The sequence below is a fragment of the Diadema antillarum genome, unplaced genomic scaffold (assembly GCF_040938485.1).
Source record: "Diadema antillarum isolate AM-2024a unplaced genomic scaffold, OU_Dant_1.0 scf00000134, whole genome shotgun sequence".
Classification (NCBI taxonomy): domain Eukaryota; kingdom Metazoa; phylum Echinodermata; class Echinoidea; order Diadematoida; family Diadematidae; genus Diadema; species Diadema antillarum.
In genome coordinates, this window is record NW_027271023.1 from 951,267 (window position 1) to 1,084,897 (window position 133,631).

The window sequence follows — 133,631 nt, forward strand, 5'->3', positions numbered from 1 at the left end:
GACGGAACACACCAAAGATGTGTTCGAATGATTCGGCGCCACCTAACTTCACAAACAAAACTTGAATCATTTCACTTTTTCTCAATTGTGTTTCTGTTAGATCCTCACATTGCACTAGGATCCCAAATGCTCCCGTTGATTCTTGCTTTTAGTAGTATTGAGGCCTATAAGTGATTCTTCTGTGCCCAGAGGCACCACTCCTATGTACACTCCTATGTACACTCCTATGTATAAGAGCAATAACATTTTGTAGACCATAGTTTCCGTTATTTCGTTTCGAATGGGTTAATGCCACTGCAGCTTATATCTGCAGTAAAATCTTCTTTTTTCTTTAATCTGTTGTATAGTTTGTAATAACAATAAATTTTCCTGCTGAAAAAAACAAAACAAAAACACCTCATTGTCCAACAGTGCGTTCACCGTGTGTTCACATAGTCGGCTATGCGAAAACGCTCGAATTTAACAGTGTAAAGATGAATTCACACTGTGATGTGGTTCACATAGTATGGTCCTGTTTCACACTGTGAATGGATGATCACAATGTGTTCACAATGTTGAAACGCTCGAATGTAACAGTGTGAAGTAATTTCACATTGTGTTCACACTGTGTTCTTAATGTGTACGCACTGTGTTTCACATTGTGTTTCACACTGTGGGACACTGTGTTCTTTCCAGCAGGTTTTGATGGTGGGGGGGGGGGGGGCAAATACTAGTTCTCTTTCCACACCATTTTCAAGTTCAAGCGAAATTAGACGAGCAGAATGGCAGAATTTCACCCCAAATCGGACATTGTGAAATGTTCGCACAAAGATCGGACAAGTGAAATTGTAAAGGTTTGCATGTTTTCATCAAATACATGCAAATCTTTTAAAGTAATGACGTGATCACCTCACCCCACCCCCATTTGTTGGGACATATTTTGTGAAATCCATGTTTTCGTCGATGATTTGGCAATTGCAATCTCTCTCCCTATAAAAAAAGTCACAAGGCGTTGCAAGTGACTACAGGACTTTCAAAACTATAGTTTAATGTGAAGAATAGATTGTTCTTTAAGTGATTTCATGTTAATGAGGAAAATTTGATGACGATTTATTTGCAGTTCTATGAGCAACTTGTGAAATGATGTGTATTGTCTATATGCTAATTGCACCAATCACACGGATTTGCAAAATAAACCCCATGGTTCCTTATTTTAGGTCCGATTTTGACAAAAACGTGATATCACTCCGTTCACCTGACTTTGTAGTCTATTTATAAGCGCAAACTTGACTATAGTGTGGAGTTGCCGTTTAAAATCCGTTTTTGCTTCACTCTCTGTCTCTTGTAATCTAATCACCTCAAACTCAGAATCCATCTCACCGCTTTTATGGGTCCTTCTGCCAGTGTGATAACTTTAGCTGCCCGTATTACGAGGGACAAATTTGTGGAGGTGAGAGACTGGAACCACGAGAACCGTATACTATACAAAATAATGCACATAACACAGGATATATATAGTACATGTAGTAAGAAATATCCTTCTACCAATGATAACTTTGGAACAGTCGAAAACACGGGGAGAACGTGAGTGTATTTTGTACTGTTCAAAAGTCTCCAAGCAGGTAATGTGCATTATCTGTTTTATAAAAAGCCGACATGATTGAATTCCGCGGCAGCCATATTTTCGTAAGGTTCCCAGGCCAGCGCTGTAGTTCGAAACTAACTCAGTAGTTAGCATACACAGCAACACATTGCTCTTCATTGTAATTATTACATAACAGACGATTAATGACGTTGAACACAGACGAGTGGTCGCGATTGATGGTACCGATGATTATTTTGTACATTGATGCCCCGTGGAAGGTAAAATTGGGTCTTTAGTCAACGGTCACAAAGAAAGGCCACATGACGGATCTCAGCCATTCATTTGACTAGGATCCATATCACTATTTTTGAAATATTTTTTATAAGGAAATGACGACATTCTTGTTTGTTTTTGATAAGATATGTCAATCATTAATTTTGTCGAGTTCACGTGATGACTCACACCATGAGACCACTAACGGTTAGGATCGAGATTGCATGACTTATTTCTGATGTTAGTTTGGAGAATGACAATAATATCTTATCCTTGAACTTATTCATACACTGCAGTGCAACGGGCCGTAAACATTATACCATTAACTTTACCGCATCTGTATAACCGGGGCCCCATTTCTTAAAAAGTTGATATGATAGCAACTCTTGCTGGAATGGCAATTGTCATGGTAACGACAAGAATACAGTTTCTTGGTTGGTTGTAGCTATGGAAAATTGCCATTCCAGCAAGAGTTGCTATCCTAACATCTTTTATGAAATGGAGTCCAGGTATCCATTTTGGTGAAGAGGGAGAAAATGGCTTAAACACCATGTTCTCGGTATAGATAGTAATCGTTGCATAGGATTCAAACCCGGAGGCTCTTCTTTTTACGGGTCTGGAGCGTTTTCCACTCTGCCACGTTTATACTGTATGTCATATATAATTATTTTTGTGTTTCGGTTTGTTTTGTTTTATTTTTTTCCTTTTCTTTCTTTCATTTCTGTCTTTTTCTTCTCCTTTTTTTTTTTTTTTTTTTTTTGGGGGGGGGGGGGTGTTTTTCCAGGTGCAGAGCACGGACAGTGCGAATGTGACGGAGACTACGACCTTCAGAGCGCGTGTGTGTGCACGGCGAACTACACCGGAGACTCATGTGGCTGTCTCAACGCACCGGAGCGGTGTCTGTCTCCGAACGGGGTATGACTATTGCCTGGGGAATAGTTCATGATCAAAGTTACTACTATACCCTCTCCCCTTGTAATTCCTCTAAACCCCATCTAAAGACCGGCCAGTCACTCATAACATATACTTTCTAATTATGAATGTTACATGAAAATTGAATCCCATAGTGATACGATTAAATAAACACGAAGAGAGTACAGTGATGTTTACACAATGTTAAAGCTTGCCAAGAAATGACATCTTTTGGCGACACCATGAATAAAACAATTTTTCTGACATGTTCTTAGGTATATAGGTTTTAATGGAATCCATTGTTACATACTGTTGTCAGGTGTAAGATCAATCGGCAACTATTGAACTTTCATACTTATTCAGCTGATATTTGCTTGTAAGGTATACTAAATATAAAATAAGGACGTCGCTTTATTTTTGAGACTTTTTTTTTTAATTGAGAGCAAAACTTACCCCAAAATGTTGTCCCATGTAATCACATCTGACTCAAAAGATTTCCTATGATGTTATCTGAAACACTTGCTCTGGGGATAAATCTTTTATTGCCCAGCAAGCTTCGTTTTGTTTTTCTATATCGTTATTACAGTCATAATATACTGAGTGAAGAGATTTAGGATATCAGTGATTTATCCATTCATGCGTTTTAATTTTTGTTTGCTTCCCAAAATTCTCATGGCTTAATTAAACTTTATTTTTTTTATTTCATTCTTTAATCATGCAGCTGATATGTAACGGTCACGGAAAATGCGAGTGTGGTGTGTGCAAATGTGAGGCGGATTCACGATTTTCCGGTCCAACATGCTCCGATTGTGGCGTACGTATGTAGTGATACTTCATCTTCTTTCTTGAGAATGGGAGTTACATTATCACTGAATCGATTTGCACCAAGTCGATGACAACGATGAGCACATAAACGATGAAAATTATGATATCAATGACGATGGCTATGTTAGTGTCATTATCATTAATTAATAAATTAGTTAAATTTTTAATTATTATTATCAGCATTATTATTATTATTATTATCAGTATTACTATTGTTATTATTATTATTATTATTATTATTATTATTATTGTTATTATTACTATTATTATTATTATTATTACCATCATCATCATTATTGTAGGAAGTGGTCTTAATTCTACATAAATACCTCCTTCCATCACGTCACGGTGCTTATATCCAACGCTCTTTTCAACATGCTTACCTCGACCCACTCTGAAGTTGTACGTCAACTCCACTGCCTGAGTAACGCTCAGTCGGGTTGCGAAATAACTCACACACGTAATAAACGTGTGAATTCACCCACCCAAATCATAGATGCTCAACTTCCTATTGGGAACCGGAATTGTACACCTGATAATATGCAATGCACAGAGTATAAAAGTCGCCGCGATTGTAGCTGATTTATAAGAAACAGTATATCGGTCGCTATCGTGTTTGATAGTACATTCATGTCTATTTTCCCAATTGCCTATAGAGACATTAATCTATTTTTGTGATACACAAAATACAAAATTTGATATACAAATACGGTTTATCATTATCATTATTATCCAAGCCGAACACTTTCAGCTATTCTCTCTTTATTTTTATATTTATCAATTGAATGATTGATTGATTGATTGATTGATTGATTGATTGATTGATTGATTGATTGATTGATTGATTGGTGAATGTACCAGTACAGGTCTGACATAAACATGGCTATCATTAATGCAATTATCACTGTATTGTTATTATACATAGGATCGTTATTATCGTCATTATAAGCATATAAGGCGATTATTCTTGGTTTATCGCTCTTTCGTTCGTCCCTCTGTCTTTAACAATCTGATTCAGATATGTACGGGTCACTGTGGTGTGTACGAGGAATGCGTACAGTGCAAAATCTTCAATGAGGGTCCCCTGAAAGAGCGCGAGTGCAACATGTGTAGAGCACGCATGGTTATCATTTCGGAGCTTCCCGAGGGTGAGTTGATGAGATCTTCATAACTTTTTACATGGTACTCCGGAATAGGTCCTCAACTAAGAGTTTCACGGACAACCAAATATATATTCTATATATTTCATAAGGCTTCAAGTCTGCTTTCCATCTGTTCGTGCCAAGGAACGGATAAGACACGATGTGGTCCAATGCTTTCTTCTTTAGGTAACTTGAAGATGTTGTGAGAAAAGTATAATAGAAAATAAAAAATGGTCCTTTTGCGTCAATCTCAAGATGTAAAAGAATCAATAATCAACGTACGTAAAACACTGTCATGGCATTGTGTACATACGTGTAGGCGTGTGTGTGTGTGTGTGTGTGTGTGTGTGTTAGAGGTTTTGTGTGTTATTTTACATAATTATGTCTAGTATTCATCCATTTTGTTTCATATGAGGAAAGTATTATATTTGTGGATGTGTATTTATATTCAAGACCTGTATTAAGAAACACGCATACAGATGCGTATGCCTGCGATATTACAACAGAGTAGAACATAAACTGTAGAAAATATTAGAGATAAAAGGGGGAAATGAAACTGAAAGGCAAAGAATGAGTTCCGTTTTATCTCTCCATTAAGACAAGATATTTGTTCATGAATTATTGCAGATTCTACTATAGTTTCCTCATAATCGTCATCTTTAATCCATGCTTGACAATTATATGTGCTACATGGTATCTGTGATTTGGCCCCTGTTTTTCATCTTTCCAACATGACTCTATAATCATCTTAAATTGAATTGACGAAAGATCTCGCCGGTACACTGGGCATTATTCTATTTTTGAGCAGAAATGCATTGTATATGCACAAATCGTAATCACGTCATATTTTGTTCCAGTGAACAACGGCTACAACTGCACCATCAGCCACGGGGGCACGGAAGCGACCAGTGTTTTCGTACTGCACTTCGTCCGTGGCCCGAATAGCCTTCCGCTCGTCTACGTCATTAAAGAAACCCCGACCCCGCCCACATCAGGTATCAATAATTAGCCCTATTTTGCCATCCCCCATGCCTTCTCTTATCCCAAAGTCACTTTAATCACTAAGCAACCAGCCTTTAGAATAATTCAGATGACCAGGAGAAACTAACAGGCGCAATGTTTGAAGCGAAGAGAAATTATCATTTTCCTTTGAGCCAAACGAGCGGTTAAAACGAAGTACAAGCTGTAAAACGAAATAAGTAAAGGGTTTGTTTGATACTTCTTGATGTTTAAGAAGCAGCGAGAAAAAGAAAAACAAAAGGTAACAAGAAGCACTAACGTCGTGACTAAGACGTTCCTTTGAAGTTTACCGTAAAGCGAAAAAAAAAGAAACAATGTTTTGATAATTCGATAAGTTTTCAATGTTGTGCTTGCATTTTCTTTATTTTTTCACAAAAGAAATCCCAGCAAATTTCTTTTTCAGGATTTTCCTCTAATTTCCTCTTCTGTTGTGTCTTACTCTAGGATCAAGAACAATGGAAATAGGTGGGATCCTGGTCACCATACTTGCCATTTGCCTCATTGCTGTACTAGCAATCTTCGCGCTCTTACTAATACGTCGGTAAGAAGTTTTCATTTTCTCTACTTATCTCTATACAACTACAGATCACTGTGTTTGCCTGGGTATCTTTATTCCCTCTACCCTCTCTTGTGATAAAGTGTCTACTTTACAATAGGCTGTAGGTGATGTGTAAGGCCCGCAATAGCTCGGTGTCTCTGGGAGATCCGAGTTGCTCAGCGAGAACATCGTTATGCCCCAGTCACATATAAACACGGATGCTCAAGGATCTACACGGTGATCCAGGGAGAACCGGGGAGATCCGGGATAGTTTCGACCTCGCTGGAGTGTCGACGAGCGTTGGTATGACTGTAAACACGGTATCAACACGGCAGGTACACGGGTAAGGCCGGAAGAGCGCGGCGTCTATACATGGACAAACACGGCATCTACACGGATCAACACGGCAGCTACACGGCAGCCACACAGACCACCCCGGATTGCTCTGCCAAAACGGCAATCCCCGGATGACGCCATATGTTTTTGACCTCCAAAAGTTGCCGTGTTGGCCTCCCGGATGTCCCCGGATCTACACGGACATACACGGATGTCCAAGGCGTCAACACGGATCTCTCCCCGGGGTGATCCGGGATGTCTATGTGACTGGGGCATTATACAGAACACGCTATATATACCAATACAGCGTATTTCTATCATCAGTCATATCGATGATTATCTCACACTGGTATATTGTTATTCTGAATGTAAAACTAGCCGATATTTTAATATTTGAGTGAATAATATTTGAAATAAGTATTCTGACAAAAAGGAGAAAATTTTTCAGTGGAGGCAGTTCTTTTCTGCATGATATTATATGCGAACAACATCTTACGAACACGTCATCATTAACTTGTCTGGCTTCTAATGTTGCGGTTTAAGTGAACTACATAGCGAGATTACCTGTTTGTGTTCTGTTTTTGTTCTGTTTTTGTTTTATCCTATCGATATCTCTTTAGGTGTAAGTCGACTGACTCACTTGACGATGACCAAACCAATACCGCGCTGGGCATGGTAACGATGCCCGCCCCTGCCGAGCCCTCGGCGCCGGAGCTGCAAGATTTGTCGCACGATCCCGTACTTCCCTCGGGTATGTCCGACGAGCACAAAACGGATGCATCTGTACAGGAAGAAAAAGAATAGAGAAACCATCATCATCAACAACAACAAAACGTCTCTCGTCGGACTATGAACTTTGACCCTCACCATTGGATATAGATGCTGTATATCAGGAACTCTGCCGTTCTCTGTACCGCTCTCGTCCTCGTGGGCCAGGAAGTGTCGCTACATACACGAGCGGCGCGTTACTATGGCAACATTATATTACCTGGGAAAGTCTGGAAAATCTGATTTGAAAATACTTTAAAAAGCATGCGAGGAAAATGATGGAAAAAAGGAATGGTTTCATATACTTTCATACTTGTCTTTGTGAGAAATGTGTCGAATAATGTTCATTATTTACACTAAGAATGAAGGCAGATGAGGTCAAGCATCTTGGAGTTTTAAGAATAGGTCCTATTATGTGAGAACATCGCCAGATATTTCCCCGAAAAGGTGTAGTCAACGTAATGTAAACTTCGACATGACTACACGGTAATCAAGCAGGCAACTGTTCTAGCATTGTTATATGAAACATAATTGACTTTCTGCATTTAAATTGATGAAGAAACAAACAACCCATTCTAGACGAGCAAGAGAGTTTTCGTAATTACACTATAGCATGTCGCAACTTACACGACTTATAAGTCTCAACGGCGGCGTTCCAGGACGTTTCGACGGTTAACAGTCAACTAACCTGAGGGTCATCATCCGCATGCCATGCAGGCACTTTGATATTTTAGATTGAGCAGAGATGATCCACCGTTCAATATCGCAGGTGTCAAACAATGTTATTGTTACTGAGGCATGGTTTATGTCCGTCGTCATGTGATGTGCGTCAGACCATCTTGTTTAAACAATCAATATCTTACGTGATATAGAAAGTGGCAAGTCAAAAGGAAAGTTCGTAATGTTTCTTCGCAGTACTGTACCTGTCAATGCGCTATGTTCAAGGCTCCTATTAGAGGACAGTGAAGATGGTGAGAGTTGTATAGTGCATTAGCTAAACAAAACTTTGACGTGCATGTGTTTCTACATAATGGCAACATGCACTCTTGTGGAAGTGCGACGAGCTCGAGGGAGATGCATAGGCCTAATGACGAGCAGTTTGATAGTTAACGTGAATCGTTAATGTGCTCTCTAAAAAAAATCGAGTGAAAATATTCACTCTTAAAAGAGTGAATACAAAAAAGAGTGGATTTAGAGTGAAATTGGAGTGAATTTTGACTCGTTCATTTTCACTCGTTTTAGAGTGACCTCAGGGATCACTCCAAAATCTTCAAGTGATCCTTGAGGTCACTCCAAAATGAGTGAAATTGAACATTTTCACACAAAATTCACTCCAATTTCACTCTAAATCCACTCTTCAAATTCATGATTTTCTTCCGTCGAGGTGTTTTATGTCGATGTAGGGCAATTTGTCAATCAGTTGCAAATCCACTCTTTTTTGTATTCACTCTTTTAAGAGTGAATATTTTCACTCGATTTTTTTAAGAGAGTGCGTTATTTGATACAGAGTTTATCATAGGATTGAAAATGAATGCGTAATTAGTATCAGAACATTGTGCAATTTGTTTGATCTTCATAAAGTATCCCTAATTAGTTCATTTGGGCAGAATAGACGTTAATCAAGTCAGTCATGATTAATTGCTGATACTGTCATTGAAGTCTTAGAGTCTTGTCAGTATCTTGACATTATGTTTGATTCAATTGTCGGAAAATGGAAAATTGACAAGATTAATTTTGTAGTTGGTAAAAGTAAATTTTATAATAATGTAGTTATTATGGCTGATTGTAATGCTTGGAATAGAATATTTCCTTACAGCGCATGAACGGGATTAAAAAGAGATTTGTATACAGTTTAATTCATTCCTGTCGCTGTTTTTTTTTTGCCTCAAAAAAGCCGGAGAAGAGCTTTTATCGGGGTATATGTATTTCGTAGAAAACCGCTTGACTTGCGATGACATCATGTGGTCATCCGAGAGCAAGCAAGTAATTTTCCTGGAGAAAATTATAGAATAAAAATATCGGTTATGATATTTTCAGATATAAGTAGTTTTTGATATTGTGATTTTCGAAAGGTATATTCATGTTTATTTCGCTTTGTGGAAAATTAAGAGTAAGAGTGATAATTTGGAAGAAAAGAGTGATCCGGTCAGAAATCTTCCTCTGGCCAGCTAGGAGAGACCGCGTGAGTTTCATTTACTCTAAGAACGGCCAGAGGAAGAGGACACGTTTTAACGTCGGAGGAAAAGTTAAAGTTTTGGATAATTATTCCGATTTTGGAGAAAATCGTAAGTAAATTTATTATTTCAATTTATAAATGGGTAGAGAAACGTCCTGTAATGAATTGTGTTTCCGCACGTTGTTTTAGAGAGGTTTTCGTTTGTTTGTTTTTGTTTGTGTGTTTTTTTTAGGGAGAATTATGACGTTTCTAGGTGATAGTGGTTCATCGTGAAATAGTTGCGTTTTCGCTGGACATTATATAGTTTCGTATATGATACCACTTTTCTTCTTTGTGTGAGTTGCACATACTGTATAGGGAAGACAGAGATTAATTACGATGAAGTTGTTTTAAGTTGTCGACCGTATTTGTTGATATTGTGTTTGTAAGTTTGCATTACGAAGTAATAATGGTGTTCACGAGTTTCCGTTAACGATGATGGGTGCTAGGAGTGAGCGACTATCATCTTGGTTTCGACTCATGTTTTGTGTATTTTATCGAGTCGATTTCGGTCAATGGGAGAGGAAGAAAGGAGAGAAGGAGGGAGCGAGCGAGAGGAGAAGAGAGCTGGAGGGAGAAAGGGAAAGAGAAGTTTGTACCAGCCTTATCGGAGGTGGTATGTCGAAGTAAGCAGAGAAAAAGTTAGGTCGCGTGGCAACGGTCACAAGAGTTGATTCATGTTTTATGTTCAGTTATTCACAAGGGAGTTTTTTTTTTCATAATCTTTTATTGATTACATATTCAATACAATTTCATGATAAATCGAATCACATATAATATTATTACAGAATCCACGATTCAACAAAACACAATTATAGTGAAATCAAACCAAGCTCTACTTTCAGCAGAAACAGTGCATTCGTAAAGAATATACAATGCACCGAAAAAAACCCACCAAAACAACAACATACACTGCTTACTTACTTTCATTAAAATCAAATGGAGCTGTCCTTTTAGCATGACAGTGCATTCATAAAAAAAGAATATTTATATTAAATGGAGCTGTACTTTCAGCATAACAGTGCTTCATAAGAAAAAAAAAGAATATTTAACACATCAATATACACCCAAATAAAATCGATATACAACCAAATGGAATCGATACTCCCTTTAATCACCCCCTCCCCCTCCCCCTCCCTCTCCCAACTACCCTTCCCCTCCCTTCCCCCCTTCCCCCTTCCCCGTGGACATCTGGCTCCGGGTCCTTCCATACTTATTTTCAAATTTTCCCATTTACTGAAATAAATGGTTAAAGTTCCCCTCATTGATGCTAATTTCTTTTCCTCAAATCTATCCTCTAAAATATTATTTTTTATTTCATTATATGTAGGCGGCTTTCCATATTCTCTACTTTTAAAAATCAAATATTTAACCAAAATCAAAATATGATTTAACAACTGATATTTCCCCTATTATCCTCCTTCCACCCAAACAGAATTTTTTCCCAAGTACAATTTTTTAAACCAACATCCTCTATCATTTTCTTCACATAATTCCCAGATTAATTTCACATGGTCACAAGTGTAAAATAAATGTTTGTATGTTTCTTTTTCTTTTTCACAAAAAGAACATAAGTTACTTGCAGTAAAACCAGACCTGAAAAGATGGTGATTTATATAAACAATACCATGCACCAGTTTAAACTGAAACTCTCTTAATCGGCTATTTAATGCACATTGTCTTGGCCTTAAAAATATATTTTGTATCTCCTTAACAGAAAACCCATAATTTTGATTAATTTTAGCAAAAATCGATACTGCACTTTCTTTTTCCTTAAAAAAATTGCAAATACATTTGTTTTGATCTTGAATTGCTAATATCAATTGTTTACCCTCCTATAATAAAATCAGTTTCCAAAATATCTTTTTCTTTCATATTTCTCCTCCAACCCATCGGTATATTTTCATAAATACATCTTAACAAAAAAATATCTTCAACTCCTAAACCTAAATCTCTAAAATATCTGTCACATTTCAATTCACCATCATTATACTAATGATGCACAGGATAGAGTGTGTTAGTGAAGGTGCGGCGCGCTCGAGAGTATTGACAATGGTGCGACATGCACGAGGCGCAGCCGAGTGCATGTTTGCAACCGTTGTCAATACTCGAGAGTGAGCCGCACCTTCACTAACGCCACGAAATAATCCTGTGCATCATTAGTTTTATAAAATGGGTCGAAAACTAACAGCATTATTCACGTACCTTTGTGGGTCAATACCAGTCAGCTACATGTAGCACTCGCTCAAAAGTCAAGATGTCCGAAGATGTTCGTCCCAAACATTTACGCACGTCGCACTCGGAAATCCCGCACACTCACCTAGTACTGTACGTACGTATAAGAGTATACGTACGCCACGTACTGTTATGCACAAGAAAGGCCGCCGGCTGTTGTGGCAGCCCGCGGCCCGAACTGACAATGACAATGACAATGACAATGTTTTGACAATGTTTTTTTTTAATTTTCCCATGTCACTCAAATATAGAGTATTGGGGAAAATCAAATCATGGTACAGAGTGATAACACGAAAACGAAGAAAAATACAATTTATAACTACTATTTACATTATTTACAAATCAATGTTTCAGCAAAGCATATAGTAGATAATATACATTTGATATAGTTAGTGAGGTAGTGAGTTAGTAAGTAGGTGGCTCGCCTTACAGGCAGACCCCTTTCAGGCTCTCCATATTTCTGCTTATAACTGTTGACTGTGATATCTGAGTGTACTCAGTTTGCCACCAGTTGTTTCATCTTAGTATCAGGATCACACAGGACAGGTTTTGAGCTTTATGATAGCTTGGCAAGAGAGTTCTGAGGAGACAAAGTTTTTTGAAGTTTGTGTACAGTGAACTGGGAGAGGTACATGCATGGCCTCCATGGATCCTTGCTGTGCTGTACAAGTGCACTCAACCATCATCGCCTTTTGTGACCTTGATTAGCCTGTCCAGCCAACAATGGATGCAGTCAAGTTCTTGTCCTTTCTTCTCATTGTGTTCATCCTGGGGGTGAATGGACATGAAGCTTTCATCAATCCCTGTGCTTACAAGCAAGATTTAGTGTGCCATGTACACCATAGGCCCATGCAAACCAAGTTTCTTGATTTTCGCCTTGCCTACTACACTAACTCCACATCGACCTTCCAAATCAAACTGCTTCTTGTATCGGGAGACATAAACCCAAATCCAGGACCAGGATACAACGATGACTCCTGCAGTGTGCATAATTGCAGCTACACAACTAACTACACTGCAATTGACAGGGTGAACAGTCCAAGTGTTTACGGCAAGCATGAGCTACTGCAATTAAACTCACTGGCGTTACACAAACAGAGACTTGACGTTAACCTCTGGGAGACTCTCACTTCACTGGGCATCGCCATGAAACGGAGATGTCATCGGGGTAAGAGAGCTGGTGCACGGAAACAGAGACACAAAATTCCTGTCACATCCCAATTGTTTTCTACCACCACACCCAGAGTTATGATTCGTGAACGCAGGCACATTCGTCTCACAAACCCTATTGAGAGGCCTCCATCTTCCGCTCATGTCATCTCCTTAGATGATGCTGCATTGAATGAACCGACCAGAATAGCAGTATGGAATGCCCAGTCAATGATGAACAAACCTGATTCAATCTATGACCTTGTGGTGTCAGAGAGCTTGGATATTCTGGCCATCACAGAGGCATGGCTCAGGGGTGATGATCGTGACAGCCCTACCCTAGCGCAAATCCAGAATACCTTACGTGGCTACCACATTCTAACAGCTCCAAGGAAAGGTAAAGTAGGAGGTGGTATATGTGTAGTCCTGCGTCAGAACTTTGGCACAAACATGGTGATCCATTCATACACCAGTTTTGAGTGCATGGAGCTTACCCTTCGCTCAACCAGGAGCCATGTACTCTCACTCATAATCATCTACAGACCTCCTGGCTCTAAGGGCAAAGCTGTAACACAATTTCTATCTGATTTCTCACATCTTCTGGAGTCAGCCAGCTTGCGAGACAACCAGCTCGTGATCTGTGGTGACTTTAATTTCCACATGGATAACGTGCACAGCAGTGAAACCAAATCACTCACAGATCTGCTCTTTTCTGCTAATCTGAAGCAGCTGGTCTCTCAGCCTACGCACGCAAGGGGGCATACCTTGGATCTAGTCATTACAAGATAAGCCAATGAATGCATTAAGGAGCTATATCTTCGAGATGCGATGCCTTCAGATCACAGTGCCATTGTCTTTACAGTAGCATTGTCACGGCCAATGCCAGTTAGAAAAACATTTTGTTTTCGGAAGCTTCGTGACATTGATTATGACATCTTCAGAAGAGACCTGGAGAACTTGTTTGCAGCTTCTGAGGATCTTGATTACCTCGACATAGACCAAAAGGTCAACCTCTATAACTCCTCACTCATGAAGACACTTAATCATCATGCGCCTGTGAAGTCTGCCAGTGTCCAGTTAAGACCTCATGCGCCTTGGTTTGACCACCACCTTATTACTCTTAGGCGCAAAGTCCGTTCAGCTGAAAGAAAATGGAGGAAGTCTCATCTGACTGTTGATAAAATGTCAATGAGGTCTGCTTTGTGTGTGTATCATTCTGCTCTCAAAATAGCTAGGAGAAATTATCATCGAGAGAAGATGGAAACATGCTGCCAGAAGGAACTGTTCCAGTTCGTTAACGGCATCTCAAGTGGCAACAATACCTCTCCACTTCCATCTCATAGTTCGAAACAAGAGCTAGCTGAACTGTTTCTCAACAGTTTTCAAGCAAAAGTCTCAGACTTATGCCATTCTCTTGTACCTACAGCAAGTGAAGTTCACAGTGCATCATTTAACGACTCAGCAGAGGCTCCACAGGAGTTCATGTTACAGATATTCGATGCTGTCAGTCAATCTGATGTTCAGGAGATTATTACTACATCCAAGATAAAGACATGTCAGCTTGACCCGCTCCCTGCATCTGTCATAGGAAAATGTGTCGACATTCTCCTTCCAGCTATCACTGATATAACAAATCAGTCATTAGCATCAGGGATCTTTCCACGTGACCTCAAGACTGCTTTAATCACACCTATTCTAAAGAAGCCCAATCTTGACTCTGAAATATTGAAGAATTACCGACCAATCTCCAACCTTCCTTTTTTAGCCAAAGTTATCGAGCGAGCAGCCTGTAGCCAGTTCACTGCTCATCTTCACTCACATTCTCTCTTAGCTAAATCACAATCTGCTTATCGACAAGATCACAGTGTTGAGACGGCTCTTGTGAGAGTGATGAACGATCTTCTCCTTGGCCTTGATGCAAGAAAGGAAGCTGTGGTCATCCTGCTTGATCTGACTGCGGCTTTTGATACCGTTGACCATATAATTTTATCCCATAGAATGAGGCAACGTTTTTGGATATCTGGTACTCCAGCAGAATGGATTGAGTCTTACCTGAAGGAAAGACGACAGCAAGTGGTATTAGGACAACATGTATCTTCCTGTGCACCATTAGAATTTGGAGTACCGCAGGGATCAGTGATTGGTCCACTCCTCTTTGTGTGTTACACAACACCAGTTCAAGACATCATTGAATCGCATGGTTTCAGCTGCGCCATGTATGCTGATGACACACAGTTGTATATCACCGTAGACCCCGTTGACATGGAACACACTCTGGAAGATCTGGCCCGATGTCTGCATGAAGTCCGTCGCTGGATGTCCAACAATTCTCTGGTACTAAATGACAGTAAAATGGAATTGCTTCACATTCGTTCCAACATGAAGCCATGTAAGGAACTCACCCCTTTGACTGTTGGCAATCTTGAAGTTAATTTTTCTTCATCTGTCCGTGACCTTGGTGTGCTTTTGGACAGTCACCTCAACATGAACAGTCACATAAACGATATTTGCCGTCGCGGATCCTTCGCTTTGAGCAAAATAGGGAAAATTCGCAGTTATCTCAGTAAATCCACTACTGAAATAGTGGTCCACGCTCTTGTCTCATCAATCTTGGACTGTTGCAACAGTCTCCTCATTGGTCTGCCGGACAAACAGATCTCCAAACTTCAAAGAATTCAAAATTCCGCTGCCCGCCTTGTTACACTTGCCAAGAAACGTGAACACATAACCCCAATCCTTCAAAATCTGCACTGGCTTCCTATAAGGTATCGCATCCAATACAAGATTCTCCTCATCACTTTCAAAGCACTACATGGAACAGCCCCGCACTACATTACAGAACTCATAACCCCATACAAGCCTTCTAGATGTCTCCGATCCTCTGCTCGAAACTTACTTGTCGTACCCACCATGCGAACAAAGTCTTATGGGGAAAGGGTTTTTTCTTTTGTCGCACCCACTTTATGGAATTCTCTGCCAGACCCACTGAGAAGTCAGATGCCAACAGACAGTTTCAAGCAAAAACTCAAAACTTATCTATACAAAGTAGCCTACGATTGTTAAATTTGAAGTCATTAATGCAGTTGTCTCAGTAGTACTGGCAACACTAATATATTGTGCTTAGTAATGTGTAATTTCTGTTATATTTTGTATTATGGTATAATTTGTTTGTTTGTTTGTAAAGCGCATTGAAATTCTTTTCAAGTTTGAAATGCGCTATATAAGAATTTGTTATTATTATTATTATTATAGTTGGCGAAATTCTTGAACGAAATGCGTTTGATAAACTATATACATTATTTACAATCAGCAGTAAAAACAACAATAGAAAGGATGCATGTATGTATGAATGAAAATCTTGACTGAGTATGTATGTGGTTAATTAATCAAAGTATGCAGATGGGTTAAAAGAAAATATCTTAGATGATATTGATTAAAATTTCTGCTAGGCAACACCGGGTATTAGCATTATCATTTATAATTGCTATCTGTATCGAGTTCAAGACACTGTTACAATATGAAATTGATCTTAAAGAGAGTGAAAAACAAAACAAAACAAAACAATCCAAATAATTAAATATATATACAAACGAGGAAAAAAAACTGACGAAACACAACTGTACAGTATATATACACATTAATGAAATAACAGAATAAGATATCAAAAAGGGTAATACTAAAGTTTTATGTTAAATGGATCTTCATTATCTCTATCGAAAATTTAGCTAGATTTAGCAGTTCCCTATTACATTCTGTATTGAATAATTGATTCATCTTCAATGTATTTGGGCGGATCCTATAATACGGTTTGACAAACTTTTTTCTGCATGACTCCAACTTTGGGCATTCAAATAAATAATGAAATTCATCTCCTATCCGACTCAGGTTACAAAAGCTACACAGTCTGTTTTGTCTTTCAATTCCGTTATATCTTCCAGAAACTACAGGTAAACGGTGGTTAAGACACCTAAATTTCGCGAGTGAAGTTCTATAAAAACATGGCAATTTAGTTAAATAAGAATCGAATGATAAGGAGCTCTTAAAAATCCTATAGTTGATGCACTGCGTGCTAGTATTAACTTTATTCATCCAGTTTTGAGTATACAAATCACAAAGCCTGAGTTTAATTGCTGGCCTCAGCCACTTAATAGACAAGTGTCCATAGTCTTGCCACACATTCGACAGTCCTAAGTCGTTAAGTATTTTCTGGATGTGTAGTAACCATGGAGAGGAATAAACGTCATGTTGGTGTACAAGCTTTAGGATATTGCACATAATCGTTGATATTTTAACTTCTTTACCATTTATTGTTCGGAACCAAAAATTAACCATTCTTTCCTTTATTGTTCGCGACATTTCAAATCTCCCAAGCTCACCAAGGACCATGCAGTTCATTGTAGTTTTTCTTAATCTTAGCACCTGTTTACAATAATTTGTATGGAAGGCTTCAATTTGCTTTAGATTTTCGTAACCCCATACCTCGCTTCCGTAGATAAGAATTGGCAAAACAAGTTTATCAAAAAGATCTAATTGAATATCTAAAGGCAGCCTTAATTTTCTAGATTTTATCAACAAGTTATACATGGCTCTCTTTGCTTGACTGATTTGTTTATCTTGGGCATTTTTGAAATTATTTCTGTAGCTGAACACTACTCCCAAATATGTATACTCATCAACAACTTCTAATATTTCTGTGTTAAACATAAATGGTTTAAATCTCCTGACCTTTCCTCTCGAGAAAATAATCACTTTCGTTTTACTGATATTGACTTGGAGAGACCATAACTTACAGTATTCACTGAGAGCATTTAAAGCCAACTGTAATTCGTTTTCGCTTGTTGCTAGTATCAGCGTATCGTCTGCATACAGAAGCGAATAAAGTTTTAAAAGAACGTCTATGCCATTGTCGAACATGAGCTCCTTCATATTTTTTGGTAACAAATGAACACCATCGAATCTCTCTCTCATGTATAACTCAAAATCGTTCAAATATATAGCAAAGAGAAGAGGAGATAAATTCTCACCTTGTCTGACACCCATATTGCAATTGAAAAAACCAGACCTCTCATTATTACTTATTACACAAGATTTAAGATGGGAGTACATATTATATATTACTCTGAACACTTTCCCCTTGACGTTGTTTTGTATAAGCTTATACCACAAAGATGTTCTGTCTATTGAATCAAATGCCTTTTTGTAATCTACGAAGGCGCAGTATAATCTTTTCTTTTGGGAAAGGTACAAATCTATGACAGAATGCAGCACAAATACGTGGTCAATTGTGGAATAATTCTCTCGAAATCCTGCTTGTTCTTCACCAATGAGATCTAAGGAATTTAGATATTGATTGAGTCTTTCATTTATAATGGAAGAAAATAGTTTTTCAACGCAACTTAACAATGAAATACCGCGATAATTATCTGGATCATCAATGGAACCTTTCTTTTTATAGATTGGACGAATAAGACCTATGGACCATTCTGTTGGTATGATCCCTGTATCAAGAATGACATTAAACAATTTAGTTAACACACCTATCAATGAACCACTGCTATTTTTCAAACACTCGTTCACTATCAAATCACTTCCAGAGCTTTTGTTATTTTTCAGTAGCTTGATATGCTTTACTACTTCTTCCCCAGATATTGGGTTGTTAAATATTTCTGCGTTTGACGAACTTGAAACATTAACATTGCGATTAATCAGGCTACTAAAACTTCTACTGTTCTGATTTGGTGGACCATTATCATTCAAGTTTTGAAAGTGCGCCTGAAATGCGTCAATACTGATAGTGCAATTATTTATTTTCTTTTTCGTTTTCGGGTTTAGTATTTTCCAATATTCCTTTGGGTCCTTTGTCTTTAAAGCACGCAGAGATTCATGGGTCTCCCTAAAATACACATCACGAGCATTCTTCGTGGTCTTCCTGTACAGTCGTTTTACTCTTTCTAGCTCACAAATACAAGCGCTGTTAGGAGATTTACATTTTTTCTTTAATTTTAGGTATTTAGCTCGAAGTTCTTTACAGGTGTCATTGAACCAAGGCTTATCATTACGTGTTCTAGGGGGATGAAAGTGTCTTTTTTTAGAGTCAAACGTTTTCACCATATTTGCCTTGGACGCAGCCTCAACATAAACTTTTTGAATTGATTCATACAACGCATCTAAGGTGTCTTGACTAGGCTCATCTTGCACTGCGTCGATTTTGTCTGAAATAGAATCTATAAGTTTTTCATCCAAACCTCCTCTAAACTCATTAGCTAAGGATCTGTCCCATATAATCTTTATAGTTTTTGTAGTTGAATGCAAATTTTCGTCTTCAAGCCGAATTCGTTTATCATCTTCTGAACAGTCAGTATCATTATTCTCTTCCAAACATTTAATATCATTACGTAACATAACACGTATTGCGTGGTGTTTGTCAGAAATTGTGTCATCAAATGGATCTACCGCAAAATCTTTAACAAGCTGAAAAGAATCACTTGAAAACAGACAATAATCAATGGTACTTAAGTTTGCAAAAGTAAAGTTGCCTGGAATATCACTGCCTACACGGCCATTTAAAATAGACAGATCGAATGCTTTGCATAGATCAATGAGATTCTTTCCATTAACATTAACACAATTATCGTTGTTACGTCTTACTGAAAGCGAAGAGATAAAATCACTTATTTGTAAGTGAGGAAAATATTCCGCGTTGTCCACGTGTACACCATCTTCAACATAATCTGCTAGATTTCCAGTACGAGCATTAAAGTCCCCAACTAAACACAGTGGTAAATCTAATTTACTCTTAATATTTATGATTCCACAGGCTATATCTTCAAATATGTCAGGTTCATAATATTTGGAATGTTCATGTGGTATATAAACAGCACCAAGAACAAAATTACAATCAGGTTTAATTTCCACTTTGGTCCACAGGACATATTTAGAGATTATATCACCTAGAACTTGTATATTAAGATTCGACTTCGCTATAATACACAGACCGTGAACTCCACCATAACGAAATGAACCGTCATTATTTTCCTTACAAAAGACTTTAAAACCTGTTGGAATAAGTTCTTCATCTACAGTATCTGTTTTTGTTTCGCATAAGCAGGCAATATCAACATCCCGGATAATTTCTGACAATATACCCAATTCAAGTTTAGAATGCAAGCCACACACATTTAGACCTAGTATTTGAATATTAGATGGAAATGATGAATCAGTTAAGTTACTTATCGATAACAAGTCCACTTCTTCTTTGTTGCCATCGCATTCCTAGTGGCGAGTGATGCCCTTGATCTTCTCCACTGTCCAGCCCACTTTCCGCAGGTCTTTCGCGGAGTCGATGGATAGCTTCTCCTCCTTTCCGTTCGCATTCTTGATGGCGAAAATTCTCCCATCGATGGTCCAGACGGTTTTGATGGACTTGTCCTCCCGAAGGGCGCGAACGATCCTGTTTCGAAGGGGTGTGAGGTCCTCCTCAACGTAGACGTTCTTCCTGGTCTCTTTCTTCCGCAGCTCCTTCATTCTTCTTCATCAGAGCCTGCTTCGTGGACCGACGGACAAATTTGACGATGATAGGCCTCGTCGAAGATTTCTGCACATCCGGTTTCCTTCCCGAGACGGGAAGACGGTGGCTGACACTGATGTCGTTTGCTGATATGGATACTCCCATATCGGCTGCCAGCTCCACAACTTTGCTAGTTGTATCCTCCCCTCGCGTCTCCTCCAGCCCAAAGATCCGGATGTTGTCCCTCCTGCCATACTGTTCGAGGCGGTCAACCTCTGCTAAGGCTCGTGCTTCCTGACCGGATTCCACCTCGAGTTGCCGTAGACTCTCTAGCGGCTTCTTGAGCTCGTCCATCATGGACTTCATTGCGGCAGCTACTGCCGCAGAGACCGACTGCACGATGATTGGTTGGATTGCAGTCAGGACTTTGGCTACGATTATCGATATCTTATCCTCCTCAATGTCATGCTGACGAGAGCTGGCCGTCTTCCCTGTCTCATCATGACGAGCTTTGCCCGCGTTCATCGAATAATCCGTCTTGATACCTGTAGCAGCAGCCACGGCGTACGAGACGGCATCATCAAGAGCCAGGGATGGTGAATTGTTCCTCTTCATGGAGACCTCGTCATCCAGTAGGTCAAACCGGTTTCCATTTGCCATGACAATGGAAACTATTGTTACGTAGTTGTGCGTAGAGAAGGCTTTGGTGAATGGTAGAGCTAGGATTCCCCTGGTGACAGGTGCGTAGACTCTCTCTTGTTGAGTGGTGCGCGCAGATACCTAGGAGTTTATCAATAGCCGGGTTCACACGTACAAATTAGCGGGATGACGATCGCGATGCTCATCCCGAGTTTTTCTGCGAGCGTCCACACGTACCAAATTAGCGGGATAGCGATCGCGATCGGTATCCCGCTAATTTGGCGAGCGTCCACACGTACCGAATTATCCCGCTAATTGCCGATAGAGACAACAACAAAGCCTGCAAACTGGGTCACACAGCGCCCTTCTCTATCACTGCCTGCGCGCACTTACCTTTGTCTATTGTCTTTTACGCGTCAGTGGTGTGGTTCGCGCGCTGTTGTTGTTGTGCTTCAAAGAGGTGAAGGACCTCTTCGCAGAGGCCTCGCTGTTGTGATGTGCGCATTGCATGATGGGATGTAAAAACTCGAGATTGTAATCCCGACCGTTCACACGTACCAGCGCGGGGCCAATTATCCCGCTAATTGATGAACCAGCGCAAGATTTCTTGGGATTAGCATCGCGATGCTTATCCCGCTAATTTGCGGGTTTTTTCTGTCCACACGTGCAAAAAACTCGGGATGACGATCGCGATGCAAATCTCGAGATTTGTATCCCGCTAATTGGTGTACGTGTGAACCCGGCTATTATGAGATGTACGCGGAAGAAAAATATTATACTGCCTGCTGCGCTAAGGCGGTCCACGCCATGCAAGATTGTTTTGGTTGCTATGTTACTGATGAAGATGAAGATGAAGTTCAAGAGTAACTTACAAGAGGAAACACCATACACGAACGCTGGAAATCCTTGAATATATCCAAAACGGTGATGATGAGGCACAAAGGAGTATCACAAACAGGTCCAGCGCTGAACGAGCGATCCACCAATGTGACAAATATATAATAAAAACAACAATTGATGATTCTAGAGAGAGAAACATACGAGCGACCGAGAGACACGTCTTATCTCACCAACTATCAACTATTATCAACTAGAAGTTGTTTACAGGATTGACAGCGCGTATAGTAGCGCGTGACGCACTTGTAACAACTGATTGAGTGCGCACTGCTAGTGTAAACATTGTGACGTACGTCAGGCCAGGGAGGTGGAAGAGAGACTCTTCTTAGTGCTTACCTGAAGAAAATAATGCACGCACACGTGACTCATTTCAGCGCTTCCAATTGGCTACATTCTTGAACCCATTTTATAATTCCTAATATATGTTTTAATCGATAAACTCCCTTTTTATGCATTTTTTTATCATATATACAATTTCTATTTAATCGTATATATTTATTATTAAATATTATAACATTACCACTATACAAACTATTACTGACATTACTTCTCATTTGTTTCGTATTTACCCACACTTCTAATAAATCCCTATAAAATAACGGAGCTTTCACTTTCAACAGCGCTGGTAAAGAATCACACAAAAATGTAAATTTTCCTCCTATGTCTCTCGTAACAAAATTGAAATATTGCTTCCACATTTCATATTTTCATCTTTATTAAGAAGTTTCTTAACCCACATAACTCGCTGTGCTTTAACTAAATCAACAAAATTCATCATTTTTAACCCGCCTTCTCTATAATCTAAAAACAATATATTAAATTTTTTTCTAATTTTATCTCTTTTTCCTTTCCATATAAAATCAAAAACCAATTTGTCTAAAGAATCAAAAACCCACCTGGAAAATGGAGTGAGAGAAGCTCGATATATAAATTTTGAATAAATATGTACTTTACGTAATTGAATCTTTCCCATCAAAGTTAGGTCTCTTTGTTTCCAGAAATTCAAAAGAACTTTTATTTTTACTCAAAATCTCTTTATAATTCATATTTTCCTTCGTTCCCTCATCTAAAGAAAAAAAAACCCAAGTATCTTCACAAAATCAACTGTTTCACCAAAATTAGTATCTAATTTCAAATGCTGATATGATCCCAATCTTAATACTTTGGTCGTATTCATATTTACCTTTAATCCCGACATTTTTTCAAATTCTTCAAACAACATCTTTAACCTATAAAATGATTTTTCATTATGTATAAAAATAGTCACATCATCTGCATATAAAACTAATTTAATTTCCTCATCTCCAAACTTTGTATCTCCAAACTTTATTCCTTCTACAGAATTATCTCTTCGTAATCTACGCGCCATTATTTCCATGCATAAAATAAATAAATAAGGAGTTGCCTCGCTTAAGCGAGCGACCTTAGACAAGTAAAAGTACAGATTTTGGTCGGTATTTAGTCAATAAGTTGTATTTCGTTTGCTTTGCCGATATAAATGCCTCAGCGAGCCGTAGTTGAGGAGTTTTACAGGAACAAAGAGAAACAGAGGACACTCTACGTACAGTGGAGGGCACGTTTGTTTCGCTGCTTTGACGGTTTGTTTATATTTATATTTAATGTAATAATTTAATGTAATCAAATAATAATTTTGATGCATTGTATTGTATAAAGATGATTGATTTGTGTTATCGTTGTATATTGCAGCGGGTTTGTACGACGTATTCCGAAAAGCGGGAACTCATAATATAACAGAGATTCCTGCGTTGGATTCAGGTATGAGTAACTCATATGTGTTTTGTGTTATGAAAAGAATAAATTAGATTGAATTAAATAAGTTGTTTGTAATTGAAGGGAGATGTGATTCCTCCTCTGCATCAATTTGATGGGTCATGCATGGGTTTTTGGATTGGTTTAAATTGTATAATGTATTATTGATTAGATTATAGGCAATTCACAAGATAGATTGATTATATATGATTGTTGTTTAGATTAAAGAAAATATATTTGATGTAAGTGATTTGTGGTTATTAAAGTGACAAGAACCCAAAGGGAGGGGGGATTCGGCAATAGTTAACGGTAGTATCGCCGTTGATGGTTGATTTGATCGCATGATCACCCTTTGTATATGTTGTATCATTATAATTTTTGTGTGTAGTATAATTATTTCGCTTGCATGTTATATTCGTATAGGATTTGGGATTGCTAATTGAGAAGCATACATTGAGTTAGGAGGTTATTGGTATATAAGATACATGACATGCGTAAATAGCCTGTGTCGTAATATGATAGATTCATTTACAGTCGTGCGCTTTAAATATTTTACACAACAATAATAGATGATAATTATCGGATATTGATGTAAAATAGTTAAAGAATTATTGTATTGATTTATTGGCTTTTTGACGCATATCTAGACAAAAGAAATTAGTTGAAAATTATATCGATAAGCAATTTAAAATATGTAAACAGTTTGTTGCATTGTGATTAATTACACATGCAAAAGGTTTAGAGTTTGCAGATTTTGTTTGGTTTACGTGTTTCGGACAATATAGGAAACGAAAGAATTTTGTTTAAAGAAGCGAATCCACAGTTAAATTTTGGCCAGGTAATTTTAAGTTTCATAAGTGAAGAATGTGTTAGTTTGATTTATATTAATTTATGCTCGTTGTTGTTGTCGTACTAGTATCGTGTATAATAACAGTGCTATAGTAGCTACTGCTGCGTGGTTCATTATATATCATGTTGATTATCGCTTTTGTTATTTTTGTTTCTCTGCTTTGCAGGGTTTTGGGGGGTTTTTGTTTTTATGTTTTTGAGTCATTCAGAAACATTAAAGTTCCTTTAACTGAAGTCTCCCGACATCCTCTTTGGTGTGAACCCCGTGGACCTCAACCGTCCATATATACCCCGTGAAGTCGACCCACTTCACAACACAATAATAATTATTATGTCCATGTCTTGTCAGATATCGAGTGCATGCAAATATGTATATAGCACTTGCGAAATCTATAGGCTTTGTCCGCAAGTATAGTTGACTCCCCCGCTTCTCTGAAACTATAGTGCACGATTTAATATCATCCCGCCTGGATTTTGGAAATGCACTTTTCTATATAGTATATAACTTATTATACCCCCCCCCCATAAAAAAAAAACCAAAAAAACAAAAAAACAAACAAAAAAAAACATGGCTCAACTTCAAACGTTACAAAATGCAGCAGCACGGAGCGTTACCCGAAGATATGCACTCATGATTATATACTCCTTATATTTTGAGGTAGCTAGACATTGGTTACCAGGTTGCCTTTATCATTTCATTAATGGAAATGTAGCAATATAAATTGCAATTTATATCATTGATAATGATAAAACTAATCATCAAAATGCAGTGACACGCTAAAAAAAAAATCTGACGTTATTATGATTTAGTGTTAATCTATTATTTGAATTATTGATTTGATTTGATTTGATTATGCCTTTTATAGGTGTGCTCGGTGTAACTGCGCAAGTGGTATAATGCTGGACAGCCCTGCATGGTTACTGCTGTCAAGTTAGCGAAAGATATCATTAATGGTTATGATAATTACAAAATTACAAAAGACCTGCAGAGAAATACTTCTCAAATGATATCAGATGAGGACAAAGGCTTTGTTCCATCTCATTCTCAATTCAATTTAAGTATGATAACGAGAGATTTTGTATTGAGACAGATCGAGCTTCTTGGCATAGATAAAGCAACCGGAGAAGATCACATCGGCTGCAAACTTTTAAAGATGACAAAGAATGTTATTGCAGAATCTCTTTGCGATATTATCAACAAATCCCTGTCTACGGGAGTTGTTCCACGTGAATGGAAAAAGGCTCGGGTAGTACCAATATTTAAAGCAGGAGATATTTCTTCGTTGAATAACTACCGCCCCATCTCAATCTTACCAACAGTGAGTAAAATTATCGAAAGGACCGTACATCAACAACTGAGCGAATTCATGAATGCGAATGATTTACTACACCCTAATCAATCTGGTTTTAGACCATTTCATTCCACATCAACTGCTCTTGCAAAACTTGTGAATCAGTGGTCTTTGAATATAGATAATAATCAAATTTCTGGAGTTGCCTTCATAGATCTTCGGAAGGCATTTGACACTGTAGATCATGACCTACTTTTACATAAATTAAAGTGTATAGGGTGTAGCAAGACGACTGTAGATTGGTTCAAATCCTATTTAAGTGACAGACAGCAAGTGACGCAATTCAAAGGAGCCAAGTCCCACCCTTCAACTATTAAATTGGGTGTACCTCAAGGGTCAATACTTGGTCCCCTTTTATTTTCAATTTATGTCAACAGTCTACCCGAGTGTACTTCAGAAGGTGTTATAGATATGTACGCTGACGATACGACCCTCACTGTCAGTGCTAATGACGCAACAGTTTTAGAAGAAAAGATAACTGTTGCACTAAATAAAGTATTGGGGTGGATTAAGAAAAATCGGCTCGTCCTTAACACTGACAAAACTTCTGTCATGATTATCGGCTCCCGTGCTAATCTCGGGAAAATTGAAAATTTCAGTGTTTCATTAGATGGTAGTCGGATTAAAAGAGTTCAGTTCACTAAATGTTTAGGTGTTTCAATAGATGAAGAACTGAAATGGTCTAAACAAATCGAAAATGTATGTAAACGTACCCAAAAAAGTGTCTGCATGATAAAGAGAGCGAAGGCCTTTTTGCCCCAACAATCCCTAAAATTACTTTATAATAGTCTAGTGTTACCACAATTTGATTACTGTTCTGTTGTTTGGTCAAACAGATTTCAATCCCATACAACTAAGCTGGAAAAAATTCAAAAGAGGGCAGCAAGAATAATTTTGGACAAAACATATGACACACCGTCGGCTGATTTATTCAAAAGTCTTAAATGGATGACACTAGACAAACGTTTTGATTTCAGCCGCGTTATGATGATATATAAATGCGTCCATAACTTAGCACCTTCGTACCTTAAGGTGCACTTAGTTAAGCCTAGTGATGTACATGAACATCATACAAGGCTAATAGACAGTAGAAATCTACGTGTGCCAAGATTTCGCTCTGATTGTCACAAGTGCAGCCCAATCGTATCCTCTGTACTTGAATGGAACAGGCTAGATCATTCAATTAGATCAGCTTCTTCCATGTACTCATTTAAGAGATTGTTTAAGCAAAGTTGCTATTTGTAAGTAACACACGAAATTCATTCTGGGCTTTGTCATTCCTGTATAATAGCGTTTTAATTGTTATTTCGGCATTCTGGTGAACTCTTGCTGTGGCATGTATTTCTTATGTTACTTTGCAATGTACAGTATGCTGGTATGTATCTACACTGTATATGTCATCTTCTGTATATACGTTTTGCTATTTAATGTACATATGTTCATCAATATTATTCAGGGCTCCATGGAAGACCACTATTTATTGGTGAATGGACTACCCTGACAAAAGATTAGAAATAAATAAATGAATAAAATAAATAAATAAATGATAATAGTGGAGATTCACTCTTTATCATCACAAGTAACGAGATGTTTCAATAATGTTATTCTGCAATCCTGTAAAAGGGCATTGACAATAAATCATTTTATGCTAGAGTTATTTATTTAAAGGGATAGTACAGTATTGGTGAAGATGAGAATTGGGCTTTTAACTTTTTGCGAGATATACCAAGAAAACAATTATGAAATAATAAAGAGCATATACCATTTTAAGAGGGCTTCAAAGTTTATTTGATGAAAATCAGGTTTGAAATTACTGAAACATCCAAAAACAAAGTAAAACAAAGCGATCGTAATAAAAGGTTGGTCCCACACTTATTAGAATCGCTTTGTTTTGGATACCTCAGCCATTTCAAAATAAATTTTTGAACATCAATTAAACGTTGAATTCCTCATGGAATTATATGAAGACTTTGTTCGCAAAAACCGATAAGTCCATTTTTGAAGATTTTGAAGTACGATCTCTGTCATAAAGTACAAAATAATACCTTTTATTTGATATATTGGTCCCTACATATAAGGGAACATTTTTGAAGTTATGGTAAAAAGAAGCAACATTTTTCTTATTAGTCTCTCTATTTTTCTTGACCTTTAATCGCAAATATCTCCATTTGGCAAATATGGACTTATCGGTTTTTGCGAGCAAACTCTTCATATGCTCTTTCATATTTCATAAGATGTTTCTCATTATCTCACCAAAAAAATGTTAGAAACCTGAAATCAGGTCTCAACCAAAACTATACAATCCTTTTAACATGTTTGATATGAATGAGGAAGCCTGTTCTTGAGTTGGAGACTAACGGCAAGATCGTTTTTTGACATTCTTGGAAATATGATTTGATAGCATGGATGTAAAATCGATGTAATTCCTGAATTTGTCTTTCCTTCCTTCACTTTTTACTTTCATAATAATTATGTTTGGTAATTTTTCCTTAAATATTAAACCATATGAATGTTCTATCAAAAATAAGCTTGAAATAGGTGGGACATAACTTTTTTTCCTGAATTTCTAATTTTCAACTGTCACTAGAATTTCTTTGTATATCAATTTCTACGATTTACTAAAATAAACAATCAATATGTATGATATTAAATCAAGTCTGTTTCTGCTCTACATTCATAGTGCCAAGATTCAAGAAGTGAGGCATACCATGTGAGCTTTGATATCAATATGGTGACGCAGTTGCAGTTCAGTTGAATCGTGCTCGGATATATAGGATGAGGAGCATTTTGCCTTATGTCATATTAACAAGACTTTGCATGTGAATGAAAAATGCATAAGTCAATGTCTGTTAAAATGCCCTGTGTAGCTGCGAAACCACAATCTTTGCGCTGTTGTTTCTTTTAATTAAGTTGCGTGGAGCAGATGAAGGATATCTTTAAGAAAAGAAAAGCAGAAAAGAAAAACTTAACAGCATATAAGTGCACTTTCCAGCGTCGAGCGGGAAACCGCAAAACAGCACGACACTGCAAAATAGCAGACAATGTGTCACTTTTCAGGATGTGTGTCACACATTTTTCCCTTAATGTTTATTGAGATTTTACACAATTAATCATCATTACATAATAGATTATAAAGATTGACAATTTCCACGTGCTCGACTGAGAGATACAAATTACTCTCTAAAAAAAATCGAGTGAAAATATTCACTCTTAAAGGAGTGAATACAAAAAAGAGTGAATTTAGAGTGAAATTGGAGTGAATTTCGAGTGAAAATGTTCATTTTCACTCATTTTGGAGTGACCTCAGGGATCACTCGAAGATGTTGGAGTGATCCCTGACGTCACTCTAAAACGAGTGAAAATGAACATTTTCACTCAAAATTCACTCCAATTTCACTCTAAATTCACTCTTTTTTGTATTCACTCCTTCAAGAGTGAAAATTTTCACTCGATTTTTTTTTAGAGAGTACCGAAATACCATGATTGATATCAACTGCCATTACTGATACGAATTGTGATACAAGATGAATCTAAACTGTTTAATGTTTGAATTATTTTTGAAATATTTTTGTATTAAAGCGGCCCTCCCGGGTACATCCAACATCCTCTATTATACAATACAAATAGGCCTCAAGTGAGTAACACATCAACATACACATGCAGGGGGCCTATAGATGGATAATGATAGGCTACACAATACAAGTACACATTGCACGCACATAGACACACACACACACACACACACAGTTTTCTTTAATATTCATCTCTTTTTTTTTTTATCAAGAGCCACAGGTTTGGGGCTTAACTTCATTTTGTGTGGACAAAATCCAAAAGGAATTCAACGTTTTTATGAAAAAGAAACGGAACGTTAGATCTTCTGACACACTAAACGCATGTTTGAATTCTAACAAAATAATGTTGCTCTACTTGATGCTCTTGAAAATTCTGCAATCAAAACAATTCTATACATGCATGAACAACAAAGGGTGTGCCCTTTGTTGTTCAGAAGATCCTTTGTTGTTCAGAAGATCGTGTTGAACTCTCGTTTTGCGATTCATTATATTGAAATGCTGGAAATTGATTGCAATAAATTCTGAACGGATTTTCGATTTTCCTCAATTCACTGAGGTGTAGACTCCTCAAATAATGCTACAAACGTTAACACTGCGTTCACTAAATACACGAAGATTTTTTTTTTAATGAAACCACCTTCAAACCATATTTCGCAATCCAAATTTCGATTTCACTCAATCAATTACAGATATCAAGCTTGATGTTGTTCTAAATCTTGCATGCTAAATTACATTCAACTTTCATACATGCACGGAGATGAAAATTAGGCCTATCCCACGACATTGTTCTCAATGAATATTTCATATGTATATTATAAATCTTGTTCCAATGAAATTTAGGCCTCCCCTTTATCACCATTACGATGCCAAATTTAGTTTCGTTTCTATGTCTTGGCTAATCGGCCTCTGTCATGCACTAGCTCCCCTTTCATGTTTTCCCCTTCTTTTCTCTTTCCTTTCCTTTTCAGTTCTTAAGTCTTCTGGGTTTTTTTCCTCTCTCTCTCTTCTGCGCAATTCTAGCTTCTTCTTTCTTTTCTGCTGTGACTTTCCTTTCATCTTTCATCATCCTGCACTTTCCATGACAATGTTTTCGAAACTCGTGCATTTTTTTTTTTTTTTTTTATTATTATTATTGGTGTACCTTTTACAACGACCGCGCGAGCTGGCGAGTTGCGTAGTGATCGATAACAATTTTGATTGACTAAAAATAACTCAATCGGAGCCTGATCGCTGATCGATCGCGAACGAACAAAATTGATCGTGAATAAACATGGCTGGCGGTAGTAGAAGAAGGACGACGGAGCAGACGACGAACATCAGATCGGGGCGAACAGAAACAAAGAAGGGCAATTCTTCACGAAGTCAAAGAAGTAGGAAAGAGAATGGGATCCGAGAAGAACGACCAGTTGTTGCGGGGCTTCTTTCTGGCAGGAATTTTCTTATAGTGAGTCTCGGTAAGTATTGTCTTTGCATTGTAAACTGAACGAGTCAAAAGTCAAAACTAAAAAGCGAAGTGTATTGTGTGTGTACATGCTGAATGTGTATACCGAGGACCGGCCGGTGGCAGCATTCCGTCTCCCTGCTTAGCCGGCGATGTGGCTTCGTGTCCGCTGCCACTGTGGCACATTGAGCGGCCCGGTGGGGTGCCTGCCGTGGCACGCTTCATTCGTTTGTGGCAGTTTATTGCCAATTTCATCAAGTGGGTTGATGAAAATATGCATTTATTTAAACTGTCCTAAAAGGGCATGGCCCTAAGCTTGTACAGAATTTTCTTTGGCGACAAACGTGTAACTGTTAGAATCTAACAGTTAGCACTGATAACGTTAGTAGTGAAATTGCTAGATACCACCTAGCGGTTAGATTACTCTACTCCAGACCAGACTCTGATTTCTCAACTTTTTTAGTGTTGATGTTGACATCTCATGCAAAAACTAATGACACAGTATGAATGTACGAACTGAGACTTTAAGATCTGAACTGTTATTGTTATCACAAAATATCAGTAAACTCCAAGTTTACCTGTAACGTTAGGCAGTAGACACTGTCACTGATTTGGACTTAGTAAACCACTGCCACTAAAATCAGCTGTGAAAAGGGAGTAGAATTAAGAAAGATCCTAGAAACCAGACAAATTTCTAGTTTGAGTTCTAACAAGTTAGATCATACTAACATTAAATAAAAGTGTGTGACTGTGAAGAGTAGAGCTTAGAGTTGGATTTACCAACCATGTGTAAGACTCAGACTCAGAGACAGAGTGAAGAAGCACTTCATTTTCCATATGATCTAGTGAGTAGTAGATTCTAGACTATGACAGTTTAACTATTCATTTTGTAGTAACAGTGCAATGATGAAGTTGAGTTATGAAGCATATATATTATGCAATGAGCAGTCCTACATCCCTGTTTGTTACAAGATTATTGCATCCTCTCTTCAACATCATTTAAGGAATAACTTTTTGTTTTTAGAATATTGTTTGATAAATTCTGTCTAATTTGTGAATGTTCAACAGTATTAAGCATTGTGCATTATTGGTACGAGTGGAAATTACTGGTGGTTGAAACATCAAGATCATAAAGTGCTTGTATCAAAAAAACAAAAAACAAAGCAAAACCAAACATGACAATGTAGGCTAGAATCTTCTGAGAGTGCTCAATGAACATACAATACGTTTGTGAAATATGGCTGTAAATTATACACATGGAAGTATGCATAAACTTTCAACCATTAAACTGATGAAACGATGTTGGCCTCACTATATGCTTGCCTTTGCCTTGCAAATTTTTCCTGTTTTCTTTTTATGTTTGTCAAATCATGCATATCATGCATACTATGACCCCACCTTTAAAAATACGAGATGTACTATGATTGTCACATGCAGGTCACATGAAACAGTGACTCTTACTGATTGCTGCTCATGCAAGCTTCAAATTGTGTAGACCTACAATTTGTTGTCACAAAGTCGGCATCTCTTTCCATAGAGTACTAGTAGGCACTGAAATCTGAAACTGGTTTCATTACACAAAACCTTTGCAAGCGAGTTGAAAGTGGCAGTGTGTGTTACGGGTGACCCATAGGGTAACACAACTAGGAACTTGCTAGACAGAGGACTTTGGACTATTTTCTTGTCAACCTCAGCCCTTCTGAGGTAGCCAGGTTACCTTCATGTCAAAGAACTTGAGACAGTTGAGTAATTAATGATACACTGTGAACTTAGTTTTACCAAAACCTTGACATTCATCATAGCTGAATAAACACCAAAAGCAAACATAGATCTATCTTTTGAGTGTTTACATTTGCCTGTCAGATTTAATCTAATACATGTGCATCTATAGATATGTCATAACTGATTGCCATTTTTCTTTTCTTTGCTATGCTACATCATGCATCATGGCAGCCTTGCTGGTAGGATATTTGCATGGGTAAGTACTTATACCTCAGCTACTACCAACAGAAAAATTGGTTTTTTTTATCAGAGATTCCCATTGTGACTTCATTATACCACATCCACTGATTTGCCAGCTGTTACTGAAAACATATTTGCGGATGGTCAAAGCCTGACTCCTGATATTTGCACAGCTTGTATGATGTTTTAATAGCTCTGAAGTATTCCATGATTTTGGGAGCTCTGTAAATCACTCCTAATGGAGAGCTTTGACTCTGTATCACATTCTGAGATAATAAAATGATAAAAACAATTTGAATTCTGTTGGCATGATGTATTATATACCCATATTGGTGTATGAGTATTAAAAACAGATGTTGCACAGTTCAGAGCGATGTGTTATTTGAAACAAACTTAATGATTAACTCTTTTCAATGAGAGGCTAATTGCCGGCATTCATTAAAAGAATTAAATTCAATTTCAGAATTTGGGCTCTTACATCTTGCTTTGAACCACTGCTTTCAAATATGTTGTTGTTGAAAATTTTCCGGTACAATCACCTAATCACACATCTTTAGAATGTCAATAATGCTCATGCTACTCTGTATCATAGATTTATCAACCCGTTGAGGACGAGTCCCGAGTATACTTGATTTAATTCCAGACGAAAATGAGTCAACCTGATTAAAATTACACTTTTTTACTCTTAGTCTTGTTTGCTTCCTGTTGGTGTTTGTAGTCATCATATTCATGTATTATACTCATGTTAAGGTGTGTTTGTTTGTTTTTAAAGAAATTTAATGTTGCTTTTTTGGGAGCTCTTTATTATTTTTTTTTTTTGCAGAAAAACTGAACCCAAATATTGTCAGTCGTGTCATGGGATTTCAGTTTTGTTTATTCAAATCAAGTATAGTAGAGAAGAGGTATAGAATATCACATACTATCTTAGATTTTTTATGCATGATTTTTTTTTTTAAATTGCCAATCCAATCATGACAGAAAACACATCTCCAGCATGTTCGAGAACGATCGCTTCTTTTCCCACCTTTCGGACCTGGAGCGAGAAATGACATTCAGAACTGAAATGGTAAGTAACCCATTTGCCAGTTGAAGGTTTATGATGTCATTTGCACTGAAGCCTTGACTCTCTTGATCATTGAGGTCTTATGGGATAAAATATCATAGCAGGATACAATACCTAGACTGCAGAAGAGAGCAAATGCTTAAATTACCCAGCTCTGCAGTATGTGTTGTTCCTGCATTCCACTTGCACTTGACATTATGTTCCATAATAAAGATACATGTAGGTAATCCTGAGAAATGGTTGTACCTTATACCCATACAAATGACTGGCAAATTGTTATAATTCATATCACTGTACTAAAGATAAAATTAGAGGATTGCCAAATTCAAAGTTTCAATCCTGCTGGCTGCTGCTATGCTTACGATGTGCTTGCATTTATCTTGCTGGAATTGCTGCCGTAAACTTCAGTGTAACTGAGTACTACTCAGAGCTGTTGTGCAAGTATTGATTTTATTGCAATTGGACCAAGTTTTGCTATAAAAAGGGGAAAAAAAAGAAATGTAATTTGTCTGTGACCAATATTAAAATATGGAAGATGGAGGAGAGAAAGAAATTACTGGAAGAGAAAATTCTATGCCAGTATGATAGAAAGACATGTTCTTCTTTGTAGTAAATTGTCATGTAAGGTGTGTCTGTCTTTTATTTGTTTCTAAGTGACAGAGTAATGTGTATTGAAACAATAAAAGTGGCTGTTTCCTGGAAAAACAGTGACTGTTTACATTTGTAACCCGGGTCCCAAACAGGAGCCTGTAGAATATAGCTGCTATTTTCGATTGATGTACTTCCTCATTCATAAATTTTGTTAACTGTGTTAAAACCTTGATCACATGATGCAGTCATCTGGTTTACAATGAAATTGTCCTCTAGGTATTTCACAAATATCGTGCTCTAAATTATTTTTTATCATTAATGCTGCCTCATACAGTGTATACTCTACACTTTTCCATCAAATTGTGGTGATATAAATGTTGCTAGTTTTGTATTTAGAATCCACTGCTTCATATCAATATAAAGTCCAAGGCAGTGACATGATTTCATTTTTTTTTTCAAAACGTTGCAGGGTCTATATTTTTCCTACTACAAGACAATGGTGAAGGCTCCGAGCTTTAGCCTGGGACTGCACGCCATAATGAGTGACAATGTCACCGAGTACCCCAATACCATCAATACACTCAAACGTTTCAATGTCTATCCAGAGGTAAGTACTGACTATGTTAGGAGTATTAAGAGGATTATCGCATTATCCAAAATATTGATAATATAAAGGTTTTTTGCCTTTCATCAGAAGTCTTTAAGTCCATGACAGTGCGTTGTAGGCATCCAACATAAGTTTCATATTTTGCAATACTACTGGAAGCATTCTATGGACCTAATACTCTTGTCATTTAGTGCAGCCCCTTCTGACAAAACAATTAAACATGAATAAACATTGATATCTCATACTTGTGAGCATTTGCAGTAACAATTCTGCCACTGTTGAGACATGATTTACCTTTTAAAGGAACAGTGGGTCCATTGTTTGCATTTTGCCAATGTGGACTGATGTCCTTGATATCTAAGTTGAATGACCCATGCAGAAAGGAGGACTCACGTTCTAATTCTTGTAGTACCAATCAAAATTCTGCACTAGGCCCTATTGATTTTAGTATACATGTAATTGTATGCTGTGCCACAAAAGTAGTGACCTTGTTATTACCACTTAAGAGTCAAGGTTCATGTGGCAACATTGGCAACCATAAACTGTGACTAAAAAAGTGGCATTGACATGTACCAGTACATGCATGAATTGGCAGGGTATGCAGTAACACGTTTTGCATTGTTCATTGCTGCAATGCAAATGAAGATCTCTTCAAGTGGAGGTACTTGTCACATGGAAGTCATTTCTGTTGTGTGTGTGTGTGTGTGTGTGTTGGGGTTTCCCCCATGATTTTTAAGAGTAGATATAGCTAAGAATACTCATGTCAAATGTTTATGACAAGTATCCATGATCAACGAAATTTAATATTATACTTACTTGTAAATACTTGAATATTCCTTCTTCTTTTTTTCAATTAACCCAATAAAACTTGATAATATTTTGTTGGTAAGCATAGTGACCACGCTATAGCACATTTAAATGATTAAAATTCCTCAGTCTTGCAAACTTTTCTAACAGTTGCACCATTGTCAAAGAGATTCTGATGTTTTAATACAAATATCATTTTTACAGGTATTTCTGGCAGCCAGTTTCAGAATATATGAAAGTGTCACAAAGCTGCTGGACATCAAGACTAAGGAGTGTTACACAGTCAACAGAGGTAGAGGGCTTAGTCCAGTACTAAACTGTGAAGGTATTTATTCCATCTTAGATATTATCTTTCTTTCTTTCTATTTGTTTTTTCTCCATTCATCTGTACACTTCGATTGGATGAATGATAATCTACATCAGTGTACAAGTTTTCATAGATTCCCAAACATGTATACTAGCAAACCAGAAACAAAGTCATGAAAATGGCCATTAAAGATAATCAATTTTGAAAAGCACTGGAATGGAGGTAGCCATAATATATTCTACATCAATTTATTATGTTTGACTGATATACAATGTGCATATCACTGGCATACAGTGTCTTCCTTTTAATAATTGACTGCCAGAAAGGGGAGTCTTCACAAAACATCAGATGTAGTGCAATTTGTCAATCAGTTGCAATGAAAACATCAGATGGTTATCAAATCTTTACTCACCCAAGATTCAAGATAAATTCATTCTGGAGGAAATATTTATGTTATGACACTAGAAAGTGTGTATTTCTGTGAAAATAAGATTTGCAAAGAATTTTGATCAATTTAATATAATTATGAATATGTTCTCATATCTGACAGCATTTATGATTGTGGCCTCTGTTGAATTTAATAGAAGTACAGATGTAACTGAATTCCCCCCCCCCCTTTTTTTTTTTCTTGCAGGAATGGGGGACAGGGCATATTTCTATGTGAATGGGATCTTCATAGAGAATGGCTTGTTTGTGTCTCTGCTCTTCATCTTTGGTGCATACTTGAGCCATAATATCCTCGGGGGAGTTCTTACTGTGCTATCTTTTTTCTACAACCATGGAGAGGTATGTCAGTTTGCCAACTGCAAGAATATTATGTCAAGGACTTTGCGTGAATTAGGTTCAAAGGCAAATAATAGTAAAAGAAACTAATGGGCTTTTTCCATTCTTAGAGAAAATATCCCTTTGAACCCACTTCATTTATTTTTATGGCCTGTGTTCCATGGGAAGGAAACTTTATGTTGCACATATTGTGGGCGGAAAGAAAGAGATGATTTACATTTGTAAATGGTTCTAAATCGAAATGCCTAAAGCATTGTGGGGTCTTTTGCAAACCATTATTCAAGTCTTTGAATGGGTCTTGCTTCATTGAATCTTGTAGTGATAAACTTTTTTGTGTGCATCACAATGTATACACTCTATTTTATAAGGGCACATTGTAACACCTTTTTGTCGTGCACAGTTTTAGAACTTTTTTTTTGAGTTTTTCTGTTTGATTTGATGAAAATACATCCTGAATGTATAATGGATATAAAGAAAAGCTGTATCTTCTGCACCCCTTCTAAAATGTATCCAAGGCTTGCTGTATAATTTACTCATGCAGGGTGATCTACATAAAAAAGGCTGTCTGTGTATTATGTGTGAATGTGCATTGTATGGGCATGAAATGGACCAGTGCAAAGCTTAAAGTCCCTTCAGGCAGGGGCTGTGTTTGGACATCTACATGTGCTATGGTGCTTTCTTAACCATATTTGTGAACATTAGATGACATTGAAGAAGCCATGATCATAGCTTTAAAAATCTTTAGCCAGATTTTTTGTAAGTTAATGTAGGCATGTTTGATTAATTCACAAGTTTCTATTGTCAGTGTGTTGCCAATTTCATGGTGCTGTGCCTTGAATGTCTTGCACTTTTTAGGATGCCAAGCAGAATGTTGTGGTGACATGCTAAAACCAAGGAGGTTTAAGAGTTGGAGTTCCAACTGGCTGTAATTATTCAAACAGCTGTCAGATTTCTATTGATGTACAAAAGAATTTCACAAGTGCATTTGTGCCTTTGATGATCGATGTTCGAAGCTGCCGTCTTGCTGAGCAATCTGAAGATTCATTTTGAACGTTAACATAATATTGGCCATATTTTGCTTGTTTATTTATTAAATGAAATTAAATTTCACTTAATGATAAAGCATGTAAAACAAAAATCAATCCCGTGCAGAAATTTGTGCAAAAGCGTAAATCAGAGCTGTATCATGTGAAACTGTTTAAAACTGTACCATCCTGGAAAGCCGGTTTTATCACTTTTCCGCTTAATTCCGACAAATAAAACTGACCTGGAATAATCTTCAAATATAATTCTTTATTGATAGATATATCAGATTAGTGCGCGGGTATGCCCAGTCGAGCAATTTTCATCTTTATTCCAGCATTTTTGTGGGCAATTTCTATTCGCACATCCTTGTGCCTATACCACCTACCTTGTATAAGAAGGGATAGCGAAAAGTAATTACCATCACAAAGACATATCTTCCTTAGAAAGTGGCTGGTGATTATGCAATGAGACACGAGTCAATTGTTTTCCTATCTGCGTGGCAGATCCTGTTTGCCACATGCTTCAAATATTTTTGAGCGGCGGCAACGAACATCTAGCAAAGGAAATAAGACAGTTGTGACTCCATTCTCTTGAACCTCCTTGCTAAAACCCCTAGCTGATCACATCGCTGTTGCAATGCCTAAACCCTTCTGGCATCTACAGATGAATTCTGCATGCGAATAAAGAGAACATTTCGTGTAAACATGCTTTTCCCCCACAATCTTCATATATTACTTTCCCTGCTTGTCAAAGACCAGTGATTATTGTTGTCCACCTGTTTTGTTATCTGCCATGCTTTTATTATGGTTATCTTGGCAGTGTACCAGAGTCCAGTGGACACCTCCCTTGAGAGAAAGCTTTGCATATCCCATCTTTGTGCTGGAGATGTTCTTGGTCACACATGTTTTAAGGTACAGGATTCGAAATAGGATTATGAAACAAGCAATACTTGGAATATGTTTTTATTTATTTACTGTATGTGTTGTTATTATTATTCATATGTTTTTCTTCTTTTTTTCTTATTTACAATGCGCATTATTGATACATCAAATTATGGAAGTCCTGTAACTAAGCTAGCAATGATGACTGCCAGGGGAAAGAAAATGTTTGCAGTTGCAAAATCATCAATTCAAACAGGAGTTTGATAGTGTTTTTGTGTATAAACATGTCTGAGAGTTGGGAGATGATCTTCCAGCAGGCATTCACTTGATGAAAACGAAGCTTAAGAATTCCATATCTTCTTTTTGCATGTGATGTCCGATTCGGATGAAACTTCTTTCAATCTTTTTGTCTGATTTTTCTGTCTCTTTAAGTCAGTTTGAATATGGTGTGCATTTGTTACAACTTCGACCTATGATCACTGCTCAAGGTCAGTTTGGTCCATGTTCTAAAATGGTCACATGAACAAGGACCATCATGTTCTACAAGGGCATACTTTACTGCCTTGCATGATATGTTTTGCAATAAGTTATAACTCCCACAAATTTATTTCTTGGGGATAACAAGAATTTACATAGTATTCATATTTGCATAACCAACAAAAATGTTTAAGACAAACTGCTTGCACTGTATTACTTTTAATAACTCAAGGGCATATCCCTGATACCCCTTGTGTAGAAGCTGTTGTATATTCAGTATCCTTGTAGCTTTTAAAGGGCATTGTAGAAAGATATGTTCTGCTGGGATCCTGATTGAAAAAAAAAAAAGGCTTTCTGAAGATGACATCTTGTCTTGTGCAATAGAGTACAGCATAGCATAGCATGGCATAGCATAGCATTTTCATTCATGCTTACGAAAATGAATCTTTGCAGAATACAGAAGCCTGGATGGATTCATAGCATCGCCATCAGTCTGGGCGTGGTCGGATTCATGTTGCCGTGGCAATTTGCTCAGTTTGCTCTTCTTACACAGGTAAATCCACTTTTTTTAGTGAATCATTCTATTCTTTGTTCATTAGTTCAGAATCAGATTTTTCTCAACTTGGTGTGAAGATTTACTGTATATTTAGGTTCATCTGCTTATGTACCATTGGTATCTGGTTTTTCATCAGATTCTTGATTTGTTTTAATTCCATCTTGAAAAAAAAAATTACAACCAGTTGCTGTTGTTGTTTTTTTGTCAACGAACAAATGCAAAAATCAAATCAAATTAAATCGAATCATGAGGAAAGATCTGTGTGCCATTCCTTCCGTACCAATCAGGAATGTTACATACAATGTAGGACAGCCATTGTGAGGGCAGAGTTAGATGCAATATTATCTGTAGAAGGAAGTTACTGAAGTATATTATACCATGCATTTGGATGGATAATTTCATAATTGTGATATCGTATGATCCCTCCACCGCTGTTTCATGCTGTTGTTGCTGCTTTGTTTTTGTTTTGTTTTTACTATGTGGTTACTGCCTCTCTTTCTCCCATATATATACAATTGTATTTCTCCTTCCAACTTCCTTTTCATAATACATGCCCTTTGCCCTTCTGCACCGCATGTCTCTACTAATAGTTCTTTTTCTCCATTTCACTCCATCTCTCTCATTCCTCCAATTCCAGACCCTTGCTGTGTTTGCAACCTACATGCTGGGCTTTGCCAGTTCTCAAAAGGTCAAGTGCATTCTTCAAGGTCAAAGTGTGAGTAGCCAAGGGGTCACGTTTGTTACCTGGTTCTGTATCTCGCAGCAGGGGAGAACTGGCAGAAACCAGTAGAGCTAGGCCTGTTGCTGAATATTTCTTTTTCTTTGATTTTCAACTTTGTGTTGTTTGTTCACTCTTTCTTTCTTTTTTTGATACAGCAATTAGGATGATTACCTTTATTGGTCCAAGTCACTCCTGTCTATTGTAGGCCAGCGGAAAGTGGTAAAAGTGATCAGATATGCGTGTAGAGTGTTCATTATGTGGCAGAAACTTTGAAGTAAGAGGATGTTTTTCATGGATGCATAATTGCTATTAAAGGTACACAAATGATGTCCTGCACAACTGGTGTGGTTTCTCATGAGCTTGGCCAGGAAAGATTGATGAAAGTCATATGTCATAATACACAGAGTATTTCTGCATATTACAATTATATTCTGAGGGAAAATGAAATGGAAATGTGTAGTAAGGCTAGAATGTTTTGTTGATGCTGCAAATATCTCTTAGCACTAATGTGAGGATAAGTTTAGGGTATTATTAGTGAAGCATTTTGGAATACAACTCATCAGTAGCTTTTATTCTCCTTGTGACTAGAGATGTGAAATTAGTTCTTTATAAATTGGGGATATTGTCCATTTAGAATGTAAGTACCATGGAACATCTTTTTTAATGTGTAAACTTGTAATCCCAGATAGTGTGTCATTGCTGCCTAATATGTTTTTACTGGCAAATTACATTTTTTAGACATTTAAAGGGACTGTACAGTACTGGTTGAGGTAGGGATTCATGTTTTGAACATTCCTATTAAAGTGAGATAATGAAAAGCCTCTTATTAAATATGAAAGAGCATGTAATTTTAAGAAGGATTCAACGTTTATTTAATGAAAATTGGTTTTCAAATGGCTGAGATATCCAAAAAAGTGCTAATAATAAAAGGCGACATGCCTCAACTTTATTAGTATCTCTTTGTTTCACCTTGTTTTTGGATATCTCAGCCATTTCAAAACCGATTTTCATTGAATAAACTTTTGATACCCCTTAGAACTGCATGCTCTTTGACATCTCATTTATTGCATACAATTTCATATCGCACTGCTGTAGGACAATGTATTGCATGACTAATATAGAAAAGCTGGGCATTACATGTTTTCATTTTCATTGATCAGTTAAGTCCCATGTCTTAACAGCACCAGTGCATTCTTCTTTTCTTTGTAGATTGGATTGCTTGTCAGTTACATCATGTTATTTGGAAATGAGATGCTTCTTACGTCCTTCTTTACATCTTGTCTTCTCACAATCTGGGTAAGTTGGGGTAAAACAGACCAATCAAAGTTAAACCTGCACTATGACATGCCCTATTGCAAATGTCATGAAAAAAAGGGTATGGTGCATGTAGACTATGCACAAATAAGGGGTAGAATAACTCAAAGACTGAGGCTTCTATGTTCGTTGAGCAACATTTCACCAGAGCTGATGTTGCTAACAGTGACAATTCCAGCTTTTGGAGCTTCATATGTTTCATTAAAGATATACAGGTAGGAAACTTATGCTTTCTAAATATGATACCGGTATGTTGTAAAGTGCAAAACAAACTTTCACCCATCAGATTACCATAATATCTGTTTCCCCCCTTTTTTAAACCATAACACAATCCAAGAACGAAATGTTACTTCACTTTTTTTTTTTAATGAAAAAGTACTACATTTATTTTCTGAGGGCAGTTAAAAGAAAAGATGAGACAGATATCTTTTCTTTTCTTGCAAACAGACACCAAATGCAAGAAATGTGGGCTATCCTCCAAATTATGGTACAGACTTAAGGGATACATTGTAGCTTATGCTGTGATCAGTGTATACTATTTATTGTCTTTGTATGATTTTGAAAAAAGAAAAGGAAAACTATGCTTGTTTTTCAATTGTTTCATTTTGTTTATTTTTTAGAAGCTGATGATGTACATTGATATATCTTTATTTTGTTTTTTCTTGCTGTAGATAATTCTGTTTTTGGAACCACTCCTGGAAAAACTTGAATACAGAATTATTATATGGGTAAGTTTATTCACAGAATGTGGGATTATTCTTTTATTGTCCTCACCAAACACTTGCATTTGAAATACAGATTTCTATCAGAGTTGAATGATGACATCACCGGTTTATAGTCAGTGCTGGCTAGAGTACAGGATTATATGATTATACATGTAACATGTATCATTGGGATTAAACAAGTTAATGGCTGTAAAATGGACACTAAAGTATGCTATTAGGGTAAATTGGCAATGATGATGCTTCTGTCATCATCGAACAGGTGACCGATTGTAGCCATTGTTTATTGTTACAGGGGCAACTGGTTTCTGAACTTCTTAGGCTGCGTTTATCAACTTTCCCCAGTTTAAACGACTTTCGAAAGCCCTTTCGATAGCCCTTTCGATAGCCCTTTCCATAGCCCTTTCGAAAGCCCTTTCCATAGCCCTTTCGAAAGCCCTGTCCACTCCCTGTACCATTAATGTGCCACTTGTTTTCGTCGGCTGCGTTTATCAACTTTCGATAGCCCTTTCCATAGCCCTTTCCATAGCCCTTTCGAGAGCTCTTCCCAAAGCCCTGACTGCCTGTACTATTAATGTGCCGCTTGTTTTCTAAGAAGGGACGGCGAAAAGCGATTACCATCATAAAGACATATCTTCCTTTGAGAGTGAGGAGTCATGACACAATGCCACATGAATCAATTGTCTTCCTATCTGTGAGGCAGCTCCAGTTTAGCACATACTTCAAATATTTCTGAGTAGCGGCATGAGACATGGGATCAAAGGGAATGAGACTGTTGTTACTTTATTTCTCAAACCTTGTTGGTGAGAGAAACATCTCCTTGTTCCAAGCATATGCGTGCATTACACACAGCTGTATGTATACACCTGTGTACACGTACTCGTGTGCACTTTACGTGGCGCGCGTCTTTTCAGAAACTGGAAACGCATGGTTGCGCAACCGCAGTATAGGGCGACCTAAAGGGCTTTCAAAACAGCTTTGCGTTTATCAACTTCGAAAGGCTTTTACAAACAGGTTTCTGATAACCTGTTTAGGAAACCTGTTTGGATCGTCACAAATTTCGGGCTTTCGAAAAGGCTTTCCTAAAGGGCTTTCAAAACAGCTTTGCGTTTATCAACTCGTGAAAATTCCTTGAAAGCTGTTTGGATAACCTGTTTCAGCCGAGAAAGGAGAGTTGATAAACGCACCCTTTCGTAAAAGGCTTCCATAAAGGGCTATCAAAACAGCTTTGCGTTTATCAACTCGTAAAAATTCCTTGAAAGCTGTTTGGATAACCTGTTTCTGCCGAGAAAAGGAGTTGATAAACGCACCCTTAGACACATTGCTTGAGGGTTTTTTTTTTTTTCTGAAATAGTAGATGTTTTGTTGTAATCCCAACAGTCCCAATGTTCAGTCTTCCTACCCTGAAAAAACTTTCTCAAAGAATCCCCCCAAAAAAGCAAATAACAAAACAAAACAACAACAGCAACAACAGAAACAGCCCAACAAAAGATAAATCAAGTCTGTAGTAAGTTTATCTTCTAATTGTGACCGTAGCGCTGTTTGAAAGACAACATTTTACATGTATATATTACGCTGTCTGTATTGTAAATGCACATTTTTTGTTGTACTACACTGTACTGTGTCATAACTTTATAGGATTGCTTCATGTTTTCTCACAGTTGTGTCAGTTGTGCCTATTACTTGGAGGAGTCTTCACCATCAAGCTGGTCTTGTCTACACTCCTTCGGACAGAGGATGATGTAAGAATATTCTCCCTAATTTGTTTGTGTGTTTGTTTTTATTAACCTGTTGAAGACTAGTTTCAAGTTTATTCGGACTTGTATGTATGGGAAATAGAAAATGTTATAGCAAAATCAGCTCATCCTCAACAGGTTAAGTAGAGCCAGATGAGTATGTGAATTATTGTGTGAATGTGTGTATGTGTGTGCGTTGAGGAAGTCTTAATTAAAGTGATGTTCCTCCACACAGCTGTTTCTTGACTACTGTAAAAGTGGAAATTTTGCGCAACCAGAAACCAGCACGAAAATAAAAGCACATGATTGTTTTTGCTTGCATACACGATGTATGTTCCAGTAGTTCATGTCTTGATTCTGCGGAATTAAAAACACACAAAACTCATCCTACCTGGCCGAGCGCAGAATATTACTCTTGCAAAAATATCCACGTTTAGAGTATGCTGTAATGTAAAAATCTGTGCTGTTTTCATTTTCCCCTGTGTCAAAATATTTTGAGTAAGTATGAAATTGCATTGACTGTGTCATCCACTCTTGTTTTAAGGAAAAGAGATGCTGATGCAGATTTGATTCACTTTGACCCGTTGAGGATGGGCTGAGTTTGCTACAACACGCATTTCCCATAGACCCCTGCCTGAGTATTCTTGGGACTCGTCCTCAACGGGTTAAACAGATACAGCACCTGCTGTATGCTTTGTGTACTGTACAGGAAAGAGATACAAAGTGATCTGAAAGGACACTACAGATTTATGTTACATGTTTATTCAAATCAAAGAGGTTTTCAGGACTAGTGCCTTTCTCATTCTCAAACTAAAATCTTGATGTGTAATGAAAAGCATTTCTAGCACAAGGGGTGCGAAATTTTGCATACTGTGTACAATTTAGTTAGGAAATGTTGATTAAGCTATTGTACATGTATGTCCAGGCCACATCCAGGACTGACCAATAAGAAATAAATATTCCTAACAATATATTTGTTTGCCCTTTTCAAAATCAGCTACTGCATAGGACATCATGCTCTTGTGGTATGATAGTGAAGATGTGTGTAATGCATATAAGTATGTGTTAAATCGAGGCCATGTTTTGATTGTTCTGCTGTATCTGCCATATTCAAAGGGAAAATAACTTACAATGTAATAGTTTATAAAATGAGTTCATTCCATTTCATAGCCTCTAATAAAGCTAAGCAAATTAGGAATAAACCTTTACATTTTCAAGCTTTTAGTGCCAGTTTTCCCTAAAGTCCTCTTCTCTTTTGGTTTCCAGGCTCACATTGCCAATCTGTTTAGGTCCAAGTTTTCTGACTACAAGGACTTCCACACCATGCTATACACCTGTGCTGCTGAATTTGATTATATGCAAACTGCGGTAAGCCTGTCATACAGTGCCCCCTTTATACATAACATCGTCTGTGAAATTGTGCTTCAGTACAATATCAGGACATACTTCCAGCCTCGCTGTTTTAGTTCTTTGCTGTTATAGAAGAAAATATAAATAATTGGACCCATTGAAATATGTATTCATTTTTTGAAAAGCTCAACTATAGTTTTGTTAAATACATTTCAAGAGAAATTGTCAAAGTTTGCTGTCATAGACTGATTTTTGCAGTGAATAAAAACCCTGCTTTGTATATGTTATAGACACAACCATCTGCAAGTGAATACAAACCCCCCCCCCCCAAAAAAAAAAAAATCACTTTAAAAAAAGCCAAGCAGTCATGTTGAATTGAGAATAAATTGAGAGTGAATGCTCCAATTAGACTCTGTCTGTTGTAAATTTCTCTGTTGGCAACTGCTATTTATATGTAATACCAAGTATCATACCAAGTATCAATATCCAAAGAACATGATTATTATGAAGTGACACTGTGTGCTTAATTTACAGACCCTTGTGAAGTTTTCCCAAACATTATTGCTTCCCAGTGCTGTGGTGGCCGTCTTGGTATTAGCTTACCATGTGAGTATTTACCATCATCATTTCTCTAGCAGTAGCACTGTTGAAAGATTCATACATATCACTTGGAGGGTTCTGAATGAGGTCTATGGGAATTTCAGAATCTTGCAGGGAACTTATTTCATGGCTTGCGGAAGACTTGTAAAATGTATGCTGACAAGGTTAGCATCCATTTAGAGTATTAGATATGTTGATAAGACCAGTTTTTAAGCTGTATTTTAGATGAGACCATGATATAAGATTTGCCAGATATACTTTACTTTCCTTTGACATAAATGTTGGGTTTTACCTACCACAGTCCCAATATTTTGGCGAAATATACTTATGACATGAAAATCAGGTGGATAAAACTGTGAATAAGTGGATTCTGTGTTCAGCCAAGGTCCAATTTTATACCTAAAGTCATACATACACTCATGAATATTCAACTCATTGATATTCATCATTCTTGTAAGTCCTTGATTCAACATTTTTGTAACACCCATTATAGTCAATCATGCAAGAAATTGTCTCTGAAACTTCTTACTATTTCCAGAGTGTTTTCACTCTTGTTCTTGCTACATCCTGTAGTTATTCAGGGAATTTCTGCAACCAAGTATTCAGGAAGGGCAGGTCAGATCAGAGAACTTGACGAATGGCCAGAACATTTCAGCAATAAGAGATCCACCACATCAAGAGTAAGATTCAGCTTGTTTGCATGATTTCTCCAGTCAAAAGTTCTATGATGTAGTCAAGTCAGAAAATCTTGCAGTGACAACTTCAGTAATTACCTACTTTCTCACCACTAGTCAGTCACATTAAAAATTTGTGTTAACTTTGTGTAATTGATTCAAATTTGTATTCAATACTTTACTTGTTTCCACTTTGAACAAGATGAGGCATTTTGGCAAGCACCTGGGTCTTCGTGAGCATTTTTGGATCCCCTCCCCCCCTCCCCCATCACATTGCATCTTCTCGAAAACTGGTGGCTTGATTTGACCAAACTTTGCAGAAATTGTTAATGGAGGAGGTGATCAAAGTTTGTACAAATGGTAGTAGTGTCCCCATTGGAAACCTTTAGGGCGAGGCCCAACTATTCAAAATAGGAAGGTGTTTCCCAAGGGGCATGTCTGCAGCAATCCCTGAATCTCAAGATTTTTGAAATGGTTTGCCTCATGTGGATTGCCATGAAGGCAAAGTATGCTGTTTAGGTGGAAGATAGAACAAATAGTCTCTTGTAATGTTGTTGAGGAAGCAAGTATCACGGAATTTGATTTTTTTTTTTTTTCGGAAATAGCTTGTGGTAATTGTGCTTGTTTACATTGCAAACTAAAATCCCATTCCTTCTAAGCCACACAGAAATACACTGTAGAGCCATCTGCATCTCGTATTCATAGGCAGATGCACAAAGCAAAAGGAGGAAATGTTCAATTAGTTCCCAGAAGTCTCATTAGAACCAGTATTTGCTCAAATCAAATCACGGGTTTTCAGTATAGGTGTTATAGTCTGTACTCTGTTGGTCAAATGAGACATAAGGTCCTAACCTGAACAGAGAAAACTGCAGTATGTATAGTAGCCTTCTTAGAAAGTGCTTGAAGGAGGGAAGTGTTAAGCTTTGTGGATACAACAAAATCTACCTCTCTGTCTGAACTTGTGATACTCTTTGAGGGAGGAATACTGTAATGGGCAAGACGTAATTTGATTCTGAGTCAAAAAGGAATGATTTATCTCGAATTATGTCTGTTTTGCAGAGAAATAAGATGCAAGCCACATGCAGAGGTAAGAAAAATATTTCACTGTTCATTATTAAAATCAGTATGATATTCAATTCATATAAACATGCTGTCAAGAATGGCACATGTGTTTCAGATTGGACCTCAGCAATATGTCTGTTTTCCATTTGTTAGCATTGCCCACCGAAAAACCAACTCTCGCAGGTGTTACAGTCTTTATTGACTATGAATCCCTTGATCTGGAAAAGCATTTGTCAAGATTGTAATGGTCACATCACAGACAGAGTTATTTGAGTATTAATTTGTAACCTTGTAATCCACTTCATTTACCCCTTTAAAGTTACCTGCATGCTGTCATGTAGGCTAAACCTCACAGTCTAATTTTTTGTTGAGTTGTACAAAAACAAATAACCATGGACGTTGTTCTGTCATATCATTAACATGGCATGGACTTGTGTACTAGTACTACATTGGTCATTTATTTGGCATGCAGTATCTGAAAAGGATCGGGGTAAAATGGCTGCTAGCATTGTACATGTACTGATACCAGACCCCCTCTCTCTCTTTTTCTCTGTCTTCTTCTGCACACGTTCCAGTTGGTATATCACCTGTTCCAGCTCCTGGCCTTTCTGGTTATGGCAGTCCTCATCATGAGATTAAAGGTCTTCTTCTCACCTCATCTGTGTATAATTTCCAGTTTACTGGCTTCCAAGCAAGTGAGTAGATTCTATTCACTCTTACATTTTTCAAATTCCTAGCATCCTCTATTGTGTCTCATGTTGGTAGTAAATATGTGATGACGTTATATTTGCGTATCTATAATAGAGGATACGAATTGAGGAAGTGTGGATGGAGGAGGAAAATCAGTGAAAGGAGAAAAGGTGGGCAGAATGGAAGAATAATGTAAGTAGGAAAGACAGGGAGAGATTGAATAGAATAGTGAGCAGTGTGACACACTGTATTGCTTTGCATTTTGGAAAGTATGTTTTATAGCAAGAATTCAAGCATATTTGGAATAGATGACTACATAGAGAAAGGAGATCAATGTCAAAGGGAAAATTGCCAACAGAACATGCCAGGGGCCATTGTTCTGAGGGCTTATTCGAAGCATTAAATTAGCATATACTTTTAAATCATGAATTGCTGTACTGAGAGCTCAATTAAGTAGGATGTTCATTAGCAACCATGTCAGCAAGTGTTTTTGTGGGAAAGTCTTGCACGTATCAATGTGCATGTGCCTCTAAGACTTAGTGATAAATTGGTATTTTAAGGGTTCAGTTATGGTGAAAATCAATAGAAAAATTACTAATACCAACAAGTACTAATATATGAAGTATTCAAAAAAAGTCACCAATTTTTAGTTTTCTCCTTCGAAAATTATTTTTCAGATCTTGTTTTTGGTACATGATGAAAATATTACATTTGGCATGTGCTTCTCAGTAGATAAGTTTGTCTGTACCCAAATATTTTATAACAAATTAACATCAGTGACATTTTGTGTACAAAACAAATAGAGAGCTGCTCAACTTCTACATCACACAGAGTTTGTCCTACTCCCTAAAATTGTACAATTCATGATTGTTTGTGTGTCTGATTTTTCCCCAAATTATTACTGATTTATTTTTCTGACTTTTGTCTTCATACAAAAAGACACCATATAAAAATGCATTTTTCGCGTAAAGAGGAAAAGTTGACTTTTTTTCAAAATTATTTTTTTGTTAGGTCTTCAGGTTCCTGAAGAGAGATGACTACCATCAGGCGGGTGTGGTCCTTCTTCTGGCCTTGATGTCCATCCAGGGCGTGGCCAACCTCAGGCATCAGTGGAACATCAGTGGAGACTTCTCCAACGCTCCGCAGGAGGAGCTTCTTGAGTGGATCATGGCCAATACTCCTCAAGGTATTAAACCCAAATATTCTTATTGTCATCATGCATTAACCCTTTGAGGATGAGTCCCAGTATACTAGGGCAGGTGTCTGTGGGAAATGCATGTTGCAGCAAAATCAGTCCGTCCTCAATGGGTTAAGGTTTTGCAGTTTGTTTTCTGCTGATATGCACAGACTTCCAAAACCAAAGAGTCAATGAATGGGGTGGGGGGGGGGGGGGATTTTGCACAGACCTGATATATACTACATCCAATTCTTGTAGTAAGCAGACAGTCAACTACAGTCATGTGGAAAGAACAAAAATTAGATAAATGAGAGAGAAATTCTGTCTCTTTGTGTCATTTTGTTCAGTGCTCAAGGAAAGTCAAGAGTGAATAGAAAATAAAGAGATGTTATTCGAAGTATAGACAGTATATAAAGACAAAAATGAATGACAAATGTATTATGTGAACAACAGCTTGGTGTAATTTCTGCATATCAAAATTTGCATTTGCCTCTGACATTTGACATGTGTCCCAGTGCCCACTGTCATGTTGCTGTGCCATTTTACTCTTCCCAAATGCGATATTCCAGATGCAGTGTTTGCTGGTCCAATGCCCACCATGGCATCTGTGAAGCTGTCCACAGAAAGAAGAATTGTGAACCACCCTCATTACGAGGACGCTGGGCTGAGGTGAGATTCTTTGAACCTCTATATTGCTTGTCCATTTTCATCCTTTGCATATCATCTCACATGTGCAACGTCCAGTCATGATAACTTTTAACTTTTATTGGCAATGATCAAAGACAGCAGACAGTTTGGCAAACTAATAATGTCTATGTTGCGTTATAGAGGCTCACAGTGCAACACTGAGTGTAGGGATTAGCCACTGTACAGCACTTATAAAACTTTATACCAAGTGTGTGAATCTTTGCGAAGTACCTCTAGCATTTTTGATAGACATGTGGTTTAATTGACTATGATGCAAACTTGCTGAATAAGTTCACTCTGGGAGCATGATTTGTAAAGAGTTGAGCCCTAAAAAAGTTTTGGTGCATGGTTATTGCAAGATATGGAAAAATAGATGTGAATGTTTGATTTATGTTGTGGATGCCCTGGTGGATTTACTCATCTTTAACCCATTTAGGATGAGTTGATTTTGCTTTAACACACATTTCTCATACATATCTGCACGAGTATACTTGTGACTAGTCTTCAACGCGTTAGACAGCTACAGGCTGTACCAAGTTTCCATTTTTTTTTTTCACAGTCAGTGCATAGGACTGTGGCATAGTTTGATATTTGAACAGAATAGCTGCCACGTCCCTCCTTCTACGTAGTAATAAACCATGGGACACAGCACACTGAGAATGAGAGTGAAGTAACTCAGATGTTGATAATATGACATGTATAAATAAGTTACATTGTGATCACATGATTGAGATGAATGCTCAAACATTTCCAGCCTTGTTGTCAATTATCTAAATGTATATGGATTTTTGCTGTGCTTACTATATCTGCAGAGCCAGGACTAAACTAGTGTATGCCATGTTCAGCCGCAAATCAGCCAAAGAGGTTCATTTGGGGTACAAGAGCCTGGGTGTGCAGTATGCCATCATGGAACACTCCTGGTGTGTGCGCAGGTCAAAGTGAGTCATGATTTCCTCCTTCTTCTTCTTTGCCATCATGGCCGCTGTCGTTGTCATTGTCTTTGTCTTCTTCTTCTTCATATGGCACAAATGTGCCAGGTTTATACACATATTGTTGACTTTTGCCAGTCGCTGGACTCGATTAGGCTTTGTGATATCCCTGAGATGTAGAGTTATGATCTGTTTTTTGTTTGTTTGTTTGTTTTTAGTGTTTATATTTTAGGAACTGGCAACTGAATTGATGGTTGATAAAAATTATTCATATTGTTAACATGCATGTAGAGATTAGTTTCAATATTACAGACACCCAAGTGGAAGTGGTGCAAAAGGGAAGATGGTACAATGATGTATGCTTGATATCATGACAGACTTGGTATGAGACTGTTATGACCACCTAAATGTGTAAAACCTCAAGAACTCCAAACTAGGGAGAGAAAAAACAAACAAACAAACAAAAGAAAACAGAACTGTAACTATGTGACAGTTAGATTGCTCTAAATTCAAAGCAGTGTATATTGAATTTTCAAGATAATCAAATCTAAATTGATAACATTCTGAACCCCATCCCCCAGGTATGACTTTCTCGGTAGTGTCAGGTCTCATGATGCAGTGCAAAGACTGTCACTTCCATGGCTGACAAGATGAGAAGGACCACTCCTGCCTGATGGTAGTCAGCCATGCCAGGATAAATCCATGTAAAAAAAAAAGTGAAATTAAACATTGAAAATGTTAATTAAAAAGAAATGTCTCATTGACAAGATTGCAGTGATTTTTAAGATATGAGTATGATGTGAATGGATAGAAATCATCCAAACTATCATCTTATTAGATGTGGTATCTGCTTTGTTATAAAATTACTTGTGATGCTTACTCTCCTAACTGCTGTCACAGACTTGGCTGCAGCATGCCAGAGATTTGGGACATTGAGGACCCAGAGAATGCCAACAAGATGCCTCTATGCATCCGCCTTCAGGAGAGTCACTCCCCGTACTTCACTCCGCTCTTCAACAATGGAGTTTACACCGTCCTCAAGGTGTGACGTTGCCTCTACCTCCTGGGGTGGTCTTGGTCAAAAAGAGAACCATCTTCAAAAAAAAAAAAAAAAAAAAAAAAATGAGCAATCATGGTACAGTGTAGACCAGGTGATGGTGATATATTCAAGCAGTTCAAGTTCAGCATTCTATGGTCTTTAACATTACCCATTCTGAATATGTCGAAATGCTAACAACATAAACAAACAAAATCTTGATCTGCTGTGAGAGTCTACCACTAGAAAGTTTCAATACTACCTCTCACAGGACCACGACTTCACAGGGCCATTGACATCACATGCATTATGGTTGGCCAGAGGTGGACGAAAGGATTAATTCTAGTAAAAGTTGTTAGCAGAGAGAAGTGACGTTCTCGTATACAATTTTACTGATGTGGAACTGATGTGAAAGGGAAGTGAGTTTGTTTTTGTTTTGGGTTTTTTTTTAATGAAAGTCGACTTCATGAAAACAGAAATCTTCAGTCCAACTTCAATCATTCCTGTTTTCAGTTGACATGAGAAGTTTTAGGAGATTAATTACATCATTATGGAGGTCTTCTGATGTAACAAGGATTGGTCAAAGTGAGGCCTTTTGTCAATCACTCTCTATGCTCTTGCTGATGAGGTCTTCCTTGAAAGTTTTTCTGTCCTCCATGCCCCCCAATAGTGCCATGTTTTGCCTTCAAACATACACAGTATCAATTCTTTTCACAAGGTATGCCTTTCCAACTTTGTCATAAAGCTATGTTTCTTATTATGCAGTTTCACATTCTTGATTTGCATGGAAACGAAGACCTTACTTGAAACATCTGTCTTACGTTTTTTTTTTTTAAGTATCATGAGTGCTTTATTTCTATCTTTGGCTGTTCAAAAATGTTTGTACATTCATGTTCTGAATTTCTATTAATACTATAGTCAGGGCTGCATACGCTGCACACTAACTCATTTTTTGTACTGGTCCAGCCTGTCTGTTGGACCAGTAGATACCCAGTTTCTCCATTTTTTACTGGTCCATTCCTTAAAAGGTTACTGGTCTGACAGTGATTTTTACTGGTCAGGGACCGTCGGACCAATGCCAGTTTGCAGCATTGCTATAGTTAATTTCAGTTTTGAATCAAGAATTGATCTGGCACCATATGTTACCAGAGTTGGTGCTCTTTGTTTGGAATATTACAATAATTAGGATTATCTATTCATCTGTGGGAGATGGACCACCTGCACAACTGAGATTGATGGGCAAATGTTCTTCATGAGAAGATCCATATATTGTTCATGTTGACAAATTCTAATGGTTGAAATGTTGGTGCTGATTTCTCCCACAGTTACAGAAGTTCAGCTCTACCAATGAGCAAGCTTGGCAGCATTGGTGATAGAGTAATAGCCAAGACGATCAATTATGCTGATTTTGTATGTTTTCCATTGTTTAATCTTATGCTACTTGACCGAATATGTCCTTATAAATATTGGGGTGCCTGAAAGGTTGCAAATGTTTTGACACAGAAAATTCTCTCGGGAGGAATTTTCATTGTGAGACCATTGCTTCATAGAGGAGCACAACAACACTAACCAAAGCAAAAATGAAAAAGTAGAGAAGTTTAGATTTGTGCATGATGGCACAAACATTAAAAATTCTGTGACAAGTTCAGTATTGGTAAAGTCAGCTGAAAGAGCATGGAAAAGTGCGATGAAACAATTGGCATGCTGATATATGCAAATTTACTAATGCTGGCATTTTTCCCACACATTGGATGCATTGGTGTAAAGGTGTTATGTAAGGTCGGGCTTACGTAATTGTTACAAGTGTCATTTTACTTGTCTGTTTTTGTTTTGATTTGTTTTGTTGCTGTTGTTTTTTTGTCTGTATGTAGATGTAGTCTCGTATTGTTTATGGGCTTTGTGATAGTACATGCATGCTGTGAACCAAAAGAAGACTAAAGAGAGGATTGCCAAAAGAAGAACTTCTTTTATACTGTGTGATTCCAAGACTTTATGTGTGTTCCCCTCCCTTTATATTTCCCTTCCACAGTACTTTTATGATATAGATGTGCTATGTTTCCTCTCATATCTTTTTGTTTCTCCTAGAAAGTTGCTAAAAGTTCATTGTCATTATAAATATCACTCATTCAAGCCTCAGTGAAGGTCAGTATGAAACAAAGCTAGATAACCAAGAAAGGCAGAATATTTATGATGCTATGATAGGCAATGCTAATAGCTGGTGCTACACAGGGTCTGGTAAAGTTTTTGAAGATGGTTTCATATTTGCTTCATATGGGAGAACAAATTTTCTATGGCTGTCCAAAGGAATCTTACCCACTGCTTATGGAATGTAGTGGTTTCTGCACAAAGTCTATGGCAATATAATCTTGTAAGGGATAAGTTTAAGAGGCTGTGACTGTGCAAGCCACTGGTAGAAAAAAAAAGTTGTGAATTTATTCGTTGTTTTTTACTTGTTTTATTTATTTGCTTTATATTGGAGAACAAATTTTCTATGGCTGTCCAAAGGAATCTTACCCACTGCTTAAGGAATGTAGTGGTTTCTGCACAAAGTCTATGGAAATATAATCTTGTAAGGGATAAGTTTAAGAGGCTGTGACAGTGCAAGCCACTGGTACCAAAAAAAAAAAAAAAAAAAAAAAAATTGTGAATTTATTTGTTGTTTTTTATTCTTTTAATTCATTTTCATGAAAGGGGCTTGTTCCAAGTAATAGTGAAGTGACATATTGTGAGGATAGGCTTGCTTTGCACACATGTATGTCTAATATTTGCAGGCACTGCTGCCGTGTACCTGTAGTTAGTGCTGCACAAAGTGATGTACAATACTGCATATTTCATAACATGAACATAAACTGCAAAAAAATGTGCAAAGACCCAAAATGGTTTGCCAGCAATAGCCTTTCTCTTTTTTTTTCAGTGCGAAAGAAAATGAAGGCAAATACTTTTTATCACCTTGACTTCATTTTGTAAATGAGGACAGAAATTCCTCAGTGGTGCAGAATAAATGGCTGAAGACTTTTCACACTGTCAGTTTCTATGTTTCTAAAAGAAAATGCCACATGGTATATTTTCCTGGCGTGTGCGATCAGGAGCGGTGCCTGAAAATTAATACCCGTTGTATGAAGACGTTAAGTAAATGAATGAATGTTACTACTGTAGGGCTGTTGAAGGTCGCTGAAACATCCTGCTTTTGGCTTGGGAGGAAACCTTAGTGAAATCACACGCCTGAACCAAGATAGTTTAGTGTGTAATGATTATAATGTCTACAGTTTAAATATCCATGTACAAAGTGTTCATGCACTACATAGAAGAATTCAATGATTATCTGCTTAATCAGCAGACTTCAAGCCATTCTTGAACTTTTTAATTGAAGGGGGTGATAAAATTGAGTTCGTTTCAATTTAGTTTTTGAAAGAGCAGTGGTCATTTTCAACTCTGCTGTAGACAGACTTTCACACACTTTATTCGTTGTTGGGAATTTGGGATATGGTGTCATGCTTGTGTCATTGCAGTAAGCTTTGCCAAGGTAAGAAAAGTGTTCAAAATGTTTTCATGTTTGGCAATTGATGACAAGTTACTATGCCTTCCACTGCTTGTCAGGCAAGGTCGCACATTTAGGACCACAATACAGATGTGTACAGAATGTAAAAGTTTATATAATACAGTCACACTTGTATGAGAAAGATGTGATTGCTTTTGCGAAAGAGATTGTCCTGTTTTCAGAAATTTATCGTAAATATTATTTTTCATCGTTTGACATGCGCATCTATAAACAGATTGTACAATGTGTCGTAATCTGCACTTTGTGATAATAAATTTGCTGCGTTCTGATTACGAATTTCAGATATTTTGAAATGCGGAGATGACTATTGGTTTCTCGTGAATGCACTATGCCAAGTTTTATTTTTCATCCTGCAAGAGTGTTTAAGTAAGATATAAAAGCATATACAATGTTTTTAACCTTGTGTAATGTACTTGTAAAGTCAACATTTTTGTGTGTATAACTGTATTGTAAGAATATTTGTGTTTGGTACCATATGTTTGTTCAGGTTGTATGTGCAATGCTTGCGAAAATTGTTGTTCCCCCTCAGACATTGTGTTTGGGTGAACGGTTAAATGTAGGCCTACTTGTATATATGCTAACCATCATACTTTAACTAGATTTATCATTTGCTATGCATTAATATTCTACCAGGTTAGATAAACATAGTGCTTGTGACATGATTTGTTAGGTCTTAACATTTAGAATGCATTTACTGCCACAAATCTGCATGTTTGTGTATACCTGTAAGCTCCTAAAGTCAGTGTAGATACAGACAATTCAGATTCTTGTGTAGTCATGTTGTAGATTGAGTATTATAAGCAGTACATTAGTTTGTGCTATTGCAGTCAACTTATATGTATGGTTGGTTATGCAGCAGTCATAGAAGAGCACTGGTGAAGTGTATTCCGACTATCAAAAGATTATGGGAATGAACCATGCTGAATGTTTTGAAGGGATTTGAAAAGGATGATTGATGTAGACCCACAGAAATTGGCAATAAATACAAAACGGATACAGCACGTTTGTGAGAAGAATTGTTTACCGGGTTCAATTCTTGTTTTCTTGTGTATTTTTATTGATGGTTCAGTTTGTTTGGAATCACAAACATTGCAAACATGTGTGACAGTGCAGCATTGTGCATTTCACTTTGTGCTATTAAAGTATTTCTGACGAATGAAATGGTTTTCAATACATTTGCAATACAATGCCGCAGACTTGCCGAGAGACCTGAAATCCAAATGCATGTTGATTAGTGTTATTTATGATACCCTTGAACATCACTTTTGCGGTAAAACAAATATCTAGAAACATTCCATATATTTTTAATGATTTTTATGCCTCCGCCACGAAGTGGTGCCGGAGGCATTATGTTTTCGGGTTGTCCGTCCGTCCGTCCGTCCGTCCTTCCGTCCGTCCGTCCGTCCGTCCGTCCGTCCGTCCGTCCGTCTGTCCGTCCGTCCGTCCTTCCGTCCGTCCGTAATGAATTTTGTGGACAGGGTAACTATAAAAACCTTTTGAGGTATCCTAATGAAACTTGGCATGTATGTGTATTAGGGGGTGAAGTTGTGCCTATCAACTTTTTGGTGCACATGCTCAAGGTCAAAGGTCAAAAGGTCAAGGTCAAATACATAAAATTTCACTATTTCCACCATATCTATGCAATGCCTGAAGATATTTTCTTGAAACTTAGTGTATACATGTATTACCCAATTAAGATTCTCTGGTGAAAGTTTGGGTCATGAGGTCAAAGGTCAAAGGTCAAAAGGTCAAGTAAAAATATTAAAATTTCACCTTTTTTCTCTGTACCTTGGAAATTGTTCAAGGTATCTTCATGGAACATAGTATATATACATGTAGGCCTACTGACTGGCAGTGATTATCTAGAACATTTAGGCCCGTATTCTGCTAAAAACTGAGACCCGAGTTTAAACCCACGCCTGAGTCTAAAGTGGGTTTTTGGGGTTTAAACCTGAGTTTAAACCACCAGTTTAGACCCAGGTTTAAACCCAGGTTTAATTTGTATTCTACTAAGTCCAGCTGTGGTCTAAATTGGGTTTAAATTAAACCTACCCAGGAGGAGGTTTATTTCGAGTTTAAATCGAGTCTAACGATGACTGGTAAGGGTACCAGCACACAGATCAATGCCAATGGCACAAAACGAGTGGCTGGCTGGATACGTACCAGTACAGCAGCTAGCTTGCCGGCCACACGCGAGATACGCCTACTACGTACTAAATCTAGTACTTGTACACTTACACCGTAGAAGAGACTCGAGATCTACAATGTATATGTTAGAAATACTACTACCTGTAGTTAGTCTAGACTTTACGATGAAAATAACCTGAAGATTAGACCAAGAACTCAATGTAGGACTAGAGTGTAAGGAGCCTGATGGCTGAGGTCGATTTGGCATAGATAGACTAACAGTGAGAACCTAGATCGTAGGACTAACGTTAGGACTTGGAGTAGGGTCCTACTAACGTTAGTAGAACCTATTCGAACAGCTAGAGTACATTATTATAACGTTAGGATTAACGTTAGATCTATTAAAAGTTTAAGGTTAGTGTGGTACGGTATGTATATCGAGACAGGGTTGATATAGGCCTAGATATGCTATCTATTTCTATATTTTAGGATGGTTTCCATTTTTATAAACTGACAATCTTAAGAGAAAAAGCTTTTATTCAATTTCCTACCTCAAAGTCCTGGTTTGATCAATCGCCAATCCATTCCGAACTCACGATTCAATCGACATAAAAAGCCATGTCCCATCCAGCGCACACAGCAACCGCGCCGCCGGCCGGCGCGGCGGCTCTGCTGGTACTGAGCATTCAAAGCTAGCTAGCCAGGCCAGGAATATAATAGCGCTACGCTATATACGCTTACCGTGTATCCTGTGATGTGCGTCGCACACATACACAAACTGTACAGTAATGTACAGTGCTTCACGAGTCGTCGCAAGCAAAAGTACAGCATGCCCTTATTCGACATAAATACCCGTAAAAACTATTCAAAATCCAAGAAATTCACGCTCATGTGGCTGATACACTGCCAATAATAAATTTAAGTGAATTTGCGGAGAGAAAAGTACTCAGAGAGGGAGAATTTCTTCTTCCATAGAGGGCACCCGAAATAGACTTGGGTTTAACTAAACCTCGCTAGCAGAATACAAAATTTAAACCTCGGGTCTAGCTAAATCATAGGTGAGTCTAAAATGGGTTTAAACCTTGGTCTACAGTAGAATACGGGCCTTAGGGTTCATGGGGTCAAAGGTCAGGGGTCAAAGGTCAAGGGAAACACTTCAAAATTTTACTATTTCCGTCATGTTTATGCAATGCTGGCAGGATTATTATATTTTTTACACTTGGTGTATGCATGCATAACCTAATAGAGATTCTTTGGAAAGTTTTTTTTTTTCTTTTGTTTTTGCCTCAAGGTCAAAGATCAAGTGAAAGTGCTGAACTAAGCTTTTCCTCCATATCTCCGAAGTGGCTCAAGTTATCTTGAAACATACTACATATTTATGCATGTTCTGCCTGACAGTGATTATTTTATGAATTTTAGGGTCAAAGGCCAGATGAAAATGGTAACAATTTACTATTCAATACAGAAATTGCACTTTTTCTCCGTACCTTGAAAATAACTCAGATGCATAAACATATGAATGGGTCAAAGTCAAGTCAAAGTCCTTAACTCCCAAATACATGCTCTCCTACAGTTGTATTCATCCAATTAAACCTAGGTCAAGGAAGGTGAACATTTAACACATTTGTGACAAACTTGTCGTTTTAATATTTTGCCACTTTTGTGAAAATGTAATCACACATTGTCCACATGTACTATCTGTACCTATTAGGAGAATCATACATTATGGCGGAGGCATACCAGTCGCCATAGCGACATTTCTAGTTTCTTCTATTTTTTCTTCAGATTACTTGGGAATGCCCACAAAAAATCCTTCCAAACCAATCATTATTAATATTCTTGAGGTGACATCATCTGTCAATCATTGCTAAAGTACTGAAATGTTTGACAAAAGACTTTGGATTGTACCTTCCTCTCAACTCAGCATAACTTGCATGTTTCTGTCATATTAAAGGGTGTGTACAGTTCTGGTCGAGGTGAGGATTTAGCTTTTGACGTTTTGCGAGATATTCACAGACCACTCTATGAGATGTCAAAGAGCATGCAATTCTAAAGGGTATCAAAAGTTTATTTGATGAAAATCGGTTTTGAAATGGCTGAGATATAAAAAACAAGGTGAAACAAAGAGATCCTAATAAAAGGCGTGGCCTGTCGCCCTTTATTATTATCACCTTTTTTGGATATCTCAGTCATTTCAAAACCAATTTTCATCAAATAAACTCCCAACTCTCCCGTTTTCGACGGGAGATCTCCCGCCGAAAACCCATTTTTGCAAAATCTCCCGTTCTCCTGCTTGAGATTTAATTTCTCCCGCCCTGGTTCTGTGTCTCCCGTTTGAAAGGATTTCTTACTTATATTGCTATTGTATGCTGAAGAAAAATAAGACTTATAGCACCAGAGAGCATCTATTTTAGAACCCTAGGAACTTCGCGCTTCGCACTCATCAACTTGGAGTCTCCCGTTTGTGAGGGGTTTCAGGCGGGAGAATCTCCAGATCAGAAGGTGCTTTGGGTTGGAGTTTCTGAACACGTGACAAAAGAGTGAACATCTAAATATGTGCCATATATTTCAAAATAATTTTTCTACTATATTTCTTCAGATTACTTGGATATGTGCAAAGAAAAAAAATAGAAACCAAGAGTATATCTTTCAAGTACCAAGCTGAGCATATTTTCATACCAGACATGTGTACATGTACTTAGATAGTTAGAGTTATAAATTAATGATTGACAGATAATGTCACTGGCAAAATCTTGGTTAGGGAGGTTTTGGGGGACATGCTCACGTAATCTAAGGAAAGGTAGAAAAATGGTCGTAAAATAATAGCACATATTTTGATATCCTTGATCATGCACGAGACGTCGAGTATCATAAATCAATGCAAGTCGACATGCATTTGTGTTGTGCAACTGGCGTTCCATAGGCATGATCTAGCCTCACAACTGATCAAAGGTAGGTACGTCCGATCCCTTGCATTTTATGCATGCAGTGTTATACGGTATTCGCGAGCTCGATGGAGTACTAGGTCGTACAATGTATGTTGGTTCCTCGGACCCAAGGATGACCACCGCACTGGGGTGCTGACTGTTACGATCACCTTAACTTAGCTGGTAAGTAGAAATTGTCATCTTTTTTCCGAAGTTTTAATCGTGATGCATTTCCACTCGGCTAGCGGCACTAGAGGGTCTAGATTCTAGTCTAGTTTTGAACCATTCCCGAAACGTGATAATACTATTTAGCGCAGTACTGTTGGAGCGCGAGCGGGGCGGGGCGGGCGCGGCCTCCGCTCCGCAACGCCAACGCTTGGAGTGGAGCTGCTACTGCCGACGTGCTGTAGTGTTACTGTTAGTGCTAACACGTTAGCTGGAGCTCGCTTAATAGAATAATACTGTATTTCATCAATTGTTCATGTTCTATTTTGATGGTCAAGTGGTTGATTAATTGGATAGAGAATATTTGATGTGTATTCTATGAAACATCCTTCTTGATCTCTTGGCTATCAAACTTGGCTCTCTTCTAACTTCTTGCTGAGAGCTTGGGTTTAAGAACAACTTTTAATGTTGATGAGAGAATATTAAAATGGAAGCAGCGTCAGTGGACTGAACCATCCAGTGCATCCCATAAAGTGGTCAGAGAACAGCTAAAAGTTAGATTTCTGTAGTTTCACAGAAAAGTCAAGTAAGTTTTAAATGAGAAAATGTAGGGGCAAGCATAGACAGAAAGATCCGTCTGTCCGGAGGACTCTTTTTATATTTTGCCATTAACGCTGTCCTCCGTAGACAGACGGAAGGTTGCAGTACCCATTGCTGTGTGGATGTTCTTAACCACTGTCTCTATGGAAAATTGGGTGAGGTACCTCACCCTTCTCGATTGCGTCTAATTCACAGCCCTAGGTCGGCAAATTTAAGCTTGTATAGTGAAATTAGCTTTTTAAGAATACATTACACTCACCAGATTAATGAATAATCCAACATTTTAGTATAATTTCCAACGTAAAACACAGCCTGTCGCGTCGTCACGTTCAAACTGCAGAAACATACACTATGAATCTATTAGCCAATCACATGCGAGGTAGTTTCTACGCGTTTGTTTTACTAAAACACGTACCTCGCATGTGATTGGCTTGACCGAAAGATCGGTCTGTATCTGTCCGTCGGGGAATGTTCCGCGGAGACTGCGTCTGGCTTCACGGATCCCCTCCGTATACAGACCGAAGTCAATGATCCCAGCTCCTGTGTGGAGCAACGCGCACAGATCAAACGTTACGATAACCAAATTTCAGACAGCTTTTTTACATTCAAACAAGTTTGACATGACATGACACATTATGCAGCAATATTTGGGGTTAATTTCTCACATTTTACAATCGAAATACAGTAACGCGGTTATAATGCAGAAATTTTATCCATATCGCAACATCGCCGTTCGCTAGCTGTAGGTCGCCATTTTGAATCTGTAAACCAATCACATGCGAGGTACGTGTTTTAGTAAAAAAAACACGTAGAAACTACCTCGCATGTGATAGATTCATACTGTATGTTTCTGCAGTTTGAACGTGACGACGCGACGGGCTGGTTGATGTCTGTTTTGCGTTGAAAATTCTACCGAAATATTGGATTATTCATTAATCTGGTGAGTGTAGTCTATCCTTGAATAGTTGATTTAAGGGCAAGTCCAAGATAACGCGCACGTTACGTATGGGACATTCAGAGACTTTTATGACCTGAAAAATAGTGTTAATGGCCTTTGATCATATTGAACTTCACCATGGTGATTGATATCTAGAAGAAGTATAATCATGTAAAAAATTGAGAAAAATGACCTTGACAATTACATTCTAGAAGAGAAAATATGTGCCGTTACGTATGGGATCAGAAAAATTTTGTTTTTTTGAACATTTTTTTCAACCTCAAAACTCTCTGAAAGTATATCATTCTACAACTTGTAACTCACTGTGATGAAAGTCACAACACTCAAGATTATCACAGGTAAGTTTCATGTCATTAGGCCAAAAGCTCTAATTACAGGTTCTAATTAAAGACAGACATGACGTGTTACGTATGGGACAGTTACGTATGGGACAGTTTGTCCCCCATTCATTTAGTGTGTGAAGAACCATGATTATGGGTATTTTGCATAATTATTGAAGTAAAATCAGTTGAAACTACTCAAATACTGATCCAGATTGTCAAGGAAACAATATTCCCCAAATATTCACCATCATAATCATATTCAATCATATTTTTATATTTTTATGACCAACCTGGGTATGCATGCCGTTTGTCCCCCATTCGTTTAGTGTGTGGAGAACTATGTTTATGGGTATTTTGCAAAATAATTTTGCAAAACACCCATTTAAACAAATTTTTGCATAATTATTGAGGTGGAATCAGTTGAAATTACTCAAATACTGATCCTGATTGACAAGGGAACAATATTCCCCCGATATTTACCATCATAATCACATTCAATCATATTCTATATTTTTTATGACCAACCTGAGTATGTATGCCTATTTTTATCAGGATAGTTACTACTGAAAAATTGAATAGTTTAAAGTGTTTACTTGCATTGATGAAGGGCAGTTTGCCATTTAGTTTCAATAAAAAACAACTTGACACAAAAAATATGAAGTTTAATAAATAAGCAATACCTGCTGCATGGAACCCCAGTGATCGAGTAGATATATGATGTCTGTCTAGCAGTCAGGTCATTGATTCGAGTCACAACTCAGTATGTATACCCATGAATTTTGTTGTGGCTACTACTGAAAACTGAATGAGGACAATTTGTGTATCACTTGCAATAAAAAAAAAATCATTTTACTTTTTTTTTTCTATATATATCACAACCATTTCAAATTGAATCTCCATCACATAAACTTTGAATTCCTCTGGTCGTAGGATTTTATGCTCTTAAGTAATTCATATAATTGGTTTCCAATCATCTCTTTAAATGTTGAAAACTGAATCCCCATTTCTACAAAAAACTATACCATCCCTTTAATGCTGATTTTTCATTGTGTATTTTGCCATTTTCCCCTCCCCCTTTCTGAAAATTGTTCAGTCAAGTTCATGTATTGTTTCAAGTGTCTATAACTCAAAAAGTAGCTACAATGTTGGGATGCTTTCTTCAGGATGATTGACCATTTGTGTACTGAGAGACCTTCCCAGCTAGCTACATGCACTCACATGCAATATGTATGAGGATGTCCCATACGTAACGCATTTGTCCCATACGTAACATTATTTCAATGCCTGATAAAAAATATTTCTTTTACTTCTTTTTCTTTTTTCTCTGGTATTTAATTTCTCTAAACAATAAATTAGAACTTTCCAAAAGGACATTAAAATAACCTTAGCAATTTCAGAAAAAACCTAAAAAAATGACCTCATTTTGTTACGTATGGGACCTCTCTTGATAGGACACGAGCTAATTTGCATAATCATTTGCATAATCCCTAAATTTTCATACCAAGTTAAACTATGTGATGAACTTCTTATGTCCACATATTAATCAAATATTATTTGCTTTCCTTTGAATTAATATGAATTTTTATAAATGTCCCATACGTAACGCTGTGTTTCACATTTATGCAAATGAAGCCCTTGAAATTTGCATAAATTTACATAATATCATTTTTTCCTCCACGGAAATCAAAACTTCAACTTATAAGCTTCAAAATGATACCAAATATGTCAATATTGAGCAAAGATGAAATTTTGCCTTCTGAGGGGACCTTATCTTGGACTTGCCCTTAACTATTCAAGCTTAAATTTGCCGACCTAGGGCCGTGAATTAGACGCAATCGAGAAGGGTGAGGTACCTCACCCAATTTTCCATATAGACAGTGGTTAAGAACATCCACACAGCAATGGGTACTACAACCTTCCGTCTGTCTACGGAGGACAGCGTTAATGGCAAAATACAAAAGAGTCCTCCGGACAGACGGATCTTTCTGTCTAGTGATTGGCTTACAGATTCAAAATGGCGACTTACAGCTTGCGAACGGCGATGTTGCGATATCGATAACATTTCTGCGTTATTATCGAGTTTATGTGAGTATTTCGATTGCACAATTGAGAAATTTATCCCAAATATTGCTGCATAATGAGTCATGTCATGTCAAACTTGTTTGAATGTAAAAAAGCTGTCTGAAATTTGGTTTATCGTAACGTTTGATCTGTGCGTGACTGCTCCACACAGGAGCCGCAATCATTGACTTCGGTCTGTATACGGAGGGGATCTGTGAAGCCAGACGCAGTCTCCGCGGAACATTCCCCGACGGACAGATACAGACCGATCTTTCGGTCAAGGGCAAGCATGGTATTACCGGACGCATGGTATTACCGGACACGCACATTTTTGCGTACGAATGACATTCTGTACGCGCGAGACTTCGTAGATTAGCCTCACAGAACTTTGTGTGGGCCGAAATCGCAAAAAACGCCACATAAAAATGTAAAAACACGAAAAAAAATTATATTTTACCTCCAATTTATAGTTGATCGAGTGACCTGCACCTCTTCATAGTTAATATTTATGCATGTTTGAATCACATTTCACGACTGAAATTCTATGAAATCCCACTAATATTCAGGAAAATGCTTAAGATTCCAATGGAACCAAAAGTTCACTGATAAATATCGGAAATTTGTAGCTATCGTCCTCTAAACGTGAACGATGCGGAAATAGTTTGTGCGCTAAGGGGCCCGCAACTCATCACCCGCACGTGCAGCTCCCATATATAGACAAAGCACGTACACTGTAGTCTAACCAGTTGTCGATTTCTCACAAGGTTTTATTTTGCGTGAACTGTTCGAAATGGTCAAGACAGAAATTTTACCGTAAAATATGAAATTTGAGCCTCATTTGCAGATTTTTTGTTTGTCATCCGCTCGGTGAGAATGTGTACGGTGATTTGTGGGATGAATTGTGATTCTGGTGCAAGGATTATGTGTGAAAGACCTCGATTATTCGATTACGAAAATCGCGTCCGGTAATACAATGCGATTTTGCACCGCGCGAAAAACCACTATTTTTAGAGGGGTATGTTTGAAGCATATTTTCTAAAAACTGGAACGAAGAATTGACATAAGTTGGCTGAATTCGTAATTTCCATGAGTCTGTGCATAAGTGGTGTTATTTTTAGCCAAAATTTCATTCTATGAGTACGGAATTCAAAGCCACAGAGAAAAGCGTCCGGTAATAGGATGTGCCACCCTACAATTGTTAAAGCACATGATTATGAGGTCACTAGAATTTGTAACATTTGACTTTTTGTCTTTTAGACATGGAAAAAGTTTAATTTACTTTTGATTTTAAAAAACCTGCACCAAGCTTCAACCTCACATAATGCCTCCCACGGTAGGGAGCTTTTTCAATTCTTAGCTCTTAATGGTGTGATCAGGTGCATACTTAGGTGAATATCTTTTACTTATTTTGAAAGACAAAAGGAAAATATACCTTCAGTTGCAACTATCACTCTAATCCTTTGAGCTATGCTCCTTATTATAGGCCCAAATTGCAGGCTTCGCCCAATGCGTGAGAAAAATGGGTGCCATGCGTGAGATCGTGAGACGGCCCCAAAATGCTTGAGTCTCACACAGAATGTGTGAGACTTGGTAGCTCTGATGATCCACAGTATAACTGTGTACAAAGGGGTTACCCTTGACCGACAAGTATGTCTAATTCCGCGAAAAACTTCTCATTTATAATAATGACATTTGTTTGCAGGGTCAGTTTTTCACTTCTTAGACACCATTGATACATATGCCATTGCGACGGTTTCCACCTTTCTGGCGGAAACGAAACTTCGACCCAGTTCCCCCCGCATAAAAAATATATGCCCAGGATTAATCAGTAAACATTTTGACTCACCTCTTCCACTGTTTCCTCCACTTCTTTGCAGCGCTCCCCAATTCATCGCCGCCTTCGTTTGAAAAATGACCGCACAAAGGTCTGATGGCAAGCCAAATGCTCCATACAATCACTACCTGGTATATTGGTACACTTACATTTATTGACTTAAGTACTAGTAAGTTGTTCGAGCGCTAAATTTAACTTCGTAATATTGTGAATGAGCATTTGGCATGCCATAGACATTCGTGCGGTCATGTTTCAAACGAAGGTGGCGATGAATTTGGGAGTGCTGCAAAGAAGTGGAGGAAACAATCAGAAAACAGGAGGAAACAGTGGAAGAGGTGAGTCAAAATGTTTACTGATTAATCCTGTATATATTTTTTCCAGATTGGTTTGAAAACCAAGCTGGAAAAAATAATAATAACCATTTTTATGCGGGGGGAACTGGGTCGAAGTTGCGTTTCCGCCAGAACGGTGGAAACTGTCGCAGTGGCGTATGTATCAATAGTGTCTGTCTAAGAAGCGAAAAACTGACCCAGCAAATGTCATTATTATAAATGAGACGTTTTTCGCGGAATTAGACATACTTGTCGGTCAAGGGTTACCCGCTTAGCCTTATGTACCGTACATGCCAAAATTTGACCGCACACAAAAAGCATCGGTTTTTACATGTCGGCAGAGGTTGAATTTAGGATGGTGTCAAAAAAATGTTATTGTCAAATTATGGGCAACTTGCTGTAGTTTTGCATGCTGCTTGTCTCGACTCTGGTTTAAGAAGCCAAAGCCCGGTACTACTACTACTAGTACTACAATTGTACTACAAGAGGCAGAATGTGTCTGTGTAGCCAGTCAGCTTATATGCTAATGCTATTACAGTTATCATTAATTAGCTCTTTATGTGCCATGGTATAAACCCCCTGTGTGCCACATTATTCTGAGACACCAACGTTGTCATGCTTTGGAAAAACATTCTGTTTTGTCAAACCCGTGTAACTTGATAGATTTCTGTGTAGCTGGACCTGTAGTGTGCGAAGTTGTACTAGTAGAGAAAATGCCAAGCTTTGTAAATTGCATGACAAATCTGTTAATTGCTTTTCTTTCAAATGACCAGGAACTACACTGGACAGCAAAAGAAAGTACCCACTTCTGTCAAAGGCCACACAAAAAAATTCACCCCCTAGAAATAAACAATTTTTGTACACAGGTAAGCTGCAATATCCATTATAAATCACATACACAATAGCAAGTGTTTATCTTTCTTACAAAGAAAAAAAAATGACATGCACTCTGATGCACAGCATCTTGGTCACTGAATCAAAAGTCACAAAATGTAACAGAATGAGCCTTACAAGTTTTACGCAAAAATCAATGTCACAGGACGAAAAAAAGCAGTCACAAACATCAATTTTCAATAATGTAGATCCTCCTCGTGCCTGGACACATTCCAGGCATCTCTGACGCATGCTCTGGACAAGCTGTCTGGCGTAGTCCTGGGGAAGTTCTGTCCATTCCTCCTGCAGAGCTGGGATCAATGTTGGTTGTTTAAAAAACGTTGTCCATTCAGTGGCCATTTTTGCTTTTGTGTGGGACTTTTGATTCAGTGACCAAGATGCTGTGCATGTCAAGTTCTTCTTTGTTATGAAGACATTCACTTGCTTATGCACATGTGATTAGTAAGGGGAATTGTAGCACACCTGTAAAAATTGTTTATTTCTAGGGGGTGAATTTTTGTGTGGGCCTTTGACAGAAGTGGGTACTTTCTTTTGCTGTCCAGTGTATATTATTGTAAAAAGGCACATCACTTTTGCACACAAAATAGTGACAGAAACTTAGAATTTACACACAAATTCCGTAGGGAACCATAACCCCACTTTCTAGTCGATCCCCAAATTAAAGATGAAAACTACATGTGAGAGGAATGAAAGTGCAATATGAAACGCTTTCATTGTACTGTGGCCTTTGGCGATTTATCAATCGGTTTGGGCGGGTTTGTGCGTTTCAGCAGAGTATATCAATGCAAAGTTGGCACACCGTCGATTGAGTGGGGCGTGCGAACATGGCACATAAAGAGTTAGGCACAGCATGGCTAGCTGGGTCAAAATTAGCCCCCAAAAGTTGCATGGTGTCTTTGAGCTTTTGAGAAGACTTATCAAAAAAGCATACCTATACACCATTACTGATAAGGTCAAGCAGTGGTCTTCTGTAGCTTCTATACAGTTGTAGTTGTGCACAGTTTATCATAACATTGTTGGGCAGTATGCTTTTGGTGAACAATAATTTAGGGCCTATCCTTTCAAAGAAAAGTGGTTTGGTATCAAACAGCAGGAAAAGAAAAAAGAACAGAAATTCCAAATGAATCATATTAAAAAAAGAAAAGAATGAGTACTGAATTCAGGAATACCAGTAATGAATGTCATTAACAATAAGACTATAAAAGTTCCCAAATAATTTGGGAATCCTTGTTTTGGCTATGCGGCAAAGATGTGTGGTGTCACTTTAATAGAAAATGCAGATCTATGCAAGTCCCATAGAGTTCATAAATGACATGAATTATACAAAATCTGTTACTGAGATGCAATATTTTTACTCTCAGGTGATTCTTTGATTCTTACCCTTCCATTATTTCTTCAGCAAATATTCTTATCTGTTGTCAATTCTGATTTTGATTTGATAGGACTAGTGGGCATATCCTCTCTGTTATTCATTGTTTTTCTTTAATACGCTATCATCTTCTCTTCCAATTATTGTATTACATGTTATCCTCTAGGTTCATTCCTCTTTGTATCATTTCGATCGGTTTTCATCCTGTGCCTGGACTCCTTTTTTTTTTTCAATATATGTCCCCTTGAAGACACCATACAGCTTTTTGAGAATAATTTCGACCCAGCAAGCTGTGCTGCGCCGCTGCCTGACTGTTAGTTAGGCATGAAGCCAACCAGTCAATCATTTGATGTGGGCAAGACCCAGGCTGATTTCTTATGAAATAGATCCACAGGTAGTCAAAGCTAGTGTCTGTTCTGATCCATATCCAGTGGATGTCCAGCTTTCCTTCCTGAGCTGTTAATTATTGCACAAAGATAAAAAACACTCTGGCTGAGTACCCTGGGTTTAAAATCTGGAAAGGTTACACAACAGGCAGAAGTGATGCTTGTGATAATAAGAGGCTCTAGGCCAGGTCAAGATATCTGGACATACAATACATAATTTGTAGGCCTACCAGCATACTATAGTTTTGTTGCATGGACTCTATAGTGACCTTGGGTCACTGTGCAGTGGCCTGGATTAAAGAAATTCCTACACAAATGATGTACAGGACAGATTGCATCAGTGAGAATGGGCTATATGTGAGTTTAACTTTGGAACTGTATAAACCCACGAGCGCAGGGAGTAGAATTTATACAGTTTCTGAAGTTAAACGAGAGCATTCAATTTACTGATCCACAAAATAGGCCTGTGCATCATTCGCTTTATAACAATGGGGCCCGTAAATTCATGAAATTCAACCATTTTCCCCATCATGCGTCCGGTATTTTTATACGTAGACTACAAAGCATGCATTTGGATTTCATGCATTTGTCATGCATTTGGATTTCACATGCATTTGGATTTCACTGGATGCATGGCTCAGTGTGGATCAGTAAAAATCAATGCATAATGATTGACCAATGTCTGAGATTGCAGAGATTCTAAAGCCCATTATATAACATGCTTTATCAACTGACAACTACAAGGAAGGAAGCAACAGTCACTGGTTAGATCAGATAATTGTACTGATGTAGAATACTGTTGTAGTTTTTTAAAGAGTAACATGTGACTGTCACCACTGTTACCATTTGTTACAATCTGCCTCTTGATTTTTAGCTCACCTGAGCCAAAGGCTCAAGTGAGCTATTGCGATCGCCCTTCGTCCGGCGTCCGTCGTCCGTCGTCCGTCGTCCGTCGTCCGTCGTGCGTCGTGCCTAAACTTTTTACATTTTCATCTTCTTCTTGAAAACCCCAGGACCGATTTTCATCAAACTTGGTAGGTAGCATCCCTAGGGGGTTAGGAACTCAATTTGTTAAAATGGGCATCATGCCCCACCCAGGGGGCCCCCAGGGGGGCCCAAACCCCCCAAAATTAAGGAATCTGTAAAAATCTTCTTCTCTAGAACCAGAAGTGATAGAGCTAAGTTAATACTGTGAGTTAGTACATTGATGACTGTAGTTTCAAGTTTGTTCATGGCAGAATCAGGGGTGCCTCCCTTTGGGACCCAGGGGAGGGGGGTGGGGAAGGGTTCTAATGGGGCCTAAATTGTACATTTTCATCTTCTTCTTGAGAACCCCATGACCCATTTTCACCAAACTTGGCAGGTAGCATCCCTAGGGGGTTAAGAACTCAATTTGTTAAAATGGGCACCATGCCCCACCCAGGGGGCCCCAGGGGGGCCCAAACCCCCCAAAATGAAGGAATCCGCAAAAATCTTCTTCTCTAGAACCAGAAGTGATAGAGCTAAGTTAATACTATGAGTTAGTACATTGATGACTGTAGTTTCAAGTTTGTTCATGGCAGAATCAGGGGTGCCCCCTTGGGACCCAGGGGAGGGGGTGAGGAGGGGTCCTAATGGGGCCTAAATTGTACATTTTTATCTTCTTCTTGAGAACCCCATGACCCATTTTCACCAAACTTGGCAGGTAGCATCCCTAGGGGGTTAGGATCTCAATTTGTTAAAATGGGCACCATGCCACACCCAGGGGGCCCCCAGGGGTCCCAAACCCCCCAAATGAAGGAATCTTTATAAATCTTCTCTATAATCAAAAGTTATAGAGCTGAGATAATACTACAAGTTTGTTCATAGGAGATCCAGGGGTGCCCCTCTTGGGTAGGGGGGGGGGGGGGGTGGTTGGAAGGGTCCAAATGGGGGCCTGAATTGTACATTCTCATCTTCTTCCTGAAAACCTCATGATGGATTTTTGTCAAACTTGGCAGGTAGCATCCCTAGGGGTCAATATCTCAATTTATCAAAATGGGCACCATGCCCCACCCAGAGGGCCCCAGGGGGCCCCAATCCCCCCAAATTAAGGAATCTTAAAAAAATGGGCCCTTGATATTGTACATTTTCATCTTCTACTTGAGAATGCCTGGTCAAATTTTGGTAGAGCTGTGAATAATTTAGATTAGTGACTGCGTGAAAGGTGAACTTGCGATACTCAGGTGAGCGCTAGACCCGCGGGTCTCTTGTTTTTTAATACCGTGTACATGTACATTGTACATTTATGCATACAATAATGCTTTGAGCTTTACTGAAAAAGGTTTTACACTTGCCTGATTTCTAACCAGATTAGATGAGGCATCCCATTTGTACAAGACCAACGAAGAGCAGAAGGCGTAGACATGGATTTAGGTGAGACCCCAGGAAGTGCAAGGCTGGACCCAGGTCCTGGGACGACGTCCACCAAGAGGCCACGCATCCAGGACCAGGCGGTCAGCAGCAGTGAGGATGACGAAACCGTCCTTATGCAGCAGCGCCACGCCGTGGCCGTTCTCGCGCTCATGCGCAGCATGCATGAGCAGCAGCAGCTCTGCGATGTCACCCTGTCCGTGGAGGACAAACTGATCCCGGCCCACCGCTTGGTACTGTCCGCCTTCAGCCCGTACTTTCACGCCATGTTCACCAGCAAGCTGCGCGAGTCCACCGCGGAAGTCGTCACGCTGCGGGGCATGAACGGCGACGCCGTGGAGGCGATCGTGAACTTTGCCTACCGCGCCACCATCGACATCGACGAGGACAATGTTCAGAGCGTCTTGAGCAATGCCAGCGTCTTGCAGATTGAAGCTGTCATCAATCTCTGTTGTGAGTTCCTGAAGACCCAGCTGCATCCGACAAACTGTCTTGGGATTAGAAACTTTGCTGTCCTCCATGGATGCTTTGATCTAAAGGAAGCAGCTGATGTATTTGTGCAGCAGAATTTCACAAAAGTTGTTGCCCATGAGGAATTTTTGCAGCTCAGTAGTAAAGGTAAAACAGTCTCTATGAATCACACAGTTTTCCAAAGTAGTCTGCAGTATATTGTTCTCTATGAAAGGGGGCTCTGAGAAGCACAAAAGTCAAACTTTTATAGTGAAAACTATGTCAGTAGAAGTTAGACAAAACAAGAAAATTATTTAAAGCAAAACTCATGTAAAATTCATACTCAAGTTTTACTATACAGTAGTAATAACTTGGCTCAAGTCACTTATAGTATGCAATAAAGTGGGGTTGATCATATGATGGTTTTCAATGTCTCTTCTTTCATATTTTTCAGAAGGTACAACATTTGTATTTCCATTGCTAGAAGACCACAGCTAAGAACATTCCCACAACTTGTTTTTCCAAAAGTGCCGAACAATAAAAAGAGTTTTCTTTATTTGTACATAAAGTGAAAAGAAAATTGCATACTTCACTTTATACAATACACGAGTAGAATGCATTGCATGCCCCATGCGAACATCACCAGTCAGAAAGGTGAATACTTGATAGTACATTTGTCTTTCAAATTCCTAATTGACATTATGCTATTCAAATTCATGAAATTCTTCCGTCAATGCAAGGCAATTTGTCAATCAGTTGCGACATTATACTAGTTGAAAAATGAGTTGCTGACGTACACCATGTCAGGATCTTCTGAAAATTAACATGACCTCACTCATTTTCATGGCAATAGGTTGCTATGAGTTTAATTATTCTTTCCTTCTGATATTCAGTAATCTGCTTTCAGAGGAAGAAAATGACAATGCAGCTTTAGAAATATTCAATGTTTGTTTCACAATCACGTGTATGAAAAAAAGGTAATGTACATGATTTGTACATGATTTGTATCTAAATGTAAATATGTAAATATAATATCTCAGACAATTCCACTATAAAAAGAAATTATTGAAATAATGCATCAAATTCAAAGTTGGTGTATGAATAAGACACAAACATCTCAAGACATTGTCCATCACTTCTATGCTTTGTGAATGACAATATGCTGCAACTGGATATGTATTGTAATAGTTTTTTTTTCAGGTTTTATTATTATGTGCTTCTGGCAGAGTTGTAAATTTGTGTGATATATGCTGGTTCTTGCTTATCTGCACAAAATCTTACTCTGTTCGTGTATATCATCACATGCGCTACCTGAAGTGTGTTTCATTTGATGAGATAAAGTCCTCGAAAGCCTCTTGTGGTTGAGGGATCATGTCACTGAAGAAAGATGTTAGGTGCCATTTTTAGTTTGAGCTTAATCTTTACCGTGCTTTGTATGCCCATCAACACCTGCAGTTACCAATACCTGTAAACGCCTGTCAATTGATAGAGATTACCTAATCTCCTGAACCCTCTTGTGTCACCATAGCCTACAAGTATACCTCTTTGACTGAGGCACATTGCTATAACGTGTACTTTGTAGGATTGTTAATCTTATCTACAACCAGGGCCCTGTTTCATATCTTGGTTATCAGTAACAACTGCCACATTTCTATGACAAATTTGCTCTAGGCCAATTGCATGCAGGGATATCAGCAGCTTATAACAACTATCGTAACTTGTTACTGATAACAAGTTTTATGAAACGGGACCCGGGTCAAATGTGGATTCATTACTGGATACTGATGGAAAAATAGCAAGATCAGCTATTAAAGTGCCTGGGTGCAAAACAGGGCCACAGAACATTCTTGGTGTGTGTGTGTGGGGGGGGGGGGGGGGGGGGGCAGTCAATGGTCAAAGTTACAAAATTTGTTGCCAGCAAGCTGTGGTTTAAAGCCGTAGTAAAACTATCAAAGTACACAAATTAAAATGTAGAATCTACAGTGGCATCTATAGTTCTCCACTATGCAACTTGTGTGATAAGATACCTGTAGTCTAGCTGTTAGTTTTCATAAAAAATCTTGTCGACTGACATACTGAATTTTAAATCCAGCAGCCTAAAATATTTCTTTTTGTTAAGTTTAATCCCCCTTGGTTATTCTATATTGAAAAGGTGTAATTAAAGGTACAAGATGTGAATGCTTGAGGTCATATTACAAACTTCTCAGTGGAGCAAAATTATTCTGTTTACTTGTTGTTTGACAAATGGCATAAAATCACTAATACAATGATAAAACAGGGTATCATGGTCCCAGGGACTTCCTGTTTATTGCACGTTGTATCTCTAAGTATCATTGCATCCCTGAAAATGCTGTACCTGATAGAATACGGGACAATTTCATGAGTTCAATCTGCATGTTTCCCTCAAATCCCCACCCTCACACCCAAAGACATTTGTTGTATTGGTGCAACCTGCTCTACCCTAAAAATATTCTAGACGCTATGTTGTTATTTTTTTCATTGCTATTGATATCATGCATGATCATGCTGCCTTCATGATCGAATTTGCTGATGAGAAAATCCAGAAATGATGCTGACACTGCTTAAAAGGGGTTTTGATAACACCTGGTGGTTTGGGAGGATGCCCAATGCAACTTTACTATTAAATTGTAAGACAGTCCATGCATGTATTGCAGCATATCTTGCTCAATAAAACCCATGATGCATAGCAAAGGCATGCCCTATCCAGCTAGCTACTGTAGCTATGCTATGTGCTAGTGCAGGGAGTTAAAACTACCTGGTAGCTGTATGTATAATAATAATAATCGTCATCATAATGATAATAACACATTTGTATAGCCCTTTTTCCATAACGTACACGTTCAAATGCGCTTTGCCATAGGACCAGTAACATTAATGAAACAAGTGAGTTTCATACCTCAACATAAAACTCACTTCTCCAAAAATTCAGCAATAGTTAAGTATAATTGGTGAAATACAATTTGTTACAGCAGACAAAGTAACCAGCAAAAGTAAGTACATTGTACTGTACTATGGTTGACAAACTGAAAGCACCCCCCCCCAAGAAAAAAAACCCTGCCCCACTTGCCCTAATTTTCAGTAACCTGTATACTCCGTTACAAAAATGTGCAGTTTTAAATTTCTGCCCAATGTTTCTTGCAGACCTCATTACCCTGATTGAGAAGGACACCCTCAACATTGCCAAGGAGGAGGAGGTTTACCTCGCTGTCATGTGCTGGCTGCGGCACGACCTTGCTGCCCGCCACACCCACATCGCCGACATCTTCGAGCACGTGCGCCTCCCACTCCTTGCCTGGGAGTTCCTCAACTCCCGCGTCATCGAAGAGGAGGTGCTGATGGAGGAGGAAAGGTTCCGGAAGTTTGTGGACGAGGCGCGCCGTTACCATGGCAGCAAGTTCTATCCCGGGCTGCACTGGGAGGTCAGCATGCGGACTGTGCCGCGACACTCCTGCAGCAGGGCACAGTTCATCTATGTTGTTGGTGAGACCTTTCTCTTTTTGACTTGGAAAATAAGCGTTAAAACTGCAATATAATTCTCTCTGTTGTGTGATTGATAAAGCGGAGTCACATGCTCACTTGAGACAGCTTCTAATGATTGAAATAGATATTATTTAAAGTCACCTTGCAATGAAAAGACTGTTCAATACTGAAGTACATGTGTCAACAGTGGTGGTGCAGAGGGACAGTGTACATTCGTTTGTTTTTTTGTTTAAGCATTTACTTGTCTGATAGTTTGATGTGTATTACTGTCATTATCTTTAAAGGATGCTGCCATACACATAGTACGTTTATCTTGTGAGCGATCCGAAATGCATACTCTCTCAAGTGACTTCTTCGTTTTTCCTTTACATTTGATGCAAGTGATTGTACTGATTATGCTGGATTGGATATATGGCATTGCCTTTCCCTTTATTTTGTACCCAAGTGCAAGCTCGGCAAGTCAAAATACAAATGGACTGTAAATTGTAAAATTGACAAATCACCAAATTCTTTCCTCCTGTCAGACGACTGCAATGTGTATGATTTCCAGAGTGGGAAATCATTTTTAACTTTGCTTTGAGAAAAGGGATACTCCTCCTGTTTCTCGTTCTGTTTCTGTGATTCTGTATCACAATTTTGCCACACTCAAAGTCACCTTACGGTTCCCAAAAGCAATAAAATGCCTAGTAAAGAAATACAGCAATTTATCACTGCCATTGGTTCTTTAGTAGAAAAGAACAAAGTGTTGATGACATTGAATGTATTGGAAAACTAGCCAAAAGTGGCATGCTCATTTTGTTTTGAATTCAGACAAAAAAAAAAAGAGGACTTCTTCAAAGACTATTATTGTTTATGATGAATAGACAGATTTTGCAATGCACGCAATTCTAGTTTCATTTTCATACAGAAGATTCCCAACCCCCCCCCCCCCCCCCCCCCCCCCTTCACCTGTCACTAGGCCCCGAAATCTCATTGTCTGCTTTGGGTGTATTTTGCATTATTTACGCATGACTTGTCACCAGGACGAGGAAGTCTCCTTGCGCGCTTTATTGTCTTCTTGTATTATTTATAACTAATTATGAGTTGCCACAGTTAGGTGTGATTTATGGGGAAACATTAGTGTACATGTATGTTGTACTCATTACAAGTTTCCAGCAGTATACTATGTCAAATTCTACAGACTCTTTTTTTTTTCAGTATTACTGCTACTTTTCTTGTAACATTATTGTTAGTCTCTTTTTTTGTGGCATTATTGTTACTTTATTTATATTTTTGCAGCACTACTGATTCTTTTTGTGCAGTATTTTGTGCTGTTGTATGCCAAAAATACTGCATATTTCAATAAAAAAAAAATCTGTCTTTTTTTTCAAAATTGATATGTTTGTTGCACTGATAGGTAAAACTACTGTTTTCCAACCAAAAATATGCCTTTCCATCCCTCATGATGCTGTAATTCTAGGTTGGCATCCTTGGTGTTCCTTTTCGTTATTAGCGAAAGGGAGGCAATCCTGAGAATTTTCACTCCTGATGATAATTAAGAAGAGTAAAAAATATAACCTTTCACCAATTTATACACGTGGAAAGCAAACACTGTCTCTGTACGCGATTTTTTAAAAATAATTCCTGCAAGCGATCGTGTAAGAGCCTGCAAAAAGGTGCAACGTCATTGATGCCCAACTCACTAAGTTGACAGCCGTGCCTCAGAAAACCAATTTAAGCGTTCAAAATGATCATATCTGATTTTGTCATAAAATGTGACTATATGTGGTTTTATTATTTCAAACAAAATATTTCAAGCTTATTTATATACAGTCAAACCTGTCTTAGCGGTCACCTCTCTATAGCGGCCACCTGCTTATAGCGGCCACTGGAAAATCCCCCGAACGAAATTGCTGTATTATGGACCCTTTATATAGCAACCACCTGCCTAACGCGGCCAGCGGCCACTCATTTTGTATCCCGTGGTGAATATCTACTTGCGTATAGCGGCCATAAATATTTAGCTGACCGTTAAATCAGCCATGAGTATGATATCTTTTACGTTCATTGCGTGATTTCTACCGAGTCCTAGCTCAGTCGTTAAAATCACACAGACAATATTGACGAAATTGATGCAGCTCTTTGTCACGAAAACCCGTCTTACCATTAACTTAACTAGATTAGATCTAGGTTTCAGCAATGCCGCCCTGAATAGGTGCAACAAAGGCAAAGACAACTCCTGATAACATCTTAGAATTTCACCAAATGCCGATTAATTAGTGTTTAACTTATTAAGTCCCTTTGAATATTAAAGGGCAATACGGTACTTGTCTGGCATTGTTTGTTGTTTATGTAAAGCTTCTTACATTATCAATCCCCATCAAACTCAGCACTCGTGCACCCCATTCATGCAAACCGGTATGAACCAGAGAACTTACTCAGGCCCGAAATATTATTTTTAACATCAAAAGAACAGAAGCAGCCCCCCCCCCCCCCAAAAAAAAAAAAAAAAAAAAAAAGATTTGAAGTGAATTGTACAACGGAAATCCCCATAGTAGCACTTCTGCATATGCAAACTTATTTGCTGATTGTTGTTTTTTAAGAATAACATGCGGCATTTTCTGCTGTTATCAAATGCAAGTATCGAAGTTCAAAATGGCCGCCAACCTGTCTATAGCGACCACCTGTCTATAGCGGCCACTTTTGTTGTTTCCCTTGGGTGGCCGCTATAGACAGGTTTGACTGTATATAATTAATATAAAAATAAATAGTAAACATGAATTTATAAATAACTAGAGAGCGTACGCATGACGAGCAGAACACGGCTGGGAAGAGTTGTGCCGCGGTGACGTCTGACTCTCCGCCAAGACTTGCTCATTAGCATATTCACCATGCAGATTCACACTTTTTCAATCAAAATTTACGAGCTTATTTGATGATTTGAAAGTTTGTTTTTGGTGAAAGTACAGGATGGTACCGACAGCAACATATTTTTTTGAAATTCGTGAAGACTGCCTCACTTTAAAAGCGGTTTGTCCATGCAAGAAAATCTCCTCCAATATCAATTAAATGTGATACAAAATGAATACCAGTATTGGAATTTGTAATCCTGCTAGGGTAGCTCATAGAAAATCTACTGTGAAAGTGACTGTAAAAGGCAGACGGCATGATAGATAGGGGTCGTTACAAGGGGCTGCATTCTCTGATGTGTTTCAGATTGTTGGACACATTTTCGTCAAATTACTTGGAACCTTTAATATAGCCTTTATGTTCTGGGGATTGAAATACTCACTCATACTAAAAGATTCATGTTTACAATCTCAACAGGGCCTGAGAGCAGATCTTCAAATTTCATATTTGCAGTGGAGTAGCTCTGTATGGTAAATACATTCTGTACATGTACATATTAAAAAATGCAACACTTGTTTCCTTTTTATACCTCTGCCCAAAAGGGAGCGGGGGCATTATATTTTTAAGTTTGTACAGCCATCCAGCCCAGAGCTTATGATCATGATATTAAAAAAAAAAGATTTCTTAACTTTTGTGGATACTTGTCCCAGGTACCATGTGAAATGAGATGCTCTGAGCAGGTTTTTCACAAGTTCTTCATTATTAAAAGGTCAATGAATTGTTATTAAAAATGGCATTTTTCAGTTGGAAATTTAGTTTAGTGGTATTATTCATTGGTTTAAAAAAAGAGTGAAAATGAATAGACAATTACTTAATACTGTACCCGAAGTGATGTTGTTTAATGGTCAGTGTACTTAACCTAAAAATGTTATTTGCAGTAATTATTTTACCTGTAGTTTGTAGCCTTCACATTTAAGGTTATATAGTAGAAATTTGCATCCAGGAAATTATCGAAACCATAGTTTCCTAAGATTTAATCTTTAAAAGAAAAGATGTCACCAAACCTATACTGAGGCATTGACAAACAAATTTATACTGGTACATGTGTACAAGTGTATGTTACTCTCTGCTGGGAGTGACATTGCATACAATATTTGCTCTGTGATTGGAGGGCACTCTCACACAGGGCGGTTGACCTCTTGTCTTTGAGGATGGCGTCCCTTTTCTCCTTCTGTATCTGCACACACACACACACACACACACACACACACACACACACACATATAACCACCTGACAACCTCAATCCATTGTTTCAGCCAAATCAACAATGTTGATGGCAACAGCCATCCTGACTTTAAATAGCTGTTTTGTAGAGTTATGGTCAAATTGATTGTCTAGATTGTCTTTTTGATTGTCTTTTTTTTTTTTTTTTTTTGCTGTGATATTTCTTTGTTGTTTTTGTTCCTTGATGTATATTTGATGGAAATTGCTTACTATTTATTGTTTGTAAGGGAATCGGCCTCGATAGGCTTCATACGGCCTTTACTGATCCCTCACGTGCTATGTTTGTTTGTATATTTTTCTCTTCTGTTTTGATTGTGAACGTGATGTTTTCTTTTTAGCATGTGAAATAAATTTGAATTTGAATTTGAATTTGAATTTGAATAGAAAGTGTGCAAAGCAAAGAAAGTGAAGAACTCTATTCAATGTAATAATGGCAATGCAAAAACAAAAACAACAACAACATGAAAAAAACACCAGTATGTACTACAGTTGGGTATGTGCTTCTTGGTGGGCTATTACTTAACTCTTAGACTGGACGTCAAGCCAGATGAAAAGGAGTATCACAGTATGGGGGTAGAAGGGGCTGGGAGAAATAGGTTTGAAAAAGGAAGACTGCTTTCCTCATCTGCTGCACAACTTTGGCTGATGGATTACCCTATTACTGCTGATGGCAAGGTGATCACCGGTACGTGGGAATATCCTCCCACCCCCATGATGAATAAAAATATGTTTCAGTTGCCATAGTGACCGTTTGTGGGCAGATCATTGCCATCAGTCAGCCTGGAAAGTTGTCGCATCTTTGGGCAGAACATCCATCTTTGAAGTGTTGACAAATTATCTAACTTTCATTTGACGCATGTGTAGCTAATTTATTCAGTTTGCGTGGTCTAGGTTATTGACATTGATCAGTCAGGGTATGGGGTATCTTGGGAGATTTTCATGACGTCGAATCTTGTATCTTCAATGTGGAAAGTTGTAATAGATTTTTTCCAATTTACCCTTTTAATAATGGTGAAAAGGAATTCCACTGTATAAATTGTTTTATCACTGGAATTCAAAACCTTAGTAGGGAGATCAATGAGAAATGGTACTTTCTGTATCACTTGCTTTGAGATCTATTTTAGCATTTACAGCTGTACATACAGTACTTGTACATCAAGATTTTGTCACCCTGAATAAAATACCTTTTACATTGAATGTGACTTCAGTATACTGTATTGTGTATTTCGCAATCAGTTACAGTGAAAGCATCTCGACGGAGAAATTGCATGAATTGGAATAATTACACAGTACCCGCTGCATGCTATAAGGATTAACACCAACACTTGCTATTGGGCGAAAGCTCGGTGGTCTGACGCCTGTCTGGTGATCAGGAGGTCGTAGGTTTGAATCCTGCTCGAGTGTTGTGTGCCCATGATTTTTTATCATGGCTGCTAGTACTACTAAAACACTGATCAATTCAGTGCTTATTTACTTCGATGTAGGGCAATTTGTATATTTCGGAAGAAAAAGAAAGAAAAATTGTGAATTGAGAAATAATAAATTGTGAAGTAAGTAACATTCGTTTTTATGAGAAAAGTATGGAAATTAAAAATGCAATACCTGTTTTTCCTACCATGGAGATGAAATACTATACGAACATCTTTTCTTTTCTTTTTTGCAAATTGTTCATTTTAGAGTTTTTAAAAATAAAAACACTTTATAAAGTATACCACATATAGTATTCTTCACATCAGCTGTGCAAGTTCTTGTGCAACAACAAGAACAACAACAGCAACATCAAGAAAATGACCTGTATTCTACTTTCACATAAAAAAGAGTGGATTTCTCTCCACTGCCAGCATCTGACTCTAAGCTGTTTGATCACTGAATTATATAAAAGTGATTTCATCAGTTTTAAGTACTTTCTTTTCTAGACCAAGTAAGCCAGTCGCAGTTCAAATGTAGGGGAGGCTTGTAAGGCACCCATGATGAGACATCCAAAACTGTATTAGAGATTAAAGATGACTTTGCTGCAAAATTATTGTCTGACTCCCATCAGAAGTGAGATAATATTGTTTTGAGTATTTGGCAGGTATTGACATGTAATCTGAGAATGTACAGACATTTCAGGGCATTGTGTTGTTCCCAAACAAGTTGCCACATTCATTAAGCGATGAATAATACTTTGTGTTGGTGTACAAATGCATCTTGTGTGTGTGTGTGTGTGTGTGTGTGTGTGTGCCTGATCTTTCTATAATGACCCTAATCTTTTTGGAATGTTTTTGATCAGGCGTGTGTTGGAGGTTGATACACATTAATATACACAAGAAACAAGTAATTCTTTTTTGAAGAATGCATCATTTTCTGCATGTAGGTTTAATTGCAAGCAAGATCTCTGTGGGTTGGGGAAGGAAAAGGTCTGTAAAGGTTCATTTTCAGAAAATCACACAGATGTAAAACAGACACCCGGAACCATTATGGTGTTTGTAAAAAAGAAAAAATGCAGCTCAGAAAATGGAGGACAGAAAAACAAACTTTAGTTGACAGATTCTTGGATGGTGTTAGACCCCATTGATGCCCCACAATGGGAAACTGTACCCCATTCTTATCAGACAATTATTCAAGGTTTCGATAACAATGGACCTTTTGAATGTAAACAATATGTACTTAACAATGGAACAGATTTTCATTTGTTACAGACTGTGCCCACAGCCATCAGATACAATACAGTACATTCCTTGAGAGAACAATATCTGTCTTCTCATTCCTCTGCTTTGAAAATGTCACATATCAATAAAACAGAGAATGAAATGAAAAGTAACACTCCTGGCGCTGCTTCTTTGACATTTATGATGTGATGTAGAAGTCATAAAGTGTGGCCTAACTTGACTGGTTCAATAATTGATAGATATAGTCATTGGTTGTGAAAGCTGCTGTAGTATTAAACAGCTATTCAGTTTCTGTGACATCTGTAGCTTGACTTAAAATATACATCTATGTAATAGGAAGTCTCAAAATTTTAAACCTCTATTTCTCTTATCATCAAAGGAGAGTAGAGCATGGTGAACTTTACTGTGGTGATCGATGAGACTCAAACACATTAACCCATTGAGGACGAGTCCTGAGTATACTCGGGCAAGTGTCTATGGGAAATGCGTGTTGTAGCAAATTCAGTCCATCCTCAATGGGTTAAAACCTGGTAGTACAGGAATACCATGCTTTGGGAAGACTGGCCCACCTTGGATATTTTGGGGGAATCCCTGCAACAAATTGTGTACAGCTTTTTCGCTGATCTTTCTTTATTGAAAGTACACACTCAGCTGAAAAATCTTGACAGGAGTAGAACATTACCAATGAACGCATGCCTTAATGCTCATATTTGCTGACGGGCAATTCTATTCTACAGTTGTAAAGCAGGCCTGTGTACTTTATGGTTTTCAATCGTACCCCAGTGTGTGGGCAACGAATGAAGATCAATTGAATTGCGCCACCCTTTTCTCCTTATGCTACCAGGTCTAAAGCCTGTCAGACCTGCTGTACATTGTACCACCTCAAAACACAGTATGCTGTCTGACACTTAATTAGATGTTTGTGTGCCCTTGATAGTGCTGAATGGCACAGAAAATGCCAAAGCATTGTATCCACTGTCCAATGTCCCTGGCACAGAAAGGTTAACCAATCATTGAATTATCTTAAAAAAAAAACATTCCAGCAAAATGTTGATTTCAGGCAAGTCTCTGCAGGCTCATTACACCTATTAGACAACAAAGAAGATGATATTCTTCATGTTATTTAAATTTGGGGAATGTCTTAATCATGATAATAATGATTCAAGCTAAAAAAAAAAATGAGATGTTCAAGTATTTTATGGATGGGAAAGCAATATTCTATGTACTCCTTTAACCCTAATTAGGCCGGGCTATTTAGGTAGTTGATAGAGCCGGGGGGGGGGCCTCCCAGGCCCCCCCTCCAGATCTCGGCCGTCGACTGCGCGATCGCGACGAAAATTGGCACACACATTGCCTATGATGTAATCTAAAATACCATGAAGTTATTTTTTCAAAAAATTATCATTTTATGCTAAATTATGCTAATTTATGCATGATGATGCATAAAATCAGACTATTTGTTATAAATCACAAAATAAAGCTCAAAACAGGCACATTTTTTCTGTAAATATTCTTTTTAGTGTCCTGAGCAAATGTAATTTAAAAAAATTGTGATATCAGAAAAAATTCTTAAGTATTTTATTGTTTTTTTTAAATTTCTTATGTATTTCTTTGTTTTTTCGACTTCATGTTTTCCATTGTTTTTTCGATGAAAATTGTCCGCGACATCGCTCCGAACAAGAAAATACGTTATTCATTAATTTTAATCAATAAAACACCAAAATAATCATGCTTTTATGAAATTTGCCTGTAAGCACAGTTTGCATTGAAATTGTACACGAATTAACGTTTTTGAGCAATTTTTGGTCTGACATGCATGTACATATTTTTGCGTAACTACGGAACCGCGCACCTGGGCGTCGCAAATTTGGTGTCAAAAGATGCGGGAGACTCGAAAGAAAAAAGTCATGAAACGTCGCGGCAATAGCTTTTTGCGATTGCGATACATCGCCCGGAACGTCGAGGGGGGGGGGCCTCGGAGGCCCCCCCCCCCCGGCCTAGTTAGGGTTAAGTAGGATAACATTCTATTATTCTTATCATGTTTGTTGTTGTTTTTGACCATCTTCCAGGTGGAGAAATATCTCCTAGTAGAAACACTCTGTGCAGTGCCGAGTGCTACCAGCCCGCAATCAACAACTGGTCGCCCCTCCCACCGATGAAGCAGTCCAGGCGGGGAGTGGGCGTGGTGGTGGTGGACAACATCATCTACGCCATCGGTGGCGCTGATGCATCGCCGCTGCGCGACGTGGAGTGCTTCGACCCCCAGACGGACAGCTGGCGTCAGGTGGCCAAGATGAAAGTTGCGAGGAGCAGCGTCGCCGTGGCGAGGGTTGGGGGACAGGTGTATGCCTGTGGGGGGTACGACGGGACGCGGAGTGTGAAGTCGGTGGAGCAATATGATCCCAACCTCAATGAGTGGAAGTACATCAAAGGTGAAGCATATACAGCAAAATATATCTTTATATTATGCATGAAACCTATCCACACTATTCCTACAGTACTGGCTTTTTGTCCTCATCTGAAGTTACTGAGTGCAGTTTTAAATGTGAATTTAACCTATACGAGCATGATGAATTTCTATGAGGAAATGCATACCAATCTGATATTGTATCAAGTGAAAACATTTCATTTTTAAAGGAATCTGACAGAAAAGAGTGTATTTGTCTTCAAAAACACCTGTGCCATTTCAGAGAAGAGTTTTAATTAATGCATTAATGTTCGTGGTTTAACATTTTCTTGTAAAATTTGGTTTTGTGCAGCTTAGATGCAAATTTACCTGTTGCAGTCATGATGAATTTCTATGAGGAAAATAGACATATACCAATTGAATTTTGCATCTAAGTCAAAACATTTTCTTTTGAAAGAACTTTAAAACAGAAATTTGTGTAAATCCCAATACCTTTTTAAAAGAGTGTTCCTGTCACCAAAAAACACCGGTGCCTTTTCAGGAAAGCTTTTGCTGCATCAAAGTACCATTTGTTCCAGCTCTCATCTGTTCTTTTTTATCTTCTTTGTCTCTCCCTATGGTGTTGAAATAAAGACATGGCAACTCAGCGGAGCATGGCCACTGCAGTGTCACACGGGGAAGACCTGTATGTCATCGGCGGCTACGACGGCACCTCAGACCTCAAGATAGTGGAGCGCTACCAGCCCGCGGTAGGTGTATCACATGACCTCCTTAACCCTTTTGAGGACGAGTCCTGAGTATACTTGGGCAAGCGTCTATGGATAATGCGTGTTGTAGCAAAGTCAATCCGTCTCCAACGGGTTAACGAAGGGAGTTTCACATGATCTATGCGCCATGAAATAAAAGAGTTCTCTGATTCCCTTTCATTCTCAGTGAAGTATTTCAAAAGAGGTTGAACAGGTACTACGTACTGTTCAGTGTTGACTGAATTGTAGTCAGAGCAGGAGTGACCCATGAAATCTGAACACAATGCGAGGCTGAACAATGTCTTGATTGTTTAAGACCTTCCTAGGATGAGAGTGAGTAAATTCCTGTCAGAATGATGTCCTTTAATCAGTGTTCAAGGCTAGTCAGGTATTTGTCACAGTGTGACACTAAACTTGGTGACATCCAGAAATTGCATTGGGTTGCATTCAATGTCGTTTGTGCATTGAAGCTGCTTGATGGTGAGGACCTAGGACATTTGAAAATGTGTTGGCTCCTCCTAAACTGAACTTGATTGTCTTGCTTCTGAGCACTTGCCTTCAGAAACAGGATATAAATATGCCTTGCATTACCATATAACAGAGACAAGGGGTCAATATGATACCTTCCAGTAATATTGTAGGGAGGCTGATGATCAGGATAATGAAAATTTATTTGTTCATGGAAGCTATCTGATTTTGAGGCCCTGACAATGCTTTCATGAGTTACGCCTAATGCTTTCTATGCCTAGCTTGATTTGTTTTACTCTTTTAAATGATGTGCATCATGTGTGTTGTCCACTCCACTAATCTGCAGCTGAAGATGTGGACATTTGTGTCACCAATGCACGTCGCACGATCCATGGCTGCCGCAGCGTGCCTGAAGGACAAGATTTACGTCATTGGAGGATGCGAGCACAGCCGAAGGTTAGTGGAGAGAATAGTAATGGCAACTGTATGGCAGAGATGTTGGAAGGCCCATAGTAACAGAGTGTGGAGGGAGTCTAGTTGACCAGTGTCCTTTGATGTGTAATTTGTGATCAAAATCAACTTTTTCTCACTCTCTCTGCAAGAATCATATTCTGTGTGTGGAATTGAAAATTGCATCAGGTCATGTTTGTTTCATATCTGCAAGTATACCATAGGTTGTACATGTTCTCCCTATATTAGAGCAGTCAAAATGGCATCAGTTATGCACTTTTGAAAATCAGATTCTCTCTACACTGTATAATTTTACTTTTGCATTGATGTAGTCATATAAATCAATCATGGCGATAGGATATGCTTGCATACATTATTCAATATTATGTGCAGTTTATTGCATATAATGTGACCCTGCATCACAAAACCAACAAAAAGTCACCAGACATGGATTAAGAGCAGATTCTGAAAGAGCAGACTTTAAGCTTAAAAATGATGTATTACTCTATTCAAATGGACTCTCCTAACCCATCCTAATATTGGAAAGAAAGCATATACTCTAGAAAGTGTGAAGTGAGAAAAGAGGCTCTGAAGTACAGGGTCTACTCAAGCACTTAATCTTTTAAACCGTGCTATAGCTGTGCTATGAATGGAACAAAAAAAAAAGGGCGTAAACCACCTGAGCATCAACAAGGAAGGGATTATCAGATTAAGCTTAAATTAAGCATGCTCTATTTACAAATTTTGTAGATGACTATAATGCCAGCTTTCAAGCAGTTGCATTATCCTTTCCAAAGTTATTAGAGTTGAAAGTAAGAGTATGGACAGGGTTTTTAAGAAATAAAAAGAGGACTCTATGAGACACACCTAATCACACTATTCTACCAAAAAATGTTCAAGAAAAACTGCTAAAAACACAATTTCTTATTTGTTTTATGATCCCAAACTGTAGTATAATGTAGAAGAAGACTTACTCTTTCAGAAAATACAAAAATTCAAGATTGGCTGGGTTGACCCATTTCACCTATTTTCAGTCCTAACACAAAATCAGTGCATGCGACTTTTTGTTGGTTTTGTGATGCACGGTCACATATATTTACGATACCATGAGAGATAGCCAAGAGATGTGTTGAAACTTAGCCTGATCTAAACAATCTGCAAACTGCAAATTGTGCAAACATGAGTATCTTGTCTTTGATTATGTGCTCCTGTTTCATTTATCTTTGTCCATCAGCTTGTCATCTGTGGAGGTGTACCACCCAGCTCTTGACCTCTGGACCCAGGTCACGCCCCTCGTGCACCCACGCAGCGGAGTGGGCGCGGCCGTCGTCCACAATCGGCTCTTCGCCGTCGGCGGCTACGATGGGGAGGAGGGTCTGCGCTCAGTGGAGCGTTACGAGGAGGAGAAAGACGAGTGGACAGTGGTCACCCACATGGAAATTGCCCGGAGAAGATTTGGATGCTGCTCATGATGTCTCAGCCAGTGAGGGCGCTGGACTTTATGGGACCATGCCTGCCATTGTACTATTAAACGTGCATAGAAATGTGCACTTTTTTGTCAGGAAGTCACTGAGAGAGTGAATCTAAATGGAAGTAATGAAACAATTTAAAGGCCTCCTTTTAATCACTGGCATTCCAGTCACCCGGGAGATTCATCGGGAATCAAATTTGGAACACCCACAAAAAATTTCTTTCAGACCAGCAAATAGTGTTCTTTCATTCGCTCTTCTGCAGTGGAAGAACATGTTATGGCGCAAGTGCAAAACAGCCCGCAAGATGCTGTTGGTGTACTGCCCTTTGCTTTTCACCTCGGAGTTCACCTGCGATGCCTTTCACACTACATTGTCACCCGAAAGCTCCTGGGAACGACCGCGAGTTTACCATGGATGGTTCGAGGGTAAAAGTTTTGAGAAGTCACCCAGCTTTTTACCTGGGCTTTTGCCTGAGAGACCTTCCATACTAAAGAGATCTCCTCGGTGAACCAGGGAGATCTAGAGTAAAATTTGCTACAAAGCATGATTGGGATATTAGAAAAAAGAGAGAAAAAATATGGGAAGAGAAGTAGTCTCCCACCAGACTTAGTGATGCATATTTGTTCCATTTTCTTTGCAAATTTTCTTGTGGTGCCAGGCATACTGTGAAATCCCGCCAGATGCGTACAAGTATATGTTAACTCTTTGATACCCTCCTGCCAGGTGTAATGTAATATGTTCCTGTGGTGAGACTATTTCCCCGTGAACAGATAACTACGTTTTATGAAACCAAAACTATAAAGTACTGTCTACGCCGTTATTTTCGCGAGGGTTTTATTTTCGCGAATTTCGCAAGCTTCGGGCTGATCGCGAAATGAAAGACACATGAAAATATTACCCTGTCATACCTTATGTGCAAATTTATGACAAAATGTATCCAACGCTGACCGGACCAGAACGCGGCTGTTACATCGGCCAGTACGTACACATACTATATTACTAGTACGTACGCTACGGTGCGACCGATTGTGGAAGGGCAGTATGCTAAACGTGCATTAAAATGTGCAATCTTTTTGCTTCGTTATCCTACGCAAACGAACACCGGCTCGACGTGGTTGGGTACATGGGTGAGGCCTAGGAATGCATGTAGCCCGACCAGACGCCGTGTGCGCAGGGCCAGGTCCGTGCAGACGCCATGCGCAGCTAGGTGTAGCTAGCGCGACACTTGTGTACAGCGATACACACAGGATGCATGTAAAACTTTCGCTAGCGCTTGCACAGCTCTGAAACTTTGTCGTCTATTTGTTGCAACATTTGGTAGGTACTGAGTACTTGTGAATGCCGTAATTGTTTCATTTTATAAATCTTCTACTATGTCGTTTCTATTTTCACGTTTGGGAAGTCACAATGCAAATGGAAAAACATTACGAGTACGTTGGCAAGTGTTTGAACGTGTTTCTCGGGCTTGGCAGTAGACCCTACCACTACTATCAATCGCGAATTTAACAACACGCGAAAATGCCACTGATACTGTCATTTGCGAAAATATCTGTACGCGAAAATATTGGCATATACAGTACCTGAATTCAAATGTGGTGCTCTTTCAGGAGGTAAAATAAAAGCATCTTATGCATTTGATGTCACTATTATTTTGATTTTGATTGTAAACTGAGTTATTTTCATTTATCCTTTTTTTTTGGGGGGGGGGGTTGGGAGGGGTGGTAAAAATCTGCCAAGACCTTGAGCAAGATCGTAAGTTCTTATTTTGATGTGATATCCTAAGGTGGAGATACTTTTTTTGCTAAATCTAAGAACTGCTATCTTGAAATCTACACATTTATTATTTGATATGCATTAGTTCTATAATGCTGTGATGTCAATTGTTGTGTTCAAGTCACTGCTGTCGGATGCAGAAGATTGAACCACGTGCCAGCCTTGTCTTTATGTTACACACATGTCATGGTAATGTATGTTTAAGTTTATATGGGATATACTCTGGAAGTGTACAGAAATTTTTGTACTGTTAGTAATCTGCAAAATATTTACGACAACCTGGTTTGCCAGAGAGTTGGAAAGAAGATGTTTTTTTTTTTTTGTGTGTGTGCATTCAAATGAGAAGGATTTAGATTTCTAGAGAGATTGGAAGAACTTGTTCTCTCATGATGAGAAAAAAACACATATACTTTTACCCATGCCAATTTACAAAAAAGATATACCCTTTCATGGAAACCATTATTTATGTAAGAAAAAAGAGTGTTTTTTACATGAAAATTGGTGGGTTTTTTTTTCAACTGCCTGAATTGAGATGTGTAAAGGTATTCCTCATACTGTTTCCACCAATTATTTGTCATAAAGAAATTTTCTTTCACCTGTTGCTGTGATTACACAAGAATCTGTGTGTGGGGGTATGTGTGTGCGTGTGTGTGCGTGTGTGTGTGTGTGTGTGTGTGTGTGTGTGGATATGAACATCATATGCATGTGGGAACATGGAATAAGAGCATGTACTGTAAAAGTGGATATTTTCGCGTTACTAATTTTTCGCGCTTGGCCGGGTCGGAAAAGTTTCGCGTGTTTTTAATTCCGCGGAATCAAGACATCACGCACAGGCACATATGGCAAGCAAAAATATTCGCGTGCTTTTATTTTCGCGCTAGTTTCTGGTTGCGCGAAATGCGCGAAAATTTGAACACCGCGAAAATGTCCACTTTTACAGTACATGTGTGTATCACTGCCAGGTATGTTTTTGGTAATAGGGCTGAGGTGGTTATTTACACCATGGTATACGAAAATTTATGAACAAACATGTACAAGGAATATCATCAATTTTATGTCATGTTTACTTCAGCAAGCAGCTCTTTGTGTCGGTTTATGATGAGAATGTATTATGTTTACTCATTGACTTATGCAAAGTTTCTCAAACTCATCGTTTCATGATTTGTTTGTTTAAATATTTATTTTTGTTTCATTTTGATTAACTATTTGCCTTTTTAAATTTAGTTACAAATTTATTAATGTCGGATTTTAATTCTTTGCTTTTGTGGTGGAAAAGATCCTTGACCACTGACAATAAGATACTGGCTTCAAATCATGTGTAGCAAATATGTCCCTAAGGCAAGTTGTTTAAACTGGCACTGTTCCTTTAAAACCCAAGAACATCAGTGTGTAATGGTGATGCATTGGTATTACTGAAGAGAAAAGGCAAAGTAGACCAAGTTTGATTTTTCATGATGTCAGACAGCTAGGAAAACTAATCATTTTGGTTTCTTTCCGTGTCTCAGACTATTTGATGGTTTAGTCTTCAGATATGCTTTAGAGTGACTGAACACAGTATTTTTCTGTTTTGTGATGTTAGATTTGAATCTTTGTCTCTGTGAAATTACACAGAAATAGGGTTTGTAGTAACTGAGAATATTTTTTGTGTCACACTCACTGGCTAGAAATATTGCTAAAACAAATCCAGTGCACAATGCATTATAGTTATTCTATTTGTTTCTGCAACTCACAGATTACAATTCTGTTTGTTAGGGGTTTTTTTTGTCCTTTTTAGCAACTTTTGTGTTTGTTGTTTGTGTAACTGTGAAAGTTATTTTTGCACATGTCATGTGAATACTGCCTTTAAGTTTGTAATTACCTTTGTATCTTTATGAAGAAGTCAGTCAGGTTTGCTTTTTGTTGCTTTGCATTTTGACAAAACATGTCAAACTTGCCATCATTTCAAGATGTGCAGTCATGAAAATAGTTAAAGTTATCTTAGGCATGTAATCATGCAGTAGTGACAGATATAAAGTATTTGTTGAGTCACTACTTTCTTGTATTCATGACCATGCACAAGTGCTGTTTTCACTGATTTTTCATAAAAATAATTTATGTGTGTGTGTGTTTGTTTTATTTTGTTTCTTTTTTGGATGATTAAGAGGATTTTCATTCATAATTGTATGAAGATTGAAAAGATAATTATCAACCAAGGATCTTTAATTATCTTTCTGACATAAAGTCTACTTTCTGTATGAGTTCAAGGGAGTTATATTTTAAAACATTTCTTTAATTTTTACTTGATTTTTTTTTTCATTCTGCCTCTCAGATGGGTATTATCGTTTTCAAAGATGATTTGAATAATATTTGTGAACTGTGTATCTTCTCTCGATGAAAACAAAAAAAGACAAAAACCCCACAAAACTGGAAACTTCTGCCTTTTGTGCTTGTTGGAATACAGTACAAAATGCCCATGCAATGCAAGTCAACTGATGTATGTACATATTGGCTCAGAGAGAAAATTTATCTATTTTTACTGCTTGTAATTTATTGTTGTTTGTTATGTGTTGTGTTTAGGTCTTTCTGCAGGAAGCAAGTCTAGCTTTGTCAGAAAATTAAGAAAAAGAAACTAAAAAAGAATGCGAAGATTGTTACAATTTTTAGTACTACTGAGTTCTTTTATGTTTTTTATTACATTTCAAAGAAGTGAACTATGAATAGTCAGATTATGTTTTTTGTTGACCCCAGCCCACTCATGTGGCCATTCCAGAATGATTGATTTTCTTCCCTAAAGAGCAAAAAGTAAAAAAGGAAATCCAACAGTAATAAGGAAATGAAATCCTCAAAATTATAATGGATGTTTTAACTTTCTGTGTGTTGACGGGCTAAAGTTGTGTACAGAATCTCAATGAAAACTCTTGTCACATCTGAATTGATTATATTTACATGTTTTTTTTTTTCTTGGGATTTTTTTTTTTTAAAGTAAATACTTCTGTTCCAAAAAGTTTAAAATCTGTTTAGGAATTATGGTGAAAAGATTGATCAGCATAACCAGTAGTGATACAACATCAGTTTTTTTTCTTCGTAGGTAGCTTTAAGTATGCTCATCATTTTATAGTAGTAAACTCCTGTATTAACTCATCATTATATAGTATTAAACTCTTGTATTAACTCATCATTTATTTTGTTTTACTCTTTCCCTGGGGTAGAGGGATAAGCTGTCATGCTCATAGATATGTCAGACAGGTTATGCTGGGTATGACTGAGTGCATGTAGTAAGAAGACAGCAAAACTAAACAAGCAAAGAACAAAACAAAAAATGAATAAATAAAACTTTGACCGCAATTGGTTGGTACATTCTCTCTGATATCTATTCTTCTTTTTAATTTGAGAGTAATGATGGAAGTTATACATCAAGTATAAATAACAAGAAGAAGAAAACAAAATGAGATATGTATTACTGTCTTGACAAAAGAATACAAGTTCCTTTTGAGGGTTTTATTTGAAGGTAATTATGTATTGTTCCAAATCACCTCTGTGACGGTGTCACATATACAGTCTTGCATTTTGTAATCACTTACTCCAAAAGCTCTTTGTTTTTATCTGTTTGGTTTGTTGAGATGATTTAGAAAGTGGAACAATGTGGTATTGTTGCTGTAATAGAGTACTGATGTGAAGATCAAGTTGTGAGATTGTCTTGTCTTCTTTTCATATTATGCTCCATGTGGGAGGCATAATATTATGTTGAATAAAATTCATTATATCAAGAGATACATTGTGTCACATTTGTTTTTGTATGTTACTTTCACTTTATGTAACTATTTCCAACCCATGATCTACTCATTTGCACATAGAGGCCTATCTTGATCTCTTTCCATCTCTTTGAAATGGGTTATAAAAAGAAAGTTAAGGATGTCCCTCGTAGTTGCCCTCCATCTCAAAGTTAGTGGTGTCCAACGAATGTGTAGGGTTGGGGGTACCACCTATCGTCACCCTAAGGATCTGTAGCTTGTTTATTCGAAAAATATAACACAAATTCACCTAATTCTTACCTCAAATATGCCATGAATACTGCAGTTTTGAATGTCGTGACCGTCTCGTTGATTATGAATCTCCTTTTTAAAAAAGCGCAATTTTAGTGCGTGCGTTCCGTTTTCTTCGCGCAGCTAAAAAGGGAACCTTGCGATCGGCACCCCCTCCCCTCCATAGGTATACACGTGAATTTCACAGCATAGGTAATACACGTGAATTTCACAGCATAGGTAATACACGTGAATTTCACAGCCATGCGTCGTTACTGAGCGGATGTGTAATTTTTAGCTTGGTTTGTTAGTTTGTTTTTTAGTTTGATTTTCGTTTCTTCGTTTTTATTGTCTTTATAGCTAATGACACTTAATCCAGCGCGTACCTTTTCGTTCTATACACAAACAGCCATGATACACAGGGTGCCGATGGGAAGGTACCCTGCCGATAGGTGGTGCCCCTACCATACATAGATTATTATAATTATGTTTGCATTAAAACCTACACACACACACACATACACACAATATATTTTCATTATATATATATATATATATATATATATATGTATGAAGAGTTTGTTTGCAAAAACCGATAAGTCCATTTTTGAAGATTTTGAAGTACGGTCTCTGTTATAAAGTACAAAATAATACCTTTTAAATTATATATTTTTGAAGTTATGGTCAAAAGAAGCAAAAATTTTCTTATTATTCTCTTTATTTTTCTTGACCTTTAATCGCAAATATCTCCATTTGGCAAATATGGACTTATCGGTTTTTGCGAACAAACCCTTCATATATATATATATATATATATATATTATATATATATATATATATATATGTATATATATATTTATATTTTTTCATATGTTCATGTAATTATGGTTTTTGATCATCGAAGACTGTGAGAGACAATTTTGAACCATTGACGGAGACCACGAAATTCACTGAAAAATCACTTTGAATAGAAATCATGAAAGACATCAGAGATCACTGAAGTTTACTGAAAGATTATTGAAAGATCTGTCAATTTTTACGATTTTTCAGTGGTCTTTCACAGAGGTTTTGCCCTAGCTATGTGGAATAAAGCAAATTCCAAGCGAAAGTCATGTCAAAGTGGGCGTGGCTGCTATTGGCACATTTGTTGATCACAATCACAATATTTTATATGAATGTCTCGCAAGAAATATGTAGCATCCGATTTCCAGCTCGGAGGAAAGAGCAAGTGGTTTTCGTAGAGGATAACTGATTAGTGATTTGTGTTGAAATGGATCCTAGAGGCTTACAGAGAAAAAGAAAATAGAAAGAAAAAGTGAGATCGATTTCCTAAAATCTATTTCACCGCATCATGCATGGGAGCCAGAGCGCAGTGTCTGCTTTATTTCCATCAATCATGACGTGTACGTGACGTACACTACCAAGTCTGAGTCCGAGGCAAAATGGCTGACCCAAAGTACGCCGATCTCCCTGGCATTGTAAGTAAGCATTTGGTTATCGTTCACACTAGATATCTACACCCCAGGTTTTTGACACAACTAAACTTGCTTTGCTTTATTCAATAATTTCCAGCTATTTACGTGTTAATTCTACATGCAATCTAAGACGTTTTAGTGTCCAGATTTTCGGACCCGCGATAGGAAGTGTGTGGGGGAATTAGGGCGGTTCGGGAAGTTAATTTCGGTCAATGCATCTCTCACTGTATACCGGGTAGACCCTCTACTTCGCTTTGAATTGCATGTTTGTAGATTTGTGAACCATGCAGTATGACAACTATAAATGCTGTGCATATGATATGTTCCAAATATATTGTGCAATGATCAACATTTTTTCAGCGCTGTGCTCTTTTATCTAAATTATAGCATCTGATTCTGAATTTCTTTTCTTCTTCTGGTTCAGCTCAGTCGAGTCTGTCTGCCTCCTTCAAACTTGAAGATTCTTGCAAACTTTGGATGTGTGTGTGACTGTGACTGAGTGTGAGTCAGTGAGTGTGTGTGCAGAGCTACCAAGTCTCACGCATTCTGCGTGAGACTCAAGCATTTAGGGTCTGTCTCACGATCTCACGCAGGGCACCAATTTTTCTCACGCATCTGGTGAAGTCTGCAATTTGGGCCAAAAATAAGGAGCATAGCTCAAAGGATTAGAGTGATAGTTGCAATTGAAGGTATATTTTCCTTTTGCCTTTCAAAATTAGTATAAAATAGTCACTTAAGTATGCACCAGATCGCATCATTAAGAGCTAATAATTTAAAAAAGCTCCCTACCATGGGAGGGGGACACCCTCCTCGTTCGCGTGCGCATGCGTGCGAGCGCCGAGACGCCGAGTCATAAAGATCTCACTCATAAAAGTTTTTTGAACTTGGCAATTGGCATCTCTGTGTGTGTGAAATGCAGTGGTTGAGGACTTGAGGTGCTAGGTGCATGGTCATGGTCATGGTGCGGTGCAGTTTTACTCTATTACACATCGACCACTCTTTTTGAAACCGACCGCGTAGTTTTGGCGCACAGAACACTTTTTAGTAAGGCAGTGTATACCACACGCATGTGTCTTTACCATCCAGCCACACAAGTGTAGTTGTAGCCATCTACATGGCCCTAGTTGCTGGATACAGCCACACTCGTGATATCCATACACAAGAAGAAGCTTTTTTTTGCGTAGCGGGGAACACACGGCAATGTGTGCGTGGCCGGCCACATCAACACGCGATCATGCACCACCGCAAAGCGATGAACATGACCCTGCCTCCTAAATTAATCCCATTTAAGGTGCAGGGTCCCGGTGTTTTAGTCAAAATATGCGTACGCGGGTGCACGGCGCAAGTTTCCTATAGAGACCTACGCTATCGACTTCTCTTTAGTGCTTACGCTTTGGCCCACTTTCCCGAGTCGGAAGAAGTCCGATCCACTGTAGTCAGTGGTCCGATCACAGTTTGGCTCATGATTCGGCTGAGGGGAATGACAGCTTTAGCAAACTTCTTTTGTGATGTCATAATAACAAGCACATACGCACGCACCCTGGCATTACTACAGACTGCGCGATGCGCAGAGAAGACAACGAAGGCAACGTTACTTAGCAACACCTACGCACTTTACTCTTGATGACAGCTCAACTTCGGTAATCTTCGTATTGACAATGCTAGCGGTGATCGGCAGTATCATCAACAGCGCCCTCTACACTACCGGGACTATGCCCCTTTAATATTATCGTACCGGTACCATATCTAACGTTAGACAAATTTACTTTTTTTTTCATTTTTAACTTTATTCTCATTTTCTTGATTTGATGAGGTGAATTTAAAGTTACAATTGATTTTGGACTTTTGATTTCAACGATTGATCATACGTCGTGTCATTATTGAGACTTCGCCTTCGTTCGTTTGGGTACTCGCAAATTGCGCTTCCACAATCCAGCGTATACAGGCAGCCGGCGCGCGGGTCCCTGCTGGGGCGGGCGGCACAACTGCGCTGACTAGGCTGCAGCTGCGCTGAGCGATCGCTAGCACACCACCAGCAGTTTAGGCATGTTAGCGATGTCAATCCAAAGTCCCCCAATTTAGCGGCAGTTGTAACTTTGCTATTAATTCTAATTTAAACCCATCATATCAAGTAAACACGATGAGAATGGAGCGAAAAATATATTTGTAAAATAACAATGTTAAAAGGTGTGAAAATGAGGTTACTTTCATCACTTTGTGAGCAAGCTGATTGTGTAGCGTTTATGTTTTGACAGGCACGCACAGCGATCATCTCCCTACCGTGTGTGTATCCCTATATGTACATGTACATTACACATGAGTGTGGCTGTATCCAGTGACTCAGGCCATGGCTACAACCACACTCGTGTGGCTGGATGGTAAAGACACACGCGTGTGGTTGTATACACTGCCTTTACTTTTAGTAAAGTATGCACTGCCACTGCACTGCGCGCAGAGCACATAAAAATGTACCGGTACCGGGTATTTGGCTTTTACCGTTGATGAGGACGTGTGGGAAAATGCGAAAATTCACTGTTCACTGATGGTTTTAATCAAGGACAAAATTTCGAATGAATATTTTAACCGAATTGTAATGTAATGTCAATGCATTTTCTGAAAAGCTTTGTACAACTCGGTTTGTGTACATTGTCAATGCAAAAACAGCAGTCAATGTAAAAAAGGAGCGGCGACGCGGGAGCTGAAAAGAGGCCACACAAGTTCGACAGCAATATTCCTGCACTGTGAAACTTCGAATTGAAAAGGAAACAACAGCATTTGATAGTGCTGGGTTTTTTCTCAATCATGTAGGTCAAGTTTTTACATGAATTTCAGTGTTAAATATTCTTATCAAGCAAATCAAAATTAGGTGGTCGATGAGTAGTAGGTCCAACCATATAGAACCTATATATTTACACAGTGCAAGTTAAAACAGTCCAGGCCAGGGACTTATCCACTGTCTTCCGTCAGTCAATGGTGGAAGGCTTCCAGGGATGGTGCGGTTACAGTGCTCAGTGGGAGGATGTCCCATGTTCTTAGTGTTCTGGGGAAGAAGGATATTTTGTGATGTTCTGTTCTGGAGCGGGGAATGACATAGCCTTGTGCATGGAGAGCTCTTGTAGATGCGGCAACTGGAGTGATGTAGGACTGGGTTGGGAAGTTTATGCAGTGGTGGTGGAGTTTGTACATGTATCATTGTGAGTCTGGACTCTTCTCTACATAGTATGTGTTGAAGGGAAGGCCATTGAAGCTCTTCCAGCATGGATTGCACACTAGACGTGTTGTGGTATCTGTTCAGTGTGAATCTGGCTGCTCGTTTGTTGAACCAATTGTAGTTGGTGGTTGCTCTTGCTTGTGAAAGGGTCCCACACTGTAGCTCCATATTCCACAAGAGGGCGGACGAGAGTCTTGTAGGCTGTTGTTTTCGGTTCTGGGGAGTAATGCGCAGGTTGCGTCGGAGGAAGGCAAGAGTGTTGTTGGCATTTTGTCAAATGTTGTTCATGTGTTGGTTCCATTTTCACACTGGACATGTTGTTTTCTGTTCTGAATTGAACACTGAATATTTGCAAATAGACCATGAGATTCTAGTAACCTTCACAGATTTTTCACAAATTTGTAGATTTAATAGTATGATCATGAAGATGCATTGCAAGAGTTTTAAGACTATCTAGACTGGTAGAGTTTTTACCACATTACTGCTTTCAGTAGATTATTCTTATCTTGCATTATCATTTGCATTTGTGCAGTTTTTTTTTTTCTCTTTTAGTTATCTCTATTTTCAAAGAACAAAAGAAAATACCTGTCAGTGTGTTTGTTTGTTTTTTCCACAAATCCAAGTGAGTTATACCTAAAAGAAAAAAAATGCTGATGATTACAAGCAAAATTCAAAAACAAGAGTGTGTTTGTACCTGCATGTCATAGATAGACCTAATTCAGGTTCTGGTTGCGCTATTTTAAAGTTTGCTGTTCAGGTTCTGAAAGTTACAATTAAAAAGATCTAGGTTTGCTTGTTATTGTATGTTTGAAAAGGTTTTTTTGGTTTACACAATGTCAGTAATATTGTATACCTCCTGGTCAGGGCCCTTCTCAGGTGTACCAAAGGTTTATAAAATCAACATTGTTTATTTCTCTTTTGGAATTTTTTTTTTCAATCTTGCAGGATAACCAGCCAGATCTTTACGAGACGAGTGACTTGCCAGAAGAAGATCAGCAGCATGTTGTGGTGAGTTGGCAGAGATTTTTTTAAACCACACTGTAGTTGTGTGTTTGTTTGTTTGTTTGTTTGTTTGTTTGATTTCAACTCTGTGTGTTCCACAATTACCTGCCCTACTCAGTCAGCAGTGTGCCAATGTCACAGAATTTTTACAAGTGCACAGCAAGGCACAAACTTACAGCTGTATAGTTTTAGTACTTGCCATTTGCAAAAAGAAAAAAGAAAAAAAATGCCATTGGGATCATTGCTTTGTCATTAAATCAACAACAACATTAAAAAGATTATACAGGGTGGTCCACAACTTGAAATTTTAGCATGTTGCAAGCTCAGAATCTTAGAAATATTGCAGAAATTGAATATGTGCGGAGCGCACACGATGAGTACATACAATTTTAGTACGCAATATTTTGCTGCTTATCTCTCTTTGTGCTGCTTACATTCAATGTTCTCTCTCATGTTTTGCACACAAATATCTAAAGTACCTGGTAGTTTGATGTTTCTTATGTTATGCATATGTTTTGCACATTTTTGAATACTTTTACTTTGAGCTTGTTGCAAATTCTTGAGGATGTTGCATAGCATGTTGCTGACTTTTTAGGATGTTGCACAAGAATTTTAGCATGTTGCAGCGACATGCTAAAACCCCTCGTGGACCACCCTGTTATATTTATATCTTATTTCATTATATAAATGACAATGTTGTTTCTTGTTTGATATATTAGGAAGAGCTGAACAGTGAGGTAGTGGAGCAGCTAGCAATCAACACTGCAGATGCCTTCAATAAATTCAAGGACAAGACGGTCATTTCTGGGAAAGTTGGTAAGAGAATATAATCAGTTCCTATACGGCAGTAAGGTAATATGTGCATGTTTGCGTATTCCTGTGTGTGTTATAAATGTCACAAAGAGAATGTAGGGACTTCAGTGTTGAAATTTGTAACTTAGTTATGTATGCCATGTGTGAAAGGGGAAAGACCCATTTCTCTGGGCAAGTTGAGAAAGAGATCTAGGGGGCATTTCATGAAGCGTTTTGTCAGATATTTCGTCTGACAAAATGTTAAAAGCTACTGAAATCATTGCATCTGATTGGCTGAGAGCAAATTTGTCCGACAAGTTGTCGGACAAACATGCTTCATGAAATGCCCCCCTAAGCATTACAAAAATGTACTGTATCATTTCCAAGGCTTGCGAATCACTTCATTTTATTCTGGAATGGAATTATTTGTATTCCCCATTGCATCCAAGTGGTTCTTGACTGAGAATTCAACTCCTTTCAAAATTTGCGAAATGCCTGACTTGTACAGTAGATGAATGGAAGAATCGTATGGCACTTCATTGCGTTGTCCTGTCTTTCTTTGTGTCAAGATTTTTCTGACAGGATCAGTCAAGCCAGAAGAACAGGATATGTAGCACCAAAGAGGGAGTATGAAATGGTGAGTCCATAGTCACCTATATTTTCCTTATTTTTTATGCTATGTGTGTGTATTTTTTTTTTTGTGGGGGGGGGGGAAGAGTCCCCCTTCTTTCACTCTCTCCCTCTCTTGCTCTCCCTTTTTCATCATTTGGGGAAGCTGATTTTTGTAGGCCCTGATGGATGGTCATGAATGTCAATTCACTTTTCACATGATTTAGGACCATCTGGAAGATGAAACACTCCCACCTGTTCAATTTACAAACTTATTAGTGCATTCTAAGCTAGACAGTAATAGTAATGATAAATGTAATAATCATGATAATAATTCATTTGATAAGTGCAGAAACTATGTCTGTATATTCTGTTGTGCTGCAAGAGCTAGTATACCATCAGCTAGTCAGGGTTCAGGTTGAATTCATCTTGAGTTCCTCCTTTCATCATCTTTCCCCTCCTATCCTCTCCCCAGCTGGAGGATGACTCCCGTGATAAGGAGACCCCAGTGCAGCGGTTCCAGCGCCTCCAGCATGAGATCAGGGAACTGGGCGAGGAGGTGGAGAAACTGCAGGTCAGTGAACTATAGAAGGCCAGGTATACCGTAAAACCAGAAATTTTCACGTGCATGAAACTTTGACGAATTCCGCGGGGAGCCAAGATTCCAAAAGTAAACTGCGTGTTAAGTTTTTTTGTGTACACAATACATTAAATGGCAGTGGTGATACATGAAAAGTTTCATGCTGGGAGAAAGGCCATCGGCTCCAATTTACAGAAGTTTCTTGGTGCAGATGTTTCTGGTTATACAGTATTCCATAAAATCAAGTACAAGTTCCAAGGGCAGTAGCCTTCTTGCAAGCCTGCACATTTTTTTTTTTCATTCATCAGTGAGATGACATGTGACAATAATAATTATATCCCTCACAAATCTACCATACAAATACGCGTATGACTATTCTCCCTAGGGAAAATGGTAAAAACTATACCATGCTTGTGATTTTCACGCCTTTTTTGCTTCGCGTCGCGACGCGAAATATTTCACGTGTAAATGAATGGGTATCGCAGCACCTTCGCTTCGCGAGAGATTTCATGTACAAATGAATGGGTATTGATCGCGGCGCCTTCACTTTGCGAGAACCACTTCAAGGCACGCATACACTCAATACGTGTATCGTTAGAGAGACTCAGAGAGACTCTTATAAAGCCCTCATTCTACCTAAAAAGGTGATCATGGAATGGTATTACGTTACAACAGAGTAGGCGATATCGTAGATCTATAATTAGACAACGACAATAAGCAAGCTAGGGCTCTTCGACGTACCGTAGGCCTAGATCTCTTCTAATATCTAACGTTGGTTAGGCCTCATTTGGCCCTGGTTTTGAAGATGCATGTCGTGACTCGTAGAGATACTAGTATATGCCAATAGAAGATCGTTCAAAGGATTTGGTGCAATGTATGAGAAAGTATGATCCCCTAACTACGGTATGCTAGATTTGAGGTAGTGTCTATGCCTATATCCCAGTGTAGGACTGTCTAATTTTGGGGAGTTCATGCTTCGCCGTTTGAAAGTTGGTCTCGCAGTTCACTAACTCGAGCGACCCACCCAAAAGATGTTGACAAACTGCAGTAGATAGTAGGCCTGCTTATGCCATTATTTCTAACGTTAGCGCAAGTTAGACCTAGTTAAGCTTATAAACGTTAGTTCTACCTGTTTAACAGTAGACCCTATAGTTCCCGTAATCTCATCCTAACGAGTTAGAGTCTAATGTTAACTGTTTACGTTAGAACACAAATCACACGAATTTACATTGGCACTCGATGCTTTGACTCCTAGAATTTTCCAGTGCCTAATCTAACCTTAGACTCGCTGTTACTGAATGCTACCCAAATTTACAATGTATACTTGCATTTTTAACAGGAAATGATAGTCCATATTCATGTACAGACAGCTAGAAAGACGACAGAAAACACAATCAACTGCAGCTCACAGTCACATCGTTGATCAGCTCGAGCACGCACATCACCTCACCAACGTACTTGTTGACAGATCGGATACTAGTAGGCGTATTGCATGTATGAAGTGCGTAGTGAGTTTGCAGTTTGCGCATGTTTACCAGTACTAGTACGTTGTACAGCAATGCACCGAGTACAGTTTAGCGGCTGAGCGTGCAGTTGTCTCTTCATAGTACGCGTACGCGCTGCCCTCCTGCTGAACTGCTTTCCCGAGAGTGAATGACTTGTCAATCTTCTTTAACCCGTTGAGGACGAGTCCCGAGTATACTCGGGCAGGGGTCTACGGGAAATGCGTGTTGTAGCAAAATCAGTCCATCTTCAACGGGTTAATAGCAAGATGCCCCAGCAAGATGCCCTAAAAAACGGGGTAAATTACAGAATACCTGCAGTCGAATACTCTTAAATTCATTGGGAGGGATATAAAACAAATATACCAGGCCATTTTTTCGAGGCACCGGTTGAAACTATGTGCCTTCGGTGACTTCAGTAGCACTATTTTCTTCGGGGCTGCACCCCTCAGAAAAAAGTGCTACTGAAGTCACCTCATGCGCATAGTTTCAACCAGAGCCTCTCAGGCCTGGTATATTTGTATACTATCATTGAAGTTCATGTTTTACTGTTTACAAGATTGAGAAAGAGAGGTTTTGCGGTAACACCATGTGTGTAGTCATTGAGAGGATTGCTCTTTGGCAAAAGAAGAACCTAGAAAGAGGAGAGTGGAGGAGGGAAACGACATAGGGAGAGGGTAAGGAAGGCAAATACGTAATAACAGTAGGAGGGCGGGGGTGAGCTGGAAGTTGAGGTTGCACTTAGGGAGATGGGAGGATAGGAGACAGGGACAGTTGTAACACATAGTGTTATTGCAAAGCTCTCTTCCTCATTTACATCACCATGCAAGCTTTCAAACAACTTCCTGTAAAGCAAGATCTCTTTGTGAATTGCCACTGGCATTCAGTGCATAAAGTGCTGACAAGAACTTTCACGTACATTATACAATTTCATGAATCTTGGCTCTTGAGAAATTTATGAAATTGAAATACATGCAAAAATTTCCAGTTTTACAGTACATGTAGTCTTTTGAGATCGTTTATGAGGGATTTCATTGTTTCATTTGATTTCTTTATGTTTTGATGATTGGGGCATCTCATACATTGTATTTGGTGCATGGAAGATCAATGCAATTTATCACCAAAAGGTTACACCATGGTAGTAGATTAATTTTGTAGATGTGGTCATCACATGAAGTACATATTATGGTATCATCCTAAAACCCGAGCTATCAGTACATAGATTGTCTGATTGGTCAGAATTGCTCCTTAGAAACACATGAATCATTTTAAATCAACAGCAGATGCATCTTATGCCAGTGATGACAGTGATACATTTCTCTCTATATAACAGGGACCATGGTTTCTGTAATTTCACTCGTACCACATTGGCACTGTACGTCAGTGGCTTTCATCAAGGCTATAATCATACTGAGGATGGGTTATCAACATATCAAATGGTGAAAAATGTTGCAGCACTTTCACACCATTCCAGCGAGTTAGGCATTTGTCCATGGAATACTTTTTCTCATATGCATGTATGTAGTGATAAAGTATGTCTGAATGCATTGTTTCAATCTGAACTTGTATTTATGACCTTTTCAAGCTATCGCTTTTTGTAGTCCCTGTTCTCCTCATCAATATTTCTTTTTTGCTATGTTGATCTCACAATGTATTTGTTTTTATGATCAATGATTGAGATGAATAAACGAATTGAATTGAATTGAACCTCACACCTTCTAATATGTAGCTTCCAAGACTGCATCATTATGTAGCTTTCATTACTGAATGTGTATCACAGAAAACAGCCAAGGAGGATGCCAGCACAGGGGTCTCCCCAGTCTCTTTGTTGCAGGACGTCGGTGTCCTTCAGCAGCAGCTCTATGGGCTCCACCTCGAGAAAATCCTGGGCACAGAGGCTGTCATCGAAGCTGCTGATCCACAAGGCTCCCTCCCCAAGTAAGCTCTAGTCATGTGTTGTTTACTATAAGGAGATATTTCCATTCAGTTCCCTATATGCTTACTATCATTAGTGTCATGTTACACTCGAAACTTTTCAAACCTTTTCTGTTCAAACTCATGCCATAATTAGGAACTACTGATTGTCCCCAAGTGATGTATGCAGCTATCCTCGATTTTCTGAAACATTCTACCACAACCATCTTATAGGAGACTGTGATCTGGATGATCTTCAGACATTTGCATTTAAACAACTATAAATTGGTGATGCTGGGTGCAGAGATTCAGAATTGATAGTGAGTGGGATGAGGAATAAGAATGTTTTCAAAATTGATGACAATGAACAAGGATGATTACATAACAGCTTCACATAAGAATGGTTGGATGCTCAATGAAGCAGAACAAAAGATGAAAGCATGCATGAATTCAACACAAATGAACTTGTTTGTAAGCAAGTGGTATTGTAATGTAATTACATTCCCACATTTCTGGAATATGTGAGCCTCCTATGTCATTATCCTTGTTCATTCAGTTTATTAGGATTTCGGGGTTTTTTTCAGAGTAATTGGTTTGTCTACATCTGCTCAAGGATCACAAGGAATTTTGCAAATCTGTACATGGCATTTATGATTTATGTACTACATGATGTGAAATTATCTGTATTGTCTGGTATGTCCCTTTAACTGTTATCATTTTGACACAGGAAACTCTTCAGTCACTTAGATGCTTACAAGAAGCAGGCTTCCCAAAAGGACACGCCTTCCAAGAAGGAGCCAGCCAAAGACGCCAAGGATGGCCATGTGACCTATGAACTCTACTACAGACCGGAGCAGAACAAATTCACTCAAGTTTCAAAGGTATCCCAAGGATCAATCGCTATGACTCTTGTACCTTGTTTCCTTTAACCATGAAATGACAGTCACATTTTTCTTGCTTGAAATTCAGTTCAGTGTGAAGACCGGGGTCTCATGTCATTAAAGATGTTTCAGTATGACAGTGATTCTTGCTATTATGGCAGCTTCATTTAGCAACAGCCAATCAGGAAGCAGTATTTTTCAGTACATGAATTTTTTTTTTGCAAATTGCCACTGGCATTCAAAGCATAGTGTAGACAAGAACTTTTGCATGCATCTTAATTTCATGGATCTTTGCTGCAAAATTTGCTAAAATTTCTTGTTTTACGATGTGCAATAGTTATTGATTAATTTTCCCCCATTTTGCTTTCTAGGCATCAACTTTACATTACTTGAAATGTTCTTATTATGACGGTGATAAGACAGATACTGATTGCTAAATTTCACCAAATTAGTCTTTGTTCAAGAATCCTGCCATGCTCTTATCCTTTGCCAGGCTGCAGAGTTGGAGCAGAGGCTAAACAGGATAGAAGCAGTGCTGGGCCAAGACCCTCAAAAGCTGGTGAGTAAACCTCTTTCAAATGAAAGTTTGAAAGTACAAAGAAGTATCAGTCATTGAGTCATATAATATGTATAGCTCCAGATTTGGTTTGTTTGCAAACCTGACTTGTTTGTACAGATTTGCTCGTGTGCTAAAGTTTGCAGTTTGCCAAATATGTCCTGATTGGATTTTCGCGTCTGCCACATTAAAGTCAGTTCTTGTGGCTGTGCTGTCGTTTTGAAAACACTTCTTACTGAGGAATATTTCTCATGTATCACAATCCTAACTATCAATTTTATGTCACACTTCTCCCAACTAACAAACTTTTATACTGGTTTGATGTACACATAATTTGACCTTCACCTGTGTCCTTGTGTCATTGAGGAGGAAAATGATGAATGGTGGTGATGAGTTGGGATCACATAAAATATGCATTTTGTGGCATTACAGTAACTTTTTTTTTTTGCAAATTTAAGTAGAAATGTGAATGACTTTCAGGATAAAAGCATGTGTAGTGCAAATAGATATTAATTGTTCCCATTTTTGTATTCTGTTCAGGCATCTCTTACTGCGGACACTAGTTCCAGAAGTCTACTGGTGAGTGAAAAGTTAAATGCATTCCCTCCTTTGGTGTGTCATTATATTTTCCATCCATTGTGTCTTCTGTCTGTCTGTATGTATGTCTGTTTTTCCTGTAGTTGTCTTGTTTTCATACAATAACTGGTCAGCTAAAGCAGCAGTGAATTTCAATCCAATTCTTATCCAGGCATTTGTGCTCAAGTAAGTATGAATCAAATGAACATAACAGTTATACAACTATTTATTAAACAGGATATATCATTGCAATGAATGATAGGTTTTGTTTGATAGGAATCTTTCAGCATTTCTGGTTTATGCTAAAAGAACTTGATATTTTGATACACAGTGTACAGTCTTTGCTTAACCTTGCTTCTAAAGAGTTGGAAAGATCGCTCTCTGATCTGCTCTGCTCTGATCAGCTCTCTGCTCAGCAAGATCTTCCAAATTTTATCACTTTTCATGCTGGTAGGCCGTTCTTTTTTCTTAAAAGGTTTATGGTGTGTTGTCAAGAAAAGTCACTGCGACCTCATAAATACATGTGGCTTAAAACTGGAACCGTGTCTAAATAGTGTCACATTTCTGTTCCACATCATTTTCCCTGCAGGAATGTGTAAGTCAGCTCCAGGCCAGAATGTCCCTCCTGGACCCTGGCCAGCTGGACCACATGGAGGCCAGGATCCAGGGCCTGATCCAGCGACTAGACCAGGTCTCGGAGAAGAAGTCGGCTGTGGAGGACGCAGGCAAGGAAAGCAAAGTGAGTGATTAGTCAGTGACTCAGTGTTTCTGTATAGATTTAAAAAAGAAGAAGAAAGAAATGGAAATATGCAGTTTTTATCTTCTGTCTAGTTATTGTAATGAAGACCTATCAGGCCTTATGAAGGCCTTAGGAGAGGCATCTTACTCATAGTTATGGTCATTCAGTGGCCCTGAGGGATGTGTTAGTGGAACAATATCTTGTATAAATCTGTTATATAGTAATGAATAAGTGAAAACATTGGATGAGTCCTATACTACGTACAAAGCTATTCATGAGGTGTATGAAGCAGCAACATCGTAGTAAACCAAGACAGCTGTAAATTTGGTGCCAATCAGCACCATCCTCCAAAGGGATTCATAATTGATTTTGCAGCTCTAGACTTTCGTGGATCTATCACTTACGATTCACCACGGACAAATTATGTGAATCTCCCTACTCTCAGATTTTGTTTTCTAGAGAGTGCCAGGTTTTCTTCTGCAGTGAGCCAGCTGCTACTAACGCAAGTGTGTCATTGCTTTTTTGTTTGTTTTCACACTGTCAGATTTCAGCCCTGTACGACATGGTGGAGAAGTGGGATAGTGTAGCAGACACTTTACCAAAAGTTGTAGAAAGACTACAAGCATTGAAGGACCTCCATGAACAAGGTAAGCTGATTTTAGTTTAAAGGGGATGGCTAGTAACTGATCAGTGGGAATCAGTTGGAATGCTGGGGGATGATTGTTCCAATCCTTGTGGGATTCATTTAAGAGTGCATTTATATATCTATTGTTGTGTGAAAATTATTTGCTTCAGAATGGTCTCATATTCAAGTAATGTGCAGTTGAATGTTTCCAGGTTAGCATGCCTGTACAGTGATGGGGCATTACACTGCACATTACTTGAATATGAGACCGTTCTGGAGCAAATAATTTTCACAGAACAATAGATATATAATGTACTCTTAAATGAATCCCACAAGAATTGGAACAATCATCCCCCAGCATTCACACTGATTCCCACTGATCAGTTACTAGCCATTCCCTTTAACATTAGTTTAACTTTAGTTTAATTTTTTTTTTTTAATTAAAGTCTTTTTTATGTACCTTTAAGTTTAACAGGTAGTGATTACAGAAACATTCTGTTACTTGGATGTTGCATCTAATTATCCATTTCATTTATACATGTATTTGTATAACCCGGGGTAGTAAATTTTGTCTACAGTATATATACATATCTATCTTTGGAGAAACCTGCAATTTTTGGATGAAATCAACTTCTAAGTAGATGCAATGAAAGAAAAAGTGAGAAAAAAAATCAAATGAAATATAGCACAAATCCATAAATGCCTCCAAAAGTTCTTACAGTAGCATACAATTAATGCATGTCACGTTACGTAGGGCATTTGGTAAAAAGTATCCACCCAATGGTAAATGTTGGAACAGTCTGAGGCACACAGAACAAAACTTTCTTTTGGGGTGAACATGTGTAGACGTGTGTGTGTTTGTGTGTGGGAAGGGGGACGTTGGTGTGTGCAAATGGGCATGTTTGCACAAGGTTACTGTGTTGCAGTTCTTCCAAGCCACACACAGGTCATTTTCCATCATTTAATAACATGTATAGGCAAATTAATTGGCAAGACATTTTACCCACCTATATATTCCCCATGTGTACTACAGATGTAAGATGTGAATCTTAACCCTTTCACCGTTTCTGTGTGTGTCTTTGTGGTGCGTGTTTACAGCATTACAATTCAGCCAAGCCCTGAGTCAGCTGGACACAACACAGCAGCAGCTGACAGCCAACATGCAGGGACAGGATACCTTACTCAAAGAGGTTAGTGACGACAGAAGCCCCTTTTTAACAGAGCCTTTCAAACTAGAGTATTACTTCAAGCTTGACAGTGTCAGGGTAGTGTCCGGGTAATTTTGTTTTCCTTTTTTGCTCAGCCTGTAAAAACGGTCCCCCACATAATGTTGTTTGGACGTTGTCGTGAAAAACCAGTGGACACACCGCCTTCGTGGAAACCTACCCATAGGTTTTCAGTGTGTGTGTGAAAAATGGTACCCCTCCCTCACTCTCCTGCGGTCTTATTGCCCAAGGCGAGGAATTTTGTTCTCTGGATGTTGTCACGATGTTTTCGGGGAAAGGTCTGTTAATCCTAACTAGGCCGGGCTATTTCGATAGATGATAGCTTAGTTATGCTAATTTATGCGTAATGCATTAATATCAGACTTTTTGCTATAAATCACTAAATGAAGCTCAAAACAGACACATTTTCTGTACAAATATTCTTTTTAGTGCCCTCAGCAAATGTATATGAAAAAGATTGTGCCATCAGAAAATTTTTTTAAGTATTTCATTGTTTTTTGAATTTGTTATGTATTTCATTTTTTTTTCGACTTTTTTTTTCATTGTTTTGTCGCTGCAATTTGTCCGCGTCATTGTTCCGAACATGAAAACATGCTGTTGATTGGTTTTAATCAATAAAACCCCCAAATAATCATGCTTTTATAAAATTTCACAATAAGCACAGTTTGCATTGAAATTGTACAAAAATTCACGTTTTTGAGCAATTTTTGGTCTGACATGCATGTACATATTCATGCATAACTTTGGAACGGCGTGCCCGGGCATCGCAAATTTGGTGTCAAAAGTTGCGGGAGACTCGAAAGAAAAAAGTCGTGAAACATCGCAGCAATAGCTTTTTGCGATGGCGATACATCGCGCAGAATGTCCCCCTGGCCTACTTACGGTTAAAACAGGACTAGAGAGAAGGAGATAAACCCTGCATCTTCCTTTGTTTTGAAATTATGATATCTGGGTCGTGTCAATCTCACGAAGGAAGCCCCTCTCCATCTTTCTATTAGCACTGGTTGTGAAGTCATCTACTATTCTGGGACTGGCTACAAACAAAAGAAAAATGACTGAACTTTGTGGTCCACAAATAATTTGGCATATATGTTTGCATTTTGAATATCTGGGTTGGGTCAGTTTTATTTGACTGAACTGTGTGACCTGCGAGTACCAGGCATTTATGTTTGTGTATGAATTTGTGGGTCAGGTCAGCTTTGTTTGACTGAATTTTTGCAGCTTACGAATTACCAGTGTTTCATTTTAAATATCTGGGGCCATTCAGTTTGATTTTAGAGAGCACCCCCTATCTGGGGCCATTCAGTTTGATTTTAGAGAGCATCCCCCCCCCCCCCTTATTGCAAAGTCTCCTGTGTTTAATAGTTGAATTCTGTGATATGTGAGTATTACCATGCAGTATGGTGAAAACTCATAACTTCTTTTCTTGCTAGCAGTTGTGATCATGTTAGATTTGCACGGTGAGGATTTGCCATCATCTGCATTCTAATTCTATTTTTTTCCTGGATGTGAATGTGGTCCTGAAAAGGACTTACTCTTACTCTTACATTTCGGTCCCGAAAGCATGTTACACCATCCTCGGGAGAAATGTCAATATCAAGTACCATGTACAACGTAGGTCCTTTTCAGGACCACATTTACATCCAAGAAAAAATATGTAGTGTACCATGAAACCACCTACCACTGAACGTTCTGCCACTAGGAAACCTTAAAAGAATATACTGTAAAACATGATATATTCGCGGCACGAAATTTTTGCGAATTGGAGCCGAAGGCCTTTTTCGTGGCAAGAAATTTTCGCGAATTGCCTCTTGCGTTCAGTGCATATAGTGTAGATAAGAAATTTTGTGTGCATTTTAATTTCGCGAATCTTGGCGCTCGCGAAATTCGCGAAATTAAAATGCATGTGAACATTTCTCGTTTTACAGTATATTGTTTTTACTGCTATGCTCATCTTTCTCCACATTGCCTTGTACCCCCGTAAATCTCATTTCCTGTTTTGCAGTTTATACCTATCGTGTTATTGAAGCTTAGGTCTGACGTGTATTTATTTTGATTTTGTGTTGTATTTTATTGTCATATATGTGTATTCAGTGTTACTATCATATATCTATTTGTGAATGCTGTGATCTAAAGCATTGGTATCAGCCTTCGAGCTGCTGGATTGTTATTTCCCATTTGAACAACAAACCATATTATATATTCAAAGTGTCTTTGTTGTCTTTGTCTTCTGCAGCTGAAAGACTCCTTTGCCGCCAATCTCGCCGCCATTCAAGCCAACTGTGAATCTCTAGACAGCCGACTGAAGGCCGTCAAGAAGTAGATAGCAGTGTGTTCAAGTCTCTTGAGCATTTGGGATGCCCTACTACCTTCAGAGGTATACAGCAGCATTGGCCAACCCACAGACATTGGTGCAGATCATGTCCTAGCATTGTGCATGCATTCCTTAGTCCCATGCCTTGGAGACAGTGTCATAGTTTACCCTAGTCACCATTTGGGCCAACATCAAATCATCAAGATAATCGATGCTGGCTACAAAGAACTCCTCAAAGGTTCCACCAACTATTCAGAGTCTTCAGTGTACCTCTATTTGTTAGTTGATTTGGGGGGGGGGGGGGAGGAGAAATTATAGCCTTTGGTAGTGTGCGCATTACTCAGTGTGGTTGTAGCTAACATGTTCAACTGCGTAAAACTGTGAAAAGTTTGTTAAGACTGAAGTAAAGTCTTGAAAGTTGCAGTGGACTTGTATGTCATCACATTATATCATTTGATGACTGAGAGTCCCTCCATGGTGAAGAACTATCCAGTACTAAACATTGTACGTGTACTTCATCTATAAGCATCATTCGTAAAAATTCAGCTCGGATTCATGCATTCTGAAGCTTTTTTCTTTCTTTTTTTGTCTTGAGGTAAGCATTTAAGACTTGTATCATTTACTTAAGTGAAATAGAGACTCAAAGAAAAAAGTGTGCCTATTGCAGATCTTTAAGAACTTGCCTTCATTACATTATAAGAAATGTAACAGATGCAAGCATGTCTTCTTTATGCTGTATTGATAGTGTCAGTAGTGTATAAACACAAAGCGGTTGTGCGTACTGGAGTGGTGGCAGCTGTGTAAAGTCCATTTCCCGGCCAGACTTTGTAAAGCTTTTGCATTCCTAGCAGGATGGTGATGCACTGTGGAACAGTAATTCTGCATCCTAACGAGACCAGTGTGACATCCCAATTGCTCAGGGGCCCAACTTCTTGAGAAAGGTTAATCCTAACCATGGTTTAAAATTTTGGTGTTCCACTTTTAGACTATATTAAACAGAAAATGCATGTTCCGGACATATACCATTTTGCAGCCTTACTTCCATGTTAGTGTTGTCTACAATGATTTGGCAGAAGACACAAAGTACAGTGCATCCACTTTTATTTAATGCCTGTAGCAATGTCTTGTTTTACCGTGCTCTGTTCGGAGTCAACCAGTAGACTACTAGAGCTCAATAATTTTGAACCATGGTTAACATATTCCTCTAACAAGAGTTTGGACTGAACTGTTGCAAGAAAGTGTTCTTTTGTTTGCATTTTAATACAGAATAAGCTAAGCAGACAGGCAACACAGCCTTTGCGTGATGTTGATCACAATATCCATGATACTGTAATTGCTCATGTAAACAGACAGTTACAGACTTGCAGTTACCAGACCTCTTTACAAGATTACATGTATGAGAAGAAACTGTAATCAACCACTCTGCATTTGCGTCCTGTAAGCTAAAGCAAATGAATAAGAATTTGCTTCATTTAAAAAAAAACTAAAATGAAGAATGGAAATGCACCTCCACATGGGAAGTGTGTAGCCGAGTGTTCAAATTGATAAGAATCTGTCTGCAGGCACTGCATTTGCAAGCAAAAGAATGCTGTCAGTAATTTGTAAATAGATAAATATTGTATGAATATTAACGTCCTATAATATTATTGAACAAGAATGATGTACTCCTTGTGTGTAATGTAAACTCAGTTATATTGTAAGTGTTATAGGATAAAGCAATCATGTACAAAACTAGCTCTTCCCCTCAAAGAAATAAAATATCGGCATTAGGTGTATGTGGGAGCTTAAACATGATGAGTGCAGTTGTTTAGGCAAAAAACTTGCTATGTGCAGGTGTGATGCTCTTGTCTGCCTCTTTCTGCCAGAGCTTGAAACCAGTGTACGTCTATCCACAGCAAAGCAGTTAGGGATCAGAAATGTACTGCTTGGAAAGGATGACAACAGTCTCTTCAAGTACAAGAATGAACTGTTTTGTGATTCAAATATTACACTTCTCCTGGATGTTTCTCCCAGCTTGTTCCATCGTGACATTTACTTATGCTTTTGCATTCTCTTGGCAATCTTTTTTTTTAGCTACTTTCATTTCACTGCACATCATCTCATGCAGTTTATAGTTGTATCATTATTTATTTTACTCATTCTCAGCTGAAAGCAGCGACCTGTGCAATGCAATTTCATTTGGTAATTAGGCGAGCATGTATGACAGAATTGTCGAAAGAAGTATGGAAATTCCACCAAGTGTGAACCTTAAGACTACAAATGAGTAATTAAATGCAGCACTCTGAGCTTGTTATGTACAAGAGCAGGTGCAAATATATGTTCACAGTTTCACATAATCATAGCTATTAATAATAAAGAATGAGAATAGATTCTTCTGGCAGTTTAACCCGTTGAGGACGACTGATTTTGTTATATAACACGCATTTCCCATAGACACCTGCCCGAGTATTCTTGGGACTCGTCTTCAACGGGTTGAATAGAACATTTGTGTGTTTTGGCATGTGTCCATGTTTTGCAAGGTCACAAATTGGCACCAAAAGATAGTATGCCATAAAATTTTGCGTAGATTAGTGGTAAAAACTGCATATAGGTAAACCAAGGAAAAAACTAGGGCATCCTTACGGAATGAGAGCATATTGTAGAAAAGGAATTAAACTTCCAATTGTGCTACGACATGCATTACAAAAGTGATATGCATTTAAGTAGAGGTAGGTGACCTAAGAACCAATCTTGAAAAGGCTTGAAAAGGCAGCAATTTGGGAGCATTTCTCTGAAACAATGTACTAAGGAAAGAAGGGATGTATAAATCAATTATCCTGACTACTAAGTAACTTGAAATGCCTATTTGCGAAAATTTGTGCAGGGTATTTATTTTTTACTGCTTTCCCAGTAGTAAAGGAATTCCTACAATGTTTACATTGCTGAAACCTCAGTAGTTGTGATTCTTTCTGTACATACAAAAAGAATTGAACAGTTTTTGCATTTGAAATGGTTCCTTAGAAATATGATAATACTTGTAGAGAACTTCCATCTCAATTGATATTAGGAATAGACTAATGTATATCAAAGTCTTCAACTTAATGTTACAATTTAAGCCTTAGCTGTGTTTGGAGATGTCTTGTGCATGTCAAGTCCATTCTATATCGCTGTTAAACAATAAAAAAAAATCCTATAAACCTTTAAATTGCCTTGTGTTTCATGAAATCTTGTTGGATATTCCTTATGGATGTTGAGTCTTGATGGCATGAATGAATTTTTGCTGCAAGGCAGAATGGCATGCCTGCAACTGTTCGCTCTTCAAGTATGTGTGAATATTACTGTATATGCTGAATATTTCGCGAAGTTTTCATTTTCACGAATTTCAAGACTCGGGTGCAATTCGCAAATTTAAAGACACGCGAAAATATTGACTCTGATCCCACCATGAATGTGACATGCAGGCATACATTTCTCCATTCAGTACAGTACTCCACAATCACGAATTTATCCACTCACAAAATCGTTGGCAAGTCCCGGATTCACGAAAATTTAGACTCTCTAAATATATAGCGTATACAGTAAAAGTGTGTAATATTTGGCGAGTGTGTGACAAATGTCAAAGTGGACATTTTAACAAGAAAGGGGGACAGCAGCCTAACATACCAAACTTCTTACGACCAGTAAAATTGTAACTACATGTACATGTACATGCTCAAAGGCAAATGTAAGACATTCTGATTGCACAATAAACCAAATGCTACTGGGATTGCTTTCAGGTTACACAGACAGTATTCTCACAGTTTAAAATGTCATTTGTCTCCTGTAATTGTACAGGAAGATCTCATTATAGCAAGCTCACTGGGGCCATCAATTCTATCTCATTTAAAACCAGTACCTTATTTAATTGCACTGAAAAAGAGACCAGTTAAATACTGTAATAGAAATTGGGACTGCCAAATTCACCTCGTTAAAAGTGATCATTGAAGTGAGCTTGTGTTTTTAACAGAGTTTCCCTGTACATGTATAGCTGCATCAGTTTTCCAGTCATTCAACTTTAATGATTAACAATAAAAAATCACCACAGTCTCATGAATGGCTTTTAATATATTGTGTGTCAATTTAATATTCATATTTCATAATACTTATCTTTGCCATATTTTGTGTACAATAGTGGAATGATGGATAGAATGAGATTTCACACAATTTACAATGAAAGCCAAGTCAAAGTGCATACTCTTCATTGTTCATGATGATATTGTTTGAAAGCCACTCCATATATGATTTCAGAAAAGTGAAACAAAGAGATACATTAAACACTATTACAGTGGACTCCCATTATAACGAAGTCCTTGGGACCGGCAGCTTTCTTTCATTATATACCGAAATTTTGTTATAACTGAACAAATTTTTTTTTTTTTAAAAACAGAGCGGAGAATTTTGCGGTCCGAATTTTTACTTCGTTGTATAAACCGGAATTTTGTTATAACCTTGTTCGTTATAATGGGAGTGCACTGTATGACATTTTATGTCAACTTCTTTCATATCTTGCCAATCTTAAACATCTATGAAATACATTCTATTTGGACATTGAACTATTAAGATATATTCTCCTATCTGTAAATACTGATTATTCTTCAATTTTGTTACATGAAATAAAAGATCACCAAGGAAGGAAACATTTCAAACAAAAAACACAAAACAGTAAACCTCCCATCAGTTGACATGCATGCACAGGACCAGAGACAATCTCTCAAATTACGCTAATGTTGACTAATGCTGAAATCAATGAGCTAACAAAGAGAAAAAAAAAATCTGGATGCTTTCATTGTGTCAACTTATGGGAGGTTCACTGATGTATAGTTGTAATAGCGTGAAGCATTGAATAAAAGAACAATATGTGTCGGGTATTGAAACGATGAATCAAACTTTTAAAAAGTTTTGTCACTTAGACGACATGGCAAACAAGAGACCCGCGGGTCTAGCGCTCACCTGAGTATCGCAAGTTCACCTTTCACGCAGTCACTAATCTAAATTATTCACAGCTCTACCAAAATTTGACCAGGCATTCTCAAGTAGAAGATGAAAATGTACAATAAGGGCCCAATTAAGATTCCTTAATTTGGGGGGATTGGGGCCCCCTGGGGCCCTCTGGGTGGGGCATGGTGCCCATTTTGATAAATTGAGATCCTGACCCCCTAGGGATGCTACCTGCCAAGTTTGACAAAAATCCATCATGAGGTTTTCAGGAAGAAGATGAAAATGTACAATTCAGGCCCCCATTTGGACCCTTCCAACCACCCCCCCCCCCCCCCCCCCTACCCAAGAGGGGCACCCCTGGATCTCCTATGAACAAACTTAAAACTACAGTCATTAATGTACTCACTCATAGTATTATCTCAGCTCTATATATAACTTCTGATTCTAGAGAAGATTTATAAAGATTCCTTCATTTGGGGGATTTGGGACCCCTGGGGGCCCCCTGGGTGGGGCATGGTGCCCATTTTGACAAATTGAGATCCTAACCCCCTAGGGATGCTACCTGCCAAGTTTGGTGAAAATAGGTCATGGGGTTCTCAAGAAGAAGATAAAAATGTACAATTTAGGCCCCATTAGGACCCCTCCTCACCCCCTCCCCTGGGTCCCAAGGGGGGCACCCCTGATTCTGCCATGAACAAACTTGAAACTACAGTCATCAATGTACTAACTCATAGTATTAACTTAGCTCTATCACTTCTGGTTCTAGAGAAGAAGATTTTTGCAGATATTCCTTAATTTTGGGGGGTTTGGGCCCCCTGGGGGCCCCCTGGGTGGGGCATGGTGCCCATTTTCACAAATTGATTTCCTAACCCCCTAGGGATGCTACCTACCAAGTTTGGTGAAAATGGGTCATGGGGTTCTCAAGAAGACGATGAAAATGTACAATTTAGGCCCCATTAGAACCCTTCCCCACCCCCCTCCCCTGGGTCCCAAGGGGGGCACCCCTGATTCTGCCATGAACAAACTTGAAACTACAGTCATCAATGTACTAACTCATAGTATTAACTTAGCTCTATCACTTCTGGTTCTAGAGAAGAAGATTTTTACAGATTCCTTAATTTTGGGGGGTTTGGGCCCCCCTGGGGGCCCCCTGGGTGGGGCATGGTGCCCATTTTAACAAATTGAGTTCCTAACCCCCTAGGGATGCTACCTGCTAAGTTTGATGAAAATCGGTCTTGGGGTTTTCAAGAAGAAGATGAAAATGTAAAAAGTTTACGCACGACGGACGACGGACGACGGACGACGCACGACGGACGCCGGACGAAGGGCGATCGCAATAGCTCACTTGAGCCTTTGGCTCAGGTGAGCTAAAAAACCATAGTGATCTCATAAAATACTGAGATATTGTTACATTGAACCTAAATCAGCACAGAATTTCTGAAGCAGCTACCCTCACCAACCCTGTCCCCCATTACAAAAATCATGGATTATCAGATACGTACATTCTTCATACGCAGCGCTTGCACAACATACATCACATCTGTCAACTGAAGATTCCTGCAGGCAACCATACAGTTACACCAGCGGCAAGTAGTCAGTGAAGGCTGGTCTGTGACAAAAAGCAGTAAGGTTATGAGGTGCCATTTGTAATGCACACAGGGGCTCTCTACTGCATAAATTCATCGTTGATAATTACGTTCCTTTCGATTCGTTGTAACATTCCTTTTGAGGAATTTAGTTCCAAAGCAACATTCAATTCAGTTCAGCATTGCTACTTGCAAAATGTACTCTTTTCTTTTCCATGCCAACATCAACAAAACAAAGTTACAAAAAGAAAATGAGCATTAAACATTGCATGTTCCTTTCTCATTTGAAGTATTTTCCTGACCATATTCATATATTCGTAGATTTGGCAGAGCAACACAGATGCAAATAAAAACTATCATGGTTAATCAATGGCAGTGTAAATGCCTCCAATGTAAGTCTGAACATAAGAACTTGAGAGCGCAGCCACATGCTCAAGATTTTAAAGTTGTTAGCCTTTTCCAAGGGTACAAATTGCATATATCCCCATCAGACAAATGGTATAATAACCTGTAAATTCATATTACAGGAAATCATGTAATACAATACGTGTTTCTTCCTTTTATGCAGAAGAGTATTTGGGACTTTTGGATTGTGATGGTGGATTGTCACAAATTCTATAATTCTACTTGCATCATTCTCAGTTTTGTTGGGTTGCAGAAAGTTACAAAGAACACATCTTGCACAGTGACATAATCAAGTTACATTTATAGATCTTTCCAGGTTTATATCTCTAATTACATTCAGACGGTGATCCTTAACCTCAAGTATAAGTTCTATGGGGCGCCAAGTGTCGCATGGTCAATTTTGTATTAAATGAAATTGACGTGCTACACTTGGCGCCCCATAAAAATTATCCTGGAGATTAAGGATCACTGTCTGAATGTTACTACTGTAATTTATGTTGGCAATAACTGGGGGGCGCTGAAACTAGGGAGAAAAGATGATTCAACAGGTTATGCAATGAGCAGGTGCATTGCTATGTCAGTGCTTAAATGAATAAATCCACCATTGTTAGGCATACTGAAGCCACTCAGTTATGGCTGAAATAGACATTAACACAAAAGAAAAGCAACCAAACCAAACAAGTCTGTATCCAACAAACAAGACACTCGAGAAAAAAAAAGAAATGAGTAAGTGTCAGATTCTAATGTGAAGATATGCCATGAATCCTTCCAAACTGATCAACGAATTCATCAAGATGTCAGTTACACCATTATATCCCAACACCATGTACGCAGCATATCATGCTATTAAAATGTAACTTATAAAATAAGACATCTTTGAAATGGCTTCAAGGCTTCACATAGTAACAGCTGCTGCAGGTGTATTCTTCTACATTTTTGTCATATGTTCTGATACAGTCTATCATTCTTTTAAATAAACCCTTTGTGTGCTGTGAGTGTTGATTGACACAGAAAACCCCAATAGCTTCATACACACTGTCCAAAGTCCCTGGCATACGAAGGGTTAACCTCGTTGCCTACCAGGACTGCATGAGAGAACTACAACTGTATGTCTCACAAAAATGAATGAATGAATAAATAAATAAATAAATGAAAAATGGATCACCAATCAGCAGTTCTCTTTCATCCTCTGAAGTGCAAAGTTTCTACTCTTGTTTTCAGTTTGATTTTACGGAATATAGTAAAATAAAAACCAGCCAAATAAAATAGTAGACATCTCCATTGAAATGTGACATTGATGAAGAAAGTTATGGAATTTGAAAGTTTCACATAATGTTGTTGTTGCAACTGATGCTGTAGTTGTGTGCTTGTTTGCTTGTTTGTTGTTGTTTTACTGAACAGCGATATATCAGTTGCAACCACATGATGCAAATGTTCACTAGTTTGGAAACTGTGTTCCCTTCACCCCTGTTAGTCATCAATGCCTTGTTATCTCAACACGACAATAAATGCGATGCTCACTGAGTCTGCTTCCTGTGTGATTAAATTTCTTTCAAAAAGAAATTTTGCATAAATGTGTGCAGGTAAATGGAAAATGAAATCATTGATATTACATGTATCTCATCTCTGTATGCATATGTGGTTTGTGAATACACATGAAACTCAAGAATCCCTTCATTCTTTTTCATACTATGCCCAATTTTGATCATTTTCTGCAATTCTGTTTGCTTGATATTTTACAACATTCATTACAGTCACTGTAGACATGGAGTGAAATTGCACTCATAGTGTACATCCAAGAGCTTCTCATAGACCAAGTTTATACATGTACCTCTAAAATGAAGGTAAAGGTGCAGAGAAGTTCATGTGTCCAAACAATTAATAAGCAGACAGGTAACTTGGAATAAAAGTTTGTCACTAAATTAAAAACATACCAGATAATCATTTAGATGAATGAATATCAAGTTGTAAACAAAACAAACAAGGCAATCGCCAAATTGTGTCTCGCCCATTCGCGTACAAGGAATTAATATTTTTTATAACTCCCAGAAGTTAATTGACCTGCTTATGACCTTTGACCTTGTGGTGACCTTCAATACCCTAAGGGACATTTACCATCCAAGTTTGGTCACAAACGGACAAAGGGATCAAAAGTAATGAGCCATAATCGAAACGCGCCATAAAAACTTAACATTGGGTCCTAAAAATTTGTTGACCCCTTTCTGTGACCTTTGACCTTGTGATGACCTTTAACTCCCCAGGGGACATCTACCGTCCAAGTTTGGTCACAAACGGACATAGGGATCAAAAGTTATGAGCCACAATCAAAACGCGCCCTAAAAACATAACATTGGGCCCTAAAAGTTTGTTGACCCCTGTCTGTGACCTTTGACCTGTGACGACCTTCACCTCCCCAAGGGACATGTTCCATCCAAGTTTGGGCACAAACGGACAAAGGGATCAAAAGTTATGAGCCATAAACAAATTGCACCCTAAAAACTTAACATTGGGCCCTAAAAGTTCGTTGACCCCTGTCTGTAACCTTTGACCTTGTGGTTACCTTCAACTTCCCAAGAGACATCTACCATCACCCAAGTTTGATTGCCATTGTAGCAACATGTGCTGAGTTATGTGTGATAAGAGAGTCTTGCAAGTAAACTTTAACGTATGACCTCAAATGACCTTTGACCTTATCATGTGACCTCTTACGGCACCATAACATGAAGGTACCCCCAGTGTATCTATGACCCAAGTTAGGTTGTAATCCAAGCAACTTATGTGAAGTTATTTGTCAAAAGAGAGTCTTGCAGGTAAACTTTAACATAGAAAAGAGGGTCTTGCACATACCCTTTAATATATGACCTCAAATGACCTTTGACCTCATCACATGACCTCTGACAACACCATAACATGAAGATACCCCTAGTGCTTCTATCACCCAAGTGTGGCTGCCATTGCTGTAACAGTTGCCAAGTTATGCATCATAAGAGAGTCTTGCAGGTAAACTTTAACATTTGTGACGGACGACGGACGACGGACGGACGACGGACGGACGACGGACGACGGACGACGGACGGACGACGGACGGACAACGGACGGACGCCATTTGGATCCCTTAGTCTCGCCTTCACCTCCGGTGGGCGAGACAAAAATCCATCACAAATAAAATTCATAAATTGACAAATAAATAATGTACATATATGACTTGATGAATGACTATATAAACTAGTCAGCTCTATTTAGGAAGGTGGTAGATATATAAATCTCTCAAGGTCTTTAAAAAAAAAAACATTTCCAAGCCATTCACTTGAAGGTAAGGCAAATATCAAGAAGGGAATTTTTACGTCACAAAATATTATTCATCATGCATTGCTCAAAAGTCTCTTTCTTGTTGATAAAAAAATACTAGAACTAAACTGCCTGCCTAGGGAATTTTTATGTCACAAAATATCATTCATCATGCATTGCTCAAAAGTCTCTTTCTTGTTAATAAAAAAATACTAGAACTAAATTGCCTGCCTAAATACCTATACATGTCTATTCAAATACATTTTGCACAGGTGGAGTTTGAAACATAACAAAAAGAAAATGATATCACATGCATTAGTCATGAGTCAACAACCACAACTTACTGAAGCTACCTTGTATTCTCAGAGGAAACTTGCTACACATTTCTGAAATCAATAAGTAGTATGCTATCCATAAAACAAGGTGATATCTGCCAATTCTCCCAACTTTTTCATCTCCTTCTCTTTTTTTTTCCAATGCAATAAACAAAACATATATTATGCTAATGCAGTATCAAATCAATGTAAAACAGTGTAAAAAAAGACTGGTCACAGAAAATTGCACAGAGTGCTGGCCAATTCATTGTTCTGGAACAACTTCGATAAATCACTTTGCTGAGCCATCGGCAAAGAATCTAAATATCACGACTCCACTTGTTGTAGTAACAAGTGTCAACTGGTTCCTTCATTCTCACAACATTCCCGACATCCTTTGTACATCTATGTTGTTTATGACGATAATACTGATTCAGAAGAAAAATTGCAAGAAATTCACAACACATTCACACGTCCTGATGGAAGAACCAAGAATTGTGCAAGGTACTGAGCAAAGCCATCAAAATTAGCAAAATACATACATCTAGATATTAAACAATCACTTGCAAATTGATCTTATCATTTTCTGCACATGTACACAGAACACAATAATAGCATCAGGCACTGTAAAGCAAGGACATAATTACAATTTCGATAGACTGTGTACTTACAATGAGTCATGAATTCAATGCATTCTCCACAATAAATGACATTTATAGCATGTATACACAAAACGTTTTGCAAGGTCATGTCAGTAAAATTGTGCTACATTGCAACCATCAAAGGTCTCTTGTCACAACTATGAACTGTTTTCAGTTTGTCATTTTTTTTTATACCACCGTGTATATCGGATAAAACCATTCTCTCTCTCTCTCTCTCTCTCTCTCTCTCTCCTCTCTCTCTCTCTCTCTGCAGATAAAGCTGTCATAGATCAACTAATTCAAATCCTGAATTCTTCTCACATTTGTCTAAAGGTGTCACTGGCAACGCAACAGAAATTATCTAAATTTCACTCCTACTTGCTACGCAATCTTTGCTCTATACTCAAAAGCATGTAGCCCTCTACAAACAATTGTACATTCAAAGATAAAAATTGAGACATACACACGATTGTAGTAATTGATGTCTCCTCAAAATATAAGACGAAAAATTGTCCACATACACAGGAAATTCACCTTTGTGTTCAATCAAGATACAAAACTGTGTTAATATTGCCTTTGGCTGAATGGACGTAAAATGCAAATGTAAATATATCAATACGTAGTACAGAAGACCTCAAAATTTGACAATAAAGTGGGTTGGGCAGCCTAGAAGCTCCACACTTCAAAACAATAGGTGGGTCTTCATCAGCTCAAGCTTGAAGCATAGCCTGCTATTTCTGATCCAAAGAATTAGCCCAATCAGAAAATAGCCCGCTAATTTTGCAATGAAGACCGAAATAGCGAGCTATTCTGATTGGAAAATAAGCCAAAGAAATCTTGGACTTATTTGCAGAATAGCCAGCTAATTTGCAAAATAGCGCGCTAATCTTAACGTGTCTTCATCAGCTCGAGCTTAAACATCGACACTGCATGCGTTGCGCACCACACAGGAACGTAGGCAGTCGGGTCTGAGTGTGTTCACGCCGCAGCATTGAGCTTATAAACCAGACCGTGCCTGCCTGAAGCTCAAGCTGGTGAAGACGCGATTGCACATTTCAGCTGATCCCCTATAAGCTCGCTATTCTTCAAGCTCGAGCTGATGAAGACTAACCTCATAATACAAAACAAAAACATGGTTTAACTCATTGAAGACTAGTTCCAAGACTACTTGGGCAAGTGTCTAAGGGAAATGCGTGTTACAGCAAAATCAGCTCGTCCTCAATGGGTTTAAACAATGGATTTCTGTGTTTGACACACGCTACCTCGAAGTGGCCACAAATTTTACATCAACATGTGAAATTGGTCCCAGGTTTCGATCAGCTTCTATCTCTTGCTTGAACTACGGAAAATGCCAATTCCCTGAAAACTATGGTACATGTGACTTTTCTGTCATTCGTAGAAAAACACTGCACAACCATAATGCCAATGGTAAGAATCGCCCCAACAAGATAACTTTGCTTGAGTCTGAAGTAAAGATAAGAGTATTGGGCCATTCCAATAAGCTCAGAGGGGGCAAAGCTCCTTTGAACACCTGATTGTATAGTGCATTAATGGTTTCTCATCAAAGGTTTTTACACTGGAGAGAAAAATCCATACTGGAGTTTTGAACCTACACATGCAGTTTGCAAAGTGTCTCTTACTCAGGTAACTGAACCAACAATTGCCACTTAGAATAAACAAAGAGAGATCAAGGCAGACCATTAGTAATTTTCATTCAGAAAGAATGGCCACCTGGTCACATGACTACTCCTCATCCAGTTATGTACAGTAAAGAACCATGTCCCTATTTCATAATTATGCACAATAGCAATCAACAGATAAGAACACCTCTTCCTGATGTAATAAATCATAGCGTGCTATCGCTGGCTCTAAAAAATCTCTTTCTTTGGAAAATCACTCTTGAAGAATGGAAACATTCCTTGAGCTTCACCTTGTTTTCTTTTAACAACCTGCTGCAAGTTCTTGTTTTATCAGTCACTCTATAACAGCATCCTATTGATCCAGGGCCCTGTTGCATAAAAGTTGTGATGGAGCATAAGTCAGAAAATCAAACATAAGTCTCTGAATACTCAATTCTGATTGGCTGATACCGGACTTATGTTTGATTTTCTGATTTATGTTTGATTGCATCATTTCATGCAACATGTCTAGGGTCCAGAATGCATACATTTGACCATGAATCACAATCCCAGAGAAGCCATCTCAGGTTGAAATTCCAGTAGAACTGAAAATGAATGCCTTTTGGGTCCCACAAGGGTGACTTGAGGTTTGGTAGATTTTGCAGAAGAGTCTCCCCTCTCCTATCCAAGTTTAAAGATACGAAGTACAAGTTCTGTATACAGAGAGGTATTTCATTTTTTCTTTTTTAAGCAGTTGCTGTAGACCCATGTGTTTTACATACCAGATTTTAGTTTCCTCCATTTTCTGCTGATGAGGCAGGTCAAAGTGTGCATAAAAATCCTACACAAACTTTTCAAACATTCAGCAGCAGCAGCAGCAGGACTGATTCCTGAGGTAATCATAGATACTATGTGATTAATGAATGCATCAAGTTACAGGTTATAACCTGAGAACATCTTCATAGCAGTTACTAGGAAAATTTGAATCCCCTCTCTATACCAGCCTGCAATAAAGATTTAAGTCTGTGTGCTTCAATGGACAGTGAACTTCAAAGCCCTTTTCCTTGTTAGTAACATTTAAAGGCATAATTTACCATTTGCAGTTGAAACAAAAATCCAGCATTAGTGCTTCAAAATAGTTCTAAAATGTGAGTAAGGGATAGAAACAACCACTGTAAAAATTTGAATCCGTATAATCTATGTAAGTGTCGTTAAATACACAAAATGTGAACAATAGTTATAATAAAATTGTTTCAAGACTAAACTGAGTACAGTTACGGTTTATTGAGAAAAACACTGATATCTCCTTATATTTTAGGCTTTATTGCGAAAATTTTATATGGTAGGCTGTTTTGTGATACAGCAGACCAACACATATGCATCAAATGTGATATCTTGAACATTTTTGAAATCATTGCTCCCAAAGGTAAACTGGACCTTTAATAGTAAGGTTGACTTCTAATGACATCCATTTTGTTGGGTTAGAAACATTCAATTTTGATAAAACATTCAATTTCCATGATTCATGATTTCAAAGCCATGAATTTCCAATTTCAAAATTTGCTGGTTGCTAACCACTCTTGTCAGTAGCTATTTTATTTTTGTGGGATGCATAGTTGTATTAAAAAAAAAAATCTTACAGACTGACCATCACGCCATCATACCCACAGGAAATGACAGGAGAATGGCAGTGAATATAATCATCGCAACCGCTCAAAAGTCCACATATGCAACAGATTTCAGAATTCTCAGATGCCCATAATCATTAGCACTCACAAGAGGAATGATGAATGATGAATCAGAATGATGCCACTCTACGTGTTGCAGCCTTCACTGACAGCAGTTCTACAATCTGTGCTGCCTTCATATTTCGCACAACTTTGTAGAATACTTGCCCTCTGACAAGAGCAAGCATCAACTTTAAACGCAAACAATCTTCCGTCCGACTTCCAGTCAAATGTCCTTCATGAAATTAATCTTCCCTTCCATTTCCTCTGTCGTCTTGAAAAGCTTACAATAGGGACTTTTCGATTGCGTTGACTGCAAAACGAAAGCACTGACTGCTTTCGTTGCCGAAAGCAGTCAGTGCATGAGGTGAGAAATGTTGACGTTCAGCCGACACAAGCTGTTGACTGTAATTTTCAGTTTCACTTGTACAACCATGCAAACAGGGTGACATCAGGTACAGTCAAACCTGTCTTCACAACCAACTGTCTAAAGCGGTCACCTGCCGTATATGACTATTAAAAACAATTCCCTCCAAAAGAAAAAGCATGTTCAATAACCTGTCTATAGCGGCCACCTGTCTATAATGGCCACTTTTTTCATCTCCCTTGGGTGGCCAGTATAGAAAGATTTGACTGTAATTTGTCAAAACAAGCCTGGTATTTTAAAAGTGGATGGTGACCTGCATTTGGGTCACCAGTGAAAAGCAGGGCTAGCGTGTGCGAAAATATGATGCTCACCACTGGACGCATGAGCAATGCTTGTACGACAAGATGGTCACTGCAGGTGGCGACCAGGTGGCCGCAGAAATCGAAAAGTCCATTATTTTCCAAAACGCACATGCCTTAAGATGAGGATAACAAACCCATGAGGTAGCAGGCCACAGATTATGACCACAAATATCATCTTTTCATTGGAGAATTTGATCTCTCTCTACCCAGAATTTGATGAATCAACCTCATCATGAAACCATGCCTTCCATAAATCTCTGATTTGCATTCTTCCTTTCTTTCAAAATCTTTAAATCAGTCACATATTTTGCACAACCGTCTCATGAACAGACAAATAAACAAATTAATAAATGGCAGAAAAGCCATACCCTCAGGAGCTGATATCAAAGCATTGTTGTCGTCTTGTGTGTGTGTGTGTCTGTCTGTTTTGTTTCATACTGACATACACATATATGTGTACATAGTAACAGACAGTTTGCAATCTCTGAAACGCAGACTAGCATTTGACATAAATAGACTGTTTACTAACACGTATAGATCTTCTGGATATAGCTCTGTGTGCATAGGTTGAAAAAACAACCAGAAAACTTGCCTGTGGCATTCCTTACATGCATAGTGGGTTCCATGCATTGAAATGCATCTTGTAGGAAAAAGAGAATCAAAAAGGCAGTTGACAAAGATCCTCACAGAAAATTTTTTGATGGTTTTGAACAATCACATTCATATATCAACAAACGTGTCTACCGGTGTTCAAATGGATTTTAAACAAGTCACACATCTGATATATATAGTATGCAAACATTCAAAGAGTGCCAAGTTTACTGACATACGTATAATCTGCTCTGACTGTGCTGAAGATATACCTTACTTGATATTACGTGTCTGCACTGAGGTTGCTCATAATGAGGTTTGTGCATATGACATCGCATGTGCACAAACAGCAATGAGGTACCACATTGTTTTTCTGAGCCAAAATCACCAATAATACATACTTTGAGAGGATCAAATGGCAAGAAAAGGCAAGAATATACAGATTGTGATACCATATCCCTTTCACAGTCTTCAGCCTGTATTAAGTGCCCATCTGAACTTCCCTGTAACCTTTGAAGCTATCTTAATGGCAGTTGATTGATTTGATAAAACAAATAAACAAACAGAAGCATAGATCTATAGTTTGCTTGACTGAAGACTATCTTATGATTTATACATGTAATATCTGAAATCAACATTTGTGTACTGTCCCTTGCATACATGGTGGCTATCATGAAAGTATATTGATAGATGTGTAAAAGTGGGGCTGCATTGTAGTATGAATATATGCCATTATACTTCACTCAAATTTGTCATACTTTCCCTTGACTCCAGCAAGATTCTTACCTCCCTCTATTATTCAACACTGCATAACATGTGGATTTAACATTGATAGCAGTGGCCCGGGGCCACAGGGCCACTAAAAATTAATGTTGGGTCAACAAACAGCCATAAAGCTTACCTGTTGGTGGGTTGAACGGGGAACTAAGATTCAAAACGGATTGTTCTGTTCCCTTTCATCTAGGGCCACCATATTTCTTTTCTGGGCCATCAAAATTTCAATCTAAAGATTTTGGTGGCCCAAACGGGCAACCAGAGACAAAAGAACAGTTAGTGCGGAACCCTGCATATTGCCAATGAAATGTGTCAAAAATAGTTTTTTCTTACATGCACTCTTCAACCAATAAAATCAGGGTGCACACAATTTCCTTGGTATGGCCACCACATCAGCAAAGGGTCCATGGAGGTCGCCCTATACCAGGCAGGAAGCTTCACCATACTTTGTGCACACATTAGAGAGAGGTACAATGTACGTAATATCACAACAAATCTCCATACATTCTCAAAATGTACAATCCATACTGCCGCTGACAAGAAGAGATTCCACAGAAATCCAAAGATTAAATACAAGTAATGCCATGGCTGCATTCAGCTACCATCAGGTCAGCTCCATCTGTCCGTCTGTCCTCCCGTCCACGGAAACGCCAATTGCCGTCGAATCAAATGCAACTATCATCAACTAAACATGGGTTCAGTGTGCCAATTCACAACAGATCATCTTTCTCTTTCTCTCGCCAAGTAAACACCCTTCAAACAGTCGATCGCTACCAGCACATAAGAGAGAATAAATATAGCCACACAACTTGTATGCAGGGATCAATTGTGAGTTTCATATTTAGAAACAAAAACCGATCACAAGATATAAGTGAATAAACCTGATCTAAAAGTATCAATTTTCTTGTTGCACCCTGGCATCTCAAAGTAAAAGCAAACGATCACAAAATCTTTTGAGACACATTTAGACTTTCAGACTTTAAAACTGTCTACCTAGTGTGTAGAGACATAACTATAATAAGTGATTATTTATCTAAGACAGAATACCACTGAATGCATATTTCACTTTAACTGCACTTACAAAGCATTGATAATTCAAACTGTAGCTTTTCATTCAAAACTTGGTTAAATACATGTTTGACAATTCTGATTGCAATACCACTTTCTGTTAGTACATCGAGTGCCGTGCACCCACTCAACACACTCTCTCTGCACAAAATCACGGTTTGGTAAACTTCATAGTCGTAGGAACGGGTGTGACGTGTCAGCAAGCAAGTTGCTACACTTCATCCTTTCCAGATGAGGCAGCAGCTTTTCATAGATCTCATGCAGTGGATGATCTACAATCGCTATCGACGGCCTGTCTCCGCCACACCACCTCCCGCCAGCATCCCCTGAAGCTGAAAAATGTCCACCAGACTCCTCACCAGTCCCTTCTGAACGTGTTGCGAATCCACCAGATGTACTCGCCGTGGTGCTACTAGCTCCCAGTGGTTCAGCCAGGCTGGCGGAGGAGCCTGCAGCTTCTATTCCATTGTCACTATCCCCTCCTTCAATCTTCACTGCTGCCCCAGATCCTGGTTTACTCTCCCCTGCACAAGCAGACGAAAACAAAAGCATTTTCATCTAACCTTTATCCAGTGCGCGTAAATGAAAAGGAAATTAACAAGATTTTGTCAGCAAGCATGCCTCTCACATACTGTATATGCCGTATAATTGTGAGGTTTTTATTTTCGCGAATCTCACAAGTCGGGTGCTCTTTGCTAATTTAAAAACATGCGAAATGTTAACTCCATCCGACATGAATGTTACAATGTACATGCACACATATATTTCTCCATTCAATGCTGTGCTCCATGATCGCGAATTTATCACTCTCAAAATTGTCGGGAAGTCCCGATTTGAAAAAAATTAAACTCGTTTAATAAATGAGGGCCTTTTTTTTTTTTGCTTGTCAGCTGAAGAAACCCGGAAGTGGCACCAGAAAGTTGTGTTGAGGGCCTTTTTTTTTGCTTGTTAGCTGATGAAACCCAGTAGCAGTAGTGGCACCAGAAATATAAACTGGGCCCCCCACTTTGGCGCCATCCGCGTATCACTTCATCACTTCCTGAATGGAAAACAATTCAATCTTACATGCAAAGCTTACCTTTGCTGCCGAATCATTTACATATGTGACCCTGCATCACAAAACCAAAAAAAAAGTCGCCAGACATGGATTTTTAGTTAAGAGCTGATTCTGAAAGAGCAGACTTTAAGCTTTAAAATGATGTATAACTCAATTCAAATGGACTCTCCTAACCTATCTAAATACTGGTATTGGAAAGAAAGCACACACTCCAGAAAAGTGTGAACTGAGAAAAGAGGCTCTGAAGTACAGGGTCTATTCAAGCGCTTAATCTTTACCAAACCATGGTAGCTGTGCGATGAATAGGACAAAAAACAGGATGTAAACCACTGGAGCAACAACAATGAAGGGATTATCAGATTAAGCTAAAATTGAGCGTGCTTTATTAACACATTCTGTCCCATGATTGATGCTAACTTTCAAAGCAGTAGGATCATCCTTTCTAAAGTCATTAGAGTTGAAAGTGTGTGCACAGGGTTTTTAACTCTTAACGTGCCATGGTCGCCGAACGGCGACCTTAGTCCTGACGTGCCATGGTCGCCGATCGGCGACTAAGAAGAGCGCAAAAAACATTGGTCATTTAAGTTCTTGTGGTACCAAAATGCGTTACAACAAGAAACTGCCACTTATATGTACTGGTAGCTGATTAGCATATCCATCGTTTCCACTGAAAATATGAGTATGCTTACATTGGAAAATTTTGAGTAAATGCGTGATTTTTCAGCTAGATGTATCTTTTTTGCGTCGGGAAAATCTGTAGAGAGCGCACCCTCTGCGAGATGTGTATAGATCAAATTTCTCATCGATAAACCACGCGTGTGTGTGCTACTTAATCTGCGTGTGTTGTCTATGCGTTTCCACTCGCATTGTTTTGCTTGGGCGCTCTCCCGCGGGAGCGGCTTTCATTTTGTCCCTCAAAGAGAGTCAAGCTTTCGTTCATCGGTCAAGTCTTTCATCCTTTTGTCTTGGACAGTGAACTTCACTAATCGTCCCCACGCTAGCATATACAAAAGAAGAGCACGCTTTTGTTCTTGTCTATGCACATGTACAGTGGACACAAACTCCTCGCGGACAAAGGCCTGCCGATTTCAATAGAGTACGCCCGGCCATAGTAGAGACAAAAGAAGGATTAGTAGGTGCTTCCTTCTCAAGTGGACAAAAGACACTCTTCCAGGACTCGACCCGGGATTTACTTGAGTTTCAAATACAGGATCTGGGACTAAAGGACACATATTTGGGAATGAATTACCAAGGCAGAAAATGAAATTGAAAAGACAATTTGAACTGCCAATATCTTTGGAATTATTCAACTCTTGAAGACAAATTTGTTATCATTTGAAAGAGGAAATGTAGCTCTAAAACTTTCTCACAGGGTCAAGGGAGCGTTCTATTGAAGAAAAAGCACGACTGACTCTTTCTTTCCATAATACACAAAAATTTATAATAATTTTTTAATGATATTGATTATTTCTGCAATATTTCAGGTTCAGATAGATATTACAGCAAAGTGACTACATGACACGAAAGAACAATAATTTCTTGATATTTGTTGTGAAGAACGCAATTCAAAACAGTCAATAGTTTCAAAGATATGGCAGTTTTAAATTACATTGTCAATCCAGTTCGCAAACTTTCTGGCGTTGGGTAAAAACGTCTGGCACGTTAGGGGTTTTGGGTCTGGCACATTAAGAGTTAAGGAATGAAAAGGGGACTCTATAAGACACACGTAATCGCACTATTCTACAAAAAAGTGCTCGAGAAAAAACTGCTGAAAACACAATTTTCTACTTGTTTTATGATCCGAAACTTTAGCATTATGTAGAAGAAGACTTGCTCTTTCAGAAAATATGAAAAACTCAAGATTGGCTAGGTTGACCCATTTCACCTATTTCCGGTCCTCACACAAAATCAGTGCGTGCGACTTTTTGTTGGTTTTGAGATGCATGGTCACATATATTATGTAAAAAAAAGAAAAAAGAAAATGGAAAGAATGATATAAACACGACTTTGTGATATATCAAAACATGATGGCCTTCAAACATTCAGTATGCAAACATCGTCCAGTCCATAATGCAAGCTCCCATCAGTGACAACGGCGTACCTTGTGAAACGGCATGCCAGGACTTTTTAACCATCTTCTGGCTAAAGTCCTG

General features: G+C 38.4%; 4 protein-coding genes across 4 annotated transcripts in view; 3 read left to right on the top strand and 1 right to left on the bottom strand.

Annotated features, from left to right (window-relative positions):
• The first annotated feature begins 30,982 nt into the window (after positions 1-30,982).
• Positions 30,983-52,783, top strand: LOC139720876 (protein C-mannosyl-transferase DPY19L1-like). Its single transcript, XM_071632208.1, has 21 exons — positions 30,983-31,017; positions 32,958-32,982; positions 33,945-34,032; positions 35,090-35,227; positions 36,239-36,359; positions 36,976-37,127; positions 38,970-39,061; positions 39,962-40,061; positions 40,702-40,779; positions 41,995-42,081; positions 42,771-42,827; positions 44,483-44,563; positions 45,824-45,925; positions 46,442-46,513; positions 47,081-47,187; positions 48,241-48,268; positions 48,819-48,938; positions 49,945-50,119; positions 50,680-50,779; positions 51,610-51,735; positions 52,627-52,783. The coding sequence occupies exons 3-21, from the start codon at positions 33,961-33,963 to the stop codon at positions 52,772-52,774; spliced, it is 1,956 nt and encodes a 651-aa protein (XP_071488309.1). The 5' UTR covers positions 30,983-31,017; positions 32,958-32,982; positions 33,945-33,960; the 3' UTR covers positions 52,775-52,783.
• A 19,898-nt stretch (positions 52,784-72,681) lies between these two features.
• LOC139720877 (kelch-like protein 18) lies at positions 72,682-88,947 on the top strand. Its single transcript, XM_071632209.1, has 6 exons — positions 72,682-73,306; positions 76,301-76,639; positions 85,474-85,836; positions 86,445-86,560; positions 87,372-87,481; positions 88,710-88,947. The coding sequence occupies exons 1-6, from the start codon at positions 72,682-72,684 to the stop codon at positions 88,945-88,947; spliced, it is 1,791 nt and encodes a 596-aa protein (XP_071488310.1).
• Positions 88,948-96,151: 7,204 nt separating this feature from the next.
• LOC139720824 (dynactin subunit 2-like) lies at positions 96,152-112,732 on the top strand. The gene is made up of 13 exons (XM_071632161.1): positions 96,152-96,199; positions 100,353-100,415; positions 101,129-101,225; positions 101,771-101,838; positions 102,286-102,384; positions 105,673-105,830; positions 106,534-106,687; positions 107,181-107,246; positions 107,784-107,822; positions 108,409-108,558; positions 109,103-109,205; positions 110,282-110,373; positions 112,646-112,732. Exons 1-13 carry the CDS (start codon positions 96,164-96,166, stop codon positions 112,730-112,732), a joined length of 1,212 nt encoding a protein of 403 aa, XP_071488262.1. The 5' UTR covers positions 96,152-96,163.
• A 17,620-nt stretch (positions 112,733-130,352) lies between these two features.
• Positions 130,353-133,631, bottom strand: part of LOC139720878 (uncharacterized) — a 6,044-nt gene continuing 2,765 nt past the window's right edge. Inside the window, exons 3-4 of the mRNA XM_071632210.1 lie at positions 133,580-133,631; positions 130,353-130,945 (exon numbers count right to left, since the gene is read on the bottom strand). The exon at positions 133,580-133,631 is cut by the window's right edge and continues 109 nt beyond it. Of these exons, the coding sequence (XP_071488311.1) occupies positions 130,590-130,945; positions 133,580-133,631 (408 nt within the window). The 3' untranslated portion in view covers positions 130,353-130,589. The remainder of the gene's footprint in view (positions 130,946-133,579) is intronic.

Coding starts and splice junctions, on each gene's coding strand:
- LOC139720877 (XM_071632209.1), top strand. CDS start 72,682: ATGGATTTAGGTGAGACCCCAGGAAGTGCAAGGCTGGACCCAGGTCCT. Junction 85,837..86,444: donor TGAGTGGAAGTACATCAAAG/GTGAAGCATATA, acceptor GTTGAAATAAAG/ACATGGCAACTCAGCGGAGC. Junction 86,561..87,371: donor TGGAGCGCTACCAGCCCGCG/GTAGGTGTATCA, acceptor ACTAATCTGCAG/CTGAAGATGTGGACATTTGT.
- LOC139720824 (XM_071632161.1), top strand. CDS start 96,164: ATGGCTGACCCAAAGTACGCCGATCTCCCTGGCATT. Junction 100,416..101,128: donor AAGATCAGCAGCATGTTGTG/GTGAGTTGGCAG, acceptor TTGATATATTAG/GAAGAGCTGAACAGTGAGGT. Junction 105,831..106,533: donor CCACAAGGCTCCCTCCCCAA/GTAAGCTCTAGT, acceptor ATTTTGACACAG/GAAACTCTTCAGTCACTTAG.
- LOC139720876 (XM_071632208.1), top strand. CDS start 33,961: ATGTTCGAGAACGATCGCTTCTTTTCCCACCTTTCGGACCTGGAGCGA. Junction 39,062..39,961: donor TTGGTCACACATGTTTTAAG/GTACAGGATTCG, acceptor GAATCTTTGCAG/AATACAGAAGCCTGGATGGA. Junction 42,828..44,482: donor AATACAGAATTATTATATGG/GTAAGTTTATTC, acceptor GTTTTCTCACAG/TTGTGTCAGTTGTGCCTATT.